General features: G+C 40.5%; 4 protein-coding genes and 1 long non-coding RNA gene across 5 annotated transcripts; all 5 read left to right on the forward strand.

The window, feature by feature from the left end:
• Positions 1-38,474: 38,474 nt before the first annotated feature.
• Positions 38,475-89,120, forward strand: LOC122655632 (3-isopropylmalate dehydratase large subunit, chloroplastic). The gene is made up of 15 exons (XM_043849884.1): positions 38,475-38,569; positions 38,664-38,795; positions 38,898-39,068; positions 39,350-39,502; positions 39,614-39,682; positions 39,790-39,906; positions 49,216-49,290; positions 49,486-49,563; positions 49,859-49,954; positions 50,073-50,122; positions 69,716-69,770; positions 69,902-70,033; positions 80,352-80,399; positions 80,528-80,686; positions 88,898-89,120. Exons 1-15 carry the CDS (start codon positions 38,522-38,524, stop codon positions 89,036-89,038), a joined length of 1,524 nt encoding a protein of 507 aa, XP_043705819.1. The 5' UTR covers positions 38,475-38,521; the 3' UTR covers positions 89,039-89,120.
• LOC122655633 lies at positions 54,379-59,453 on the forward strand. The gene is made up of 3 exons (XR_006331990.1): positions 54,379-54,388; positions 57,026-57,028; positions 59,340-59,453. It is a non-coding gene; the product is annotated as an uncharacterized LOC122655633 (long non-coding RNA).
• A 9,262-nt stretch (positions 89,121-98,382) lies between the features above and the next one.
• On the forward strand, positions 98,383-98,763 carry LOC122655271. The gene has a single exon (XM_043849477.1). The coding sequence runs from the start codon at positions 98,383-98,385 to the stop codon at positions 98,761-98,763; it is 381 nt and encodes a 126-aa protein (XP_043705412.1).
• Positions 98,764-112,593: 13,830 nt separating this feature from the next.
• Positions 112,594-114,765, forward strand: LOC122655272 (probable E3 ubiquitin-protein ligase RNF217). The gene is made up of 2 exons (XM_043849478.1): positions 112,594-113,257; positions 114,593-114,765. The coding sequence occupies exons 1-2, from the start codon at positions 112,594-112,596 to the stop codon at positions 114,763-114,765; spliced, it is 837 nt and encodes a 278-aa protein (XP_043705413.1).
• A 1,069-nt stretch (positions 114,766-115,834) lies between these two features.
• On the forward strand, positions 115,835-117,219 carry LOC122655273 (probable leucine-rich repeat receptor-like protein kinase At1g35710). The gene has a single exon (XM_043849479.1). It carries the CDS (start codon positions 115,939-115,941, stop codon positions 117,217-117,219), a length of 1,281 nt encoding a protein of 426 aa, XP_043705414.1. The 5' UTR covers positions 115,835-115,938.
• Positions 117,220-143,293: the final 26,074 nt, after the last annotated feature.

Below are 143,293 nucleotides of genomic sequence, written 5' to 3' on the forward strand. Positions count from 1 at the left end.
GTTCATGCAAGGCTTAATTAATTCATGCAAGCAAGTTCAATCCGGTTCAAGCACATTCAGGTTTTTATTCTCTAAACCCTTAATCTCATTCTCCCTCTCCTCTGTCTCATTCTCTCTCTCTTCTTCTTCTTCTCCCTCTATTTCTTTTTTTTTTTTTATGTGGTTGTGAAGTGTGGCTGCAATGTATCCCTTCGAATCCGCGTTAGTATTGATAGGTTAGATGCTTGTGTGTTAGGCCGCCAATTCAATTCGCTAGATGCTTGCGAGTTAGGATGCGTTAATTTTCATTAGTTTAATTTAACACTTTAATTTGGTACACTTTGCATTACTTTTAAGTTAGTTAAATAGAGTAGCGTATTTCTCTTTGAGTTCGACCCGTAGCTACGATTGACCCGTACGCTTGCGGTTAATTATTTCATGCAACCAAGTTTTTAGCGCCGTTGCCGGGGAGATTATTGACCACTTTTTTTTTCTGATTTTTAAGTAGTTCGAAGTGTTTTAGTTTTTTCTAGATCTTCTCTTCTTTTTCTAAAAAAACAAAAGGTTTTTTGAAAACCTCATCTTGTCTCTCTTCTATTTCAAAGACTGTGCGCCCAATCTAAAGTCCTTCTTATGCTCAAACCCAGCCTCTTTTGGTGTCCCTCATAGGATTAAGTTACCTATGACGCTACATCTTGACTTGGTTGGGTGGAATGGCATATGACTTATCTTTAGAGGTGACCAACTTTGATAACAGGAAAACGATATAGTGAGTACTCTTGAAAATAGAAACGTATAGTAGTCCTCCACTCTACATCAGAATCCACTTGGAATCGTCCGTAGGTGGCTATTGAAGACTATACGGGTTCCCTTACTGTCAACCTATATGGCAACCTTACAGCTTTGGAACCACTGTTTCAATTTTTGAGGGACAGATGCACTATCTACCTTGGACTTCCTCTTAATTTTGGTGATTTTCTCTTCTAGTCTTTTATTTTTCTTTAATTTTTTCTAAAGGAGACCTCATATCTGTTTAGGTGGCTCAATTGTGGACTCGTGATTCAAGTAACCGTCTTATGAGAATACCACCTTCTCCACTACCTTTGACCCCACCTTTGACCATGGGTGACCAATAACCCAAGACTCTTAAGGATAGGTTCTACCCTACTAGGGTTGCACAGCCTTCTTGCATCAACTTACCACCTGTTATAGGAAACAATTATGAACTCAAGACCAACTTCATTAGCATGCTACCCCACTTCCATGGGATGGCCAATAAAGATGCATATGTCTTCCTTAGGGAATTTGAGGAGGTCTTTGTTCTAATTAAGGTCTAGAATTTGACTGATGATGCAGTTAGGCTTAGGTTTATACCCTTTGCCCTGAAAGACCAGGCCAAAGAGTGGCTCTATGGACTGCCAACTAATTCCATTTCTAGATGGGATGAGTTCACTATTGTCTTCTTGAGAAAAATTTTCCCTCTTCACAAGACCAATAAACTCAAGAGTGACATACTCCAGTTCAGCGAAACCACATGAATCCTTTTCTAAATTCATGGAAAGATTCAAGGACCTCCTCTTAGAATACCCTCACCATGGTTTTGTCTTGTGGCAACGAGAAAATTGAATGCGACAACATGGAAGGACCAATTCCCATTGCCTTTCATTGATCAAATGTTAGAGAGACTAACTGGCCATGAATATTATTATTTTCTTGATGGATATGTAGGCTATAACCAAATCCCTATTACTCTAGAGGACCAACACAAGACCACTTTCACATGCCCTTATGGAACCTTTGCTTACCGGCGTATGCCTTTTGGGCTTTGCAATGCCCCTGCTACATTCCAAAGGTGCATGATGAGTATCTTTTTTGATATGGTAGAGCACTTCCTAGAGGTGTTTATAGATGACTTTTCTATTCACAGCTCTACCTTTTCTAATTGCTTGCATCATCTCTCTTTGGTTCTTAAAAGATGCATAGAAAAGAACTTGGTCTTGAATTGGGAGAAGTGCTACTTCATGGTGAAGCAAGGCATAGTTCTTGGTCACATTGTGTCCAAAGAGGGGATTAAGGCTGATAGATCTAAGGTGGACCTTATTGTCAATTTACCACCACCCAAGAGTGTGAAAGACATTAGATCTTTTCTTGGCCATGCAGGTTTTTACAGAAAATTCATCAAGGATTTTAGCCAGATAGCTAGACCTCTCACTTCCCTTTTGGCAAGAGATTGCCCATTTAATTTCTCTCCTGAGTGTCATAAGAGTTTTGAGCAATTGAAAAGAGCGTTGACCTCAGCACCTATTATGCAAGCTCTAAAATGAACAATGCCATTTGAGCTTATGTGTGATGCCTCTAATTTTGCTATAGGGGCTGTTCTTGGGCAAAGAATCAACAAATTACCCCATGTGATTTATGTTGAGAGTGACCCAAAATGTCCTGCCCAGATCCCGGCTTTGGCGAGGGAGCGATGCGTACTGGTTGGTGTGCAATAAGAAATTAAAGTTGCACCTTCCCTCACAAGGCGTCTTTTGGGGGATTGACAAACGCTTAATCCTACAATTGGTATCATAGCAGGTGGTCTCGAGTTCGAGTCTCCCGGTGCCATGGGTGCTCTGTTATTGGGCGTGCATTAGTGCCATGGGTGCTCTGTTATTGGGCATGCATTTGGGGGGGATAGTTGGGAGTAACCCAAAATGCCCTTCCCAGATCCCGACTCGGGCAAGGGAGCGATGTGCGCTGGCTGGTGTGCAATAAGAAATTAAAGTTGCACCTTCCCTCACAAGGCATCTTTTGAGGGATTGGCAAGCGCTTGATTCTACAATTTATTATGCTAGTAGGACTCTAGATGATGTACAGCTCAACTATACTACCACTGAGAAAGAATTTTTGGCTGTTGTATTTGCTCTAGAGAAGTTCAGGCCCTACTTGATTGGCCCACATGTTATTGTTTACACTAACCATGCAGCTATCAAATATCTTGTGCAGAAGAAAGATGCCAAGGCTTGCCTCATTAGGTGGGTCCTCTTGTTGCAGGAATTTGATCTTGAAATTAGGGATAAGAAAGGGTGTGAAAATTTGGTTGCAGACCATCTATCCCGGCTGCCTAATTCTTTGACTGTTGATTCTTCAATCAATGAGAACTTTCCTTATGAGTATCTGATGGCAGTGTCTAGTGAACCTTGGTTTGCTGACATTGTCAATTATCTGGTTACGGTTGTGACACCTGCACATTGGTCCACCCAAGATAAGAATCGTTTCTTTTCACAGGTTAAGTATTTCTTTTGCGATGATCCTTATCTTTTTAAGACCTGTCCGGATCAAGTAATCCGGAGGTGTGTTATTGATCATGAGCAACAATCTGTCTTATCTGTTTTCCATGATCAGGCTTGTGGAGGCCACTTTGGGCCCAATAAGATAGCGGCCAAGGTTTTACAGTGTGAATTTTATTGGCCTACTCTTTTTAGAGATGCTTTTATTTATTACAAGGCATGTCCCTCATGCCAATCTTTAGGGCGTCTCACCAGGAGGAATATGATGCCCCTCAACCCAATTCTGGTGGTTGAGGTGTTTGATGTATGGGGCATAGATTTCATGGGGCCTTTTCCTAATTCTTTTGGTAACCTGTACATATTACCTGCTGTGGACTATGTGTCCAAATGGATTGAGGCAGTTGTTTGTAAGACCAATGACCACACGGTAGTTGTGAAATTTCTGAAGGAGAACATCTTCTACCATTTTGGTACTCCCCGTGCGATCATTAGTAATCGGGGCAAGTACTTTTGCAACCGGCCCTTTGAGGCCCTTAAGAGGAAATATGGTGTCATTCACAAGTTGGCCACACCCTACCATCCCCAGACTAGTGGCCAGGTTGAGGTCTCAAATAGGCAGATCAAGCAAATTCTTGAGAAAACCATCAACCCGAACCGCAAGGATTGGTCTAACCGGTTGGTAGATGCTTTGTGGGCCCATAGGACAGCCTTTAAGATCGATCTTGGTCAATCTCCATACCGTCTGGTGTATGAAAAGGCATGTCACTTACCTATTGAGCTTGAGCACAAGGCCTTTTAGGCTATCAAGAAGCTTAACTTTGACCTACCCGCTGCAGGTGCCCATAGGAGACTCCAACTATCTGAGCTGGAAGAGCTTAGGAATGGGGCATATGAGAATGCTCAGATTTACAAGGCAGAAACCAAGGCTTTCCATGATAGGCATATTTTGAGAAAATCTTTTGAGGTAGATCAAAAAGTTTTGTTGTACAATTCTCGTTTGCACATCTTTCCAGAAAAGTTGCGCTCAAGATGGGATGGCCCATATATTGTTCAGACTGTTTATCCTCATGGGGCTATTGAAGTCCTCAATCCAAGTACACGTGCTATATTTAAGGTAAATGGACAACGTTTGAAGCCATACATTGAGATGCCTACTCCAAGTGTGGAAGAGGTCATGGATCTCCATGAGCCTCTTTACCTTGAAGACTGATCTCCTGGTATGTATCCCCTCCCTTGTCCTTATTCCTTCTTTTCTGCATGCATTGAGGACATTGCATAAATTAAGTGTGTGGGGGGGTGCTTAGTTGCTGAATTTTATGAATTGTGATTGTGGCGATAGTTTGGTTATGTGCATAAGTCTCTTTGATTGCAAAGCGAGAGAAAAAGGGAATTAGGTGCCCTAGCATGCAAAATAATAAAAAATCCATTTTCAAGGACGATAATGGGTATCTATCCGGTGAGAGGGATTGAGTTGGAAAATATGAGCACTATTTTATTTGATGGCTAGATTCCTCTATGTGTTTTATGGACCCTTTGATCTTTTGGCTAGTAGTTGAGACCAATTTGTTTGTGACAAGGCAGACACGAAAGTGAAAAAAAAAAAAAAAAAAAAAAAAAAAAGAAAAAAAGAAACAGAAAAGAAAGTGGAATTCCTTGGGACTAGAAAGGGCACTGTGCCTCATGAAGCAGGGTGACTTGATCGAAATTCCTTGGAAGGAAACTCAAAAAAAAAAAAAAAAAAAACTCTTGCATCAATGTCTCAAAGTCTATATAGATATATGCAAAAAGCGAAGCTACCAAGTATTTGGGTGTTTGGTGTATGCTCCATCATGTCATTCAGGGAACAGTAGTGGAGTAGAAATAGAGCTTACTATTGAGAAAGAAAAGTTTTTGCCTTAATGCCTGAAAAGAAAGTATGGTCAAAAATACTCAAAGCCTAAGTCTTTGGTTCCATCGATGCTATGAGTGGTTTACTTGAAGGTGGGTAGTGTTCAGAAAATATGAGGGGATCCCTTAATCTTGATGCATGCTTGTTACTTGAATTGATGTGGGGTGATAAATTCAAGTGTGGGGGAACTGTTGGCTCCTTGATCTTTAGTTGAGCACTTTTTGGGATTATGTGCATTGTCCTACTTATGCCACGATTAAAATTTGCAGCATTCATTTACAATTGAATTTTGGGTGTATATTCACTGCAAACACCCATGAGACACAACTCGTCCACTAGGGGTAACCTAGGGGTTCAAAGGCTTGTTGCACATGCTAAGTGCAACTGTGATCCCTACAAAAGTGAGTTAGGATTTTTGCATTTTAGGTTAATTTTTCTTTTGCTTTACTTGAGGACAAGTAACGTTCAAGTGTGGGGGAATCTGATGAGCACATTTATGTGTGAAATCTTAGGGCATAAAGCATACATTTTACCACATTGGACAGAGTTACTTTGGTGATTTCTTGTGCTTTTCAGGTTTTGGGCTATTTTGGGCTATTCTGGACTATCGAGAGCTGCATGTCCCAATTTACACGTAAAGTTATCATTTTTCTTTCCATGGCTGTAAAGAAGACTAAATTTGGAGCAAGATGGACGTGACAGAATGCAAGTACGCATTCGCTTAGGCCACCATGCAGTCAATTATTCTTTTCAGGCCAAGAAAGGACAATAGGTCAGAAAGGAGCTGTAGTGCAAGCCCATAGTCATTCTACCACTGCCCAAGGACATTTTTGACATTATAGAAGATATTTCTAAGCAATGGTGGAGATCTACTGCAAGTACAGGACTGTTATGGTAATTTTTCATTCTTGAAGAGAGAGAAGGACTGCGGCTACCCACATGGAGGGACCCACATTGCCTACACCCTCCACGATTTTTGAAGGCCCACTACTATCCAAGATTTTTATTGGGCTGCACCTAGTGCTCCATGATTTTGCTTGAGGACATGATGGGCACTGTGTTATTTGATTGAGTGGAAATCCTAGTCATCATCATCACTTTCTCTCTCCTCCAACTTTTTAAGGGCACTTTTGGAATTCTACTTTGGATAGATTTCTTTTGAAAAATATTCTCTCATCCATGGAAGGTTGAAAAGTCAAAGATGCTTTGATCTCATTGCTTGAAAAAGATATCTACAAAGAAAAGAAAGCACAAGTTAGAATTATAAATTTACTTTTCTAGAAATAGAAGGTTTATGTAACTAGGATTCTTCTTTCTCCCTCTTTCTTGTTTTTTCTTTTTTCTTAGGAGTCAAGGCATTGTAAAGGAGGAAGGAGAAGGGAATATTCCCTTCTTTATGGACCACTCTCCCTTACACTCTCTCCTCTCCATGTTTTTTAGAGGGCTCTCCATCTCTCCTCTCTTCTTCTCCCCTTCCCCCTATAAATACCCCCCTTCTTCTCTTGTAAAGTTGTTCATTCACTTAGTGAAATTTCTTCTCTTCTTCTCCTTCTAATTTGTGATTTTTGGCTTTCTAAGTTCTAGTTTACTTTTATGATTTTTATTTCATGGTTGTAATGCTTTTGATTCATGCTTTCAATTCATGTCTTCAATTTGGTTGTAATAATTTAATTCTAGTTTAGGTTTAAAGCTTTCTAGTCTAAGTTTCTATGTTGATGACAAGACTTGGAGATTTAGAAGAGGAAGCCATGGTAAGTTTATTCAAATGTTCATGCAAGACTTAATTAATTCATGTAAGCAAGTTCAATCCGGTTCAAGCACATCCAGGTTTTTATTCTCTGAACCCTTAATCTCATTCTCCCTCTCCTCTATCTCATTCTCTCTCTCTTCTTCTTCTTCTCCCTCTATTTCTTTTATTTTTTTTATGTGGTTGTGAAGTGTGGCTGTAATTTATCCCTTCGAATCCGGGTTAGTATTGATAGGTTGGATGCTTGTGTGTTAGGCCGCCAATTCAATTCGCTAGATGCTTGTGAGTTAGGATGCGTTAATTTTCATTAGTTTAATTAGTTTAATTTAACACTTTAATTTGGTTCACTTTGCATTACTTTTAAGTTAGTTAAATAGAGTGGCATATTTGTCCTTGAGTTCGACCCGTAGCTACAATTGACCTGTACGCTTGCGGTTAATTATTTCTTTCCACCAATTATATATAATTATTTGAACAAAGTGTTTTATCAAGTTTTGCAGGACCATATCAGATGCACAGATGCTCTTATATGGACATGTACTATGGATTGGGGTTTGGCATTGCATGTGTACATGCCCTAGATTCCATAATGATGGTGTTGATTAGTGGGGGGTTGTATATGATAATTTGGTATCATATAGGGAGTTATTTGGAATTTGCTATTTTAATTGGTTCTTTATTTAATTAATGGATATGGTGCTAATTGTAATTATCCATAAATATTAAATAAAGCAACTAATTAATACTTTTCCTATGAGATTCTGATTCTTCACCTTTTTGAGGCACTTTGAGTTTAAACAGAACGGTCAAACTGAGAGAGAGAGAGTCAGACTCTCACTAGAATTAAAGTAATCCATTCAGGGTTTTAATCAAAACCCTAGTATTATAAAAGGACCATAAAACGTAAGAGGGGGCAGTGCTCTGCGTTTTGGCCTAGCCCCCTCTCTCCTGCATTTTGGTCTCTCTCTCTCTCTCTCCCTCTTGTGATTTCTCTCCTTCTTCTTCTAGTTTCTCTCATCTGTGTTTGAGAGTTAGGGTTTGTGAAACCCTGGATCTGTGTTAAAGAATTTAAGAGCATCTGGGATTGGCTTGAAGAACCTTGGTAGCACCATTGGAGGTTCATATCTGTTTACTTGGAGCGCTCATTGGAGGAAGAACCATTGTCTATTGGAGGTGCAACACTTGAGGCTCACCAGGTTAGCAATTCTTGATTGATTCCTTCAGTTATTAATTATTAAATATTTATGGGATGCAAAAGAAACTCGAATCGATTTATTTCTGCTACGCATTCGAGTATGGGATGGATCCCTCTTGCCATGTGATGGATTAGAGATGTTTTTCTCCGTCCCTAATGCGTTCCATAATTGCGTGGGACACATGAGGGAAGGAGAAACCCTAACAAGGATGCACTAGGGTTCCCATGGGCAACCATGGGAAACCCTAAAATTAAAATGGGGCACCCATGGGACACCATGGTTTAACCCAGGGCGTGCAATACCCTAATTGGTTTATAATTGGTTTCCCTCGGGAACCATGGTTTGATCCATGGACTGTAGTTTGACCTACAAAACCTTGTTGTAAAATACTTGAGAGATGAACACTGCATCTCTGGATGATGTACTGGGGGTTTGACCCGAAAGCCCAGTGCAAGACCCAGAGAATTGTAAAAGACACTTGTGTGTTCAAAGTTAAGTCCGACTAAACCTAGACCAACCCTAGGACATTAATATACTTTTGAACTTTATTTGACATACTTTAATGATCTGGTTAACTTAGGTTTTGACCCCCAGCTTGAGGTGCAATGTCAGATACCAGCCGGGACCGAGCTGACTGCAGAGCAAGCGAGACTAGTATAAGGTGAGTGGAATTACACCATGTGTGTAAATATAACATGACTAACGAGACATGAAAAATACAAAAATATTATTTACTGTGCTCGATTATTTCAATTACCTTATATTCTGATTAAATGTTGAATTCTTGTTTGATGAACATTGAGAATGGACAATGATGCTTGTGTGTGAAACTGCTAGATTAGATGTCGTAGCTAACTTGGAAATGAGGTCTGTGGTAGCTCATAGAATGGGATGCGGTTGACACCACCCGACTCATACTCTGCCATATAGAATGCATTGCGCTAGAGTATCATCACCAGTGCTACGAACCCTTGCCAACAGGGGTTAAGGTGTTGGATGTCTGTGGGAGTACCTATATAAAAGAGAAAAAGGAATAGAATTGTATTGCACCGAAAATGTGATTTATGGCTGAATGCCAGAGAAAGAAAATGTTATACTGGAATGATGATGGGTGACTGCACAAACTAATCCCAGAGGGCTGGTCGGGCTGACCATGGAGAGCATGTTGGAGCTGACCGGTCCTCTCCGATAACTCAATGGGTGTATCGCGGGAAGGGGTTAGAAGCCAGCACCAGGGATACATGTATTGGGGATTGTAGTAGCACTTTTACCTGCCTTAGTTGTGATGTTAGGTGGCTAATAAATAAAATGGACTACATTGCATGTAGGACTCATTTGGATATGCTTGCATGTGCATGCATGGTTATGTTTCATTCACAGGCTCGGTGGAGCTCACACTCCTGTATATGTCTTTTTGTTAGATGATCTTACAGGTGGATGTTTCGATAGTGGGGAGGCTTATTTCACGTAGGCGGGCCATAATTATTATGACTGTGTGGGTGTGGACCTGGTCGAAGATCATACCTCTTGTGCGGGTGTTTTCAGTGATAGTTGATGAGGACCCGTGATGGGCGGGCAGCTGACTCTCCTTTTGACCTCGGGATTCTTTTGTTGTAGATAGTAATCAACTAACCAATCCCCTTTTTGTATAGCTTTATTTGGGGCTCAGGTTGCCTTGCCCCTTTTGTTATTTTGTAAAGCTTTGGTTGGAAGAGTTGGAACTGCCAGTATATGATGAGAGAGAGAGAGTATGAACAAAAATAGTATTATAAATATTCACTTTGATGTTTAATGTAATTATTAGCTTCTGCAGCACTCTGAGTTCTGTCTTATTCATTATTGCGGATGTATGTGTTTGTGAATGGTATTAACAGCTTCTGGATCCTTGGGGTTTGGCGGATTGCTACCGTGCAATTCGGGTCACCTACCTAATCCTCCCAGGGGGAGGTTTGGGGTGTGACAGGAACCATGTGTTAGAGGGTGTAGGTAGGTCCCATATAGAGTCCCCAAAGGTTATTATATAGTACAGCATAAGGAAGCTCAAATGGATTCTCAAAAGTAACCCACCCATAGGTGGATCCATTCGAGAACCCGTTCTCAGGTATAACGAAGCAAAGCCAAACGGATTCTTGGAAGTAGGGCACTCCTGTGGATCCGTCCTTGAATCCGTTTAGGCCAAACTTTTAAAAGTCCAGTTTTAAAAGAAACGGATTTTCGGAAGTAACCCCCAATATGTGGGTCCGTCCGTGTCACACCCCCATTCCATTAAGGAATATAATAGGAATAAAAGGGGTGACTGGGATAACACACATCAGCCCAAACACTACCAGGATCACAGATACAGTGTCCCAATCCACAGTCTTTAACTAATATAAATGTCACATCCATATCAGAGTGTAGCAAAAGGTAAAATAATTACATTTCCAAACGTAAGCATCAGTGCGGAAGCATTTAAATCCATAGTTACATCATGTTCAACCTCTAAGTGCTACAATGAATACACAATGTTCGACTGACCATGACATAACTACACAAAATACTATATAACATGAAATGTTTATATAAGGGCCTAAACCCCAAAAGAATTAAAAGAAGGGACCAAGTCCCAAGAAATCACTATGCTCCATAAGAGCAGTCATCACACGGACATCCGTCTCCGTGCTCCTCGACCTCATACTCCGGATCCTTAGATCCAATAGCATCGTATTCCAAGGGGTCAACCTCGAGACCCGCAAGACATCCAGTACCTGTATCAGCATCTAAAAAGAGTGTGTACACGAGGGTTAGCTCCACTGAGCCAGTGAGGGGCTGGGGATACACATACACACAAGGCACAAATAGTAGGGGTGTAAATGAATAGCCGAAATCTGTTTCCGTATCCGTGTCCGTATCCGTTTAGCACTATCCGAATCCGTCCGAAAGCTAAACGGATGCGGATATGGATAGGCTATAGATCTCCGAAAAGCTATATTTACATGTAAATGGATAAAATATCCGATCCGTATCCGTGTTCGTATCCATTTAGCACTATCCAAATCCGTTCGATAGCTAATCAGATGTGGATGCAGATATAACACTATCCAAGCCGAATCCGATCCGTTTACAGCCCTAACAAATAGTCCATGATGAATGATATTATTAATTCATTTTCCACCTAACACACCAGGCTAGGTCAATCGGTAAATGCTACAATGATAATTCGGGAATACATTGTGGTCCCTTCTGCTCGATGCCACAGATGCAACCTCAATTACCACACGGGAGCCCGCACCGGCTGCAGCCATCACCACCCAGAGGCAGACCCCGATAACCATGGCTACCATGACTGGCCTCTCTACTTCTCCACAGAATCTGGCACCCTGGTTATCCAACACCTGAACCCTTGTTGGCAAGGGTCGTAGCATAGGGGATTGGTCCTAACCATAGATATACTACATGATTCTATCGTGTCGAGAGATAATCCGGGTGTATCAACGTCCCATTCCATCTAACACCCGGTTACCAGCACAACACGACGCATACAGGAAAAATGTTGTGCATGTCATTAGTTCAGATAATTCAAGATCCCGGGACCGGCACTTCCTGGCACCGAAACCCAACACAGTCCACACCATAATCCGTATCACAAGTATCCAATTACAATATGTGCAATAATGCAAGCATGGTTATGATGATGACATTAGCATTACGTCTATATATATATGAATAGATGCATATAGGCAAACCCAACAAGACCCAAAACCCACTCACTTGTCATCGTTGTATCGCTTGTTGAGTATTATCTTGGTGCACGCTCTTCTACGCTACTTTGATTACCTAGGGATGCGTGAAGTAACGTGTTAGAAGGTGTAGGTGGGTCCCATGAGGAGCCCCAAGAGTTATTGTAACTCGATACAAAGGACAATAGGGACGGAAGCAGAGACGGAGGCAGTGCCACTGGTTCCGTCCGTGGTTCCGCCCAGGCCCAGGGTTGAAATACATGGGACGGAAGATCAGGCAAAATCTTAGTCATGGTTCTGTCTGTTATTTCGACAATGCCCTGAGACATATCCGAGGGGTTTATAACATCAGACGGAAGCAACCTAGGTGGTACCATTCGTTGTTCCCGCCCAATCGATGTTCATTTTAAATGGGACAGAACTACGGGCGGAGGCCCGATGCCTGGTTCCGTTCGTAGTTCCGCCCAAAGGAAAACAGTCATGCCGGGAGCTTTCTTCTCCCAACCTTTTTCCTTGGGATCCATTGGTTCCAAAGGCTAAGAGGGAGTACCCTAAGCTCACATAGGGTCACTATGAACCCAGCCATACCTGAACCTAGGGTTCCCTATACATGGCTACCATTTAACCTCATATAGGGTTTTAGGGTTTGGCAAACCTTTGGTCAGCAATAGCTTGATACACAGGGTTCCATTAGTGCTTAGTTGGGTGTGGAACCCTATTATAGGGCACCATAGGTCATCAGTCTATAACCTTGGGTTCCAAGTGGAATTCAAGGCAAAACCCATGCTCAAGGAGGTTCCCAAAACCCAAAATAGATTGAAAGGGAGAGAGAGGAGGGTGGAATGAGGCTTACCTCAATCAATGTAGGGATTAGGGCACCCACCACCAATCAATCCTTGATTTTGCCCCTTCTTCCTCTTTTGAAGCTTCCTTCAATGCTCCATCCCAAGCTCCCACGTTTTTGGTTGGTGTGGAATGAATGAGCCATAAAGGCTGGCTCTTATTACTAAGCCAAGTGGCCCTAAGGTCCTGTTTGGTTTACCCTTAAGTCAAGATACTCATTTTTACTTAAATTGAGCCATGTGGGCCCATCCATGTGGCCCAATAGGTGGGTGAAGGCCAAAGGTGGGGCCTACCACACTTGGGGAGAAGGACACTATGGTTAGGAGTGCGGGGCTGTGGGTCCCATACACTAAAATTACCATAATACCTTTGACAGCTCGAATGGATGATTGAACGAAATCACCAGCAGTGGTTCCATTCGTGGTTTCGTTCCTGCTGTCAAGGCTGGATGAGCCAAGAATTGTTGTGGGCTTTGACCCACACATCGAGAGCTACGAGGAGGGTCCAACCCAGTTAGTGTTGGGGGGCTATGTTCAAGGTACTTGCTCACCTTTCATCCAAGCTCAGTTCCCGGATCCCGAACAGCAGTCTCTTTTCAATGCACACGGCACATGCACCACTTGTTAATGCATGTGGCCACTGGGTTCTCCTTGCGATTCTCTTCGCTCTCGGGACAAGTGCTAGGAAGGCAATCAAGGAAATCGCCGTCCATGAACCTTGCCCAATCTCAATTAAGGAACCTTTCTCCAACCGGGAGTCCGGTGCTACAGTCGATGATCTGATGAGTTGGCTTGATGGCCATTGTAAATAATTCCCCGATGTATGCTGCTGCTTCGCCTACATGGCACAACAATACAATATTATATTAGGACCTTGGGTGTGGTTGTAACAGTCCGTGAATCCGTTCGAACCAGAACATGGATTTCATATGATATTGCTTTCCAAACTTAACCTTTCATGATTTTAGGGCTTTGGGGCCTAAGAGAGATCATCTCATGGCCCATTAAGGTCTTAAGGGTCTAACCTAAGCCTTAGTCTTATTGTTCCAAGGATTTGAACCCTTTTTAGGTTCATTTAAGAGGTTAGGTCATGAGCTAACTTAGGACAGCAACTTGGGTTGCTTAGAGGGAAGCTCCTATGGCTGTAGACGGGGAGGGTGGAGTCCATTTAATGGATCTTTACACCCTCAAGGGTCAGTCCTTGGGTTCAAATAGAACCCTAAACCTCAATCGATCAAGTAGGGGCTCAAACCATAGGCTTACAAAAGGGAAGGGAAGAGAGCTACTTACCTGGCCAAGGAAGGGGCTCCAATGGTAGCTCTCCAAATCAGCAAGCCTCCACCAATCACCTCCCTTTTCTCTTCTTCCCCTCCTTCTCTCACTCAATAACTCCCACGGTCATGTAGGCAATGCTACAGTCCGTGGGATATGGGTGGTTCACCTTGGGAAATCAACAAACATGTAAGTATGAGTTCCCAACTCTTGGGATCTCCAGGGTTGTCCCTAGGGAACCCTAGGGTTGCCCTAGGGCACCCTAATATGGCTTGGGCATCCTATATTCAATTTTAGGGTTTTCCACGGTCGCCCATAGTGCCCTAATGGAACCCTATTAGGGTTTGGAATGACAAACCAATGCCCAGTTCGTCTCTTTGACGTCCCATAAAATTATTGGGATCCATGTCATAGAGAAAAGTCATCTCTATTCCATCCCATACCAGAATGCGCAGTGGAAAATAATCGATTCGGGTTACTTTCACATCGCATTAATAATCAACACAATTAAATCAACAGGAATTAACATAGAATTGCTAACCTGATGAGCCTCCAGTGTGGCTCCTCCAATAGACAATCGTTCTTCCTCTAATGAGCACTCCAAGTAAACAGATCTAAACCTCCAATGGTGCAGCCAAGGTTCTTCAAGCCAATCCTAGATGCTCTTCAGTTCTTCAAGCATAGATCTGGGTTTCCAAAACCCTAACTCTCAAATAATAGAGAGCAAGAAGAAGGAGAAGAAAAGATTAATGAGAAAGAGGAGGAGACCCAAAAATCATCCAGAAGGGGGGGCAACCAAAAATGTATTTTTTTCCTCTCCTGTTCGCTGCCCGGATAGGACCATGCTGTCCCCTCACATGGGGGCACAAAATGACGACTTAACCTCGCCTGGGTAGTACGTTCAGGCAGGGGGTTAGATCGTCATTTCGCACCCCCATGTAAGGGGACATCATGGTCCTGTATAGGCAGCGGACATGAGAGGATAATGATTCGGAGCTCTGCCCCCCTTCTACGTTTTTTGGGTGTTTTATAATGCTAGGGTTTCTAAAACCCTAGATGGGAAAAATCCCAATGAGAGTCTGACTCTCTCTCTCCTTGTTGGCTTTCCTGTTTAAACTCAAAGTGCTTCTAATTGGTGAAGAAACAGAATCTAATAGGGAATGATATAATTAATTAATTATTTTAATTTATGGATAATTATAATTAGCATCATATCCATTAATTAAATAAATAACCAATTATTTTAGCAAATTCCAAATAACTCCCTACATGATAATAAATTATCATGTACAACCTTCCCCCACTAATCAACGCCATCATTATGGAATCTAGGGGATATACACTTGTATTGCCAAACCCTATTCCATAGTACATGTCCATACAAGAGTGTGTGTATCTGATCGAGTCCTGCAAAACTCTATAAAACACTTTAATCAAATAACTATATATAATCTATTATTTTATGTAAAATAGGTTTTGCAAAAACCATTCCAAAACGGCACTGGATCCAGATTCTGATCCGACCATTCACAGACAATCTCAATCTTGGTGTCCCCCAATCGGGCAGTGGTGACCATGTTGAGTAACTCCTTCACTCACAAAGTGTTTTCACATTCCCAGAACACCGGCTTTGACTCACTTGAGTCTCAGTCATTCATGAACCAAAGAATGCGGTCACACTTTGCAGTGATAGGGTTCCCTCAGGTACAGGGTCTCGGTGACTCATGTATATCCCTTCCTACATCTGGCAGTAATATATAAGGGAATCGACCAAGTAGATTCTTCGCCAATACACACATCAAACATGTGAGTACTCGCATTCTTACCCTGACATCACATGTCTAAGCATACTCAATTCGACGACCATATGATAAGGGTGCCCAGCCCAAACCCTAGTCATGACTACCATTTTAAGTAACACTTACGGACACATAATGCTCAAAAAGTTTATATTGTATGTGATAATATTAAACCAAAATGTATAAAGGTTCAATACAAAGTAAAATCAAATTGAACTAGATCGAACCAGGTTTGATGGACTCATAAATCCAACAATCTCCCACTTGTACATTAAAGCCAATTTCCCATACATTTTAAACCCATGCCCTCCATGTGTTTTTCAAACACTCCAGGAGACAAACCCTTTGTCATGGCATCTAACACATTTTCAATTGTGTCCACTTTGGAGACACTCACATCACTCTACTAGATAATCTCTCTGATGAGGTGATACTTCCACTGCACGTGCTTATTCTTCTGATGAGCCCTAGGCTCCTTAGCTTGTGTAATGGCCCCTCTATTGTCACATAACAGGGGAATAGGGCCTTTGACAAGGTCAGGGACAACCTCCAAATATGATAGGAATTTCCTCAGCCAAACACCTTCTTTTGCTGCATCACAAGCTGCAAGGTATTCTACTTCGGTAGTGGAACCGACTATAGATTTTTATTTTGCATTCCGCCAAACAATGGCACCTCTACCCATTAGATATACCATCCTAGACATGGATTTTCTGTCATCCTTATCAGTTTGGAAATCTGTGTCTGTGTAACCTAGTACTGACAACTGATCAGATCCAAAAACCAAGAAATAATCCTTAGTCCTTCTCAGGTACTTGAGGATATTCTTGACAGTACTCCAATGCTCTCATCCAGGGTTAGACTGGTAATGACTTACAATACCTACTGCATAGCAAATGTTCGGCCTCGTACACAGCATAGTGTACATAAGACTCCCTACAACAGAGGCATAGGGAATCCTCTTCATCTCTTCAATGTCTATCTGAGACTGAGGATATTGAGATCTGAAAAGACTGACTCCATGTCGGAAAGGGACACTTCCCCATTTGGAGTTTTTCATGCTAAATTTGGCAAGGACTTTGTCTATATAAGTAGCCTGTGACAAGCCTAGCATCCTTTTTTGACGATCTCTTACGAATTTGATCCCAAGGATATAGCTAGCTTCACCAAGGTCTTTCATCGAGAAAGTTATGGACAACCACTATTTCACCGATGAAAGAATACCTACATCGTTACCCATCAGTAATATGTCATCTACGTATAAAACAAGAAAACATATTGCACTCCTAGTAATCTTCTGGTAAACGCATGGTTCATCCATGTTTTGATCAAAACCAAGAGATTTGATTGACTGATCAAACCTGATGTTCCAGCTTCTGGAAGTCTGTTTCAGTCCATAGATGGACCTCTGCAATTTGCATACTTTTCTTTCTTCCTCCAAGGAAGAGAACCCCTCTGGTTGTTGCATATAGATCTCTTTTTGAAGAAATCCATTCAGAAATGCAGTTTGCACATCCATCTACCAGATCTCATAATCAAAGTATGCGACAATTGCCAATAAAATCCTGATGGACTTCATCATCGCCACTAATGAAAAGGTTTTCTCATAGTCTATACCCTCTTTTTGGGTATAACCCTTTGACACCAGTCTCGTTTTGAATCTTTTGACCTTTTCATCTGTGCCCTTCTTCCTCTTGAAGATCCATTTACACCCAATCGGCTTAACGCCAAGTGGTGGATCAACCAAAGTCCAGACCTTATTGGAATGCATCGAATTGGTTTCAGAGTGCATTGCCTCTAGCCATCTAGTGGCATCAACATCCTTAAGAGCCCCAGAGTATGTTATCGGATCATCATCCGATTCAACCGACACCACGTGGAACTCTTCCAATGTTTGCTCTTCTTCGTGTGAGAAAAGTAAACCTGGTGGGTGGTCTAATAGTCCTCCCACTACGTCGAGGTTCTTGAGGTGTTGGTATTTCAATCGGTATGTCAATTGGTCTCACTTTTGGAAGTGAAGTTTCCGAGTTATCTAATAACTCTTTAATGACTACAGGTTCAAACCTCTTGGTCAACATTTCTTCCTCCAGAAATGTGACGTGTTTACTTACAATGACCTTTTGGTCAACCGGGTTATAGAAGGAGTAACCTATTGTGCCTTTAGGAAAGCCTAAGAAAAACCATCTTGAAGTCTTGGATTTCAACTTGTCTGTGTGTTATTTTCGCACATGTGCTATGCAACCCCATACCCTAAGGTGTTGAATGCTGGGCTTATGCCCTTTCCACAACTCAAAGGGTGTCTTAGCTACAGACTTAGATGGAACCCTATTCAAGATATAAATAGCTGTTTCTAAAGCAAACCCCCAGAAAGAGAGAGGTAGCTCACTATAAGTAAGCATCATCCGGACCATATCCAATAAAGTCCGATTGCTTGCGTCGTTCGAATACACCATTTTGTTGTGGTGTTCTAGGATTAGTAAATTGACTAACTATCCCTTGCGATATAAGATGTTCATTAAATTCATCCAATAGATACTCCCCTCTACGATCTGATCGTAAGTTCTTGACACGTTTATCGAGCTATTTTTGGACCTCGGCTTGGAACTCTTTGAATTTATCAAAGGCTTCCGATTTTCTACACATCAAGTATATGTAACCATATCTAGAGTAATCATCGGTGAAAGTTATGAAATACTAAAATCCATACCTTGCTTATATACTAATGGGCCCATACACATCAGTATGTATTAACTCTAACAGATTTGTGGCTCTAGTACCTTTATTGCTAAAGGATTTCTTGGTCATTTTGCCTTGAAGGCATGACTCACAGGTAGGGAATGGTTCCACCTTCAGACACTCTAAGGGCCTATCCCTTATCAATCTACTGATTCGGTCCAAATTAATGTGACTTAATCGTAGATGCCATAGATATATTGAGTTCACTAGAGCTGCTTTCAATTTTAAATCAACATTCAAAATAATATTCGTTCTAATAGGGCAATCTAGGAAATAAAATCTACTTTGTATGTATCCAGATGCCACAACAGAATTATTAAAACGAATGATCAATTTAGAATTAAAGGAAAAACTATACCCGTCCAAAATGAGTTTTGAAACTGAAATAATCCTCCTCTTAAAAGAGGGTATATAGTAACAATCCTTTAAAACTAAAATTCAAAATAAAAGTTCCCACAACCATCGCCATGGCTTTAGCTCTAGTGCCCATCCCAAGACGCACATCATTTCTTTCCAGATTCCTTGTCTCCTTGAACCCCTGCAAATCATTGCAAATGTGAACAGTGAAACCACTATCCACCAACCAAGAATTGGTCGGTTCAAAGGACAAATTAGACTCGTAAAGAATGTAAACATCACATGTACCTTCTTTAGCAGCCTTTGTATCATCTGGCTTCTTGTCTTTCATAGTTGCCAGGAATGCATGACAGTTCCTTTTCCAGTGACCCTCCCTCTTGCAATAGAAGCACTTGCCTTTAGCTTTCTTATTGCCAGACTTCCCACCCTTGGGTTTCAGGGCCTTAGCCTTATTTCCCCTTTTTTTCTTCTTCCCATTTGAAGAAGCCTTCACATCAGTAGCATAGACCTCAGCCTTATCCTTTTTTAAGGTGGCCTCCGCTTCAACCAGTGCATTAGCAAGCTCGGTGAGCTCTAGTTCCTTATCTGACATCATGTAAGACATCTTAAAAGATGCATAGGTGGAGGTGAGTGATGCTAAGATCAGATCAGTGTTGTACCGTAGCTCAAATCTGGTCCCCATGGATTCCAGTTTCTCGAATAGATTAATCATTTTCATGACATGGTCCATCACTGGAGTCCCCTGGGACATCTTGTAGTTATGGACCTGACTCACAACATCAGAGTGTGCATGTGTCAGCTGCCTGTTAAACAATTCAGCAAGCTTATCCATTTTACCGCCTGAGGTACATATATCCTTGACTAAGTCCAGTACTGACTTCTCCAATGATCCTAGGATATAAAGGGATGCCTTGGAGTCCCTCTTAAGGAAATCCTGCATCTCCTCATATGCCTCAAAATCATCTAGGTCGGGTTGAGGAGGAACTTGTTCATCAAGAACTGTGTAAAGTCCTTCTGCAGTCAGGAGCAATTTAATGCTCCGGTACCAATCGACATTGATAGGTCAGGAGACCTCACCTTACGAGAATGGGCTGAGGTGCACGCGAGAAACAAGCTGAGGCCACAAAGGCCAAATATGAACCGGCGAGCTCACTAAGAGTGAGACGCCGCACGAGAGCGCAGCTCATGCCATCGTAGGAAGTCGCTATGTCACCACCCAAAGGGCGGCGATCTAGCCCGTGCCAGCAAGGAGCAACCTCAATACTTCGCCTAACTAACTCAAAACTTGCCACTAACCAACGTGGCCTGAGATTATCGCCCGTACAGCGCCTAATCAGGCGCTAAGGGAGACATGGGAGGAACGTTATCCCTGAAATCGCTCCTAAACACTCTCACTCTACTCCGAGAATCCAGCTTTCCTATTAGGGCACGATTTTGCCCATCATCCACCATAAATAAGGGAGGTAACATCCTTCTACTATATCTGAATTCCATTATTCTCATCTGTTGCAAGGATTCTGACTTAGACATCAGAGTGGAATAGCCAGCACAGCCCGGTCCTCTCTGCTAATCTCATTTTGCAGGCACAGGACGCTCTGATACAGTTTCCTGACGCAACAAATTGGCGCCGTCTGTGGGAACGACAATTGCAAAGCCTTCAGAACTCTATCAGCCAACCAAAGATCATGGCAGGTGAATAGAACGTGGTTCCCACCAACCCAGAAGCTCCACAGGCTGTTGAAAACCCAGCAGTATACCGGGTGGCGAGAAACACCTGGGGAGGAGGACAGGCTGGGAAGCAAACCCTACGATGAACGACTACAGCACCAATCGGATCCCAACTATCGGCGGGCGTAGCAGACACGGTAGGGTCCCAGCCATCGGCCACGAGAGCAACTGGGCCAAGTACAGTCCCAGAAGGGGGGCAAGCCAGCCAAAGCCTAAGGGCTCTACCACCCCCACCTCCATTGCCAGAGGGATTCGTCCCAGTGACCATGAATCCAGATGCACCGGCCACGGTGGGTCAGATACACGACCTGCAGTGCCTAGTCCTGCAGCAGAACGAGTTCCTCAAAGAGGTGGTCAGGGAGTTGCAGACTGTAAGAGGAGCTAACCTCACATCTGCCGCTGCACCTACCTTGCCCCCGATGCCGGTTCTCCCCAAGCTGGCACGAGAAGTCCCGAGGCACCCGAGAGAAGAGGTGCGAGGGATCGGAAGCAGGGCGGGGTCATCTCACCCGTCCAGTTGGAATCTACCCCTATCGATGATTGTTTGCACCGTGAACCTACCCATGAGGAACGACCCTTCTCGCGTGATAAAGCAATCAGTGTCAACCCGTCGAGGGACCCACGGCAGGACGGAGTAGAGCCGTTCCAAAAATTCAAACGCTCGAACTAAGCGAGTCAGCCAACAAAGATCGGTCAAAGAAGACCTCCAACATGACTTAAATGCACGTCATGCACGTGCTGAGCCCGCAGCTAACCAGGTCATTGAGAGAGAGCTCGACCATCAGCTTAGGGAAATTAACACCAAGTTAGAAGCCCTGGAGAAAGGCAGTGTCCCTGAGGAAAGTTTCAGGCTCGGCCAGCAGCCCTTCACGGCCAAGATCATGAGGGCTGAGCTTCCACGAAGCTTCAAACCTCCCACCTTCGAGGCCTACAACGGGAAGAGCGACCCCAATGATCATATCAGCTACTTCAATGCGATGATGACGGTGTACAGTAGATTTGACGTCGTGTCATGCCGCTCTTTCCCGACCTCACTAAAGGGACCGACGGCACTCTAGTTCGCCAAACTGAAGCCCAACTCCATCAGAAGCTTCACGGAGTTAGCCAAGGCATTCGTGAGTCACTTCTAGAGCAGTGTTAAACAAAAGAAGAGTGTTGCCAACCTACTGGCGGTGAAACAACGGCCTGATGAGTCCATAAGAGACTACATCGCATGCTTCAACGAAGAGGCTTTGGAGATCAAGGACCTGGACAATGTCATGGCCTTCAATGCCCTGCATAACGGGGTAACCAACCACGACCTAGTGAAGTTGCTCGCCCTCGACCCAGTCACCACTATGCCCCAACTACTGAATCACTATTATCAGTATGCCAACATGTTTGATATCATGAAGGCACAAAAGACAGCTGATCCCAAAGCCCTAGAGAAGAAGAGGGCAAGCGAAAAGGAGGAGAAGAAAGATGCTAAGAAGCCGAGGTCAGATCGGTACTCAGACTGAGACCAAAGCCCAGATTATACGCCCCTCAACACCAGTAGGACTAAAATCCTAATGGAGGTGTATAATCGAGGTCTACTGTAGTGGCCCAGAGCAATGTTCTCTAGGCCTAAGGACAGGAACAAGAAAAAATACTGCAAGTTCCACAAAGATGTCAGCCATGACACAAAGGACTGCAGGCAATTGAAGAGAGAGATCGAGGATGTGATCCAGAAAGGCCTTTTGAGGCACTATGTAAAGGAGGATGGAAAAGATACTTCCAGAGGTCACGAAACCACAAGGAGTGACCCTAAGAGGGACGACAGACCCAGAGGAGAAGATGATCGAGATCGTTGAGAAGATCGGCGGGACGACCGTAGAGAGGTCAGGAGGACTGACACCGAGGCCAATACCTCCATAGTACCAGCCATCCTCACCATCCTGGGAGGCCTAGGGTAGGAGTCATCCCAAAAGGTAAAAGCAAAAGCGTAGTTCGTTGTAGTAGCAGAAGTACCCGAGAAGAGAGCACGAATCGAACCAGTGATCACGTTCTTTGATGAGGACATGGAGGGGCTAAGCTGGCTACATGACGATGCCATCATGGTTCAGGCAGTCATAGCCAACCGACCCGTGCACAGGATTTTGGGGGACATGGGGGCGTCGGTCGATATGTTATTGTATGATGCCTATCTACAATTCGGGTTCAAGCTTGGCACGTTAAAGCCTGAGACCATGCCATTGTACGGGTTCTTAGGAGCACCCGCCCCTATCGAGGGGTCAGTGGAAGTCCTGATGATAATAGGTACCACCCCCTATCAAAAAACCATGAAGGTAAACTTCATGGTAGTTCGGGTCGCGACTGCCTACAACGTAATCCACAGTAGACCAAGTTTGAACGCGCTTGGAGCGGTGGTCTCCACCAAACACCTCAAAGTCAAGTTTTCCACCCCCAATGGCATAAGGGAATGCCGAACTGAATAGAAAAAAGCACGTGAGTGCCACACTACTTTCCTAAAGCAGATCAAAGGGAACTGCAGAGGAACAGCCTTTGCAATAGAAGTAAATGACAACCATGAGGGCGATTAGTGCTATTAATGACGCGAACCAGTCGAAGAGCTTGTTGAGATCGCGATCGATGACCAGGACCCCGCAAAGACCGTGAAGATCGGGGCCCTACTAAAGGAGGAAGAGGCAAAAGAGCTCGCGTCATTCCTCCAAAAGAACGCTGATATATTTACCTGGACTACAGCTGATATGCCAGGCATCCCACGCCACATCGCAGAGCACGCCCTGCACGTGGACCCAGCCAGAAAACCTATCCAACAGAAGAGAAGAAGCTTCACCCTAGAGCGGCAGGCCGTGATGAAGGAAGAAATAGAGAAGTTGAAAGCCTCAGGCTTTATCAGGGAAGAGCAGTTCCCCACATGGCTAGCCAACGTGGTGATGGTGCCAAAGCCAAATGGGAAGTGGAGGATGTGTGTAGATTACACTAACCTCAACAAGGCGTACCCCAAGGACGAGTACCCCTCCCCAGAATAGACCTCCTAATAGACTCAATCATTGGGCATGAAAGACTAAGTTTCATGGATGCGTACTCAGGATACAATCAGATCCTGATGAAAGAAGGGGACAAGAAGTACACAATGTTTCGCTCGGACCAGGAGAATTTCTGCTACCTGGTTATGCCTTTTGGCTTGAAGAATGCAGGGGCGACCTACCAGCGGATGGTCAACAAAATGTTCAAGGCCCAGATCGGTAGGAATATGGAGGTACATGTGGATGATATGCTGGTCAAGAGCATATAAGCCAAGGACCACTTGGCCAACCTTGACGAGGTATTCCAGGTGTTACGTGCTCACCAGATGAAGCTGAACCCATCCAAGTGTGTCTTCGAGGTAAGCTCCGGCAAATTCCTTGGATACATGGCATCCCAAAGAGGGATTAAGGCTAACCCAACCAAGATACGGGCCATCCAAGAGATGATCCCACCCAGGACGGTTCACGGAGTCCAGAGATTGAATGGAAGAATAGCTGCACTAGCCAGATTCGTGTCGCAATCAGGGGACAAATGTCTGCCTTTCTTCAAAACCCTAAAGAACTTAAAGGAAGTAAAGGGCTTCACATAGACCAAGGACTATCAAAAGGCCTTTGAAGATCTAAAGAAATACTTGGCCAACCCACCTCTCTTAGCGCGACCTGACCCAAAGGGAGAACTATTGGTGTACTTGGCGACGTCACCAGTGCCAGTAAGCGCGACCCTAGTGAAAGAAGAAGATAGGGTACAGAAGCCGATATACTATGTCAGCCACGTGCTGCTAGAGGCCGAGAGCCGCTGCCTAAATATCGAGAAGCTCGCGTTTGCGCTGGTCAAAGCAGCAAGAAAGCTAAGACCATACTTCCAGGCCTACCCAATATTAGTCATGACTGACCAACCGTTGAAGAAAGTGCTCCACAAGCCTGATGTGTCAGGAAGGCTGATAGCGTGGGCAGTAGAGGTGAGTGACTATTAGATCGAGTACAAGCCAAGGACAACCATTAAAGGTCAAGCCCTGGCTGACTTCATGGTATAGTGCACTCAGGGCGACAACGAGCCAGAACAAGAGGACCAGATGGAAAAGGAGACTGGTTCAGAACCTTCTTGGACAATGTTCGTGAACGGGTCGAGCAAATCAGAAGGCCACGGAGCAGGTTTTATCCTGACCAGCCCGGAAGGCTTCAAAATTCAGTTCACGCTACAATTTGGGTTTCTAGCGTCCAACAACAAAGCAAAGTATGAAGCGCTGATAACGGGCCTTAAAACAGCAAAAGCCATTTAGGTCAAGAGATTGGCGGTACGAGGCAATTCACAACTGGTTGTGAATCAAGTGAACAGGGACTATGAGGCCAAGGACGACTGCAAGGCGGCATACCTGACCATAGCCAAGGAGCTGGTCAGTTCGTTTGATGTGTTTGAAATGCAGAGAGTACCAAGGAACGAGAATGAAAAGGCTAATGCACTTTCGCGCCTCTCGACGGAGGCATTGGCTCAATTGGACGACTTGGTGTACATTGAGAATCTGCTCGAGCCCTCCCACCATGTCAAGGAGGTCGCACCAATAGAGATGGAACCAAGCTGGATGGACCCAATTGTCGCCTACCTTAGGGATGACATCTTGCCCGAAGATAAGGTCGAGGCACGTAAGGTGCAAGGGTGCGCAGCGAGATGCACTCTGGTGGAAGGAGAGCTATATAAAAGGTCGGTGTCCTCCCCTTTGCTGAGATGTCTAACACCAAGTCGTGCCCTGTATACACTAGCAGAAGTGCATAGGGGAATATGTGGTAGTCACATGGGAGGTCGCCATTTGGCGTATAAGGTGCTCCGGCTAGGCTTCTATTGGCCAAACATACAGAAGGACGGCATCTAGTATGTGAAAATGTGTGAGCAATGCCAGAAATTCGCATCCATACCACACCAACTAGCCACTAAGTTGGCCTCAGTACTTAGCCCTATTCCATTCGCTATGTGGGGAATGGACATACTTGGCAACTTTACCCCAGCCTCAGGAGGAAGGAAGTACCTCATTGTCGCGGTGGATTACTTCACCAAATGGGTAGAACCGAAACTGCTGGCAAGAATTACGTGACATCAAATGGAGAAATTCTTCAGAGATAAAGTCATCTACCAGTTTGGGCTGCCTAAAATATTGGTGACAGATAACGGGCTTCAATTCAACAACTTAGAGTTCAGGGCATTTTGTGCACAGTACAACATAGAGCTGAGGACGACATCGGTATCCTACCCTCAAGCAAATGGCCAAGCAGAGGTTACCAATCGTACCCTACTGGCAGGGATAAAAAGAAGGTTGACTGAAGCAAAGGCAAATTGGGTAGATGAGCTACCAAGCATTTTATGGTCATATCGAACTACAGTTCGAACGCCCACGGGGGAGAGCCCGTTTCGGCTAACCTATGGGACTGAAGCACTGGCCCCAGTGGAAGTGTTAGCGGGCTCACTAAGAAGCCTCAACTTCAATGAAAGAACATACCAAGACGGGCTGAGAGCCAACCTAGACTTCCTAGACGAGATCAGAGAGGATGCCCTACTACGGAACGTGGCCTATCAACAAAGAATGGGTCGCTATTACAACTCTAAGGTGAAAGAAAAGGTATTCAGGGTTGGAGACTTAGTGTTGCGCAAAGTAAGCGCCTCCCAACCTCAACATCAAGGGAAATTAGACGCGAATTGGGAAGGACCCTACTTGGTCTCCAAGCAGATAAGGCCAGCCACATATCGCTTGAAGACCCCGTGGGGCAACAAGATACCACGACCTTGGAACTCAGAAAACTTGAGAAATTTTTTTCAGTAAAGTCACTCTAAGAGCTGTTCACTTCAATGAAAGTTATGATTCTGTGTCTATCGATTATTTAATTGAAGGCTCCAAAAGACCAACCCAATGGGTTTGGCGCTAAAGCCCGACCTATAAGATCGGCAAGAAAGACCAACCTCAAGTGTTGGCACGAAAGACCAGTCCTATGGACTGGAAGAAAAGACCGACCCCTAAGGCCGGCACTAAAGACCGACCTATCAGGTCGGCACGAAAGACCAACCTTAAAAGGTTGGCACGAAAGACCAGCCCATGAGGTTGGCATAAAAGACCAACCTCTAAGGTCGGCGCCAAAAACCAACCTCAAAGGTTGGCACAAAAGATCAGCCCATGGGGCTAACATAAAGACCGACCTCTAAGGTCGGCATCAAAGGACTAGATACTAAGTTCACGATCTGAGGAGTTCAAGAAATAAAGAAAGTACTCAAAGCTTGGAAAAAATATATTCTTCATTGATAGAGGAGTGGATATTTACATTTGAAAAAAAAAAAAAAAGAGAGAGAAAAGAAAAGAAAGGCAGTAAAAAAGAAAAAGAAAAGTACATAGTCTTCAATGTCTTCAATTTTGGGCTGGCGGAGGGTCTAAAGCGATGGCCACGTAGGCCAGGAGAGCTGGATCAGGTATGGGAGGATCTGCTGGAGTGGGAAGGTCGTTTGGAGCAGCGAGGTCCTCAAGAGCAGGAGAGGCTGCGACGTCTGGAGACTCCAATATAGGAGGAGCATAATATTTGAACTTTGAGAAATCATAGCCTGGGGTCCCTTGGAGGACATAGCGAACCGTGTCACGCATGCCAACTTTGTAGCCCTCATTAACCTTCCCGGCTATAAAGTCGTGCAGCTCCTGTAAGACCTGGAACTCCTCGACGGCCTTCTTAATGGCTCTCACCTTATGAGCCTTCTGGTCGATCAGGTCCTTCTGGAAGCTCACGACCTTCCTCCTCTCCAGGATGAGCTCCTACTCCAACTCGTCCTTGCGATCCGTCAAGACCTTGATGGTCTCCATGTGATCTTTAGCCTTGGACTTGAGCTCCAAAATTTTTTCCACGGCATCCAAGGCCTGCTCCTCCATAACCTTCCTTTTCTTCTTCTCGTCCTCGCACACCTTGACGAGGGCCTCCATCCGTTGTCTCATCTCGCTCGCCTTACGAGCGACCTGAAAAGATAGCACCATCTTAGAAAATGCCTGAATTACAGAAAAAGAAAGAAAAGAGCACAACAAGAATCAACAGTTTACCTTGGCGAAGTCCGTGGCAAACAAGTTTGCCAGCTCGTCGTGTGGGAGTTCGCAGACAGCGGTCAGGTCCAGGGGGAGGCCATAGTCCATCATTTCCCTGGCCACCTGGGGATCGGCAAAGGCTAAGTCACCCTCGAAGACATTCCACCAGAAGTTGAGTCGTCGTCTCCCCTTCGGTGGAGCCTGGGATGAGCTCCCATCAGCGCCACCCTGGTCAGTCTCCAGGATGGCTTTTTCAAAAGTGCCCTTCTCCAGGGCAGTCCTCTTGACGGGCGCCTCAAGGTCGGCCACGTCACCGCGAGCCCTCTTGTCCTTAGGAGGGACCTTCGGGGGCAGGGCTGGAGGGGGCGCATCCTTCTCCTTCGGAGGGGCTTTGGACAAGCCCCCAATGACGATGCCAGTGGAATGTCGGGCCTGCTTCTCGAGGGCCTTCTTCTTATCCTCTCCCGTGCGGGAGCGGAGCGCCCTCGGGTTTACCTTAAAGTTCACTGGGAAAAGCAAGAAAACACAAGTTAGAAACTCGGCCCGTGAATGCATATAAGAAAAGAAAAGTAAAAACTAAAGGCAAGGATACTCACCCCGAGCTAAGCTCAGCCCATGCTTGACCAACAGATCCTCGTTCTTCATCTCACGCACATCAAAGGCCTCGCCCTGCACGCACAAGCTGAGAGAATCCTGGTCGTACTAGCTAAGCACGGGGACGGTGTTCACAATCCTTAACCAAACCTTCTCCCACTCTGCCTTGAAGGGGTTGCCAGGAATGCTCACTTAGAAGAAGCGATCCTTCCACTTCTTCGTAGACTAGGGCATGTGGCTTATGAAGCGCATGGTCTTTAGTGACCTCCTCATGCCGCGCAAGACCAAGTAGAACCATTCGTCCGTGGTCTTCTTCAACATAAAGAAAAAAGCATAAACGACCCACGACGGCCTGCGACCGAGCTGGGCGAAGAACATGTAGAAGCCAAAGAGTTGCTTCCAGGAGTTCGCCACCAGCTGACCCGAAGAAATGGTGTAGTGGCGAAGGACGTCCACCACGAATTGGTGAATGGGCAGACGGAGGCCACTCTAGAACGCGACCTCCTACAAACACACGGTGCTAGGGCGCGGAGTGTTTGCCCTCTCCTCTATGCACCCAGGTATGCACCTCCTCGAGGAACCCATATTGGTCCCTCAGAGCAGTAAGAGAGCACTCTGACAGAGTGCTCTCATAGGTCTCTACTCCTGTAACGCCCTCCTCAGGGACCTCAGAGACAGAATCCCCCTCTTCCTCTTCATCATAAGCCTCACCGCCCTCGGCAGTTCGCTCCTCCACAGCCATAGCAGGGGTCAGAGTGCCCACACTAGGGTGGACGGACGAAGAACGGGCCAAATGGCTGTATTTGGCAGTGAATTTCTTTGACCTGAACAGCGCAGACCGCTCTTCATAATGACTGCTTCCTTGGATCCAGATAATATGAAGCAATGAGCAGGTTATTAGTTCTATAGTTATTAGTTCATACTATGGGCAGGTCCTTTTTTTGAATTCTAGCCCTATCCTAAAAAAAATCAACGAGACACACACTAAGCATAGAAATTATACCAAACGGTTAATCGAATTTTTATTCAACCCTATAAAATTAAGAAAAGAATTAGAATGGCTCATTTTTTGTTTTTGATTGAAGGGAAAAAATGAGAGAGTTTTTCATTTTTTGTTCCACCAGAACTGGATAGCTGGAAAGAGTGGAAAGACAATGAAAGTTTGAGAGGAAGTAGCAGTATCTACTCATACACTAGAGTGGAAGTGTGTTGAATCAAGAGCAGATAGTAAGCGTCTTTATTATGGACATTTTATTCTGTCTCCGCTTATGAAAGGTCAAGCCGATACAATAGGCATCGCAATGCGAAGGGCTTTACTTGGAGAAATAGAAGGAACATGTATCACACGTGCAAAATCTGAGAAGATACCACATGAATATTCTACCATAGTAGGTATTGAAGAATCAGCACAGAAGAAATCAATTATAGACACTAATACAATTAGATCCGCTCTTCAGACACAAACTTGGGATTTGCGATCCCAGGTAAGATCGGTTCAGGATCATGGGATCCTTTTCTATCAGATAGGAAGGGTTGTTGCACAAAATGTACTTCTAAGTAATTACCCCATAGATTCTATAGCTATCTATATGAAGAAGCTATCTATATGAAGAAGAAATCAAGTAAGGAAGGGGATTCTTATTTGTACAAATGGTACTTCGAACTTGGAACGAGCATGAAGAAATTAATGATACTTCTTTATCTTTTGAGTTGTTTTGTCAGATCGGTCGCTCAAGATCTTTGGTCTCTTCTTAAAACGGAAAAAAGATAAAAAGACGTCCCCCTCTTCTTCTTCCTAAGCATTACCAATAATATTTATGTGTTGGATTTCATATGTATAGAATTATTACTATTCTATTGTATCTATTATTATTATTAAATTGATTATTGATATTTTATATGAGACAAAAAATAATAATAAGAAATCACAAGAGAAATTGTATATTAATGGAGAAAAGGAAAAATTAAAATATGGAAAACAAGACAGGGATTCTCTACAATGACACGGTAGACCAATTAAAAGGGATGTAGTGCTGCTTGGTAGCGCATTTGTTTTGGGTACAAAATGTCACGGGTTCTCTCAGAACTGACCTCGAGGTCAGAACCCCCACTCATGCCAGCAACCTCACCGGAGACCCTGTCGGGCTTCGCCTGAGAAGAAGAAGAAGACATGGTTGTAGAAATCTTACTGGCTAGAAAATTTGAGAGAGGGAAGATGAAGTTCGTGTGCGAAGGATGAAGCTCAGACAAAGTAAGCAGCACGAGCACGCCAAAGCAAGAATTATTGCAGGTGCTGGCAGATGACCGAAGAAAATGCCAGGGCACCGGAGCAAGGAACAGCGGCAAGAAAGAAAGAGAAGGCAAGAGTCTGAAAATCGCAAAGTAGCAGTAAGAAGTGCAGTGGGGCAGAAAGCCCCAATTTATAGGCCGAGAAGGGAAGAAGAAACGTCCAGATCCAACGGTCAAGGGCAAAAGCCATCATAGGACCAAGAACAGCCGACGTTGGGCATACCCGAGGTGTCATAAAGGCTCACGCCACGTGTCTGACCATCAATCGGTGCCTTGGCATGACAGAGATCGAGCGGTCGTAGATCCAGCCTAGACCTCATAATGCCTACGGCCACGTGGCCATCAGCGTGTGGGACATCAAACATCGCCAAGCCGAAACGATGAGGGTTCAGATCGAGGCACCTTTATGGCCTAACCCACGCGTCAGCCGACAACTGGAACGTCAAGTCACATCCAACTGTCGAAATGTCACGTTTAAACCCGCGAGAGTAGACGTCGGAGAATTCAAAACATATTCAACTCCCCTGGGCGTGGAACGCCCAAGGGAGTGGGGGGCTCGTGATAGGTCAGGAGACCTTACCTTACGAGAACGGGCTGAGGTGTACGTGAGAAAAGAGCTGAGACCACAAAGGACAGACGCGAACCGACGAGCTCACCAAGAGCGAGATGCCGCACGAGAGCGCAGCTCATGCCATAGCAGGAAGTCGTTATGTTACCACCCAAAGGGCAGCGATCTAGCCCGTGCCAGGAAGGGGCGACCTCAATACTTTGCCTAACTAACTCAAAACTTGCCACTAACCAATGTGGCTCGAGATTATCGCCCATACAGCGCCAAATCAGGCGCTAAGGGAGTCATAGGGGGAACATTATCCCTAAAATTGCTCCTAAACACTCTCACTCCACTCCGAGAATCCAACTTTCCTATTAAGGCACGATTCTGCATCATCCACCATAAATAAGGGAGGTAACATCCTTCTACGATATCTGAATTCCATTATTTTCATCTGTTGCAAGGATTCTGACTTAGGCATCGGAGTGGAATCGCTGACATAGCCCGATCCTCTCTACTAATCTCATTTTGTAGGCACAGGACACTCTGATACAGTTTCCTGACGCAACAGACATAATTTGTACCATTTAGTTTGTATTCACTAATGAGTGTTAATAGGTTGGAATTAACGGCAACCATTATATTAGAATCTACACATATACAAGTAAAACCACACGCATATAAATAACCATTGATAAAAATTGAGCATACACATCAATGGTCGTTCATGATTTAGGTCTCCCTCATGACCCAAAAATGAATTGGATACCTACAACCCTTGCATGCATAACTTACCCTATCGGGAGTCATTATACAAACCGTGGTAGTGTGGACTAATCTGTCTACCTCATGGGCTTCCAATATTTTCGGCCATCTGGGTGTCATGCCCAGATCCTGTCAGCTGACATGCACCCATGTTATGCATTTACCTATTGCATTCGTTAGAATCATAGAATTATGAAAGATGGCCCATTATCGCAGTGCCCTCTTACTATCCATATCCTAACGTATCTAAATAGAGGTAAATATAGATAACCATGTGATAATGAGCCTGGCAATGTCATGTCGGCATATGCAGGGTCATATCACACAATCTCTACATTTACCTTCAATAGGAAGCCATGGACATGTCTACTAACTTAGACTAGTCCATATCATACATGTATTATGATTAAAGAAGGATTTAAGCAACTCTCACATATATATCATGGATAGAATCAAATAACATAATTAATCAATATTAATTAAAAGTGATTATGGGATGGCGACATTTTTATCAGAAGCAATTAAAGAACCCTCCCAATAAAAATAAAACTAATAACTTTCTATTAATTATGGGTGCATCAATCATGCCATGGATGTACCAAATGCCACGCCTCGATCATCTCCTCTGCCCGATCATATCTTCAAAGTAGGTGATTTGTATCTCCATAAGCTTTGAGCACCACATGTGGATCATCATCAACATGTCCTGGCGGGAGTCCTAACTTCTCTAAAATTATAATGGAAACCTAGAAAAAATATTTTATACACTTTCCTTTCCATAATAAAGAAACCCCACATGCAAAAACCAACCCACCATTTTGGGCTGCCTATGGGGTGGAGTACATTTGTTCATAAAAAAGAAAGGAGGAGAGAGAGAAAAAGGGAGAAGCATCACATCCACCTATAATCCCAATGCATCACATACATCAAATTACCATCCATTTTATTAGAAAACCAATCCCATAATCACATCATAATATAACATCATGCATGGGCATCATTAAAGTAAGCAAGCATAACACTGGATTTCTTCAATTATTGAACCACCACATCACATGTGATAACATGTATCCAAGTCCATTGCCAATTAAAATCTCATTTTAATTCCAAGTAGGATGAGAGAAGAATCTCTTCACCCATCTTCTTCCTCCAAAACAAAACAAAACAAATAAAAATATTCTGTTTTGTAAAACCCTTTTTTTTTATTATTAAAACTAGGAGGGAAATATAGCAGAAACATTCTGCTCAAAAGCACACGGGCACAAGCCGCAGGTAGCACCCATGGGTTGCGCGCAGCCAGCATTGGGCAGGCCGCGCTCGCGCGTGGTGTTGCCTGTGGCTTGCTACAGGTGGCTACCGTGCGTGCCAGGCACACAGGCCGTACATGCGTAGCTTGTGCGCTAGCTGCTGTCCACGCGCCTTGCTGGCCGCAGGCAGGTGGCATGGACAGGGGCAGCAACGTGCGGGGATGTTTGGCACCGTGTGCTACATCCCTACATCCATCATAAAAAATAATAAAAAAAATTTAAATAAATAAAATTTTCCTTCACTTTTTCATTGATACAATTTTTCAATAATTGGAAAAACAAAATCAATCAAATCCATGGTCAATATAACCAATCACATGGGCAAGTTGCTACAATCTAACAACCTTGTAACTACCCATGTGCACATGGGCAGATTGTTACAAAAACCATATAACCACCTATGTGTATCTTCAACAAATTCAACAAAGAATCTGACAACTTACATCACATACATGATAATTACATTAAAACATTAATTGTATGACATCCATGGGTGAGAAAGGTGGCTCTGATACCACACTGTAGGCAATGCTACAGTCCATGGGATATGGGTGGTCCACCTTGGGAAACCAACAAGCATGTAAGTATGAGTTCCCAACTCTTGGGATCTCCAGGTTTGTCCCTAGGGAACCCTAGGGTTGCCTTAGGGCACCCTAATGTGGCTTGGGCATCCTATATTCAATTTTAGGGTTTTCCATGGTCGCCCATGGTGCCCTAATGGAACCCTATTAGGGTTTGATGTGACAAACCAATGCCCAGGCCGTCTCTGTGAAGTCGAATAAAATCATTGGGATCCATGTCATAGAGAAAAGTCATCTCTATTCCATCCCATGGATAGAGGGATCCATCCCATACCCGAATGCGCAGCAAAAAATAATTGATTCGGGTTACTTTCACATCCCATGAATAATCAATACAATTAAATCAACATAAATTAACATATAATTGCTAACCTGATGAGCCTCAAGTGTTGCTCATCCAATAGACAATTGTTCTTCCTCCAATGAGCACTCCAAGTAAACAGATCTGAACCTCCAATGGTGCAACCAAGGTTCTTCAAGCTAATCCTAGATGCTCTTCAGTTTTTCAAGCATAGATATGGGTTTGCAAAACCCCAACTCTCAAATAATAGAGAGCATAGATCTGAACCCCCCTTCTGTGTTTTTTTGGGTGTTTTATAATGCTAGGGTTTCTAAAACCCTAGATGGGAAAAATCCCAGTGAGAGTCTGACTCTCTCTCCCTCCTTGTTGGCTTTCCTGTTTAAACTCAAAGTGCTTCAAATTGGTGAAGAAGCAGAATCTAATCGGGGAATGATATAATTAATTAATTATTTTAATTTATGAATAATTATAATTAGCTCCATATCCATTAATTAAATAAATAACCAATTATTTTAGCAAATTCTAAATAACTCCCTAAATGATAATAAATTATCATGTACAACCCCCCACTAATCAACGCCATCATTATGGAATCTAGGGCATGTACACTTGTACTGCCAAACCCCATTCCATAGTACATGTCCATACAAGAGTGTCTATGTATCTGATCAGGTCCCGCAAAACTCGATAAAACACTTTAATCAAATAACTGTATATAATCTATTATTTTATGTAAAATAGGTTTTGCAAAAATCATTTTCAAAACGGCACTGGATCCAAATTCCGATCCGACCATTCACAGACAATCTCAATCTTGGTGTTCCCCAATCGGGCAGTGGTGACCATGTTGAGTAACTCCTTCACTCACAAAGTGCTTGCGCATTTTCAGAACACCGGCTTTGACTCACTAGACTCTCAGCCATTGATGAACCAAAGAATACGATCACACTTTGCAGTGACAGGGTTCCCTCAGGTACAGGGTCTCGGTGACTCATGTCTATCCCTTCCTACATCTGGTAGTAATACACGAGGGAATCGACAAAGTAGATTCTTCGCCAATACACACATTGAACATATGAGTACTCGCATTCGTACCCTGACATCACATGTCTAGGCATACCCAATGCGACAACCATATGATAAGGGTGCCCAGCCCAAACCCTAGTCGTGACTACCATTTTAAGTAATACTTACAGACACATAATGCTCAAAAAGTTTATATTGCATGTGATAATATTAAACCAAAATGTATAAAGGTTCAATACAAAGTAAAACCAGATTGAACCGGACCGAACTGGGTTTGATGGACACATAAATCCAACAGGTCCTTGGTTGGTGAAGAATTGAATGAGCCAATGAATGGCTCAGGAGGGCTATTTATAGTAAGTGACCCACTTAGGGCCTGTTTGGCTGAGTTATTAAGTTCATGAAACACATTTTAATCACAATGTAAGGCTTGTGGGCCCACTAACATGGCCCAACAACACAAGGGAAACCAAGGGTGGGGTCCACCATCCTCGTGGACGTAGCCATAGTGTCCGGGACACGGGTATGTGGGTCCCACCCAATAAAACATGCAAAAAGCTCATAACAGCACGAACGGATTCTTGGAAGTAACCCACTCCTATGGATCCGTACGTGAATCTGTTCTAGCCAAAAGGTGTAGAACAGCAAGGAAAAGGTTCTGGCCTTGGCCCGCACTTCAAAGACTTAAAGGAGAGGTGCACAAACGTACTATGAGGTTAGTAACTCACCCGTCAACAATCATGGTGTGCCACCAATGATCCCGAAGAGTTTCCCACCGCAATGTCGACTTCACTATTGAACGAGGTGTCCAAATGGGATGACACAGGGTATGCCCTTCGGTACTCCTCGCTCTTAGGGCTGGTACTAGGAGGGTAGTCAACGAAGTCGCCATCGATGAATTTTTCCTACTACCGGTTGAGGAACCTTTCTTCGACTGGCAAACCCATGAAGTGGTCAATGATCTTATGGCTGGACTTGACCACCATGGAGAACAGCTCACCGACATACGTGGTAGCACCATCTACATGTCACTAGGATCACAATAAAATATTAGGATCTCCGGTGCGGGTATGATAGATCATATCCTCAACGGCAACGGTGAAGGCTCTGCTGCTCTTCTCAATCTTCAAGGCCGACGGTTCTGCTTCTCTTCTCAATCTCGCTAGCCGACGACTCTATTCCTCCTCTTCTTCTCCATCTTGTTGCAAGTCTTTTCTCCGTCCATCTTGTTTTTGTTTGAGTTTAATATCAATAGCACAGTTTGGGTGTTTTGAATCTAAAATCTGATCGTCAAAAAGATCAGTTGATTGGTCAAATTTGAAGACTCCTACCCCAACTAGGAATTGACCATTCCAGAAGACCCGACCCTTGGATCAGGCTGAAATTTTCAGCAGCTATTATAGGCCATTAGTGAAGAACTCGACCTGCATTATGTAGCCATCTGAGTTATTGATATTGTTTTATGTGATTTCTCTTAAATCTAAAAATTTAGTCTCTGTTTTCGATCCTGTTTTGGTTGGTACTGGTTAATGGTTATACAAATCATAACCACATTAGTAATACAAGTTCAACAGCACCATCCCAACTCCTGTAAAATCCATAATGAAGTTGTTGAATATATGAGAACTAAAAACAATTACTAAACAAGTTACTACATCATCCAATCAGATCTAGTCATAGATACGTGGGAGTTACACAACATGAACTTTTGAAAGTAGTTGTTGGCAGCTATTTGCAATTCCAGGGGTAAAACCCATCAAACCTTGCTTGCAACAATGCAAGGTGACATGATCTATTGTCACCTTGGCAATAATTGAGATCTGTCAAACCTTGCCTGCAACAATGAGGTTTCTTTTTGATAAAATCATTGTGTACATGTTATTATTTTGATTATTAGGTGGTGAATGTCTATTACATAGTGAATATATGCCCGTATTTTTGTTTATAGACTGGCCGTATTAAACACGTATCGTATTTTTGATGTATGCGTTTTATTACCTCGTATTTTTGAAAAGTATTATTACTGTCTAGTCCGTTTAATTGCTGTACATATCCGATCTCGTTCAATTGCCATTCCCGAACTTATTAAGATCACGACTATCAATATCGGCTAGCATGCCTGATTCCTAGGTAATCCGCTAGCATTCCAGGATATTTCCCTCAATTAAAAAAGAAAAAAAATTTCGAAACTAAAAGCAAAAAAACCCTCGCCACTTCCCATTCGAACAATCGAACCTTAGCCGACGCCGGACGGTGAGATAACCCTTGCTCCATTCATCTTCTTCATTCCCGATTCCCCTGCCCCTTCCTAGTCTCCTTCTCCGTCTCCGTCTCCGTTCACGGTGGCCTGCGAGTTACCCCCTGCCCTTTCCTATTCTGTACTCTGTAGCTTCCGTAGCGATCCGTGTGCGACGAAGGATAAGGTGGGTGATGTTTTGGTGACATATTTCCAAGTGTTTTATTTCATTATTCAACCAATCAACTCTACCTTTTGCAGTATCCGTATTCCTCTGTTCCTCTTCTTCTTCTTCGTCTCTGGTAGCTGACGCCTGACGGTAAGTACCCCTGCCCCTTCCTGTTTAGTGGGTCTTTTTTTTCTCTGTTTTCTGTAGTTCTTTTAACTCTTCTCATATTCAGTAGATGTTTTATATCATCCAGCACGAACTGTGGCAATTCATTCTTCAGCCCTGCCTTTTGTTGGTTAGTTTCTTAATATGAAATTTGAATTATTTATGGTAATAATTTATGAAAAAGCTTCATCTTTTGATTCTGGAATACATCTTCCAATATATTCCAGAACCAAATAAATAAAGTATTAAGCAAGATCATTTTTCAAGCTTCCATTCTTGCACCCAACTTGATGATTTACCTCGACCTCCTCAGCACCATAACCATGAAGGTGACTGCCATTCGGTTAAATAAGAGAGGGATAAAGCAAAGCTTAGCAATAGAAAACATGTTCGCACTTTTAGGTGAATACATCCATAGTTGACCATCCTGACAAATCCAAACACACATGCACTTGGTTGAATACATCCATAGTTACATCCATTTGCTATCATTTCTTGAAAAGCAGAAATAGATTTGCAATTGAACATGTTACATCGATCACCAGTAGGGGATATTACATTGTGTTTATTTTAGTTGTGAGGTTTCTTTGTGATAAAATTATTGTCTATATGTTATTATTTTGTCTATTAGGTGGTGAATGTTTATTACATAGGTGAATATATGCCCGTATTTTTGCTTATAGAGTGGCCGTATTAAACACGTACCGTGTCATTGCTGTACGCGTTTTATTATGTCGGATTATTGAAAAGTATTATTGCCATCTGATCCGTTTAGTTGCCGTACGTATCCGTACCCGTTTGATTGCCGTTCCCGAACTTACTAATATTGATATTTTTTTGTAGAAACCTCATTTCTTTCCCTGGTCCTTCAAGTACATTGATATTTTTTGTTCAATTCATTTTACAGTGCACGAGAGAGACTGGTAAGCCCTAGGAAGAGCTTTCATTCATGGCATTCGGTGCAATTGCCACCAACTCCTCATCTTTAATAAAAAAGGTTCTCTCTCTCTCTCTATCTGTTTCGATATAACATTTGATAGAGGCTTTTTTTTTTTTTGATAATCTTATTATCTTGGGGCATTTGATTACAGAATGAGTCGGGTCTCTCTTCTTTCTTTTCATCTTCTTCACGCATTCAAATATCCAAGAGAAGTGGTTCCAAGAAAGTTGTTTCAGTCATGGCACCACCGCAGACACAGCGTCCCCCTGCAGCCACTGGTTCAGTTGCGTATCTTCCATTCTATAGCTCATTTATCTTAAAAATAACTATTATTTGTTTTTTCTTTTTTTTGACTTATATTTTGTGGTTTCTGCTTGGATTTTAGGTGAAAACCGCTATGACAATGACTGAGAAGATCTTGGCAAGGGCGTCTGAGAGGTCCCAACTGGACCCTGGAGAAAATGTTTGGGTGAACATTGACGTCTTGATGACCCATGATATTTGTGGGCCTGGAACAATTGGGATCTTCAAAAGAGAGTTTGGCAAGAATGCAAAGGTATAATTTCGTGCTAATTGATTATTGTTTAATAGAGTACAGGAGTTATTGCTCAAAGCAAAGTTCTTAAAGACCCATAACTAATCTTTAGTTAATACGGCTGAAAATGGAGGATCTTTCTTTTTTTAAACTGTAGCTGACTACTTGTTCCTTTGACCCCTTTCTCTTGTTTTTCTTTTGGTATAGGTGATAGTTCCAATTCATTTGCAGTCAAGTTGATATTATAAAATACGCTATCTTACAATTTAGTCTTTTTTTTTTTGGCTTTGGCTTTGTTGAAGGTTTGGGACCGTGAGAAGATTGTAATTATTCCTGATCATTATATATTCACAAGTGATGAACTTGCAAATCGTAATGTGGATATCTTGAGGGATTTCTGCATGGAGCAAAACATCAAGTACTTCTACGATATCAAAGATCTTAGTAATTTCAAGGTGTGTTCCGGTCTTTCTGATTTGATTTGTTACCAGTCTTTCCTACTAAAAAAGCTTATAATTTTATGCACATTTCTTACCATTGCAGTGAATTTACTATCATTCTTGCAGGCTAACCCGGATTATAAAGGTGTATGCCATGTTGCCCTTGCCCAAGAAGGTCATTGCAGGCCTGGAGAGGTACCTTTTGTTAAATTCAATAAATTTATTAAAAGGCATTGTTTGTGATTTTCCCCTTCTATGGTACCCTTGTTTTAAAAAATTTAGTCTTTTACACCTTCCTTCAGGTCCTGCTGGGTACTGACTCCCACACGTGCAATGCTGGGGCATTTGGCCAGTTTGCTACTGGAATTGGAAATACTGATGCTGGTTTTGTAATGGGTACTGGAAAGCTTCTTCTGAAGGTCAGTAAATTCTTATAGGGTGCTGGCTCATGTTTCATGCAGTTGAATTTCCTGTTGTGTTTATACAGTTATTCAATTGTTATATATACTGTATCATACTTGAGATTTTCCATTTATTTTTATGTCAAAATTGTCTAGAATTCTAAGTATATCACAGATAATCAGTTTATCTTTAGCTTTGTATAGAAATCTATCACACTGTATTCTCAATTGCTTTATCATATCTAGAACTTCTTGTGGTTCACGTTGTGTTTTTTTTTTTTTGCATGCACATGGGTTTTGATGGGTATTATGCAATGAAAATGCAAGTAATTATCAAACCGCTGGTTTTTTTGAGATAGGAAACTATGGAATATGGATTGCATCTCAATTCATTGTCACCTTCAATGTACTCAAACCCCCCTCCGTCCCGCCCCAAAAAAATAATAAAAATAGATAAAAAACCATAAGTGTGGACTGTGATTTTCAAGAATATTTTTGTCTGCAAATAGTTCTTGTGTCCTAATTATGAAAAGCTCGTGAAGCAGGAATAGCAAGGAACTTTCTAACAGTTAACAGTACCAAACTCTAAATTCTGTTTGATTTATAGTGAATAGAATGAACAGAGATAATTACCAACAGCAAGAATTTCATGGATAGAGAATATGGGCTGTTTTCTCAATTCCAATTCAAAACGGGCAAACAGTCTTGAGATAGAAAAACAAAAGACAGGATAAGAAGAAGAAGATGGATAACTCACTATAGGTTAGTGCAGCATCCCAGCACTAGAAACTCATGGCCACCAACCACCAGAGTAGCAAAGAAGAACAACAATGCCACTTCAGTTTATTAAAGCAATTGCAATACACTATGGTTACTTGAAATGTTAATGCTACAATTGTCTAATTGAATTATATTTTGGAATGTAAGATTTTTTTTTTGGGGAACTGTGAGAAAGATCTTGAGAAAATCTTAATATAGATAGAAAGATAAATTTCCATCCTTTGCTTATCCATATCAGAAGTAGTTAGAAGTCTTTGTAAGCAGCAGGTTTTGATCCTTATGGTTTTAGTTAAGACCTTTCTATTCACTATCACATATTATTATCACTCTCTGATTACAATTCCCATTTCTGTAAGCCTGAATATCTGGGTTGAGATTACGAATTTGAATTCTGGTGAACAGGGCTTTCATCATACAGTGGCTGTGGCATTTCAACTATGAAATTGATCAATTTGGATCCTCTACTGCCGAGCTGCCCGGCAGGACCGTGCTGCCCAGACACGGTGCTGTGCGCAATGTCCGCCTTACCCCTGCCCAAACGCCTTGCCCGAGTGGGGGTAAGGCAGTCTTTGCGCGCAGCACCGTGTCTGGGCAGCACGGTCCTGCCGGGCAGCTCGGCAGTAGAGGATCTGGAGCCTCTGAAGACAGCTAATACTGTCTGAGTATGATATATTGGTACTATCACTAATATGGGCTGTGGCTTTATGTTGGAGTGTCATTTTTTAATTTTTTTTAAAACCTGAATATTATCTGGGACCCAGGGCAGCGCCTAGAGCTTTATTAAAAAAATAAACACTAAAATGAAATACAAGGGGGGGGGGGGGTGGGACAACCCGCCTTACCCCTACCCAAAGAGGATACAGATCACTCTCTCACTCAGAAATAAAAAGTGCTCAACCAAGTCAACAACCCGCCTTACCCCTACCCAAAGAGGATACAGATCACTCTCTCACTCAGAAATAAAAAGTGCTCAACCAAGTCAACAACCAGGCTACATCCTAAAGACAGGCAGACCTGCTTTATCTTCTTTTAAAATTCGGCTAAGCTGAGCCGGCAATTCATGCTTGACGTGGAAAATATTATTAGTGGAAGACCCGCAAGTCAGCAGCCCGATAGAAGACTAGTACTTAACAGCCTCACTTAATAGAGAAAACAGAACAACAGATGGAGAAGAGTTGTAGCTCAGGTCTGAGAAATCAGAATGCTCTGAAAACTTGTCCAAGTGGTCTATTCTAATAGAGGAATAGGCCTGCACAATTTGGAAGAATTATGGTAACAGAATAGCAAGTTAGAGAGAAGTCCTGGTGGTACTAGGAAAGGCAATAGCAGGACTAGAACAGAAATATTGACCAGAAATCTTTAAGAAACAGAACCTTATCATAAATTTATATCTCAGATTTGAATCAAATCAGAACAGTAAGTAGAGAGAGATTTGGAAAAGAACACAATCTGAAAATTAAGTGAAAGCAGGGTACCACAGGTGAGTGAAAACCAGAAGATTACTGACCTATTGTTGAATAAATAAGATAGAAGAATGAAGAAGATCGAAGAGCTGGAATCCACCAAAAACCACTTATTGGAATACACCAAGTTGAACCTGATGATCCACTTAGAAAAACATAACTGAATCCACAGTACTTGCAGAAAACTTTAATGGTATAACTCATAAATTCGTCTGTGCGGTCATAGGCCACTGCATCTATTTATACAATTTGTAAACAGACTCTCTAACACTCTTATACTAATTTGGAATTCAAATAATCAAAACGGACTAGTATTTAACACTCCTACTCAAACTAGGACTCTAAAAACAAAGCATAGACCTAGAATGAAATCTGAATGCAAATTCCTAATAATTCTTGGACTCCAAATACAATTCATACTTAGACCTTGGGCTTTGACTCCAACTTAACTAATTAGTAAATCCTATAGTCCTAACTCTTTTTCATATTATAGGCCCATGAAAGTGTCCAATAACAATGAAAACCCATTGGACCAAAGGCCCAATACGTATAGAAGCCAACCCAAGATTCATTTCCACTAAAATAAGCCCACTTATTTTATTTCTTTGTGTTATCAAGATTCATGTGAGTCTCAGTATTAGTGCCTGACGCTAATACCGAGACTTGTGAGGAGGGTAGTTTAGTCAAGCTTTGTAATTTGTTATTTTATTTTATTTTCCTATTATGTCCTTAGTTATATATAGTGAGGTTTAGTGGGAGATTACACATAATGTGTAACTACCAAGTTGCACATCAATTCTCTCTCTCGATTTTCCCTTCTCTTATCTTTCTTTTTCTCTCATTATTAACATGGTATCAGAGCTATAGGCACTGTTACAGCTCTCTTTGGTTGTCTTCTTCTCTTTTCTTAATCCTACTATTGGAGTTGAAGTGTTCGTGGGAGATTGAAGGTTTGCGGTTTCTTCTATTTTTTGTTTGAAGGGGTGCAACACCCTATGCTGTGTTTTGGGACTACTCAGAGACTAGTTCATGTTCTAAATTAAGAACTAGGTCTCTCTTTGTGTTTGTGGAAGTGTTTGATGGAGTTTGATGGAGTGAAGATTGCGTTGGAAGCCAAGGAATAAAATCGCAGCACTTGTCAGGGTTTTGAGATCGATTTTTCCAGGGTGGAAAATCAATTTTTCACAAGGTTTTGAGATTGATTTTTTGGATTCTCTCTTTGTTTAACTGGAATTTTTAGAGTGTGCTAGCCTTTTTTTAACGTTACTTGACAGCAGAATTTTGCGTGGATTACCTTTTCTTGGAATCGATTTTTTGTCAGAGTTTTTGGCAAAATCAAAATTTTCAAGAATTATTACCTCCTTTTTTTTTTTGGCAACTTTACTCCATCAAGTTGGCTGTGCATAATGTCTGATAATTCAAAGTCTGTGATGACCGAAGTTTTCTCTTCCTCCAATCGTATTACTGGAAAGAAATTGGAGGGGATCACCAACTTTCAACAATGGAAGAAAATTGTTAAGTTTGTTTTGACCGGACGTGATTAGCAGGAACACTTGTTTAAGATTAAACCTGATGATGACTCATTATGGGATACTATTGATGCTAAAATCTTGGGACAGATGCTGAATTCTATGGAGAACCAAAATTTTCGATTTGGTGACATATATTGATACTATTAAGGCGTTGTGGGAGTATTTTAATGTACTTTGGACAAAATAACTTTTCTCGTATTTATGACTTGTCTCAAGAGTTGAATATTGAAGTTGGACTTGCTGGTATCAGAGCAACTGATATTAATTTTAAACAAGTGATATTAATTCAAAATTTCCTCTACCTAATATGCCACCTGAACTGCTTCCTCCATAGTAGGCAGTCTACTGGCGGCAAGTGTGGCACTAATTTGTGGATGCAAGCCATAGCGGAACTGCACCATTAAAACTACCTCGTTCCACTCAAATTCAGATCGAGTGGCTAAGTAATAGAACTTGGCCATGTACTCCCCAACTGACAAACTATCCTGTTGCAGCTGCACAAATTTGAGGTGTACATGCTGCTTGTAATCAGCCTGTTGGAATCGCCGGTCCATTGCATTTTGCATCTCAGCCCATGTAGTAACTTGGCCAAGACCTCGAGTACGGTTCTGTTGTTGGTGTTTGATCCACCAAACCCGAGCCGTACCTTTTAACTTCCCTTCTGCAAGTATTACTTTCCTGGCCTCTGTCTAGTTGTACCATCTGAAAAAAATTTCCAAACTATGGACCCAATCGAGATATTGCTTCGGGATATGGTCCCCATAAGAATCAATGACTTCCAACCTTGCTGCTTTGTCCACTCCTCCTTTATATTGTCCAGCCCCATATGGTGGTGGTAGTGGGGTGAAGTTGGAAGAATCCCCAGATAGCATGGGACTCTTTCCTTTCTTAGAAGCCACCAGTCGGTCAATCGAAGCTTGCATAGATTCCATCATTGTCTGAATGGAATTGACGGTAGTAGTGAGTGTGTCCAATTTGGCATCGGTTTCAGCCTTATAGGAGTTGAGCTGTTGAAGAACCTCACTATTGGCTACCATGGTGAAGGGAAAACAAGAGAACACTCAAAGGGTAATGGCAAAACAGTAAATAATGGCAACTGGAGAAAGAATGGCACAACAGTTAATAGTGAAAAACAAAGAAAACAAATCACGTTGATGGAGGGGCAATTCTGGAAATAAAAATAAAAGGACCTAAATAAACTAAAAGAATAAAGTGGGGGTATTATTGGAAAAGTAGGTTTTAAATGAAAGGATAATAACAGAATGAGGCTAAACTAGAGGGGGCATTTTAGGAAAATAAAAAAGAAAGACACAAATGGGGCCTTGGGGTTACCGTGTTCGACTTGAGCAGGGAGAAACAGTGGGGTTTGGGTGCTCAGAAGAGTTCTTCACTCGGCTTCTGTGGAGAAAAAAAAGTGCAGAGATGTGGACTTCGACAGGACTGAAACCAGCAAGAGGCAGTGACTTTGACTTTGACTTTGACTTTAATGGGGATATGCGACTTCGAGGGATGGCACTGATTTGGGGAGTCGACTGAGGCGACAGTTCTGAAACAGGTACAGTTTTTTTTTTTTTGCTTGCTGTCTCACCCTCTCTTCGCTTCTTCTTTTTTCTCTGGTTCGATGCCTCTCACTATCTCGTCTCTGCTACTGCTGCTTTTTTTTTTTTGTCCAATTGGTGGAACCAAAGGATGGGAATGTTCGATCGGTTCACAGGGGGAAAGGGAAGGCAGTGGGGGTTCTGCTAAGGGAAATCGGGAGAGATGGGACTGGGTTTCAGTGGCCGGTGGTTTGGGATTCTTGCTAAGAGGGTGTAATTGAAGGGTGTTTTTTTTTTTTTTTGGATGAATGGGATGGGGTTTCTGTGGAAGTCGATAGATTGTGGGGTTGGGGTAGGGTTTTAGTGCGATGGCGAGGATGGGATTGGCTTTTTCTTTTTGGTTACTGCTACTGGTACATAGAGCAGTAACGGGACAGAGATTTTGGGATAAGGGAATGAGAGAGGTTGATAGGGGAAGGAGATGGATCCTTCGGCTCTGATATCAAATTGGTGGAGGGCCGGTTAGGAGAAGAGGGGAACTTGGGAGAAGTCAGAGTTGCAGGGGGTAAAGAGAGAAGAGGGAACACACATGCACAACCACTTCTTGCACAAACCAGCAAGTCCAACTTTGATGTTCAATTCTCAAATCTTCAAATCTGTGTTCTCCTACTATTACAATGAATAAATAGAAAATAGTCTTGCATAAGAATAGAAACGTAACTAAAATGGAAACAACCCAAAAAGGAAACTACCAAAATAGACCATAGCTAAAGAAAAGAAACTACCTAACAACCTCCTACGTAATCTACCCATGAAGTAAATAAATCAAACTAACTATTGCACCCTAAGTGAACTACCAGCCGTTGCCAGACCAGAAAACCGGTTTAGGACCAGTCTTTGGTTTGAGCATCCAAAGTGGGTCATGTCAGTCCAGCCAGGCTAAGGCAACTGCATCAGCTCTCCTCCTTTGAAAAGAACTCGACTCCGACGAGTTCGGATAGGGTCTGAGAATGCCGTCCGAGTCAACTCGCCATAAGAGAAATGTACCAGCTGTCTTCTTGAGTTTGATATATGGAAGATCCTTCGCTGGGAGGAATTTCATCTCAAGTCCCCCTCCTTTTAGGAACTTGTACTTTTTTACAATTCTGCCATTATTGTCATAAACTTCATCTATTTATTGTTGGCCATTAACTCTTGATTTGGGTATCCTTTTATTTGTGTGGACCCTTACCGATTCTGAATACAACCATGGCCATGGACTTCTTTGTGTTTAAGTTTAGAGTGTGTTTGCCCAATGGAAAGCTTGCTATGTTGTTTATTGATGAGGGGCAAAGCAACAATTTCGTCTCACGATCTGTGGTAGAGATTAGGGGTGCAAGTTTGGCCCTGTCGACCCGAACCCGCCCTGGCCCGCCCTGAGCCTGAACAGGGTCTGGGTTGAGATATTTGGCCCTGAGGGCGGGTCAGGGCTGGAAATTTCTGACCCTGAGTTAGGGTCGGGTCGGGTTAGGGTTGAGGCCTCGAGCTAAGCTTGGCCCGGCCCGGCCCGACCCTGATTTCAGTTACACTATAAAATATATATTGATATAATTTATACATTATAAACTTTAAATTTCACCCACATTTTTTTATATAATATATTATATATGAAGACAATAAGTGTTATAATATAATTTATTATATTGTTATTTTATGTAAAATTAATAATGTTCTTCCCAGCCCATTCTAGCCCATGCATTTCTTTCCCCCTCCCCATGATCAGGGCCAATCAGGGTCGGCCCGATCAGACCCTGAGGGCGGGTCAGGGTTGGATTTTTCTGGCCCTGAGTCAGGGTTGGGTCGGGCCTGGGCCCAGCTAAGGGGACTTAGGGTTGGGCTAGGGTTCTATAAAGCCCGGCCCAACCCGACCCTGTTGCAGCCCTAGTAGAGATGTTATCAAAGAACGACCAGATCATTATTCACTTTGAGGATTATGTATTTGTCGAATTCTCCGTTTCTTATTATTGTGATGGAGCTCATTGTGAAGTATTTGATTCTCCGGCGTGTTATTAAATTGGGTCGTGAATGGCTAGACAAATGAAAAGGCATCATTGATTGTGACGGAAACTTGTGCACTCTACATCCTTTTCACATGCCCTAGACATTCATTCTTCATGGGTTAGTTGATGACGTTTGTTCCAAACCAAAAGAGGTAGCACCAGTGATACAACCTCAACCAGAACAGCCAATAGTGGCAACGACAGATGAGCAGATCGTCGATCGAGTAACGACGGATTCCAGTGTAGTGAAAGCTATTCCACATCATGAGTTCCTTCTTCCCCATGATTTTCCAGCCATGGATGCACCCCCAAAGCTTCATATTTTTGGATTTTCTTCAAGTTGCAGACATGGAACCTATAGCCCCGCTCGTGAGCTTTTTTTCTACCATTCTACTAAACTCGTGGACGAGTTTTTCTCAACACCGAGGGAATTGATGCAGATACACTACCTTGGACCGACTTATGCAGTTTTATCACCAAATTGGGCTTCTTTTCTTAGGAAGTCTAGGGTTGGGTTATATACATGTTGACAGCTCCAAGAAATCCCAGCCCAAGTTCCTCATTGGGCCCAGCAAGAATTAAGTCTCACTTTGGACCCAACCAGCCCAAAACGTGGACTCCTTGGAGCTGTCAAACTGGCCCCACAGAGGCTGGCTTTATTTATGCCTTTTCATATTCCTAGACAGGTTTATTGCTTTCTTTTATTTTGGTCTTGTTTGTAGTTCCAAGGTCTTGGAACAATTTTCTATTTTCTTGGGGATAGTTTTTATGTAATGGGGTTTAATTTCTAGGTGTTGGAATTCCACTTGTCTTGGAATTCCAAAAGTCTCTTTAATTCTTATGCATGTATCTCAAGAGGATGCTCAGCCTTCTCTTCCCCTATAAATACAAAAATCGTGGAGGCTATAGATCCATTCCAGAATTATTCAAAAAAGACTTAGTCTCCTCTCTTATGTGAACTTTACTTGTGAGTTTATCAAGTAGCCTAGGTGGGACTCCAATGGTGGGACACTAGTGGGATTCTAGTTGTCTAATTTATTCAAAAAAGACTTAGTCTCCTCTCTTATGAGAACTTTGCTTGTGAGTTTATCAAGTAGCGTAGGTGGGACTCCTATGGTGGGACACTAGTGGGACTCTAGTTGTCTAATTTATCTTTTCTTATTTATCATCTTCAACCTCGAGTCTCCATCAGTCATTACAGCAGACCATCTTCAACCTCAAGCCTCTATCAGCCATTACAGCAGACCATCTTCAAGTAAGTCATTCAAGCTATCCCTAATCTTCCCTGCACCCCTTCTTTCATTTACAGCCCCTTTTCTGTCCAGAAAACCCTCATCATTAGCCCTCTTTCTTAACCTCAAAACCAGAATCGATTTTGGCTTGTAGTCCTTTTTAGGTCTACAACACCGTTTATACGAGATACCTGTACCGCATCGGTATGGAAAAAATGGTAAAAATGAACCATACTGTACCGACCTGTAGATGGTACAGTATCAGTATGAGATACCTGTACCGATCGGTATTCGGTACGGTTTCGGTCTGAGGTGAATGTACAGTTTACCATACTGGATACCGTACCGATTGCCACCCTTATAATACTGCATTCTGAGTTCGCTTGGTTTTAACATTGTGAAATAGCACTTACCTTACCCTGGTAGGATCTGATATGTTGAGTGGTTTGGGTTTGTCACTGCTTGGCTAATTATCAGATGGAACATCAGCTTTTCTGGACATCCATTTTCATGATATGTTCCTCATGGAAGCCAAAAGTCAAGCCTCTTTAAGCCATCCTCCAGAGATCTCTTCCTTTCTGATTGATGACCACTGAATTATGTTCTGAAAATTGATTTTTTTTTTTTTTACAGAAGTCCTTATTTCCTAGCATAAGTAGATGGTCTTTAATGGACTTGAAGGTTAGATTCTTTTGATAATCTCTATTGGCTACCTAAAGTTTTTATGCTTGTTCAAATTGCAGGTGCCCCCAACACTGAGATTTGTAATGGATGGTGAGATGCCCGATTATCTGCTTGCAAAGGATTTGATTTTGCAAGTGAGTCTCTTTGATGTTTTAGACATCTCATTTCTTTGAAAGTTGACAGTGTTACCCTTTTAGGGTAGTATGTACCCTCCTCCTCCCCCCTCCCATTCCCCAGCAGCATGATTTAAGTCATTGTGGGTATGTGCTATATAAGCTACTTTGGCTTTCTTAATTCAATACTTCACCAATGTTTACTGATCTGTGCAGATTATCGGTGAAATTACTGTCTCTGGGGCAACTTACAAGTCCATGGAGTTTGTTGGCTCTACTGTTGAGAGTTTAACTGTAAGTACATATAGAAGAAATAATTGGATTATTTCTGATATTTATTTATGGGAAAAATAACGCTGCCTGGTCGCGTGGATCCTGCGTCCAGACACAGGAGTGCATTAAATTACAGCTCTGCCCACGTGAAATAAAAAATCCCATCCATATTGATGCCCCTGCACATGTGTTTATTGGCCCCTGCGTTGGTGCAGGGGCCACACGACCAGACAGCGATCTCTTGCCCTTTATGTATTATTTCAGGTGGGAGCTTAGCCTTTTAAATATTCATTGCTTTATTGATTTGATGTGACAGATGGAAGAAAGGATGACATTGTGCAACATGGTTGTTGAAGCTGGGGGTAAAAATGGTGTTGTGCCAGCTGATAATACCACTTTTAAATACCTTGAGGTTAGTACAATAGGTCTATTTAGTATGTTTTATTGATGAACATTTATGTGTATGAGTTGATTTGTACATAATCTTGCAAGAAGTATTCAATTGAGGTTGTGGCTTTGCTTCCTCACAGGATAAGACATCGAAAGCTTTTGAACCAGTATACAGTGATGAACAAGCAAGGTAAGGAATACCAACTTTTCCCTAAAGGAAATGAACTATCTGTTGTTCCTTTTTCCTTGATTCTCTTTTTCTAATTATATCATTGAATGGTTGTTATTCTTTCCAATATGTTTTTTCGTTCAAGTCTTGACAATATAATTATAATATTTGTGCTGCTTATAAAAAAATAAAAAAATAAAAACTTGTGTCATCCAAAATTACAAACATGATTATTTGATTGCATCACTATGACATCAGATGTTTTTTAATTTAGATTAAAACGAAGAAAGAGGGAAAGTATTCATCATCATGCCTGTATAGTATGAAAGCCAATGGGAGGAGGACTAGACTTCTCACCTATATCTCCAGAAAGATGGCAACTCTCATATCCGAACTGCACTCTGTCAATGCTTTGGTTGGGGGATGCCTGGGTCTGAAAAATCGATTTGTTATTCGTCCACTTGGAATCTCAACAAGTAACATAAACATGTAGTTCAAGAAGAAAGATCTCCAGAGTGCCTAGAACTCCAACATTCTTGGAGCATCAGAATTACAGACATTTCCAACATTATTTGTTTTTACATACTAAATCTATTTGTCACATGTAAATGTGGTCATGTCCTACATGTGGGGCTGATGCGGAACCCAGGGTTCTGAAACCTTGTTGGGTTCACTTATGGAGTTATGGGCCCACACAAGTGTGTCTCAAAGGAGAGAAACCAGCGGTAGACTCACTCCCTAAATTAGGTTGTAACTTCCTAAAACTCAACCAAACAAGAATGGAACTAATGTAGAAGTGCTAGGCTGAAAAGGATTAACACTAACACACCTACAGTTGACTAGAATCGTAGTGACCAAATAACAGAATACTTGGACAGAATACGGAAGAGTTAATAACTCAAGAGCAAACCAATGGATGGGGCTGCCCAGAGAGTTCAGAACCAGGGTGCCGCAGGTAGATGTAGTCTTGCAATCGTAAGTACACCACCGAATATATAAGAAATATTCAGCAGCTAAGAATCGCCTCCACAGTAGGTTTGATACCTCACAAATCACTCAATTGCAGAGAAAACAAAAATAGAAAGTAAAGAATAAAACAGAAAATAGAGAAGAAGAAGGGATAGAAGGATAGAAGGGGGTTGGAGACAGTGGGCTATCTCAGCCTTGGGTGATGCAAACTTGGGTTGGAATAACCCTTGTTGGGTTGCTTACGGGCCCACCCCATAGTTGTCACGTCGTCACGGCGATCCAAGTCGGTGGAGGGATGTCATGTCGATATATCGACATGTCGCCCGCCATGGTGTTGCCATGGCGATCATATCGACCATGTTTTATTTTTTATTTTCTCTATTTTTAATGTCATTTAGTATGCTATAATATATACCCTATAACATCAAAAAATTAACATGAAAGCGTACTACTAATCTACTATGGTTTAATTCATGAAAGTGTAATATCCATTAGTGTATATGAAATCATGGATTATCAAATAATTGATAGCAATAGTCTTGCTGATAATAAAGTTGAAAAATCATGACAGTTGAGATATGATTCATATGAAAGTGACTACAAAAGTAACAAAACAAAATAACAATTACAAGAACGTAATTTATATTGAGTGAATAAAGCTAATAAACAACCCATCTAAATAAAAATAAATAAAATTTGCTGATGTGAATATGTATTATTCAATAGTGTATTAGTGTTTTCTGTTTGATGTTTTTTTAATTTTTTTTATGTTAAGGAAAAAGCATTAAAATAAAAAATGGTTAAAAAGATTTATTGTTAAAAAATTAAGTTTTATAATTTGAAACAACCATGTCGCCCGATATGGCCATATGTCGTGGTATGGCGTCCATGGCGGCGCCATGGCAACGACATGGAGGCCATATCGGTCGCTATTCTTACATCATCCATATCGGTGGTCGATATGCCCACTTCTCCAGCGATATGATGCCATGGCGTCGATATGGTGACGCCATGACAACTATGGCCCACCCAAGCAAGGAAACACTCAAATCCAAGTTCTAGTGGCGGAATAGTAAATAATTCAATGCCTATTGGAGGATGGCAATTTTGTAATTAATGTGAAGCTCATAAAAGGGGTGGCAGAATTGTAAATAAACAGAACTCCCAAACAAAAGCAATGGATTTGTAAGGTGCTAGTGGAAAGGGTAAACTAGGAAATAAAATAAAAATAAGGATAGAGGGTAATAGTTCTAAGAAGGAAGGGTAATATTGGAAAGAACCATAAAAGGGTTTAATATATCACCAAAAGGATGTCTTCAACCTCCAGAAATCGAACCAGCATCACTGAGGAAGTGGAGTTCAACTGGGGGATTTCGAGAATGGCCGTAGATGGCCCTGTAGTTCTCAGCTAAGTATCGCTTAAGGGTTCCCTTGTCCTCTCCCCAATATCAGGTAGATCCAGCATCCAAAGAACTGGAACAACTCTTCTGCAATCAAAGCCAGCAAGAGTTGCAGGTTCAGGTATGGGTGCTGGTAAGTATATCTCAACAGAACAGGATTTTGAGAGTGAAACTCTGGGGTTAGTGTTGCCTGGGGCAGGTGAGAACACTACCAAAAGATGAGGGAGAACAGAAGAAGGGAGGGACTGATCGAATCTGAGTTGGGAAAAGCAAAGTACCGCTGGAACAGGGGAAAACAGAAAAGGAGAAGAAGAAAAGTAAGAGAAGGAAAATAAAAGAAGAAATCGCACAAAGGAGCGTGGGGGGGGGGGGGGGAAGAGATGGTCACACAACCATTGTTCGTACCAATCCGGTAACAAAACAACTCAACATTCATTCACTCAACTCTGATCCTTCGTTGCTTACAAGATAGTATAAGAGATGGTCACACAACCATTGTTCGTATCAATCCGGTAACAAAACAACTCAAACATTCATTCACTCAAATCTGATCCTTCGTTGCTTACAAGATAGTATTTAAAAAAAATAAAACTCCTAATCTAAATTTAAAACTGAAATAAATTCCTAATGCAAGTCTATCTCTAATTAAATCCTAAAGCAATCTTATCACTAATTAACCTACTAAAATAGAAGGTTACAAGATAAATCCAACTAATTAAAAACGCTAATAAATTAAATATCTTACTGAACCTATGTCTGACCCAAAGTTGAAGCAAGCCATGTCTGAGGAAATTATGGCTCTTGAGAAGGACTGTACTTGGAAACTGGTTGACCTTCCCAGGGGGAGAGTTCCAGTTGGATGCAGGTGGGTCTACACAGCCAAGTACCTACCAGATGGTACAATCGAGAGATACAAGGCAAGGTTGGTGGCCAAAGGGTATAGTCAAGTGTATGAGATTAACTTTCAGGAGACATTTGCTCCTATGGCTAAGCATAATTCTATTCGAGTCCTCTTATCATTGGCAGCCAATAGAGATTGGCCTCTATTCCAGTTTGATGTGAAGAATGCTTTCCTCCACGGTGACTTAGAGGAGGAAGTGTACATGCAGCCCTCTCCTGGCTTCAAGTTTCCTTCAGCTGAAGGCAAGGTGTGTCTCCTGAAGAAGGCTTTATATGGTCTCAAACAATCTCCAAAAGCATGGTTTGATTGGTTCAGACAGGCTATTATAAAGAATGGTTACTCCTGGAGTCAAGCTGACCATACCTTATTTCCCCGGAGAGGTAATGGTACCATCACAACCCTAATTGTCTATGTTGATGACATTGTTGTGACTGGAAATGACAGAGTTGAGATAGCTAGGCTGAAGACCTACTTGGCTCAACAGTTTGAGATTAAAGATTTGGGTCCCTTAAAGTATTTCTTGGGAATTGAAGTGTCAAGGTCCAAGAAAGGAATTAACATATGTCAAAGGGAGTTTGTCCTTGATTTGTTGAAAGAGACAGGGATGTTGGGCTACAAACCAGCAAGTTCTCTTATTGAGCAGAATCACAAACTAGGAGAAGATTGTGGTCCCTCCCTTGTTGATGCAGGGAATTACCAAAGATTAGTGGGGAAACTCATCTATCTATCTATGACGCGCCCAGATATTTCTTATGCAGTGGGAGTTGTGAGTCAGTTTATATGCCCCCAAGAGTGGGCACTTGGATGCTGTATACCGTATCCTTAGATACTTGAAGTCCTCCCCTGGGATAGGACTATTGTATGCCAAACATGATCACTTGAGGAGAGAGGGCTTCACAGATGCTGATTGGGCTGGATCCATCTCAGACAGAAGATCTACATCTGTCTATTGCACGTTTGTTGGTGATAATTTAGTCACATAGAGAAGTAAGAAACAACCTGTTGTAGCTAGATCCAGTGTAGAGGCAAAATTTAGGGCAATGGCTCATGGAGTTTGTGAACTTATATGGCTGAAACGATTGGTTTAAGAGTTGAGGTTTGATACTAATGATCCTATGCGGCTCTATTGTGATAACAAGGCAGCCATAAGCATTGCTCACAATCCTGTGCAACACGACAGAACAAAGCACCTCGAAGTGGACATGCACTTCATCAAGGAGAAAATAGACTCTGGTTGCATTTGCACCCCTTTTGTGAAGACTGGCGATCAATTGGCAGACATCTTTACTAAAGGGCTTTCTTCTCTTCAGTTTGGTACCCTATTATGCAAGCTGGGAATGCATGATATTTATTCTCCAACTTGAGGGGGAGTGTTAGAGTTTGTATGTTGTAGGAGTACTTTAGGAACTAGTTAGTTAACTAGTTGCCTTATATTGTATTTCTTCTGTTTTACCTTTTACCTCCCTAGGGAGGTGTATGTAATTTCTTTTAGCTCATTAGTGAAGTAATATAGGTGTAGTGAAGTTTATTCTCCAACACACAACATTGCACCATTTTCTCTTCTCTTCTTCTTCTCTCCTTCAACCTCCTACCTTCATCTTTCCTTTGTTCACTTGCTGTCTTTAACTTCCAACTGGAGATGCCGCAGAAGTTGAATGAAAAGGTAACACGATTAGAAGAGCAAAGGATTACCCCAAACAAGGACAGCAACAATCCTCTTGAAGAGGATAGATATCAAGTTAATTTTGAAATACAAGGAACCCTGGGAAGAAATAGAGATCACAGAGATCATTCCAGAGATCACAACGATACAGGGATCACAGAGATAGGCGCAGATATAACAGGAATGACAGAGATGGGCACAGAGACGACATAAGCAGAGAAGAGCCTAGGAGGCCTAATTTTGAAGAGTTCATGAGGTCCTATTTATAGATGAAGTTTCCAATCGAAGGTATGATACTCAGAAGGTGAAGCTCGAGTTAAAGTAGTTCTATGGGAATCATGATCCTCAGGTATTCTATTACTGGCTTGTTGCTCTAGATGATTATTTTGATTGGTATGACTTGCTTGAAAACAGAAAGATGAGATTGACACGTACCAAGCTAGTTGGCCCTGCTCGAGAATGGTGGCGAACTGCAGAAAGGGACATGGAACTTGATGGTAATGCACCCACTACATGGGAAGATATGAGATATGACTTGAGGGAGAAATACCTACTTAGGCACTACAGAGCATAGATATAGGATCAATTCAACTCCCTACACCAAGGGATTATGACCGTATCTGAGTACATGTAGAAGTTTGATTCTCTTTCTTCTCGTACTGGCATTAGAGAGGGTACCACTCAGATGTTATCTCAGTTTTGACTCGGATTGAGGGCTGGTATTGTCAGAGCTATGGGAGTAGCTGACATCAGAGATGTTAGGGACTGTTTTGAGAAGGCACTAAAGGCTGAGGAGTTATTGGCTGAAAATAGGCGGTTTGGTTCCCCAGCTGTCGACACCAAAAAATATTTTCCAACTTCCAAACCTATTACCTCTGGCTATACACGACCAGGAAATTCTATTGCTGGTTCTACATGACCAGGTTTCTCTGCTGGTAGTTCTTCTCGTCCTACAACTTCCCACTGATCAGCCCACATGTGGATAACTGTATGAAGACTTATCCATGGTGATGATTATGAAGATACCGAGGTGTTCATGTTGTGGCACACATATTGATGGCTGAAATCAAAGAAGAAGATTGGCGACGTAGTTACATCTTCTACACTCGTATGCGAACTGGAGAACGCACTGCCCAGGTTATTGTTGATAGTGGCAACTGTATTAATGTGGTTTCTGAAGGCTTTGTGAAGAAGGCTAATCTGAAATTAGAGAAGCACCCATTGCCTTACAAAGTCGAATTTAGCTCGTCTCCAGGGAGCCCAGCACGCCCAGGGTGCTGCCAGCCGTTGGGCTGTGCTGCACACATCCCTAGGCGTGCGCCGAGATGTGTGCGGCACAGCTCAACTGTTGGATGCCCCCTGGCAGCACCTTGGGCGCACACCTCCCTGGAGACGATCCTGATCCTACAAAGTCTCTCTGCTGAATGGTAACAAGTTGGAGGTGAACAAGAGATGCAATGTACCTTTGCATCTTCAAGCCTACTCAGAAGAGGTATGGTGCGACATCATCCCAATGAAGATGACTGATGTTTTACTGGGAAGACCTTGGCTATATGATAATGATGTTGCTATCCTTGGGAGGAAGAACCAGTGTGTGTTCCAATACAAGGGACAACAAGTTTTTTTTTAAACCTCTTAATCTACCCTTAGAAATGCGCAAACGCCAATCAATGCGTACAAATCAAAAGGGGACAGATTATGAGAACAAACTACTAGCTATTCCACAAAAGGAATTTGAGCAGACCAGCCATGATACAGGTCTGATCCTAGCTGTGGTGGCACAAGAAGTTGCTGCCCAGCCTGAAGTTAAGTTATCACAGCCTATTAAGGAGCTATTGAATGACTTTTCTGATGTGGTGCCAGGGGGACTTCCCAATGAATTACCTCCACTGAGAGACATTCAGCATGCCATCGACTTGGTGCCAGGTTCAATTCTGCCCAACCTTCCAGCCTACAGATTGAGTCCTACAGAGCATGGTGAGCTTAAGAAGCAAGTTGGAGAGCTGCCCCAAAAGGGGTTCATCCAAGAGAGCCTCAGTCCTTGTGCTGTTCCAGCTTTATTGACTCCAAAGAAGGATGGTTCGTGGTGTATGTGTGTGAACAACAGGGCTATAAATAAAATTACCATAAAGTACAGGTTCCCTATCCCCAGACTTGATGATGTATTAGACATGCTGTTCCGGTTCTATGATCTTCTCCAAAATTGATCTTAGAAGTGCGTATCATCAGATTCGTATCCGTTCTGGAGATGAATGGAAGACAACCTTCAAGACCAAGGATGGTTTGTTTGAGTGGAAGGTTATGCCCTTTGGCCTGACAAATGCACCCAACACTTTCATGAGAGTCATGACATAGGTACTTCGTCCTTTCATGGGTAAATTTCTTGTTGTTTACTATGATGACATTTTGGTGTACAGTAAACATCCGAAAGAGCATATTTACCACTTGAAGCAAGTACTAAGAGTACTCAGGCAGGAGAAGCTGTATATCAATTTGAAGAAGTGCTCCTTCATGCTGCCCAAGGTGATCTTCCTTGGATTTATTGTATCTTTGAAAGGTGTTGAAACTGATCCGGAGAAGGTCCAAAGCATTGTTGAATGGCCTATTCCGAAGTCCTTCACATAAGTTAGAAGTTTTCATGGGTTGGCATCACTCTACAGGCGATTTGTTTGCAATTTCAGTGACATTATGGCACCTATTACTGAGTGTACCAAGCAGGGCAAAGGAAAGTTTGAATGGACAGCAGCCGCCAACAAAGCTTTCCAAGTAATTAAGAAGAAGATGACTGAAGCTCTAGTTCTACATCTACCAAATTTTGACCAAATATTTGAAGTTGCTATAGATGCTTCTCATATTGGTCTAGGAGGAGATTTGATGCAAGGTGGACATCCTATTGCTTTCTACAGTGAGAAGCTCAATGATGCCAAACGAAGGTACTCCACTTATGACATTGAACTTTATGTTGTTGTTCAAGTGGTTCACCGTTGGAGACATTAACTCATTGGGAAGGAGTTTGTTCTATACACTGATCATGAAGCACTCAAGCACCTCCACTCTCAGAAGTCCATTAGCAACAGGCATGCGAAGTGGGTTGCTTATCTACAGGAGTTTAACTTTGCTTTAAAGTATGAGTTAGGAAAGGAGAACACAATGCTGATGCATTGAGTAGAAAAATACTGACTTTGAACACTTTCTCAGCCCATGCTTTTAGCATTGAGCAGATACGTGATGAGTATGCTAGTGACAAGGACTTCAGTGTCCTATATGCTGATCTGAAGCAGGGTGGATAGCACCCTAACTATGCTATACATGATCGTTATCTATTCCTTGGTACACAACTGTGTATACTAGATTCTTCCCTACGCCATCACATCATACGGGAGTTACATGGAGGAGGCTTAGGCGGACATTTTGGGAAAGACAAGACCATCCTACAAGTGACTGATCGGTACTATTGGCCTCACTTGGCCAAGGATGTGGAGCATGTAATCAGGAGATGCCGAGTTTGCCAGTTAGCTAAGGGTGACCAGCAGAACACGAGTCTCTACTCACCATTGCCGATTCCTCACCAGCCTTGGGTTGATATTTGCATGGATTTTGTTCTTGGGTTGCCCCCTACTCGTGAGAGGTACGATTCCATCATGGTTGTTGTTGATAGATTCACCAAGATGGCTCACTTTATTCCTTGTAGAAAAACACTTGATGCTTCCCACATTGCCAAGTTGTTTTTCAAGGAAATAGTTCGCATCCATGGGCTGCTGCCTAGCACTATAGTTTCTGGCAGGGATGTGAAATTCATGAGTTACTTCTAGAGGACCTTATGGATGAAGACAAATACGAAGCTGCTGTTCTCTACTGCCTTCCATCCACAGACAGACGGGCAAACAGAGGTGATAAACCGAAGTCTTGGTAATCTGCTAAGGTGTTTGGTCAGAGACTGTGAGAAGACATGGCCCTCCATCCTGGACATTGCTGAGTTTGCTTACAACAGCTCTGTGAACAGGTCCACTGGACATACTCCTTTTGAGATCTTGCTAGGAATTCAGCCCAAACGTCCCATTGATCTTGTTCCTTTACCCCCTCAAGCTAGGGTTAGCATTGAAGCGGATGAGTTTTTAGTTTTTACGCCATATCACTGAGGTGCATGCAGATGTTAGAAGAAGAATTGCACTCAGCACTGATCACTACAAGGCTATAGCTGACAAGCATCGAAGATATGTTGAGTTCAAGCCTGGAGACATGATTGTGGTTAGAGTCAACCCAGAGAGACACCAGCCAGGTGCTCATAGCAAGCTCTACCCGAAGAAGATGGGTCCGTACAAAGTGCTGAAACGTATTAGACCTAATGCTTATGTTCTAGAGTTGCCTGCTAATATGGGCATAAGCAATGTGTTTAATGTGGCTGATCTTTACTTGTATGTGGGACACTACTTAGACGATGGTGATTCTTAACAAATGCTAAGGCTGCCCCAACACAAGCCACCCACTGAAGATGTGATCGAGGAGGTTGTAGATGACATGCACAAGACCACTCGACATGACACAGGTTACCATTCCTTCCTTGTCAAATGGAAAGGTTGCCCACGCCAGGACAGTACTTGGATCCATGCAGATGATTTCAAGAAGCTTGACCCCGAGTTGTATGAACGTTACATGTCCTTCACCCATTCATCGGAGATGAATGTTTTTAAGCCGGGGAGAGCTGATGCAAGTCCAAGCATCCGGAAGCAGAAGAAACAGCCCTAGACTTTAGGGCTGATTGTTGGAGCCTTAGATTTTAAATTTCTGTTTTTGTACTTAGTTTTTTTTTTAGCTCTTAAACTGAACCGGTCCAACCAATGGTCCAATTTAAGTGACTCTTTTCTATTGCCTAGTTTTGTTTTAATCCTATTGGCTCTTAGAGCATCTTTTAAGTAATTGTTTTAAAGCTATGTTTTGTCCCCCCCTCCATTATTTTAAGAGGGTTGGAATTGTTTTTGTAATAGGAATCAGATCTGGGATTCCTAATCCAGATCTGAATAAGTGTAAGGCCTTTGGCCCTTTTGATTATAAATAAGATAGATCGTGGGAGGCTCCCCCACAGTTCAATTATTCAAAAAAACTTCTGCTTTGTTGCCTTTGCTGCTGCTGCCATTGCTCCCCTTGTGTGAGTGCTGCATTGTGGATCTCAAGGTGAAGGGCTAGTGGATTCCAGTGACTCCTTGCATCTGTTCAGATCAGGAGGACCTCTTCAAGTTATCAAGCTGCTGCTGAAGGGTTACATTCCAGTAAGTTGTTTACAGTTTCTGCAATTACCCTTCGTCTTCTAATCCTCCAACCTAAGCCTGCTTCCCGCCCAGCTCCATTCCACCATCAGATCTGTCCCAAACTCACACCACAGTTCCAGCAACTCATTCCCCCTCATCTCTGTGAAACCTAAAAACCTCTAAACTCTGTCCAGACCTAACCAACCATCCAAACCACATCAAACTTCAACCGAACCACCCTCTCCATACCAGTGACACTGAACCAGAACCCCTTGACCTAATTTTATACCCTAAATCTCATCATTCCCTTCATTCCCAAAACCCGAAACCCTAAACCTAAATTTTGTGAAATTTAAAATCTCATTCAAACCTTATCAAACCTAGTTCATTGAAACCCTTATAACCTGCCCAGTTTTACCAAATAAAACCCAACTCCATTCTCCCAAGTGTAACCCTAGATCTGACCTAAAATACCCCAATCTATCCCAATCGGCTAGCAGCTTCAGAACTTCTGTTCACCTGGCTCCTAGTAGGATCCTATCCTATCTAGGACTACATTAGCTTGTCATATTTATTCTTTTATGTGAAACTGCCCCCATTAGTACCGTTTATTCGTTCACAACCAGGGGTTAAAGTAATGGTACATATCATATCGTATTGGCCAATACGTATCGGCATCGGTCAGTACCAATAGATACATACCGATACGTCTTTTTAAAAAAAAAAAAGAAATGTTGTCTCGGATTGTATTGAAATTTATGGGCCGATACGATATGATACGATTGATACATATCGATACCATCCATCTTGATACATACAGATACATACTGATACCATCGACAAATTCCATAAAAAAAGCCCTTTTTACTCACAGACTCGATACAACTCCTATTCTAACAGAAAAATGAAGGAAAACTCTCAACCAAGAGTCTAAAATCTTGCATGTAATCTTGGTTTTTCACACTTTTGGACTAAAAAACGTATTAAGGAGTGCTACAACATCATCCTTTGCATCATCCAATACACTTTATGGCTATAGACGATTACAACATGTAATAAACCTCATCTTTTATAACAATTTCAATTTAATGCACTTGTTTGGTTATACATTATTCTCCATTTTAGTATTTATGCATGATATTTGTTATATATTGCTTATTTATATTGTTTTTTGTTCCAAAAGTGTATTTCCATGTATATCATGACCATAACTATGTGTATTTCTAGTGTTTGATATGTATCTCCGATACGATAAGATATGTCTCTTAAAATCACCCGATTGATACGATACCCGTTACCGATACCTTAAACCTTGTTCACAACTATGGATAGACTTGGGCACTCTATTCTAGGGTTGCCATATTGTATATTTCCCCAATGGGGATTGGAATGGAAATATAGATATGGACACATGTATGTGTTGAACATTTATCTGTAGATAATTTTGAATGGTTCACCACCAGTTGTGTATGGCAACAAAAATCTTTGGTAGTTATTTTTTTCCCTTACCTGAGAGACATTGTTACCTTTATGTCTTGTGCGTTTATGGTTTGCCAATGGTTGATGCCTACCAATAGGATTCCCTACACACCAGCCGCTTGGTGTACATGGTATGAATGTTAATAGGCTGATGCTCAATATCGTTTCTATCGCCTTTTTGTCAAGGAGAACATCCATATGAGTGAGTTTTTTGACAGCGATTGGTCTTAGTCGGGGCCCGACACTTGTTTTTGAAGAGTCTTAAAAATGGATTTTATTATGGTTATATTAAATATTATTTGAAAAATGTTTTCAAACATTTTAATATCTGGTCATTGGTTTTGACACTCCCATATCAGTGTGCAATGGATTATGGTCCATTGTGGATGTCAGTTGTGTGAAGGAGAAATGTAATAAAAGTTTCTGCCAACGGGGGTTTTCAGGTTACACCTTTGGTAGGATTGTCCTTTTGTGCAATTAAGGATAACTTAAAGGCTACCCTTTAGGATTACACCAATTGGGATGGTCGTATCCGCTAGACTGTAATCTTAGATTAGACCACTTATAAAAGAGAGGCTAAAGTTGAAACCCTAATCGCACAACACATTATTGTCTCTACGCTTGACTTGAGGTGAGGAAGAGAGAATCTGTCCATCTTCAAGCTTGGTTATAGACATTGGAGAAGGAACAATCAAAAGTTCTGCATTCCTTTGGAGGAACATACCACCAGTTTGTTCTTGGTAACCACCACTCCCAGTTCATTTTAATTGTTATAGTCATTGACATCCGTTTGCTCGAAATTTTTGTTTGTTCATTGCTTGTCGCTTCTGCTGTGACCATCAACGTGCTCTCATACAAAGAGAGTAGTCTCAGTAGCGCTAGCATTTCCCATCATTCTGATGCAGACAGGGATAAGAAAGGGCAGAGGTAATGGACTAAAATTGAAAACAGAATTGCAGAAAATTGAAGAAGAAATAAGAAAGATATTGGTGGACTATTAACTGTGAATAGAAATTCCTATAGGACATCTACTTCGAGTTTGACTCTAATAATTTGGCTCCTAATGGCTGAGGTACTATCAAATAACTCAATGAGTGCTTTACCCCTTTCATAAGAAAATAAAATGTACCAAAATAATGAATAAATTCTAGTTAAAATTTGATTCCCTAATGTAATTAAACTTTCTAAAGGGTTTATTATTAAATTGGTAATATCTTCCTATTGCACAAGATCGTGGTCTTATTGGAAATTTATGGCATAGCCTTCAAATGGCCCCAAATCATGCTAAATGAATACGTTTTGACCTTTTAAGTTAGCCTCAAAGAGAAGTGCCAGAAATAACAGATAGTCTCAAAATTCTGAACAAAATTCAAACATTCATTGTCTTCCTTGGATTGATTATGACTTTACGAAGAGGAAATATCATTGTCTAAAGCTTGAGATGGTCCTGTATCACTTTCATTAGTTCATGACGAGCCACTGGTGTTCTTTTCTAATCCTTGTCGATTCTTATACCAGCTTGTTCTCTGATATGTGTTCTTTATCAGGATTCGAGTTTCTCCATAGAAACCCAACCTCATCCAATCCCTCATTAGTATGATAAAAGAAATTTTCTCTCTCTAGTTTTAGCCAAGGTTCAATAGGTTCAATATCTCGGGCTGGCCGAGATATCCGAAATATCCGAAATGTATCGAAATTTCGTCGAAATATGGTATTTTTTCTGCCATATTTCGGCAGTACATTTCGGTGGGTTTTTTGCCATATTAATGCCTGATACTTCATGTATACCCTTATTTAAGCTAAATAAACACATTTAAACCTTCATATTACAAAAAAGTGAACTCAAAATGGTGTTTTGGGTTTGCACCCTTGATTGACAGTATACGATCGAACCCTGATGTAAATAGTTAAATACACATTGTATAACTGTATACGTACTCAAAGGCATAACAAATTGAAACAAAGTAATGAATAAAAAATAAAGTCAAATGTGCATAAAAAATACCTAATAATAATTGCTATGCCTTCCTGGATCGACCCCACTCATGCTCTGCTGGAGTCGATGTCCATTTTCCTCTGTCTGAAGGACATACGTGGACCACGGTATAGTTTCGGAGAAGATACGAGTGTAGTCATCCACAATTGCCATGTAAATGGAGTCATCAACATATTGAAGGTAACCTATCCTAGGATATTGGTGACCAATCTGTGACTATGAAGAACCATGACTACCCACTGATCCAGTATGATGTGATGTCGGTGCTGGGCCTGCTGGCAGCATGTATGGCTGGTGAGTTGGGTAACTAGGGTATGAAAAGATGTCGTCCATAAAAGATGATCCAGTAGGACCAGTACGTCCCTGGGGCTGGTACTGGGACTGGGAGTTATAGTCCCTTACGAACTGCCCATATCCATATCCACCTTGAGGTTGTGATGCACTGTAATCCGATGACGATGGAGTGGTATGTGCGTCAAAAGATAGGGCACGCCAATGCCCACTCGATCCTCCCTCCCTATCACCCATACTCAATCCGCCAACAGAGCTGGATAACTCATCAATATCTATATGATCAACAACCTGTGTCTGCCGACCCCTACGCTTCCTGGTGTATGATAAGGGGGTACGTGAGGGTGCGGGTGTGGGTGTGGCCTCATGTGCACCATGGTCCGTACCTTGTGTGGCATGATCAAATTGTGTTTCTCTGGTGAATCGGACTGGCTCTACAGGCTCCGTCTGCTGGTCTACCACATAACGCTCTCGCATTCCATTAAATGCTTCACCACCACCACCACCACCACCATAGTTGTCACGGAGGTTAGGCGACCCAAGGCGGTGGAGAGGGCCAAAGTTTAAGGCGACACCAATTAGGCGACCAAGGCGCTTGGACGCCTGGCGACGCCGCCTAGGCGACGCCTTGACAACTATGACCACCACCACCAGCACCACCACCATTATCATCATCACTGCCATCATCATTACCATCATCATCACTTCCATCAGTTCCAGTCTGAGTTTGAGTCTAATTCCTACCAGTACCACCTGAGGGCCAGGATCAGTCATCATCCTCATTAGCATTGCCACTTGTGGGCTGGAATGGTATGGGTGATGCTTCCGGTGCGTGTATCTGACCCTCGTCAGCCGTATAGTCATCCACATCAGCATCCATCTCAGAAGCTATCACAGGGTCTGGCCTGCCTCCCTCCTAATTAGGGATGTAAACGGATCGAATTCGGTCGGATAGTGGCATTATCATATTCGTATCCGATTATATTCGGACGGATTTGGATAATATCCTATCGGTTTTTGGACGGATTCGGATAATTTCCGGATAGTGATTTTTGGAATACAGGTTCTCCTAAATGGATATGAATACGGATTGAATACAAATTTTCGACTATCCGTTGACATATTTACCATTTTTATGATGAGGGTTAGGGTTGAGACTTGAGAGTTTAGTAATTACCCTTTCTTCTACTCTTCTTAGTCTTTTATTCTCCTACGTTTTTTACTTTTGATTTTTTAATAGATATGAAATTTCATGTATCACATTGTATAAAACAATATATATAAACCAATAGCAAATCTAGAAAAAGAGTCACATTATCTTAACTTATAAATTTATAAAAATAAGATAACAAAATCCAATAAGGTAACTTAAAAGGATAGATAAACACAGAGTTATATTTCAGATATTTTATTACCGTCGGACTGCTAAACAAATCGGATAATAATCGGTCGGATAGGGGGATTATCATATTCGTATCCGATTAGTTTCGGACGGATTCAGATTCTCCTAAACGGATACGAACTCGGATCGAATACGGATTTACGAATATCCATTTACATCCCTGCTCCTAATCCAACACCGGCTCACCTCTATCCCTCACCCAATCCACAATATGGTCCTCATCATCTGAGTCAACCTGAAAGATGTCGGTGAGGTCAATAGTGCCCCTTTGCCCCTCATGTCCCATGCGTATGTGTTGTAGTTTCAGCCTCAAGTTGTAGTGCACATACACCATGTCAGATAGACGTTCGGAACCCAATCTGTTGCACCTCTTGGAGTGGATGGGTGAAAACGTACTCCAGTTCCTCTCATAGCCAGATGCGGAACATGTTTGGGCAAGGATCTTGATTGCTATTCTCCTTAAATTCTCAGCCGATTCCCCATACAACACCCACCATTCAGCTGCATTACAAGTTTACAACAAAAAAATACGTGTCAAAATTTTCACAACTTTCAACTTTCAATACATATGTAATTTAAAAGAATAAGATATTGAATTGAGTACCAGCATCATCACGTGCTTTGCCTTGTACTGCAGCATCGGTTCTAAAACTCCCCAATGCATCCCTAAATATCTTTATCTATACCCATGTGGAAAATTAATAATGACTCATTAACTAATTACTACTTATTAATTTATTATATTCTAAATGAATTATAAGACTCACCTCATTATTGCATATAGATTGTAGTCTACCATCTGGCTCCAACTTTTTTACTATTTGTTTCATAGCATCAATAAGTTAAGTATTCAACCCACGCCTATTATTATATTGATACTTGGGGTTTAAGTAGTATGTTGAAAATTGACATATAGAAATAAGATATTGTAATTAGTAATCTTACTAAGAAACTAAGATATGAATTAGTTACATAAACAAAATTAGTCACCAGCCTTATGCAGTGGATGCATAAGTTGATTTTCCCCGCAAGCATTGATAATGTCCAAGTAGTGCTTGCTACTACGAGGAGTCACATTGTAGATACTATCCTTCCTCAAGTCTATTGCAGCATATAGGACTGACATGGTGGGGCCCTTCAGAGCGGAGTCCGCTATATGTAGAACTTTAACTACTGGTTCCAAAACTTTCACCACTTTGCATCCTTTATCTCTTTGGATGTATCCAGAGATTTGAGGAAAACTGTCCTCCCATCACAATATACCATAAAATTGATGATGGACTTTCTTGTAGGCCCAGTCCAACCATCTGCCATTATAGTCACCCCATATGTCTCCCACATACTCCTCATCTCCCCAATGTACTCATCAATCTCGGACTTCTGTTGAGGTAAATAAACATTCATTACCTCATATGGGGTGGGCCCGTTGAACCCTAGGCCAGCCTCTGCAATTGTATTAATCATGGTATCATAATGGGGGTCTTGTGCGGTGTTTGCTGGGATGGTATGGTATAGCATCCACTTAACTATTGATTCTTTCACTAACCCCTTCATATTCTTCCATGCTCCTTTGATTTTTGGTTGAGTGCTTCCCTTCTTCCTATGTAGTTTAGGATCTGATGGTGATGGTGGTACTGGTACCGATAGAGGTGTTGGAGCTTCCTTCATACTTTGTGATCTTTTAAAAGGATTCAACAACCCCCCAACTCTAGAACCTCCAGATGTGTTTGCTCCTCCACTACCCCCTACTCTTTGTATCTACTGATTTTCTTGAAAACTAACTTTACTCCTTGAAACAGACCGTCGAAAGTCCCTAGCCTCCTGTGGTGTCTGTATATCAGTAGGCACATAGATGGGATCATCACTGTCATCATCATCAGATTCATCACCATAATCATCATGGTATTGTCCTCCTCCTCCTATTGAACTCCTCACTGCCTCCTCTAGTTGTTCCCTTACCCTTTGCTTTTCAGCCTTCCTCTTATTCTTTCCCCTCAAACTGTCACCAACTTCCCTAGCTACTTGAGTAGGGACCATATGGCAACCTACAACATCTTTAGATCCTCCAGTCAGATGTTGTTTAAGTCTACTGGACCCACCTCCCAAAAACTGCATATGACAATAGTTACATTGGGATTTTCTCTTATCCCCATCAATTGGAGTGCCATGTAACCATGCAATGTCAACCCTAGGCTGCCTGGCTGGCCTTTGCTCTCTCTGCTCTCTCTGCTCCCTCTGCTCCCTCTGCTCCCTCTGTTGACTACTTTCCCCTACCTTTTGCTTTCCTTTCGCACGTTGTCTTTGACGATCCACCATAATAATACTTGTTTACTGCAATGTAAGTAAAATAAATGATTAAAAACTTAATGTAGAAGTACTTCAATTGAGACTTTGAGAGTAGTAAACAATTGATTTAATATATTTCCCCTAACCCTTAATTTTTCTCATAATTAAAAATAATTTTTTATAAATAATTTTCATATAAATATTGACCTAACACACCAAAACCGAAATGATTAAACATAATATATATATTTAATGCACTTAAAAAACATGTAGAAATTACTTTCATATTTTTTCAGATTTTTCAAACCAAAACCTAATAGTTTTCCTTATGTATTTCTTTTTTTTTTGAATTTTTAAATATTTTTCTTAATTTCTAAAAATAAAAATAATTATTTATGAGCGGAAAAATATTTTCGACACCGTGAAGACGTAGATCGGCCATTGGTGTCTAACATATATTTAATTGATCCCCATCCAATTTATATTACCCCTAATTTATAACTATTTTTGCTTCAGGAAAATCAATTTTTAAATCAAAAAATTAAAAAAATAAAATACATATGGAAAATTTTTTTTGACACCGTGAGGTTGTAGATCGGCCTCCGGTGTCTAACATATATTAATATCATCACCATCTAACTCTTGAACATAGTAATTTCAAAAAAATTAGTTTTAAAGAAAAAGGATTTACCTTAAGTAGTGAAAAATCCTTGGAGGATGTGCTTAGATGAGGCTCCGACATGTTTCCGGCGATAATCCGTCGAAAATGAGGATGAACAATGCTTGGATGATGCTTGGAAGAGTGGAAGAAGAGGAAAAAATGAAGGATTTGGAGCTCTATGCAGGTCTCGGTCGAAATATCGATTGAGACTTGCGAAATTCTGATTTTAAACCCATAGTCACGTGAGCATTTAAGTTAAAAGGAAATATTTCGACGATATTTCGTGATATCGCGAAATATCGCCGATATCTCACGAAATATCATCGAAATATTGTATTTTTTCATTTCGACCAGCCAAATTGTCTTTGTAGGCTCGAGATTTCCGAAATATGCCGATATATCGGCGATATTTTGCGAAATCTTGAAACATGGTTTTAGCAGCTCCCTTTGCTCTCCTTTGTCATAGCCTAGTTTTACATTTCACTGAACTTCTAGCTTGTGCTGTGTATGCAGTTTCTTTGTTTTATGCCTTGTGTCTCAAAATAGCAGTTTTTTTTCTGTACCTTGAAATTAAATTTTGTATTTTAATTTTCTCCCTTGGAATTAAATGTTATCTTTCAATCTTTGCTTTTTGTCCCTATTCTTGTTGATGTATACATTGACGCTGCCCTTCCCTACCAGTTCGAGCTTTGAGGTGAAATGGTAGCGAACATGGTATCGGAGTAGGGGAGGTCGAGTGTTCGAATAATAGGAAATGCACTCGAAGAGTTCTCTCGACATTTTTTTCTACCTTGGCGCAGTGCAAAGGAAATGCCGTGTGAACTCCGCGTGCAAGGACCATGGGATCTTGGACTGCGCGGGCGGGTGAGTGTTGATGTATACATTCACCCTTCCCTAACAGTTAGAGCATTTAGGTGAAACGGTAGCGAGCAATTCTACATGATTTACTTTAAACACTAGAATAGCTTACGATCTCACCTACCTTCTTTGTTCAATGAGACTTCCAATTTCTTGAGGGGAAATCCATTAACTTTCACTCTGCAAAAGTTCACAGTATGAAGTTATTAATTTAGGGGGCAGGGAAAGTTCTAAGTTGTGCAGGAAATATGGATCTTAGAAGTAATGGTAATTTTAATTGACTCAGTGAATGCTAATGGCCGGTTATATATGTCCACTTACATCTTTAGTAGTTGAAAATAAATGATTCTTTCTTTTTTATTTCTTAAAAACATTCAGCTTTCATATCTTTTTTAAACTGCCTTATTTACTTGATCTGCTGGAAATTGCATGGACTGACAAGCTGATTATCTCGACTTATAGATTTTTATCCGAGTATAGATTTGATGTCTCCAAAATAGAGCCTTTGGTGGCAAAGGTGAGTAGGTGTTCTGTACTCTATAGTGGCATTTGAAATTGTCAGTTTTCGCATTTCTGAAATAGTGAATGTGACTGTGTGTGTGTGTGCCAATTATGCCTCTGGTGACATTTTTTTTATTTATTTCGCAGCCTCATTCTCCAGATAATCGTGCTTTAGCTAGAGAATGCAAAGATGTGAAGATAGACAGAGTATATATAGGCTCGTGCACTGGTGGAAAGACTGAGGATTTTCTTGCCGCAGCCAAAGTTTTTCTAGCATCAGTAAGAAGCTGAAAATTGGTGTTATTAATATTTATTAATTTTTTGTCTTAATGAGTCAGCATTTGAGAGTCTCTATTTTGCATAAGATTTTCACTTCTCTTGATGCATCAAGTTTACAATTGACTTTTTCATTTCCTTCCAACTATTTTTGAATGTCTCATGTAAAATGTTGTTTCATACTATGTTCTGAGCTGAATATAAAGTTGCTATGAATCTCTCTGACTGAATTTGATACTGCTGCTGGGTTACATGGATACCAAGTATACGTCTTTAACTGACACATGATGATATAAGAGTATAAGTACAGAGATACCAAGCATTTGTCGTTAACTGACATGCATGATGATATAAGATTATAAGTACATGGGCATGAGATCATTCATTGTTGCAACCAAGGTTTTAGATTTCAGATTTCGACCCTGGCTGAAACTGAAACTTCCCAGGTTTCGACTGAAACCTGGGATTTTTTCTGGCAAAATTGAAACCTAGGTTTTCGAGGCCCCAAAAATAGTCTTTTGACCTTTTTTTTGTGCTGCATATTTTTTACCATTTTACACATATTCCATGAATTAGTTTCACACACCAAAAAAAAGAAGAAAAAACACCCAAAATGGTACTTGTGGTTTGGACCCAAGTTTGCTAGTATACGCTGAATGCTGCAGTACACTAGCCCTATCACAAACACTAACTACGTAATTTAGCTGCTGGAAATGTAAAAATGCAATTAAAACAATCAAAATATACATTAGGTTAGGGAAATACAAGTATACAACACTCAACACTCATTTCCACTTGGAGTTTCTAGTTTCTTGGCGGGTCTAATCCACGAGCTGTGTATGATTGAAGAATTCATTAACGCTTCTCCGAATGCAGCACATATTTATCCCATGACATATATTGTGCCCAATTGTTCTAATAGTCCATGAAAACCCACCTATTATCCCCGGAGGTGTCCCAACCTAGGGAATGGCTCATGGAGACATGAACTGGGTGGAGTTGGCACATCGATATCCATGCTATCATCCTCAGCTGGTCTAAATCAGCGGCGTGTGCCTCTCAAGTAGCCTACACATGTGGGGTGGGGGGGCATGTGTGCGGTGAACCATGTTCAGCATCCTGTGTGTCGTGACTGAACTGAGTCGCCTATGAGTCGGATGGGCTCCGGCTTTAGCTTCGGCTCTGCCTAGTTGTATCCTCGTGGGGGGATGTAAATTTATCTCCCCCATCACAACCATTAGATGGACTGTGCACCTGTGTGGCCACTCAAATATGACCATTCGATGTCCTCATCAGCATCCTCTTCAGGCTGAGACTCAGAAGGTCGGGGTGTCTGTGAATGAACTCGACCCTCTCAAGGTTCCATAAACTCGTTGACATCTGCATCCATCTGACTAGCAATTTCGGGGTCGGGCCAATCCATAACAGGGTCACCTCGATCCTCCTCCTCATCTGACTCTACCTGGAAAATGTTGCTAAGCTCAATTTGTTCTTTATCATTTTCCATACCTATGCGTATGTGTTGCATCTTCAGTCTCATGTTATAGTGTTCGTACACCAACTTCTCCAACCGTGCATGGCTCAATTGGTTTCGCCTCTTGAAGTCTCAACTTGCATCAATCTCATATACAAATAATGGAGTGGGCCTACTAGGAGCTATGGATTCTCAACCAGACTTTGTGGCTGCATGATTGAAAATCCCAAGTGCATCCTTGAAGCTCTTTATCTATACTCATTTCAAACATTGGTAATATTCGCATTAATACGAAATTGAGCAATTATATTCCTTATAAATACTTAACTACAAGTCTCACCTCATTATTGCACCTGAACTGTATAGCTGGATTTGGCTCCAATTTGGCCACCACATCTTTCACTGCATCTATCAGTGATTGATAACTGATACATCTCAACTTGACTCTTGTATTGGTGCTTGGGATTGAGAAATAGTACTAAGTATGGTATTTTTTCTGTAGGTGTAAAATGCCAAAAATGACCGAGATTTCCGAAATTTCCCAAACTAGATGACCGAAATTACCGAGATTTCCGAAACGAGATGACCGAGATTTCCAAAACGAGATGACTGAAATTTCCAGAAATTTCCGAAATATTCAAAATATTGCATTTTTCAATTCGATGTTGCATTTCATTTCAACTCGACCGAGATACTCGAAATTCTCGAAATCTCGACCGAGACGAAACGAGTTTTAGTACTATGGATTAGATAATATGCTGGGACTGATATAAAGAACTTGTTAGTGCTTATGAAGATGCAAATGGAATGTAAATTGACATAGGTAGCTTAAAATAAAAGATAAAACTCACCAGCCCTATTAAGTGGATGCATCAAGTGCTTCTCCTTGCCATCCTCTATAATCTTCAGCTACGACATGCCACCATGTGGTATCATTGCTTGCATGTGGTCCTTCATCATCCCAATGATTGCGTACAGGTGTGGCAAGGTAGGCTTCTTCTCAGAGTCGACATCCTCAATACCTTTACCATTGGTTCTGGTATAAGAATGACCTTCTTCAAGTCATGCAAGAATTGGTCACTAGATATGGTCACCTGTGCTGCACTGCCCTTTGGTGAAGCCAACTCTCTGCAACTAAACCAATCCTTTGAAGCACATAGACCTTAGAACAACCATCTTTGCCTTAAAGATCTTCAGAGAAATGTGGTTGGTGGCGAATCAAGTAATGCCATGCCTTGCGAAATATTTGTTGCTTTTGTCCTTCAACATCTGTAAAGCATGTCCATGGTTGTATACAAGTGTGCTCACTTGTCTTGCCTTATCGACCACACCTTATACCAAGGATCTATGCCTCATGTCCTTTAGCATGAGGTTAACGGTGTGGCATAGTGTCCAAAATAGGTGGTACCTATTGTTGTGCATCAATCTTGGCCTAGCCTTTTTAAAGTTGCTGTTGTTGTCTGTTACCACTGGGACAACGTATTGTATCCATAGTTATCAAGGCGTCGCCGTCCAGGCGGAAATATGGAAGCAAGGTGGTGGAGCGCCTTATGGTATGTAAGAAAGGCGACGACCTTGGTGACCAAGGCGTCTCTTAGGTGACCAAGGCGACACCTTAGGACGCCTTGTGACCAAGGCGGTCGCTTTTTGTTGTTAAATTTATTTTATGTATTTACTTTTTATTCTATTTCCTAACTTATTATTTGAAAGTGTATATGGAGTATCTACACTGAGATACATTGGATCAATACTATAAAAACCCCATTTATTTATTTTTATTGTTTTATTCTATTTACTAACTTTTCATTGGCTGGTGTATGTATTTTCTAAATTGAGATACATGCTATCAAGGGTATAAAAGACTTTTTCTTCTTCTTTTTCAACTAAAGTCAAAAACTGAAACCCTCGACTTTTCATCTTCGTTATTTGGGTTTGGGAGAAAAAACCTGCAGTGAAGGAACAAGGTAAGTAACCTTCTACTCTTCTTCTTCTTCTCTTCTATTTTTCTTATTCTGCTGCTGCGCCTCCATGTCCCATTGTTCCCTCGATTTTTCGTTTTTTTTTTTTCTTATGCTGCTACTCCTTCAGCCTCCACCCCCATCGGCGATTCCTACCTTAGGGCCTACTGCCTAGGTGTACTGATAATCGATTTTTTTTTCTGTTTCTTCTCATCCTCCTCCTCCTTTACAAGTTTTTTTCTCCCTTCTCCTTCCCTGTGACGCACTATGTTCTTTTCTTTCTTTTCTTTTTTATTTTTCCATCCTCATTTCTTTTGCCTATAATAAATTGAATGATATATCCTCATCCTGAGACAATGTGGACCTGTGAATACATATCATAGATGTCATTTTGTTATTTTGTTGAAATCATGATATGATAGTGTGGCTTCTCCACCCCCACCAGCAATTCTTATGCTGCTGTTCCTACCTTAGGGCCTACTGCATAGGCACTCATTTTGGCATCATAGAGGTAAGTATTAGCAACCCTTTATTCTTTATATTTAATAATTTATAATATTGTTCCACATTTATATGCTATATTTCTATGATAATATGATGAACTTAGTTTGTTAATTTGTTTTTTTTTATGAATATCTTGCATTGGTTTGAATCATTAATATTTATTTAGCAAAGTAAAATTATATAATTTTTAATATGCTATTTGTACCAAATAAAATGGTTATATAAGAAAAAGAATACTAGAACGCCTTGTTTGCCAAGGCGACGCCTTGTGGTCGCCCTATCGCCAAGGTGCTTAGGAAGGCCCTCAAACGCCGTGGTCGCCTTGCCGCCTTGATAACTATGATTGTATCCCCACCTCCTATGCTGCTATGCCACATGCTTCAACAGCTTATATATATATACTTTGCATCCTTCTTCTCCTTGGATCCATCCACAAATTTTAGGAATATAGTCCTACCATCACAATAGACCATAAAGTTGATGAATTATCTAGTGGGTTCAGTCCAACTATCACACATCACAGTCACTCCATGGTTTTCTCATGTCCCCTTAAGTATTATCAATGTACTCCAGCTCCTATTTTTGTTGGGGGAAATAAACATTCATTAGTTCATATGCAGAGGGCCCCTTCATCCTAGCCCATGGCCACCCTCCCCCATAGTGTCCAGCATACTCTGGTTCTGATAGTATGGTCCCTCAGTGGCATTTGTTGGGATGCTATGTTGCCCACTTTACCTTTCCAATTAAACCAACATGCTTTAGTTTTCTCTGTCTGGCATCCTGAGTCCTCTATATGGCAAGATCCTGTTAAAGGACAATGGGATCATCATCATCATCATCATCATCTACTATTGGTGCTGGGTCTGCCCTCACACTCTGTGATCCCTGAAAGGCAACTCCGCCTGCGTATGCTTCTTCCTCCTCCCCTATCCCTACCACTACCACTTGCCTCAGGTGCAACTGCTCTAGTGCCAGACTAACCAGCTCCTTCTCCATCTCTGCAGCTCTAACCTAAGCCTGCCGTATCTGTCCCTTCTCTGCCTCTGTCTCTACATCAGCAGGCATATAATCATATCAGAGTTGGCCCCTGGTGCTGGTGGCTGTAGCACTGCTTCATCAAACTTCTCCCTTGCCTTTTGGTTTTTTAATCTCCTCTATCTTCCCTTCATAAGGGCATCCATGGCCTTTTGTACCTCACTAGGGACCCTGGTGCATTTTGCCACATCCTTGTAGCCACTTCAGTTAGCAGCCCCCTTGAATTGATCATCTTGCCACAATAATTACATTGTGACCTTTTCTTGACATTTCTTATTGGTCCGCCATGCTTCCGTGCTATTCTCCACTATCATGCAAACTTCTAACACTGTTGCATAAAAAAATGCATACATTATTAACTCCTTCCTAGTTTTTTCCATAACTCTTTATTTTTTTTCTTGATTAAAACTAATTTTTGTAATTTAAAAAAAATAATAATACCCTAATTAATAAAAAATAATCATGGAAATAGACATGAATCATCATCTTAAGTTGTTAATACAACAACAATACTTTCATAAATTTATTTTTTAAACCGAAACAGAAAATGTTTGCTATTTTTCTGAAATTTCTGCAAATTTTCAAAAGAATTTTTAAAATCTAGAATTAAAATAATTAAATTTTAATAAAAAAAAACTTCATGAGGCCATAGATTAGCCAACGGTGTATAACATATATAAAATTATAAAATTGAGCTCCAACCATTTTTTGGTATAGTTTTTATTTTTTATTTTTGCCTTTAAAAACGATTTTGGTTGTGTTTGGTATCGTTTATGGAGCCTAGTTCTATTTAAAAAGGCTTGAAAAAAACCAAAAGCCAAAAATAGATGGAAAGCCATTTATGGTTTTTCGTTGAAAATTGTTTTTCGCTATTTGTGTAGACACTTTATTGAGCATGTGCTCATAAACCCCAAAATTGAAGGGTAAAATAGTAAATTGCTTCTGTTTTTTTTTTTTTTTAAAAGGCAAGCCTCCATTTCTCCTCCTCCTTCTACATTGATCAAGAGAGAGAATGGGAAGACCAAAACCCTGAAATGATGAAGAATGGGGCCATGAAGGTGGAGCAATGGCAGCTAATGCCACCGCCGCCGGCAGTTCGTGTTATATCTGAATTTTGTTTCCCCCCTCCCCCACCCTTTTTTTTCCCTCGCTCTTTTACCGTCTTCTACCTCTGCATCAGCTGCGTTTGGGATTTCTTTGTTTCTTTTCCTTTATTGTCGTTTTTCAGAATTTAGGGTTTCTGGCTACTTGGCTTGATCCTGCTGTGGCTTTTCGATCTTATTTTGGTTTCTTTAGTTTTAGTTTTCGAATCCTTGGCCTTGAGTTTGGATGGATCTGCCAGTTAATGGAGCTTGTACATAACTCATGGTGATTCGCTGAACTAGGGAGCCTTTTCCCTATAATTTACCATCCTATCCCTTTGAAATGAGAAAGTCTTGTCAATAAGAATCCCTTTTGTAGTGTTACATCAACAAGAGCATGTACCATCAAACCCAATATATCCTTCCCTAGTTCCCAACTCCCATGGTGGGATCTGGCTCTGGATTTTCTTTTCCTCTTTACCTTCTCCTTCTGAAATTATTTTCATTTGCATTTTATTTCTGCTGTTTGATTTGTAGTGTGGATTGCTTTTCTTCTGGGGTTGGAAGTTGGAACTAGGAAATATATCTCCCCTATTTGGAAAAGGAAAATTCCGTTTCTTTCTTTAATTTGAGCTTCTTCTCGTCCCTTTCCGTTTTCCAGGAAGGAAAGAAGATGGATGAAAAGGGAATCATTTCTTCAAAAAACTATTCTACACATGACTATACCAAACCATTTTTCATTCTATATTCTATTATGTCTAATGTTTACCAAACGATTTTTAATTTTTGATAAAAAATGGTTTTCATTAATGATTTTTGTTAGATAGACAAAAATAAAAAATAAAAACTATACCAAAGATAGTCTAAGTATTAAACTTTTTTGTTTCCAAAAATTTGTTGCAAGAAAATTAAATTTTTATAGAAAATAAAAAAATATATATTAAAAATAGGAAGTTAAATCCGGTTCCATGTAGTCATAGATCGGCCTACGGTGTCAACATATGAAAAATTGAAGGCCAACCACCAAGGTATTTACCATAGTATTAAATCGCATTTCGAAAGGCCATTTTGGCCAGAGCAAAATTTCAGAAGACCAAAATTTCCAAGATTCTGAAATTTCGGCTGTCAAAATATTGTATTTTTTCTATGAGTTTTGCTGGGCCATTTGTGGGTGTAAAATGCCGAAATGACTTAAATATTGAAGTGAAATGACCGAAATTTCGCCGAAACAGTGCATTTTTAGACCTAAATTACCGAGATTTCCAAAATTTCCGAAATATTGCATTTTTTCAATTTGATGTTGCATTTTGTTTAGACTTGGCCAAAATACTCAAAATATTCAAAATTTCGACCAAAACAAAACGAGATTTTGAACTATGGTATTTACTCTATTAAAATTCATTTTTTTGGGATAAGTAATACACCTTAAACTTTGAAACTTGTACAAAGCTTCCATAAATGCAGCAAATCATCACTTTCGATGTGTTCCACTACTACCCAATAATTTGTTCAATGCTTGTATAAAAGTGTTTTGATCAAAAAACAAAAAAGGTTTCCACAGACCTTCGAGTCGAAACCAGCAAACTGTTCCTTCTATATTAAAGGTTTGTATCCTTTTGGTCAAAATGATACGAAACTGCACATATTCATTGAAATTCCGCCAAAACAACTAAATTTCCCTAACGGTTTTTATATATCGTATGGGGTTTCATTTCGACATCTGTCAAACCGAAATATTTTGCGAAATTTCGGCAAAACCTTGAAACTTGCTAAAGAGTGGTCTCTCTCTATTTTGTACCTTGGAGTGCTTGGGGTTTGCCCCTTACATTTTTCTATTAAATTTTACCATTACTATCAACATGGGAAATTCATACTAATTCACTTGAGTCCTCACTCGAGATTCAACGCAACTCAATCTTATCAGCCTCATCCTTATTCCATCTAATGGGTCGGCTTCATGGATCTTCTTTCTCCAATCAGCCCTATCCAAAGACATACTTGTTACTAGGCTTAAGCTATGCTTGTCTTTCCTCACCTCTTCTCCTAGGTTAGGCCTACTCGTGGCTCTTTTTGTAACTCTAATCTAAAATCTAAATCATATCATTGCTCCTTACTAGAGCATTCAAATGCTTCCATTGCAGATGTTTGTGCCTCCTCAAATGACATTCTCTTTACTTATCATGTATCGCAACTACTCCTAAATTAATGTTAATTTGTTCATTCCTTATTTTATAATTTCTATTTTTACCATTCATCTATCTCAACATCCTTATTTCATCCATACTAAATTTATTTTACATGTTTCTTCACAGCCCAACATTTAGCTCCATACATTATTATTGGTTATAATACTATCCTATATATTTTTCCTTGAGTTTTGAATGGATACGTTGATCACAAAATTCTGCAACCGCACCTCTACACTTCATCCACCCTGCTCTAATTCTTTGTGCAACATGATCCTCTATTTCTCTTCATTTATTTATGATTGAACCGAGTTATCTAAAATTATCACTTCGCGGTATATCCCTATCATTTTTTGTCATTACCCCACATTCGGTCCTATTATTACTAAAGTTACTCACCATATATTTTGTTTTTGTTCTACGTATCTTAAAACCTGTTGTTCGAAGGTGGATCTCCATAACTCTAACTTGGCATATATCTGTACTTTTATTTCATCCACCAAGACTATATCATCAGTAAAAACCAAACACCAAAGGACATGATTTTGAATATCTGTAGTCAGCATATCTACGATTAGCGAAAACAAATACAGGCTCAAAGCTGATGTGAGGTAATTCATTGTTATTGAGAATACACTACCCTGCCCTCCATTGTTCTTACATTAGTCAATAGTCATTACACCACTATGCATCTTTAATCATGTCCACATACTTATTCAATTTTTCTTCTCTAACACTTGCAAAATTATCTCTTTAAGGATCCTATCATAAACTTTTTCCAAATGCCAAGGCAATAAAGACTATATGGAGATATTTCTTACATTTTGTAAATATTTTCATTAGTCTCCCAAGCAAATAAATAGCTTTAGTCATTGATCTTCCTAGCATAACACCAAATGCTTATCCAAAATGTTAGTTTCTTGTCTCAGGTAGGCTTCAATTATTCTCTCTCATGATTTCATACTATGGCTCAGAAATTTTATTCCTCTATAGTTATAATCTCACCTTTATTTAGAAATTTTAGACATTGGTAATACAATGGTTCTCCCTTCATCTAGGACTTTTATTGTGCTTATAATCTTATTAAACAACTTCAGTAACCAAGATATTCCATTAATTCCTTAGCTCTTCTACACTTCTATTGGAATATTATCTGGACCTTCTGCTTTACCTATATTCATCTTCTTTAAAGTTTCCATTAATTTAGAAACTTTAATTTTCCTTATATATATATATCTAAGATTTGAGATTTCTTGATGAATATTATTACGTGCTAAAACATTATTGCTTGTATTATTTTTATTTAGTAAGTTGTAGGCATAGTTTTTCATCTCTCTTTAATCTCATTATTTATTAATAATTTAATAGGGATAATGTTCTATATGGGAGAGCACAGCCTCTGCCAGCGTCCACACAGTCTGTCTCTCTCATCTACACATATGGTTCATTTCACATTGTCTTAATCTACAACTTTCCCTGCTATCTTCTTAGTTTCATTTCTAGCAATTAATCCTTTTAAAATCTTCCTCAACCTTGGTCTTTTGCCAAGTTTCAAAGTTAGATCTTATCCTTAATAGTTGCTTTAACTTCATCATCTCACCTCCAACTTTCCCTAGATGAATTTCGTTTTCTTTAGATTTGGCTGGAACTTCTTCAGCTATATTCTTAATATGAGTAGCCATCTTGATTTTTGCCATATTAGTGTCGTCATCTAAGTCTTATCTTCCCTGTGCTACTAGTTTGTCAGTAAATGCCTTCACGTTTTCTCCTTTTAAGTTTCGTCATCTTATCCTAGTGTAGGTAATCTTACATTTCTTACAATTTAGTGTTTTAAAACCCATGTCTATGACCAATATCTATTTTGTATGGTTAAGCTCTCCCTAGATATAACCTTACATTTATATGTCAACGTATCAGCCCTTGTAGTTAGAAGAAGTCTCCACTTGAGATTAGTTTGCTGTTTTTTTAAATTTTGTTTTTGTTTTGGTATTGTGCTTGAATGCAAAGTAATGCATACGTTTGAGACATGCATCAGTTTTTTTTTTTTCTTTCAGATATGAATCTTACTTTCATTATGTGCAGGGGAAAAAGGTCAAAGTGCCAACTTTTCTTGTACCTGCTACCCAAAAGGTTATCTTTTTGATACTGTGTTATTTGTAGAATTACTATACAACAGGAATTTTATTATATTGAAAAAAAGTTACTCTATTTGCTGAAAAAATTGAATTCATTATGTTATTTCTTCATTAAATTGGCAGGTTTGGATGGATATCTATGGTATTCCAGTTCCAGGATCTGGTGGAAAGACTTGCTCGCAGATTTTCGAAGAAGCTGGTTGTGATGTGCCTGCAAGTCCTAGCTGTGGAGCTTGTTTAGGTGGCCCAAGGGATACATATGCACGCATGAATGAACCTCAGGCAAGTATTAATTTTCATGTGAAACTGATTGATCTGTAGTAGTTACTGTGTAAGTTTTTGCACATGCCATCAATTCTCTTGGAGAAACTTCAGTCGGTCCCAATTTCTTGGGGATTTTTTGACTTTCAGCCAGAGGACCACTTTTCAGATGAAAGTTCAAATGGGACCAACTTAGTACTTACTAATCATCCAGTGGGTTAAATATTTCTTATGGCTTTTGACTATACCTCCTTTAACCATCTGCAAATCAGTTGAAGACCCAAACACTTACTTCCTATTTATATCCAGCCACGTTCTAATCAAGAATTGAAGCATAGATTGAGCAATCTGGTTCCATGAATTACTGGCTCATGCTTTCCAGGAAAAACTCTTGCAGGCTTCTCTATCACGTTTTTAAAAGCTGTTATAAGCAATGAGTCAATCTTTTTATTGCATGCTGCAGTTATACTTTGGGTTAATTAGGGTTACTCAGAGATAATAATGTAATTTGTTTTCTTTTATATTTATTTTGTTAGAGTCGTTAATAGCAAGTTTTATTGTAGGAGTTAGAGCTTTTTTCAGTTATTAAGTCCAAGTTGGAGTCAAATTTTATTTCAGTTTTAGAGTTTGAATAAGTTTGGTTTTCTTGTAATTCCTAGTACAGCCTATAGAGCTCATGATTGGTGATTTGAGAGGGTCCTTTCATGGTTAGAAAATTGCAGGAAATTTGGTATTGATACCAATTGATGCAATCCAAGGTTCAAAAAACCCTGGTTCAGATCGCTTATGGGCCCACCCGACTAATATCAACTCATTCAAGCAAATTAGTGGCAAAACTGTAAATATATCAAAGGTAGCAAGAGAGTGGCAATCTGATAAATAACCATAATTGTAAAGGGCTACTTTGGAAGGTGGTTGTGGGTTAGGACAAAGGTCTTTTATATTTTTGTATGGGGACTGAGTTGGAAGCATGTATAGGGGTTGGACAGACTTTGATTTAATAGAAAACATGAGGGTATTTTAGGAATAAGGGTTTAATGATGAAATAAAAAAATAAAATAAAAAAAAAACAAAATAACTTTGGTTGTCTTCAACCTTTGTTACCTATGGAAGGACTTGAAGAGAGACGGAAAACCTTGCAGCACTTCAAAGTGGAAGAAGTCCACCAAATAAGCTCAGATCGACCTGAAATTTTAAGAGAAGAATCCCAACTGAAATAAAATTTGACTCTAACTTGAACTCGACAACTGGAACAAACTCTAACTCCTACTTGCTATTAACGACTCTAACAAGAAAAAGAGGAAAGAAAACAAATTACATAATTATCTCTTAAATAACCCTAATTAACCCAACGTCTAACTGCATTGGTTGGGTTTCCCATTGTATATTTTGCAACCCTGTGAAGCAAGGGTTGTAAGTCCAAAATTGACCATCATGTGTCAGTAGTAAGTTAAAGTTGCTTGGATGAAAAATAGAACAAAGGGAGAACCAAAAAAAGAAAAAGAAAAAAAAAAGGGATTGAGCACACAACCGAAGACCTATCTGCGAAGTGATAGATCGATGAGGGTTACCCCCTTTTGAGTACTGCGAAGATCTTTTCCAAGATCAGAGTTCCGGTTAGCACACACACAGGTTGGTAATTTAGCTGTTTATTTCTTTGCTTTTATCTTGTGATTTCCACGGCCATATATTCTCTTAGGTGATTGATGTCCAGAGGAACACCAGGTTGGAAGAACCGTACGTGTTTTGGACCCTTGTCTCACCCATTATAGAGAACGGGTTTAGCCCCCAGGAAATTATCTTTTTAATTGCATCGTTTATCTATGGCTTCCCTACCCCCTTGTTTCTGTGATGACCCGCTCATCCATTATGATCACTGTACTCATGCACTACACGATCGCACAAGCAATAGTGGTGCATTAAATTATTTAATAGATCTCTCAATAGAACAATTTACATGCACGGGGTTCGAACCTAGAGAAGGTATCGAAAGGGAAGGAGAAGATCAGAGAGGAGCGAGAGAGGCGGAGATCGAGAGCTGGCGGAGCAAGGTCTGCTTTCTCTGAAGAAATGAGCTGCCTTATATAGAGGGAGAGGTCGGTTACGGATTCCAAAATTTTATTTCAATTCTGGAACAGTAACTGCTGACGTGTGCTGACGTAGGGCGGCTGGTCCTATTCAACACTGTTCATGGGTCCAAGATGTCGTCAGGGGTGACGTAGGGCGGCTGCACTGTTCATGATGACGTCATGGGTGATGTAGGGCGGCTGCACTGTTCATGTGGGACCATGTTGATGTCAGGGATGACGATAATCAGAGCCGAGGTTGACATCTGAGTCGGCGTGATCAGGAGAGAGAGGCGCGTTGATGAAAGCATCAGCGGCGGCTTCTGCGGCGGTGTCTTCGGCTGCTTCGGCGGCGGCTAAAGTTTCGGCGGCTTCGGCGGCATCGGCAAGGAGAGTGCCAGGGATGTCGAGGAGAGGAGAGAACGTCTGGAGCTGATCGATAAGCTGGTAGGTATCGGCAGCAACTTCAAGAGGGACTTCATAATCCATCGTGAACTGAGTGACAAAGATTCGGCGTCCGTCAGAGACCATGTAACGGTAGCGGGGGCATCCGTTAGGGTAAGTGAGCAGTAGAGCTTCGTTGCGCAAAGCCATGAGAGACTGCTTGTACAGATGTTCAGCATGAATAGCAAGATTTGCCACTCGGAGTGCTTCTTTATCTGTAATGTTCCTGTAGGGTGTAACAGGCAGCAGGCTGAAGTTGTTTTTAGGAAATTCCAGCAAAAATTGTTTAGAGCGCTGGTAATGTTCTTCATCACAATGACGTATCATTGGGAATATTTCCCGGGGGAGTATAATTGTAGCTTTTAAATATAAGCAGATTATAAAAGTTTTATGGAAGAGCGCATCTTTTAAATGGTCTTCAATACAATCTGCAATCTGAAGAAAGCTGTGTACTTTCTCAGGGGGAAGTAACATCGTCCCAATCAGTTTGTCTAATTAAGTCGAGTACAAAAGCCTGAAGGCTAAGCTGCTTGGAAAAGAAAGTACCAAGAGCCTTGGAGAAGGCGGTAAGAGCAGTACGAAACGGCTTTTTCTGGCCGGCAACCTGCGTCTTCCACAAAGTGTTTATCTGATGGTACCACTTGGTAGGTATCCCATCATGATGAAAGAAATCAGTGGTGTTTGTCACCGACTGACCAAATGAAGGCGGAACAATTGCAGCTGATTGTTTTTGTACAATCTGGGAGTAGCTGGCTGGGGTCATGTTCCACAAATAGAAGGGATCCTGACTGTCCTGTTTTTGACTATTCCCGGGGAGGAAATAGGGACTAAAAGGCTGAGAAAGAGAGGGAGAGAATTCCGCTGTTGTGGCAGGAACTCGAATGAAACCAGTAGGCGATCCTTGGGTGGGTATCGCTGCTGTTTCCTGGGGTTCTCTTATGAGAATACCACCTCGGGGGGTAGGGAGTAAGCCAAGAGAAGAGGCTTTTTTCTTGCACTTGCGATGTGGTGTCGCGTGAGCTTTACCTTTACCTTTATCAGGAGGATGCCGGGGATTCATGGTCTGCTAAGATAATCAGCTAAGAAATTGTCAGTACCTTTAACATGCACAATTTCATACTGATATTGATTAATACTATTAGCCCAATTAATTCGGCGAGAATTAGTTTCTTTTGATTTTGTTTTCAAAAAATCTCGGACAGCTTGGTTATCTGTGCGAATAAGAAACTTCTCAGGTAACAGATAAATTCTAAACCGTTGAATTGCATTAACAATGGCTAGAATCTCTTTCTCATAAATATTATAATTAATTTGAGCAGAGGTGAATTTGCCAGAATTATATCCGCAAATTTGCTCGTCAGAGGGGTTTTTGAGGGGTCGTGCTTTCAGGACACATCCCCAGTGTTCATTGCTAGCATCTGTTTCCAGAATTAGGAGATCACCAGCAAGAGGAAAGTAAACCGAGGGACAAGATTGGGAAATCTCGGCCTGGGTGGAGAGGACTGTCTGTATGTCAGACTCGGTCCAAGTGAAGTCAACATCTTTTTTCAATTTTAATAAAAGACTTTGTTCTTTAGAAGAGAGGTCCTTTATGTAATTGCGTCCATAATTTAAAATTCCGAGGAATTGTTGGAAATGTTGTTTGTCTCGTAAGACAGGGAAAATCCTTGATTTTAATCAGGATATGATCTTGGAGTTGGAGTCCATGATCGGTCAGGATGAGACCTAAAAATTCGATTCGAGTTTTCTCGAGTTCGATTTTCTTAGGGGAAAGGATTATTCCATGTTTGAGGAATAAATTACCAATTATACGAAGGTGTTTCGTATGTTCAGCAAGAGAAGAAGAGAAGACAAGAATGTCGTCTATATACGCCACACAAAAAGGGAGGTCACCAAAGATGGAATCAATCCAACGTTGGAAAATTTGAGGGGCAGTACATAATCCGAAGGGCATAACCGTCCATTGGTAATGACGATTAAAGGGAGTGGAGAAAGCTGTGAGAGGTTTGGATTCCTCAGTAAGCTTGATCTGCCAGAAACCTGATTTTAAGTCAAATTTACTATAAATCGAGGTCTGTTTGGCACGGTGGATGAGAACGTCTTTTCGAGGAATGAAGTATCCGTCGAAGACAATGTTCTGGTTTAAACGTTTGTAGTTTATAACCATACGAGCTTTGCCACGTTTTATTTCCGCATGATTGCGTACCATAAAAGCAGGGCAGGAGTGAGGACTTGTTGAAGGTTCAATAAGTCGGAGTGCCAATAATTCGGAAATTTGAATGTCAAATTCTTCAATATCGACTTTGAGGTAGAGGATTGGTTTAACTCGAATGATCTTGTTTGGAGCATTGAGTTGGATAGAGCACCATCGAGGGCTTTTATCCCACCAAAGAAGGGGTTCTTCACTGAAATTGGGGGCCAAAAAGTTAAGAAGCCAATGGGTAATGGCTATTTTGGCAGTATGAGGCCAAATCACGTTTGAAGCGATCCTTTCAGGAGAGAAAGCTGAATTATCACAGATAGATTTGTGAGAAGTCAGTAAAGGAAGAGAAATATCACCAGTTGGATGGCGAATTTGAACAGAGGAAGAATGCAGGATGAAAGGCAAATACTTATGAAGAAAGTTAGTGCCAATGATGAAATCACCATGCATATTTGGAAAACAAGTAATTTTGGGAATAAAAAATTCCTTGTTATCGAAGAAGATTGGGATGTTATGAGCTTTGTACTCAAGGGTCGTTGTTGGACCTGAAACGCCACTGATGTAAGTAGGCTGTTCCATTTTCTCCCAAAAGTAACCAGGAATTGCAGTTGTTTTACAAATGCAACCGGTAGCACCGGTATCCAGAAGGACATCGAGGTCATAAGGTTGGAATCCAGGGAAATCAAAATGCCCTTTAACATGTGTAGTTTTTAGGATTTTGATTGGATTGGAAGAAGATATCATCGTCTTGGGTGACATAACGATGAAAGATGTTAATGACAGCAGTTGAGTCTGTGTCAGTAAAATGGCGAGCTAAGGGAGCTTTGAATGCTCGGGCAGAAGGAGGTATCCAATTAGGGTTTGTTCCAGGAAGATTGCGAGGAACATAGGAAGAAGAGGAAAATCGAGAAGAAGAGCCAATTGATGTAGCAGAGGAGCTTGCGCGGGCAGTTCTAATCGAAGGAGTACTGGAAGTCCGAGATAATGAAGGACTAGAACCAGTAGGTCTTCTTCTGAAGTAAAGGTTATTACCAGAAGATTGGAGTTCAAAGGTAGGAGGAGGAGGAGCAGTAATATTCTGAGGGGTGTCAAGAATATCGGATAGCATCCATTCCTTGGGGAGTTGGATATCTTGCCAATCGAGTAATCAAGGTTGGATCTCGTGTTCGAAAGGTTTTGGTTCGAAAAGTTCGACGAACCGTTTATCCGGAAGAGGCAATAGTTTGGTAGAGGTAACGTTGGTTAACTCGTGCAAACATTTCCAACTAACAGCAAGATTGTGGCTGTCAGCCTTCATGCCAGTCCATTGGGTCTTAATTTTAAGAACCACGGAATCACAAAGATTTGGATCCTGGACAGAAAGAAAGAAGTTGGGTCGCAGTTTGAACCAAACTGAACCGTGAATGAGGTTTGACTCAATTCCACCGATTAAAGCATTAATTGGATTGGCAAGGAATCGTTTGTCAAAGACGGCAATGACAACAGGAGTGTCTATGCCTTGGCGAAAGAGCGCCGTGAGTTCAATCTGAATGAGACCAATGTGAATGTATCTCAAACGAGGGTGTTTGGCTGTCAATCGTTGGATTTGAACCGGATTGAACAAGGAGATTTCAAGGGTAGCGTCATCTGTAGACTGAGCAGTGGTATTGCCACAAGCTTGGTTAAAGAAACGCCTAGACCAGAGGTTAAGCTTGCAGAGCTTGTATACTTCATCGTGCTTAATAGACTTAAGCTTGGTGAAGAGGTTAGGGTCAAAAGAGACATCTTCACGAAGGAGATTGTTAAGGGAAACCGAGTCACATTCAGGTGAGGGAATCGGTTGGATTTCAATGGCAGATGGAGTCGAATCGGTTGTAGACTCGTCTTCCATAAAGATGAAATCGGATGAGTCATTATCAGAATCAGAATCGTCTGATGCTGAGAAGAGTTCATAGAGAAGTTCAGTGGGGTCTGAAACTTCGGAGAAGAAAAGAATCTCGTAGTTGCATTCGTCGAGGTAACGAATCATTTTACGAGCATTCTTGGATTTGTTTGGGCATTCATTGGCAAAATGGCCCTTTTCATTATAGAGGTAGCAGGTACATTGAGATTTGTCCTTTTTACCAGTGTAAGGAGTACGTTTGGAAACAAAACGTTTCTTGGCAAAACGTTTATGTTTAGAAGAAGAAAAGTCCTTAGAAGGGAAGTCTTTTTTATGGAATTTCTTCCAATGATACCGTTTCTTCGTATGACGAAAAGGATAGGAATCAGAAGACTTGGACTTAGGTTTTGAGACATGAGATGGCTTGGTACCAAACTCAAACTCATTGTTGAGAAGATCCTTGCAGAGGCCAGGGGAGACCTTCTGTTTTAATTGTTTGGCAGCACGTGCCTTTAAACAGTGATCAAGGATATGGCGAAACACGAAATTGATTCGGTTGCCAAGGGTATCAACGCTTTTGGAGTCGTTGATGAATTGAGGATATGTCGTGTGACAGAGTTCATCCCAAGGTGGTGGTAACTTCGGGAAAAACTGTTCCTTCCAATAGTCAGATTTTGTATTATCTAACAGTTGGTAGAGAGACATATATTTTTTAGAAAAAGCTTCAAATTCATTTAAATTATTAAGCTTAATCTTAGTGAGATTGAAACTGACATCTTCTGCAAGCTTGTCAGGGTGATGGTAACCACAAAATTCTGATTTTAAGATTTTTGTGAATTCGACCAAGATTTTCTCAAAATTAGAGACATAGGTGAGGAGGGTAGTTTTGGTAACTTTACCATCTTCGGTTTGGTCAAATTTTTTAATGAATTGCAAGACATCACCTTGCAGGGATCCACATAGGTATTCCAAGAATTGTTCGGCTTTCCATGTGGCTTTGTTGTTGGTAATCAACAAGGAAAAGGTTTGTGCCCATTCCGTGATTGCCTTATCATAGTCTTTTATGGCAACATTGGTGAGGTCCAAATAGGTGCCATACGATGCTAACCCGTACTTGTGGAGGTCATCCTTACGAGTATAGATATTAACATCGGGGTAAGAGGTAAAGACACCGTCTGTACATTTTGTTCATCATCGTTGTCATCATCTTGTCTTTGTCTTCTCAGAGGGTAAACTAGCAGTTGAGACAGACCGAGCAGACTACATAGAACTAAACTCCTAATTGAGCTATGCATGTGAGCTCATGGATGGAGTCTGGTGGGATAATACAGGATAATTTTTAAACTGATTAGAGAAGGCTAGTTCCCCTTGATGCAGCCTTCTTGGTCAAAAAACTCCTAAAAGGAGAAGTTGCTTTGACGAGTCTAGTTCTATTTTTTTGAAATCTCAAATTCTCTTTGATAAGTTGTTGGCCATGATAATCATCTTATTTGTCGCAAAATATATACAGGCTTAGATCTGGTGGTAGTCTACTTGCATCCTGATAACCAATGCTGAGCCACATCTGCTATGCCAATCAATTAACGAAAAAAATTGAAGAAGTTCTGCTAAATCATTTGTCTTTGATTTTAACCTTTTTGGAAAACTGCACTTTACAGGTTTGTGTCTCAACCACAAACAGGAACTTCCATGGTCGAATGGGGCACAAGGAAGGGCAAATATATCTGGCTTCCCCATATACAGCAGCAGCATCTGCTTTGACTGGTTTTGTCACTGATCCAAGAGAGTTCTTGCAGTAATCACCTCAAACCAATTATTATGTATGTTACCATTATTTTGTGTCAGTTAAAATTATGTTGCGGAGTAATGAGGGTATCTGTTAACCCCTAACAATCAATAATTGAAAGCTTGGCTGTGTTTCATTCTGTTCATCACATGAGCAATGACGAGAGTTTTGACAGTGAAGGCTTTGATGAGACTCTTTTTGCAAGCACACGACCATAAGCTGTCTTTGTATATTTCCTTGTTTGGCTACTCTTGAATGGCTTGCTTGTACGCCTACTTCTTACTCGTTGCAAGCAAATCTTGGGACGAGCTTTATTGAATCCCTTTTGACCATCATAAACATCTTTAAGAGGGGTATATTGATGAAAGCTTATAGTGGGGGCTAGAGTGTTTTGTAGTTTCTGGATGCCTCGCTTTCTGAGTTGAAGATATGATACATCTCTTATAAATTGTATCTATGTTCGTCAAAATACAGAAAGGTGCTGTGGTGTTGGAATCCAAGGTTCAGACCGGATTGAGGTTCTTCCATCTTAATCTGGTCTGAGCCTTGGATTCCAACCCTGAAGGGTTTTTTTATACCTTCCTGTGTCCCAAATCCTTGTCCAGGGTGAGTGATCTGATTTCCCCCTCTAAGGAGTGAAATCTCCCATTGATCCAGAATCTATTATCTTGTGAGATTATTAGATTATTTGATTCCTGTCTTGGCATCTAATCCATGATGGTTGGTCCTGTCCCAAGAGAAAATCTGGGATCATTATTGCCAAGCATGAGGCTTTGTTTCTATTTTCTCAATCCGCTACAGTTCATCCCAGATCGCCATTTCCCTGTCAAAATTTTGGTTCTTATATTTTCACCCCAAGTTTTAATTGTCTGTGGTCCAAATTCTTGAACGTCACAGATATATGTGGATTGTGTAATTGTCATCAAGAATCTTTCTGTCATCTCTTCTTATCTTATGACATTTCTAAGAGCCCGTTTGGTAATGATTCCTTTCTGGGAATGTTGTTCTTTGACAGAATGATCTTTTGCTGTTTTTCCATGTAAAGATTATTCTTTGCCAATTGTTGGACATTTGGTAAACTCGTGTTGGAATTCCTGAACCAATTGGTGTTTGGTAAACATGGTTGGTATTTGGCAAAACATGGTTTGGAATATAGATTGTTACTAAATACAATCTCATCAATCAAAAGTTTAAATAACCATCCTTCATAACAAAAAAAATTATATATATTATTTATCAAAACAATCATCCAAAACAACTACAAAGCAAGGGTGAAGATCAACCATCTAACATATTTAGTAATCACTTTCTATCAGGAAGCATCTCACAAAATGATATCCTCCGATTTGAGTTCTCTCACATACGATGGATAGCTTTCAAGTAAAGTCCCTTGACAAGTGATATTGAGTCCAGCAAAGCTTGACAACTAACTAAAATATGGTCAACAAATTGCATTGTGGCTATTTCCAGAAGGTAAATTGGATCGTGGAGATGTAACTTCTGTATTTAAATTCTGCTTCATTCTCCACGCACAATACTTGTCAATAGACCTCATTGTATTGGACAAATCTGATGTAAAACTCCTCTTCCTATGGTCAGTGGGTGTTTTATCTAACCTTCGTTTGGTTGGATGATACTCCTTTGCATCATCTAGATCATCCAAACCTCTATCCAGAGGTGTTAGAGTAGGTGTATATTGATCATTAGCAGGTTCACTTAAAAAGGGATCTTCGTTCTTAACCATATTATCATTGTGGAAGGTGCTACCATCGCCACGTGCATATGAATCTCCAAAGATCATCTGCAACTCAAGCCAGTATGGTAAACCATTCGTCTTAATCTTGTCCCATCTTAGGTTTACCTAAATAGTTTAGGACAACGGATTAGACTCCTCGGTTATAGATATAATATGAATAAGGAATTGTCATTGTTGTTTACTTGTATAGCCATTGCCCATACAGAATCATTGTCAACTAGGGCCGTTTTGGTGATTGAACTCCACCCAAAACCCGTAGTGTTTATTATTAATTTCTTGAAATTGCTATGTCAGTACGCATCTTACACATCTTATTGTGTAATTGTTCTTTGATGAATGAAGTAGTCTCTAGATGGGTTTTAATATCATTCCAACCATTCTTGTTAAAAGTAGAATCGATCTAGTTTCCTTTTCTAACATTGTTAACCATGAGGTTAACAAATTCATTAATCTCAACTTGAGTCCAATTTGCAATGACTGTGTTATTAGCCATGAGATCTAACAATTGGAAGAAATTAACTTTATACTATTAGTAGATTACAAACTAGCAGAATATGATGATATGATGACAATTAAAAGGAATATATGAATGAAGAGTTTCAAGAGAGACGAGGAAGGAATATACAATGCATTTTTTTAATATAGATGACCTAAACTTGAAGTCAGGTTGTGTATGGCTAGCACTCAACCTAGTCATTAATCATGTCCATTAGAATTAGACCAAATAGAGGTTCATGAGTTGCCAAAGTCATCACCTTAAATTGAGATGCATACATATTCCGAAGCCGTTGGCCATTATAATAAACAGAGAACCTAATGACTAAAGATCAATTAAGTACCTTAATAACTACATTTTAAAAGAACATGCCCAACACTATTTGATATGGGCTTCCATTTACACTCTTGCATTTGTTGTACTACTGCAACACTATTTGATATGGGCTTCCATTTGCTCTACTACTGTACCACTACTGCATTTTGGCAAGCTTTGGTGGATGTAGTACATGAAACCAAGTAAAACCCATATCCTATACTACTGGTTAGGTAGATGAAACACAGAGGGAACAGAACATTCAAATGAAATCATAATTTGAGAAACATAGCGCACAGGACAAATTTTGTTGGCAGTAGAACAATAAACTGAGTTTAGGCTGGAAATCAATTTTATTGGTTGCAGAACAAATTCAATAACAATAACTTGTATTAGTACATGAGCAAACACTAGAAAATTGAAAACAAAGAAACAACACAATCACCAAGGTAGGGTAAAAGCTCTTTCTCTTTCCTTTCCAAGAAAATTACATCATATGTTAAACTGTTTTGTGCCATAATTTACAATATAGCTCAAAGCAATTGTAATACAACGTTCTATACAAAATAGTACTCTTTCAAATAACTTAATAACAAGACCGACATTAAATTGACAAAATAAAAAGGATACAGTTCAAATATGACAAATTAGTGGAAAAGCATATTGTGGACATTACTCCAACAGATTCAAATTATCTAGTATAGAGTTAGATGATTCTTCTTTAAAGTGAAAGATAATGATTAGATTCTTCTTTAGGGTAATATCTCATAGGGACATCATTGTTTTTTTTTTTTTTTTTTTTTTGGATAGAAGATAGAAAATATAATACTAAAGGGAGATATTTACATCTGACTTTGGATAGGGTTTATCATAGTCCATGGTAGCCTTTGTGGCTCAGTTTTGAAAGAGCCTAACTATGGGATTACTATTACATAATTTAAATGTAGAAACCGTGAATTTTTGAGTCACTTCAGCTAGATGTAGAACCAAAGTTATATAGTTCAAAGGTATATTAACACGTTCTGGAGAGGTAAGGTAGAGATATAATTCTTTCGATGTACACCAAACTTCAACTAGAGTATATCCTGATCTTACTATAGCCTTCCATCCTTCAAAAAGTCCATAGAGTTCTGCTTCCTTCGGATTTGATGTTAGATGGGATCCTGCAGTTGTTAGCTTAGGGTGACCATCTATTAAAAAACCAAAATGTCCAACCGGATAACCCTACTAGTGGGTTAAAAATGCATGTATAGATTAAAACAGGGCAATAAAGATTGATGAACAATGGGAGAGATATTTGGATTACTTTGAGAGGAGTTATTTAAGTTAGGTGGAGAAATGCCATGTAGATACATTACACATTATAAAAAGAGGATCAACCCTTGCCAATCCATGAACCACATTGTTTCGGGTATCCCAGATATAGTAACAAGTAATAATAAAAACTGAGAAATACCATTGGGTAGATCGTTTATCCATTACGCTGGATAGAAGCAAGGAGACACATAGTTGATCTAGAGATTAGCTATAGAGAAGCTCTGTTCTCAGTCCAAGTGGGCCAAATGCCCAAATGTGCTTGGTCCAATCTCACGATATGAAAAGATGCCACATGGACTCATTACTAGATCCACATAAAAAATAAGTAGGATCGATCACCATCCGCAAGTAACGATGTTGTGTTTAATGTTCCTAGTGATCAATAATAGGTGTGATGAACACAAGGGTTCTGTAGACACTGAATTTTTGTCACCACTCCTAGCAATGATGACAAAAGGATACTGATGGAAGAAGGAATCGCACTCTGAATGCTAGAGTACTCCAGAAAACCCAAAAAACCTAAGAAATGATCCCTGGAGGGATACTACAACCGTGACATTGCAGATTTTAACTATGATGCCGCAGACCTATGGGGACCACATGCCCTCGTCAGCCCAATGACATCACAGCTGCGTCGCAAAATTTCTTACCGCGACACCTCGGTATGTCCATGCAACGTCGCGGACCTGTGGGGAACACATGCCCTCGTCAATCAGATGACATCACAACGGCGCCGTGGGATTTTTTATCGTAGCGCCGCAGTATGTTCATGCGAAGACGTGAAAAGGGGGGGTCTCCCCTATAAATAGGAGGGACCCCCACCCTCAAAATAGAGAAGAAAGAGAGAGAGAGAGAGAGAAGGGCTAATGAGAGACCTCCATGCCCTATTTTCCCTCCATATCCTCATTTTGCTTCCTTGAGTCCCCATTTTTTCCAAACAAATATGGGTAGATTCTTTTATTACTCCATTTGAAGTCGTCACCTTGTCTGCATGACAAAAGTCCCTGACGAAAACTACTCATTGGTCTAGGTAAGAGGAAAGCGATTCCACCATCTATCTCCACCTGAGCCGGGAGACAACTAACAAATAAAATCTTTTTCATCATCATATAAAGGTATACTGGTCATATCTCATTTTTGGCACAATGTAGATCCTTAATGCATATCGTGTTAGTGTACATATTGATCGGTATGTTTCATGCATGATGTAAATATGTTAGGATTAGATGCATATAGGTATTTTATTTTGAATTTGTTTTCTTAGGTATATGTCATTTAGTCTTGTATTGTTAATCTAGAATCATAAAAAGGGAGAATATTTAGTAATCAACATCTAATAGAAAGACTGGTTTGACCGAGCAAAATGGGGTGCTAATACTTTCCCATTTTCGTAACTAGACCCCTTACTCAATCTTTGACCAGACCAGATGGAATCACATAGTTCTTTTTGTTCATTCAGGTAGGGCTACACCCATTGGATCATAGGCCCTAACCCTAGGTGGAAACTCCATTTATTTTTTTAATATGTGAAGCATGATCCTAACCCCCTATGTTGATACATCAAAACTCGATGCAATTCATGACCCTTGTTGCCAAGGGGCCATGAAGACAAACACATCCCGCTTCCGGAGGCTGCGATACCTACAGGTTTAGAAAACTCAACCCTTAACAGGATCACAAGCAACCTCAAACCAGAATTAGAGAGATGAATAAAAGTCCTAAGTCAAACTTTCCAATGGGGTTCCAAATCTGGTCAAGTATAGTATACCAACAATACATCAAATCACCAAAATATAATGATGAACCACAACCTGAATTTAAAATAGTTATTAATTCTTCAAAATCTGGTCACAAACGAAGCAGATTTTAGAGATTTTCAATAACTTCATATCAGAAGATCTGATCTCCTCAAACAACTGGTCGAAGGACACTTTAGGGCAGTCCTTTAATGCCCTGGAATCTCTCTACGATCTAATATCTAGATCCCCTTTAATGGGGAATCTTGATTCTACTCAAAAGACTCGAAAAATAGAGTAGTTGCTGGTTGCTTTTATAGGGATTCTGATATATGATAAATCCCCCAGTAAATTCAGTGTGTAAATTGCAGGTTATTTAACTGTTCCCATTACTATCCTAAACTAAAAAAGTGTCATCGGAGATAAAACTCCAAATATCACTGACATCAAATAAATGACCAACATTACTGCAACTAGAACTGTCATTATCACTCCAACTATGAATGTTTTTATCTATATCATTTAGAACGGGATCTTCACTTCCGCTAGTATTTCCAATAGCACCAAGCCTGTCCATTGATTTACTTAGCCCACATCTGTGTTCTAACTCCTTATTAGACAATAGAATCATTATCACCTCCAATTCCTGCCCGCTCCAATTCCCTCCAATCCCTCACATAGGAGGGGAAATGACCACCTTACCCACTGCCCGAACACACTGCCCAAGGTGGGTAAGGTGGTCATTTATGCTCCTATGTGAGGGATTGGAGAGAATTGGAGCGGGCAGCGAATTGGAGGTGATAAAAATTCTAGACAATATCAAATTGAACCACCATTTTTCCATAGAGCCTTCCTGCACCCTATTTGAATGTAATAGATGAATAGCCATTCGATGAAAAAGAATTCAAGACCCATAGTGACTATCATAAAGTCTGAAAACGAAATGAAATTCATAAAAATTCAAGATGATTAGCCTACCCAATTGACAAATTTAAGAAACCCAAGGCAAAAAAAGGGGAAACTTTTAGGGTTTTTGCCAACGTAAGGTTGAAGATGAAGAAATGAGACAAGGGTTAACAAATGAGAAAAATAAGAAGATATACATGCTTGAGATCAAGAAGGTCGGCTCTTTGAACGCAGGACTTAAGGGACAAACATAGGGCTTGAGGGTCCTTGGAGTGAGCAAACACTAGAAAAAATGTCAGGGTTTTTCTAAACATAACATAGAAGACGAAGAAGAGAGTCAGAGATTGAAAAATAAGAAGAAGAATTACTTGATTGAGCCTCTTTAAACACAGGGCTTCTTCTACGAACGTAGGGCTTGAGGGTCCTTGGAGTGAGCAATTGTTCCTTGTTGAAGATGGAGGTCAGCTGGCAGTTTCAGTTGCAAGAGTGGCGTGCTTCAATCTTGGTCAAGTGAGGATGATAGAGATGCAGACGTGAGGAGAGGCCTCCTAGTATGTTTCTCTTCGCTAGTTTCAGTCGGGAAAGGCATCGGGTTTTCACGAAATGATGATACCCTAAAATGGTTTGAGAGTGAGAAACATGGGTTACCATGTTTCATAAAAGTGAGTTTGGGATGAGATTTGAACCCAATTCGTTCCTTGGGCATCAAAAAATGGTTTCAATATCAAACGCTTTATTCCAAAATTTTGTTCCCAAATGGAATACAAAATGGGAAAAACATGTAAGATATGGGCTAAATTAATTATTTGGGTTGATCAGTTGGTGGGAATTAAGTTACACAGACCGGTTCGGTTCACTCTCAAGTTTAGGGATATCTTTGGCCCAACCCATGGTGGTTTAGGGTTTAGGGTCGGGACAGTATTATTATATATACTTAATTAGGTCCCCATGCACTCATTCGTTCTTCTCCACTTACCACTAAAGTTAGAGAGAAAACAAAGAGGCTTGAAGTGTCATGGAAGATCCAGGATCGGGAAGCGTAAATCCGTTGGCAATTGCATCGAATCTTCTTCAATATACCCACGGTGCAAGTGCGCTTCCATTCACGTTAATTGTTTTGAATCGTATTCGAGTTCTTGAATGGGACACCATTAGGGATTATGTTAAAACCCCTATTTAGATTCTACATTTGGTATCGAGCAACCCATTCAGGGCTAGAATCGATTAAAATATGTTTATTAAATTGATTTGTTTTTTTTTTTTTTTTTATTAAAAAAATAATAATAATAATTATGGGCAATCGGGTTTAAGTGCACACCCACGTGAAGCTTTCATTGTGTTGGTGCTTCTCTGTCCAGGCACCATTGCGGCTAGTTGCCTCTGCTGTATGTTGTTTTAATAAAAAATAAAAATAAAAATCCAAAACCAGAGATGGTTCTTGCAAGGGTTTTTGCCGGATTTTATCCGGACTCAACCTTGTGGTTGGTCGCCGCGAATCACCTCTCTTGGCTGGGATTTTCGGCGCCATCACGTTACTATGGCCAGATTCATGCTTCCTTGCAGCAAAACCTAGAAGATTTTGAATTTCAGACAACGGTTCTGTTGTGTTTGCGTGAATGGGGAAGTGCTTTGCGTGGTTTTGGGGAAGATGAGGGAATATTCCCTCATATTCCCTAATCCACTAACATATTAAAAAAAAAAAATGTAAAATGTAAATGCTTAAAGTAAATACATTAAAATGGGTCAAACGGTTATATAAAGGGTTTAGTTTGAATCGGGTCAAACCAAACCCAAAGGAAACCAAAAGCGGGTGACCAAATCGGTTCAAACCATACCCGACCCGGTTCGGTTCTGGATTCGACCCGAGAACCCGCTAATCGATCCGAAAAGAGACACATCGGGTCATCGGTTATCCGTCGGAGATCCGCTGAATCTTGTTTCGGCGGAGGAACTCGGTATTGGCCGTTGTTTTTAAAATTAAAAAAAAAAAAACCCAAAGAGGGGTTTGGTTTGGTTTGATTTATTTATTATTTCAGATTCTGCTATTTCTGTTTCTGTTATGAAACTTTTAGAACTGTTTCTGTTTTGAAACATATTTTGTTTCTGTTTCTGTCTCTGGTTCTGTTTCGTAATGAAACATATTACTGTTCCTGTTTTTCTGTTTCGAGACAGATTTCTGTTTTAGAACAGAATATATGTTCCAGAATTGTTTTGAGACTATTCTAGTATGGTTTTGTTTCTGTTTTTGCTCCGACCTATCTCGGAAAAATTGTTAAATGTTCTAATCTTGTAAATGTGCATATTATGCCGCATTTGGTTTCTAATATCTAAGAAACCCATTGGATTGTATGTTCTCATACATGTACATGTATACACAAATCTCTAATAGGGAACAACATGATAGGATTGAGTGGAATCCACCAAAGTGGTACATTTAATTCAATTGTGTCTTTCCCTAACATAAAGATGGCATTTGCCCAAAGGTAATGTCATCAAGTATAGGCATATGCACATGTATAAGAAGAGACACGGCTTAGGGATTCTTTTGCCCAAAGGTGATTGAATTTTCAAAAGTTAGTGTTCTTTTCACAGATAAAGATGGCATTTTTTCAAAGGTGATGTCATCAAATTTGTAGTGTTTAAGACCTGTAAAAGCAGGACATGACTTAGGGGTTCTTTTGCCCAAAGGTAATTGAATTTCCAAAAGTTGGTGTTATCTTCACAGTCAATTCAAAAAAAAAAAAAAACACATTTCTTTGTTATTGCTTGTTTTGAATTTTGATTCATGTTTTAAACTAGCATGCCTTTGTGTTGATTATTGTCCTTGTAGGATGGCTATTCCTTCCAGTTATTTGTCCTCTATCCCAATTCTCACTGGGATACCTATCGAGAAATGGGTGGAAGATTTGGAGCTGCATTTGGGTCTTCTAGACTTAGACTTGGCACTAAGGGAGCCTAAACCTAGCCCTCTCACTGATAGTAGTACCACTGAGGAAAAGGCCAAGTTTGAGAAATGGGATAATGCAAACAGAAAGTGCATTTTAGTTGTGAAAAAGGCAGTTCCTGAGACTATACGTGGGAATGTAGAAGTCAAAGATACTGCTGTAGAGTTCCTGAATGCTATAAAGGCTAGGTTTGAACTTAACACAAAAGCTGAATCAAGTGACTTGATGAGTAAACTTATGAATCCTCATTATGATGGAGGGTGTTAGGGAATACATCTTGGGCTTAGCTACTATTGCTTGCCAAGTGGGGATCTTGACATCAAAATAAGTGATGATCTTGTTGTGCATATTGCATTGCATACCCTTCCTGGTCCATACAAGGTTCTCCAATCTACTTATATCGCCCGAGGGACAAGTGGAGCTTGGATGAGCTTATCTCCATTTGCACCCAAGAGGAGAGAAAGTTAAAAGCAGAACAAAGTTGAGAGTGCAAATGCAACTTTTCATAGGGGATCTAGTGGTGGACCAATTAGGAGGGACAAGAAGTTTACAAGAGAGGAGATTCAATCCTTATGGCAAGACAAGGGGTACTCAACGTCCAAGGCATCTCGGAATGCTCGGGGTTCCACAGATAAAAAGGACACAGGCAATATAGAGTGTTTTTGGTGCCCAAGAAGGGACATTACAAGAAGGACTGTTTCATTTACAAGGGATGGTTCTGAGAAGAAGAAGAATTCGGGTATTGATCGTCACTTGTTTGTTTTGAATCTTTTGCTATTGATGCTCCTATGAATTCTTTGTGGATTGATTCTGCATCCTCAATACATGTCACTCATTCCTTGCGGGGCTAATAAGCAAGAGGATGCCAAGCAAGGATGAGGTGCACGTGTTCGTTGGCAATGGAGAGCGAGTAGAAGTTGAAGCCATTGGAGTAGTTAGGATTTATTTGAGTTCAGCCCTTTTTATTGATTTAAACAATACTATTTATGTTCCCTCCATGAGGAGAAATTTGATTTCGGTTTCTACTCTTACTAGAGATGGTTATTCTTTTAATTTCAATAAAGATGGCTTTACATTATCTCATGGCTCTAGTATTATTGGTAATGGATGCTTAGTTGATGGGCTTTATAAATTGAATCATGAGTCTTCGTGGTGATGAATGTCGGCACCAAACGCCCTATTATTCATGAAAAATCTTACACCTTGTGGCACAACGGTTGTGGCATATCTCAAGGAGAGGATAGATAGACTTGTGAAGGATGGCATCTTGGTGAACTTGATTCACATGACATGCGTGTATGTGTGGATTGCATAAAGGGGAAAATGGTTATGTCTAGGAAAAAGAAGGCGAGTTCAAGTAAGGAATTGTTGGAGCTCATTCACACGAGACATTTGTGGGCCTTTCCCTACACCTACCCTTGGAGGTCATCGATACTTTATTACCTTTATTGATGACTTTTCTCGTTATGGTTATGTGTATATTATTTCTAAAAAATCTAATGCCTTAGATGTTTTCATAATCTTTAAAGTGAAGTGGAGAATTTTCTTCTAAGAAAATCAAAGTTGTCGAGTCGATAGAGGTGGTGAGTACTATGGGAAGCATGGTGATACAGATTAATACCTAGGACCATTTGCCAAATATCTACAGGAGCATGGAATATCTCGTCAATATTCTATGCCGAGACACCACAACAAAATGGTGTTGCGAAAGGAGAAATCGTACCTTGAAAGACATGGTGCGGAGTATGATCGATAATAGTGGTCTATCGAATCTTTATGGGGTGAGGCACTTAAGACTCGCCACTTATATTCTTAACCGGGTACCAAGCAAATCGGTTTCCAAAACCCCTTATGAGCTTTGGACTGGCAGGAAGCCCAGCCTTAGACACTTACATGTTTGGGGTTGTAGGACGGAAGCAAAATTGTACAACCCAAACGAAAAGGTGTTTGATCCCAAAACTGTTAGTTGTTATTTTGTGGGATACCCTGAGAGGTCAAAAGGCTTCAGATTTTATTGTCCTCACTCAGGCACCAGACTAGTTGAGACTAATGTTGCTAAATTCATTGAAGATGATGTTGAAATTTTTGAGGCACGCAATCTTGTGTTTGAGGAAGAGAGGATTGAGATTCCAGTTGAGACAGTTCGTTCTATTGAGCTACCCTTGATGACTAGAGATAATTTACCAAAGCCTGTTGTTGAGGCAAATGGTGATGATGTGATCGTTGACCCGGTTTTGCGGATGTACTGCGATTGAGGTTGAGCCAGCATTACCACAGAAAGACCTACAAGACCGGTCGGGGCTCGAAGGCCAGCCATTTCTTTAGACTATATTGTTTATTTGAATGAATGTGATTTTGACATAGGAGAAGAAGAAGATCCAGATAGTTTTGAGCAAGCCATTAGCAGCAAGAATTCTTCTAAGTGGATAGAAGCAATGGAGGATGAATTGTTATCCATGAATAACAATGGTGTCTGGGAGTTGGTTGAATTACCAAAGGGCTATAAAGCCATAGGCTGCAAATGGGTTTACAAAACCAAGAAAGATTCCAAGGGCAATATTGATCGCTACAAGGCAAGACTGGTGGCAAAAGGGTTTACACAAAAGGAAGGAGTTGACTACAAGGAGACCTTCTCACCGGTGTCATCAAAAGATTCCTTTAGGATTATCATGGCACTTGTGGCATATTATAACTTGGAGCTACATCGGATGGACGTTAAAAACGCTTTCCTAAATGAAAATTTGGATGAGGATGTCTATATGCTTCAACCGAGAAGGTTTTGAATGTAAGGGGAAAGAGAGCATGGTTTGCAAGCTCAAGAAGTCGATATATGGTTTGAAGCGAGGCTTCAAGGCGTGGTACTTAAAGTTCGATGATGTTGTTACATCCTTGGGCTTTAGAATGCCATGGATCTTGTATCTATCGAAGGTTAGTGGGAGTAGATTCATATTTACGGTGCTCTATGTTGATGATATTCTTCTAGCCAGAGTGACATGGCTTTGCTTCTCGAAGCGAAGTGTTTTATCGAGAAATTTGAGATGAAGGACATGGGTGAAAGTAAATTTGTCCTTGGCATTGATATTGTTCGTGATGAAAGCGAGGACTTTTGGGATTATCTCGAGAGAGCATATGTTGATCGAGTTCTCAACGAGTTCAATATGTCCAAGTGTTCATTTGGAGATGTGCCTATTAGCAAAGGTGACAAATTGAACAAGGAGCAATGTCCCAAAAATGAAGTTGAAAAAGGTTCCATGACAAACATACCCTATGCCTCAGAGGGAGTTTGATGTATGCACAGTTTGTACTCGTCCGATATAGCATTTCTTGTAGGTGTGTTGGGTAGATTCCAATCCAATGCCGCTTGGCTCATTGGACGGTGCTAAGAAGGTCATGCGGTATTTGCAAAGGACCAAAGACTCTATGCTCGTATACCACAGTGTGATCAGCTTGAGGTAGTGGGGTATTGATTGGACTACGATGGGTGTGCTGATGATCTAAAGTCTACTTGAGGTTACATTTTTATGTTGGCGGGGTGCCATTTCTTGGAGGAGCGCAAGCAAACTATTTTGGCTTCATCCACTATGCGGCGGAGTTTGTAGCGCTTTATGAGGCTACCAAACAAGCTGTGTGGTTGAGGAGTTTCATCTCTGAGTTGAAGATTATGGATTCCATATCAAGACCTTTGATGATATATTGTGATAACAGCTCTGCCGTTTTCTACTCAAAGAATAACAAGAAGTCTAGCAGTTCCAAGCATATTGAGATCAAGTATCTTCTGGTGAGGGAGAAAATTAGTGAAAAACAAATTTCAGTTGAGCACTTGAAGACTGACAGCATGTTGGCAGATCCTCTTACTAAGGCCTTGCCAGTGGGAGTGTTCAAAGGCCATGTCTCGAACATGGGTATTACTGAGTCATTCGATATGCTTGGTTAGTGGGAGTTTTACTTCTTGTTGGATATTCTTTTATGGTTGATATGTTAGCTCGTTTATTTGAGCATTGTTTGATGGATGTTGGTTGTATTCATTATTTGACATCTGCATTTATTTTATGCAAAGTAATTCCATCATATATTTGTTTGTTGGTGCTTATGGTTTAATTTGCCACAGTTCATAGGCGGTTTTGCCACAGTTTATAGGCAGTATTTGCCACAGTTCATAGGCAGTATTTGCCACAGTTTATAGACGATTTTGTCACGATTAGATATTAACCCAGATTATAGGCGGTTGCCAAAGTATAGGTTAATATCAAAGTTAAGACTTTGCATGGAATGACATTTGTCAAAATACAGTGCATGTCACTATTTCCATGTTAATATCTCACAGGATTCACGTTGATAAATTCATTTATGTTTGTAATGACAGAAAGTTGTATGCCGTATATTGAGGCATATTTTCTGCTGTTGTTCGACATGAGTGGGTTTTTCAACAGGATCAAAGTAAGAGTGGTTTTAGTAATGAGGTTCCATGGCCACACCAATTGAAAGACATCCTCATAATTAATGTAGCCCAAGTGGGAGATTGTAAGATATGGGCTAAATTAATTATTTGGGTTGATCAGTTGGTGGGAATTAAGTTACACGACGGTTCGGTTCACTCTCAAGTTTAGGGATATCTGACCCAACCCATGGTGGTTTAGGGTTTAGGGTCGGGACAGATATTATATATACTTAATCAGGTCCCCTTGCACTCATTCGTTCTTCTCCACTTACCACTAAAGTTAGAGAGAAAACAAAGAGGCTTGAAGTCTTGTGGAAGATCCAGGATCAGGGAGCAGAAATCCGTTGGCAATTGCATCGAATCTTCTTCAATATACCACGGTGCAAGGTACGCTTCCATTCACCGTTAATTGTTTTGAATCGTATTCGAGTTCTTGAATGGGACACCATTAGGGATTATGTTAAAACCCCTATTTAGATTCTACAAAACAATCTTGGGATCGTTACCAAATAGGCTCTAAGAGAATTTGGGATGCAATTGCATGTGCGTGGTTGGATTGGCATGACCAGATTTGGAAACTAAGACCGAGATGACTAGATTCAAACCTAGATTTTGGTTTAATAAGGTTTCCAAGGGATAATCATGCAATCTTCTATTTTATTTTATTGTGAAATAGTCATGGAGGAGTTTTTTCTATTTCTTAGTTTGAGTCATCTTATATTTTGAGTTGAGATTTCCTCATGGAACACCTAGTTTCAAATTTTTCGTCATTTTTCTCTCATTCTCTTTTCACATTCTCTTAACCTTAAGGAGTTATCTAATAATATTAGGACCTGGGTTTGTGAAATGATGACTGAGAAAGAACAGAATCACTCATCTAGAATGCGGCATATTGTGCATGCTGGTAAGAAAAGTGAATCTTGTGATCAGTAGAGAGGATAACCTTTATGGTCTAACTGTACATACTTCCTGTGTTTGTGTTCCTATTTATAATTATTTCATCGTGTTCTTGGCTATCTATTTAGTATTTCCTTACAATTGTTCTTTCTTAATAGGAAGGTGATGCAGTAGCATTTGATTGGTTGGACCAACATGATCGGGTTTGGAAAACCAAATTTAGACAGAACCAGTCTAACCCGGGTTTTTGGTCCAATAGGGGTTGGAAGTAGTTTAATCTCTGTCTTCTATTTGATTTGGGTAGGATATAGAGGAATAGGCTAGTTAATTTTGAACTCTATTTTAGTTTGAATTGGATTATGAGATAGAGTTACTTTCCAATTAGGTTTTATTTTTTTTGCTTTCATTGTAATCCATCGATGAAAAATTTATTGAAAATACAAAGTGATATTGGATTTCTCTCGTGTGTGAAAGTGTGTTTCTTTCATTCCCCTGTAACTCCCATCTTGGATTTTTTTCTATTTCTTAATTGGCCCTGTAATATCCCAAATTTTGGGTTAGGAAATTTAAGGTCAAATTCATAATTTAGCATGAATCATAGTGTGAAAAGAGATATACACAGATTAGTGAATATGCTTAAATAAATGGAAATGAACATTAGAATGATGTCAGGAATTTTTAAAGCATGTGGAAATCGATTTAGGTTTGGCTGGGTTCAATTGGACCAGGGGTAAGACCCATGATTGGATCACCTTGGTCCAAAGAGTGGCTATATAAGGATTTGGTTTGGGTTAAATAACATTGTTCACTTCACATTTGAGGAAAAAATGAGAGAGAGAGAGAGAGAAGAAGAAGCTCTCCACCAACTAAGCTTGGAGAGGAATGGCCACGACACACTTGGAATGGCTAGCATCAGAAAGAGATGAAGCTCACTCGATCTCAGAAGAGAGTGGGAGGACCGCCATTACACTCCGACTTGGATTCGCTCGAAAGGTAAATACACTAGAGTAGCTTTGATTTTCATTTTGGGAGTTAGGAGTCGAGTTTGATCTGTGTGAAGGGTGTTGTGAGACTCAATGCACACACTGATGAGTTTGATTTTGAAAGACACAAAAAGGGTGAGGTGATTCAAGCCTAGGGTTATAGTTTAGAACCATAGAGAGTGAATAAAGTGAGATCCGTAGACAGATTTTAGTTCCATGGATTCATTCTCTGTTCTAAAGCTTGCAAATGAGAGATGTAGGTGGTAGAATGGGACGGATGGGGATTTGGAGTGGAGACCCCGTGGAAGCCCTAACCATTTTGGCTGAAATCAGCTCAAACTCGAGTTAGAGCTCATCTAGATCGTGGCCCAAAAAGTCCAGATGACAATTCGGATGGCTCTGTGACTTAACCATGTAAATTTTCCTATGGACAGAATCAACCGGATTATGATCTGGCGAGTCCGCATCAACTTGTTTTGTTGAGAATGACTGTTTTGACCAATGGAGTCCAATAAGGATATGACTCTTGTATCATTCAATCATCGTAATACGCTTTGAATGACTATTAAATTTCAGATGGTGTGGGGGTTACCAGAAACCCCGAAGCCTTAAATCGGGTAATTTTTTGATTGCCCAATAAGGTGAGTGGGCTTACCTTGGAATCTCCTTCAATAGTTTTAAGTAATTACAAATTGGAGTGCCAAGAGCTAGGAAGGTGTGATCCAATCAATAAAATTGTGTGGTGAGGCTTGTGATATCAATAGCTGGAAGGTGAGACCTAGGTCAAGATCCTATTCGGTGAGGTAATGGGAATGAGAATGGAAATGGAATTGAATACGATGAAACTGAAAAACATCGTGTTTTGATATGTTTGTTATCTTTTTCCATAGCTGAGTATTAGTGGATCTTATGTTTATGGGTGTCCTCACAAATTTCGAAGACAAAATTTTTATAAGGGGGGGAGAGATGTACTACCCCAAATTTTGGGTCAAGAAGTTCAAAGGTAATTTCATAATTTAGTATGAATCAAAGTACAAAAAGAGATATATAAGGATTTGTGAATATGTTTAATTAAAAGGAAATGAACAGTAGAATGATGTGAGGAATTTTTAAGGCATGTGAAAATTGATTTGGGTTTGGTTGGGTTCAATCGGACCAGGAATCAAACCCATAGTTGGACCACCTTGGTCCAAAGAGTGGCTATATAAGGATTTGGTTTGGATTAAGTAACATTGTTCACTTCACATTTAGGGAAAAATGAAAGAAAAGAGAGAGAGAGAGGGAGGGAGGAGAAGCTCTCCACCAACCAAGCTCGGAGAGGAATGGCCACGACGCACTTGGAATGGGTAGCATCGGAAAGAGACAAAGCTCACTCAACCTCTGAAGAGAGTGGGGAGATCGTCATTACACTCCGACTTGGGTTGTCCAAGTCAATCGAAAGGTAAATACCTTAGAATTACTTTGGTTTTCATTCTCTTCATCATCACTTTCTTCTTTTATTTTCAACCTACTCATAGCCTTAAAGGCAGTTTCTTTTCCAATTGACTTGTTCTTGACCATTCTCATCTCATATACGGTCAATTTACCATGTAAGTCATCCATGCTCAATTTATCTAAGTTGACAGACTCTTCAATGGCAAATACTTTAGGGTTGTAATTGTCTGGGAGCGACCTCAACACTTTCTTCACCACCACTACATCTTTAATATCTTCACCAAGGCTTCGGATTGAGTTAATAACTTCATTTACATGGATCATTTAATTTTTAATGGTCTCTTCACTACTCGTCTTGAGACTCTCGAATTTTGCCCAATGGTGTTGTAGCTTGGCTTCTCGAATACGGTCATCCCCTTCATGTATGCTTTGTAGCTTTTCCCAAATTTCTTTGGCTGAACTACAACCAATTACCCTTGTAAATTCAGTGTCAGACAATGCGCTCATCAAGGCATTGGTTGCCTTTGCATTATTCTCTGCCTTGTTCTTTTCAGCTATGTCAATTAGAGTTGTCTTACATATTGTGTAGCCTTCCTTCACACTGAGCCAAACATCATACCCTTGTGCCATGAGGTAAGCATTCATTTTTGTTTTCCAGAGTTTGTAGTTTGATCCATCAAAATATGGTGCTCTACTGTGACTCTGTACATACTCAGAAGTAGACATCTCTGTCCTCTCAAATTGCTACCCAGAGCTGTGAAACTTTCGATGCTGGGGAACATTGTTCTGATATCACTTGTTGTACCCAGGTGGACACTGAGAGGGGGGTGAATTAGTGTTAATGAAATCGATCCAACTTTGATTCAGCTTGTGAAACCTGTGACGATTCTGAGATGATCTGAATAAAATTCTCACTTAGTTAGTGTCTTCAAAACTGATTTGAGTAAATGATGTCTAGTGTCAAAAGCTTGCACACACACAAACACAAACTGGATAAAGCAATCCCAATTTTACCAGTTTAGTCACATGCACACCCACCTCGCACCATGATGTGGCCGGGTCTACCAGGTTGTGCACACCCACTCTGCAAATCATGCACTTCAAAATAATGCAAAAATAAATAATACAAGACACTTAATTTAGCATGGTTTGGTAGTTGCAGTGTGCAACTCCTACGTCCACGGATGTGCCCTCACTGGGTTACCCTCACTGAGTATTCATTCAATATAAAGTTCCTTATAGAACAATACAATCAAGGGTTCCCTCCACCCTTGCTTCAACCCTCAATGATCATGGAAGGCTAGGGTAACTACCCGAATGATCAAGTGGGCAACAACCCACTGGTATTACAGTCAACAAAGATAAACAAATAATTCCCCAACCTGTGTAATGTTCAAAATCCTAACTCAGGTAATACATGACATTACCAAACACAAAATACAAATTTAAGGTTTGAGGATGTGGCCTACATCTCCCTGAGCAAGCTAACACATTCCAAAATATTGGAACACCTCGTGGACAATCCCTGGCAGCAAGGTCTACTTCACGGAACACGTGTACAACAATTCCATCAAGAAGAACACTGTTTGTTCATATCTTCCAACTAAGATCTCAGAACTGAAAACCATCTTCGCCTCCCAGTTCTTCTCGAAAAATCAATGGGGTCCTTTTAACGAAGTTTTTCAAGATTTGAGCTTTAAATGCCCCAAAACTCTCAATCAAATTCTGGCCCTTGGATTGGCCCTGTATGGACGCATCAGATTAGATTGGGAGTTGTTATTTCGTATGCCCACTTTATATGGAAGTGGATCAAGTCATATCCGTCGGATGGAATAGTAAAAGCACTTGATTAGATCTTCACCATTAGATGAAAGAAGCTCGTGACAAGTTGAACTTAACTACTTTAAGTGACTTAATTTTGCATGTGCTAAATTAGAACCATCAGATGCACCTAATCCATCTTGACCCTCCATCTTTTCTTTGATCATTCAATCACGATCGTAGATTTAAATAAACACCCAAGTGTATTGAAATGTATAATATACCCATCAAATAGACCAATAAAAAACCGGATTTATATCCTCTACTGTTCGCTGACCGGACAGTAGGGTGCTGTCTGCTCACATGGGGACGAAATGATCATTTAACCTCCCTGTCCAAACATACTGTCCGAGGGAAGGTTATATGGTCATTTCGCCCCCATGTGAGGGGATAGCACTCTACTGTCTGGTCAGCGGACAGCAGAGGATAAAAATCCATAGAAACCGGCTTCAAACCTGGCCATTAGATCTCATCTAAATCCGACGGCTGCTGAACATCTTCTTTAAGAGAGCACTTCTGCAAAATAGAAAAAACTGCATTTGACGCTCTCCGGGAGAATGGCTGCCATTCCATTGTCGGAGCTCTGATGAAGGTGTCGTCTGTGGCATTGGAAATAGGGACTTGTTGATCTAGCTCCTGAAGTCATTCAAACCTCCAAATTAAGTTGGAAAACCATTTAAAATCCGGTCACAATGAACCCCATTTTCACTAGAAAAATGCAAAATCAGACACATTTTGGTTTTTAGGCCATATCTTCTCCGTCCGACTTCAGATGATCTCGTCGCTGGTACCATAAAGACGAGAACTCATCCTTCTTCATATCTCGTTCACATCACTTTGCCTGAATCCTCACGGTTTGGCCGAAATATATTTTTAAAGTGGATGCTTCCACTATTGAAACCAAAAACAACCAAAACAGAAGCTATGTAAGATTTTGGATTTTTTAAACTTCTCTGAGATGAAACGTGGAACACATGATGGGCGTGAACATTCAACGCTTCCGTCGCAAATAAGTTGAGGCCTCATATGAATGATTGCTTCATGCCAAGGGCTGCCCGTGGGTGTTCTTGCGTGGGCTGAGTACTTTGGCATCTGTGTGCGCCGCCCCCTTGTAAGGCCTGCCATGACTACTGCATGCTTGGCTTGAGCTAGCTGGGACACACTCTACTCAATAGTTGTGGGACCCACCTTATTACATCCAAACACACTAAAAATTACCAGACTATCCCTTGGAATCTATGTGCCATTGCAACATGTCGAAACACCCTGAAAAACACCCAAACACATCTGTAGCACTTGTAAACTGCCATTTGGTGTGTTGACAACAGTAACAACACACTCCAGTTTGCCACACAGCTCGACACCTATTCTGTGTGCACAATGTGCCCTACAGATGGATATCAAGAAATAGTCTAGAGCATTTTCAAGGTCCTAGCTCTTCTCTTGATGCTATAAACCAGCAAGATCTTTTCTTTAAGAATCAGTTTTAGTAGTTGGTCAAAATCAATGCACACATCTATTAATGTAGAGTATCCCATCTGACAGCATGTCTCGAATCCTTGGAGAAGTTTCATGGCATGTGCTTCCACCTTTTCTCTTGTGACACCATTATCAATTCCCAAAAAAGTGAACTTGTTTTTGTACACACATTGTCCTAGACGGTTTTCTATCAGGAACGTCAAAGCCAGTAGTACAAAATACTACTGGAGTATCGAGGGATGGAATGTTAAAAGTGTTAAAAACTATAAGAGATACTTTAGGTACAAACTCAGAACTCACAGACCAAGATGAACTAGGGGATAAATGTCATTGAGTGGCAGGAATTGATTTGAAATATATGTAGATGTGGAATCCAAGGATCATTCCAAATATATCTATATCATCTCTTTTTCTTTTCTTATTCCACCACTCCCCCCCCCCCCCCCAAAAAAAAAAACCTATTGTTTAAGCCATGGTACTTCGCTGAAGCCATGAGGCAGAGAGAAATCTAGCTGTTTTATAGAATCAAGAAAAGAGTTAGGAATTTGGGTATATTTTGCCTTAAAAAGGAATTCCACCAAACAGTGAGAGTCTATATTCTTCATCATTCTCCCATCCTAACCTAAACAATAAACCTAGGTTGTGGTAGCTCTCATAGAGGCTTGGGTCGACACAAGCTATTCCATCTCATCAGATATAATCTTCTTTGTATCCATCTTTTTTACTTCCATAAATTCATTTACGATGAGTCTAATTGTTTGTGAACTAACCGACCGGATGGTCAAGCCAGTTTGACACCATCCAGTAAGTTGGAATAGAGGACATAATTGCTCTTTCACTTTAATCAGTATCAAATAATTACTTATTTCATAAATCAAATTAAGAAATAATGAAAGACTATAGGGATAGGATAGGGATTTAAACACCTAGCTTGCTTGTTGTTCAAGAGGTTTCGGTGATTTACTTGGCTTAAAACATTTTCATAAAAAAAAAAAAAAAAACCCAACCCAAGTCCTTAAAAAAAAAGGGGTGTTGTTATCTGTACCGCAGCGCAGGCTGCGCCTAGGCATATGGGGTGGGCACAATGACCACCTTACCTCCTGCACAAGCTGCCCATGTGCCTGGGCGCAGCCTGCGCTACGGCACAGAGAATATTCTTCCAAAAATAAAGAACAAAGTTTTCCTCCACCCATAGAAGATGGTTCACCCATCATCTTAGGGTTCATAGACCCCTCCTAAGGTTTCAAAATGTTCCAAAATACCCTCCCAATGCCCATTCCCGCCCTCTCCCATCTTTCAACGAATGGGATCCCTGTGGATGGAGGAAAATTTGGTCCAAAACTAAAAGGATGGGCCTTTAAGTTATTTTTCCTTTTCAATTTTGCACCCCAAGTTATACCCGACTTGCATATGCTAGGAACTTCCTCCAATCTTTACATAGAAAAGTGAAAGACATTAGGGAAGTGTAAGTTGCCTTGACACGCTTTTCTCATGGGTACTTCTTTGGGAAAATTACTAATTTTGGGTTTTCATTTACAAAATTGTCCACCCTATGTTTGAGTTAACAAAAATAGACAAAAATAAGTTTAGTTTTACAAAACTAGACAAAATAGTGATTCTCCTTCCTTCCTCGGCAGTTCCCCTCTAAAAAAATCTCTTTTTTTTTTTCTCTATTACTTGGGGTAGCAGAGAATGGCGGTGCCTAGGACAAGGGTAGGGTTGTAGGGAATGGAAAGATGCCTGGGCGAGAAGGCAATGATAGGGGTAAAAATGTCTAAAAAAGTAAATGTGGGAGGAAGAGATACTATTTTGTCCAGTTTTGTAAACCTTAACTTATTTTTGTCTATTTTTATTAACTCAAACGTAAGGTGGACAGTTTTATAAATGAAAACCCAAAAATAGTTAATCATGTAATTTTCCCTACTTCTTTTATGAAATTTTTTTTTTCATAGAAGCCAGAAGAACTGATGGATTAGTAGGACTTAGTTTTTCCACATCTATGGTCAGTCAAGGAAGAATTCCGTACTCATAGCCATCAGTCCTGTCAACCAAGGAAATAGGCAATTTGAAATAAGAGTTTGTTGATGGGATAAAAATCTCATCTTATGGTTATATCACCAATGAGCAATAGATTCTTTCTACCCATACAATGAATGAAAGCTTTCGCTAAAATTACTTCTTCTAAAAAATATTCCACTTTATGTAAAAAATTTTGCTTCGTAACTAATGAGTGAAATGATTGAGGAATCATAAATAATTAGTACGAAGTCCTGAGTAATAAGAGAATGAACAATCAATAAGGAATCGTTACGAACGAGCAACTATGCATTCCAAAGATACTCACTCAAGAGCATGTTCTATTACATATTAAGATCCAAAAACCACAAGCGGATATTGCTCATTTGCAAAAATGGGTAAACTACCTCATAGACCAGGCTGCTTACAACGAGGTCGAATTCATAAAATTGAAGGGTGAACTTATTGATCAAGGAATGGCCAGAAACATAGAGTAAAGTGTTAGATTATGTACGTTTCTATCCAATTGGTGAATGAAAGCTTTTGCCAAAATTATTTCCTCTAAAAAAAAAAAATTCCACTTAATGTCAAAAAATTTGCATTTCTCAGCAAACAAACGAAGCCAATAATGAAAAGTGGTGGTAGGTGAAGGTTTCTTGTCTTTGTCATACCTTTATAGTTGAATTTATCTAGTTTGTTAAGCGGACAATTCCAAGTAATTGCAAATGCGGATGATTTGTCGCTTAAATTTATGAAGTGGTTATGATGATGATAACCTTTGCTGACCTAACACCTCTGTTTGAAATGGAGAACTTACCCAGAAACTTCATTTAAAATTCTTTCTTTCCCATTTTATCTCCACTATCTTATTATCCTAAACCGTCTGTATGGCCATCTATTTCTTTTCTTCTTTCTCTTTCTCTTTCTCTTTATTCTTTTCTCTGCAGCTACAATAGTCACCCGTCACAGTATGTCAGTATGTACAAATTAAACACCCAAAACCTTTCTCTCTCTCTCTCAAACCTAACAATGGGAAACACACAGGCCCAACAAACCTCTACAGACTCTTCTTCTTCTAAGACTCCCGATCAGAAAGAAGAAGAGGAGGAATCAAGAATTACTTGTGAAATTTGTATAGAGCCCATTCCAGGAAACAAGAAATTCAAGAACAAGAAGAGGTGTGCCCATTCATTTTGCACAGATTGTATTGCAAAATACATAGAAGCAAAGATGGAAGAAGATGCTTCAGAAGTGAAATGCCCAGGTTTACACTGTGAGAAGCCATTGGATCCTATTTCATGTCGTTCAATCCTTCCCCAGAGACAGTTCGAGAGGTGGTGTGATGTGCTATGTGAGACCGCAGTTCTAAAGTGGGAGAGGGTGTATTGTCCATACCAGGATTGCTCAGCTTTAATCTTGAATGAGTGTGGGGAACGTAATGTTAAGAAAACTAAATGCCCTAATTGCAAGAAACTCTTGTGTTATCTGTGCAAAATTCCATGGCATGAAGGTGTTGATTGTGAAAGAACAGTGGAGATGAGAGAAAGGAATGAAATTCTGTTCGCTGAGCTTGCACAGAGGAGGAAATGGACTAGATGCCCTATCTGCAAACATTGTGTGGAGCTTGTTTCTGGTTGCCCAGTAGTTCGATGCAGGTTTGCTTCTTTTTCAACTTCATCATTTCGTTTAATTGGTAATTTTTTTCTTCTTCTTTTTGCAATATCAATTTATTTCTGTATCAGTTTGTTGATGGGTTCTGGATTGTTCTTCTTCAATCTTCCAACTCTAATTAATTAGGATTCAAATTTCTTAACTGGTAGTTGAGATTCTTATCTCTAATTCGATCTCTAGAGAGGATATTAAAAGGCATAGTCTTTCTCTCTCGCCTGCTCGCTCGGAGTCGGTAGGGGGAGGTTCGGGCTGTATCAGCTTTTCTACAATTGATGTGGCCGCCTGTCAACAACTTATCCATATTGGAACCCACTGTTATGTGGGTGTCATTAAAGAGATTAGATGAAACAAAATTTTGGATGAATTTTTCTTTTTGGAAAACTTTTTAGGATGAATTGATTGTGCAAATCTTGTATTTGTTGGGTGGCGTCTTCCTCACGTTATTGAAGGGTCCATATGAGAGAATTCTTAAGGTTGTGTTTGGTTAAGGTGTCAGAGGAGTCGTATTCTTAAATTGGATCAGCTTCTTAAGAATCTGGTTCATGTGGATTTGGATTCTGATAAAAAACCTGTTTGGTTACCCTGGGTCTATCAGGTGGAATCCAGCTGAAAAACTGTTTGGTTGCCTTGGGTCTGTCAAGTGAAATCTTTCTGAATCCATATGTAAGACTGTTTGGTTATCCTGAGTCTGTTAGTTGAATTCTACTTGACTTTTGTCTGAAAAAATATTTTAACCTTGTTTTGTTATACAACATATGCATACATTTAATATGACTTTATAAAAGATAAGATAATCAAAAAATTAGATTAAAATTCTCAAAAGAAAGTCTTTCCCAATTTTTCATGTGTCCATAAAAATTACAAAATTAGCACTAAGTGGTGTTATGTTACTTCAACAAAGCAAAACTCATAGTACGGGCATTTTCAAACAACAGAGATCTCTACATATGATAAAAAATCCATATCCATTTAATTTAAGTACATACATATAAAATTTTTGTCAAATTTCAAAGATGCAATTAAATTTGGGTTCTTGTGTGGATTAGTGTCATGACTGACTATGCTATGAACAGTTGAATAAAAAGGGCCTTGGTGGATTTGAACCACCATTCCTGGAACATGCTCATGTTCCAAGTGCTCTACCAATTTGAGCTAAAGACCCATCAAGTGGAGCTTGGAATTTAATCAACAACAAATAGAACCACTATAACTAAGAGGACATGACATTCCAAGACTGATAGTATATTGCTTTCTAGTCTAATGAGCTCTCAAGACTGATAGGAATGGACCAAGAGGACAATGAATGTAAGATAAAGATCTAGGGTCGTATTCTGTTCTATAATTCGTCTTTATCTAGGGCCATATTTTGTATTGAATCATAAGTCAGTAGATTGGAAGCAGGCTAAAGTTGCTGATTTTGTCGTTCAAGGGATGTTTCTAACAATAGATGCCCTCGCTCTTGAGTGGTACTGTCGTACAGAGTCCATCAATCATCTCATTATGGATAGGCCGTTTGCAACTGAAGTATGATTTTCATTATGTATTCATTTGGATTGCTTGGATGATATTGTGTAAGGTTGTTACTTGCTGCAGATGCTAGAGGAATATTTTTTGGTGGCTGCCTAAACTATGTGGAACTGTCCTGTAGAGTTGTCTATAAAGAGTTTCCAAATGAGCAAGGAAACTTCCATTTTTTTTTTGACTTTGTTTACTCCCTACATACATCAAACATTCCTCTAATTGGTAGCCCTACTGCTTCAAGGAGTTATACAAAGTTATAGCTGAACCTGTTTTCAATGATCAACTACATTAATGATATACCATTCCCCCACTCGATCCACACTTTCACTCCACTCCACGGTCTGAAACTTCTATTTTCATTCTCAGCCTTCCATCAGGAGCATATATCTAAAACATAGATCAGCTGACATAAGAATTTGGGTTGGCCATGTCAGGGTAGGGGGAGAGAGGGGTACTATTTATTAGTGAGATCCAATTTCTACTTTCTATAGAAAAATTCCGAGATACTCGGGGGGAAAAGAATTACATCTCCAAATGATGCATAGATAGGTGTGCGTCCATGCTATGGAATACCACCAAAATCTTCACCTTAGCAGACAATACAGAAACTAATGCTAAGCCTAAAATAAGTTCAATAAATTTCCATACAAAATGACTTGAAAATAGTAAAAACTAAACCTTATTGGGAGATCAAAAAGGCTTCAAGTTGGTAATTGAACATAAAAAATCCCATACAACGAAACAAAGACAAGGAAAGCATATTCAAGGAAGCCACACAAGTGCCAAACAAATTACACTATAAAGTAGTAAATCGGTGAGCACGCTGATATAAATTAAGCAAGCAATTCTCAGTTTCACCATCACACTGCAACTTGTTACTATGTATGGTATAAAGTAGTAAACCAGTGACCAAGTCAATATAAAACTGAAACATAAAACTGATTTGAGCTGATGTCAAGAGTGGACCTCTGTTTCAGACCATAATATAATTCTCGATCTCTTCCCCACTTGGTTTCCATCATCATACCTTCCATCCTAAGCGAAGAAACAAACACAGAAATTCCCTTTTTCAGCTTTTCATCTTCCAGTAGAGTTCTCACCAGCCAGAACCCATTAGCAGGTTAGAAATCTCATATAGTTTTCAAAAAATTTGTCAAAGTAGATCAAAACCCACTTCCCAAAATGCTGAATCTGAAATGGGTTTTCAAGTTTGCCTTCTTTTTTCAATTCTCTGTTTTATTCCCAGAAACCCTGACTCAAACAGTTGCACAAACCCCAGTTTGTTCAGAGACAGACACAGCTGTACTACTTGGATTCAAAGGCAAGATTTTGAAGGACACAACAGAGATTCTCTCTTCATGGATTGGTAAAGATTGTTGTGGAGGAGATTGGGAGGGCATTCAGTGTAACCCTACAGGGAGGGTGATTGGTTTGGAGTTGCAGAGACCTGCTGACAGAGAGAGTGGTATGTACATGAAGGGCACCTTGTACCCTTCTCTGGGTAATCTCCAGTTCTTGGAGACACTGGTGATAAGTGGGATGAAACAGATTGGAGGTCCTATTCCAGAGAGCTTCTCAAAGTTAACCCACCTCACCCAACTTGTCCTTGAAGATAACAGCTTTGAAGGATCCATTCCTCCAAGTCTAGGTCAACTGCCCTTACTGAAGACACTCTCCCTGAGTGGGAACCATTTGAAGGGACAGATTCGTCCAAGTCTTGGGAACCTCAGAAACCTCATCCAGATGAATTTTGGTAAGAACTTCCTGACAGGCCCAATCCCACCCACCTTCAAAAACCTCAATAGTTTGCTGTACCTTGATCTTAGCTACAACCTTCTATCTGGGCTGATTCCAGATTTTTTTGGACAGTTTCATAATCTAACCTCTATTGACCTTTCAAATAACAAGCTCTCAGGCCAGATACCCAGTTCCCTTTGTAACTTGCCCAATCTCATGGACCTTTCTCTGAGCCATAACCAGCTCACCGGTAGAATCCCAGATCAGTTTGGGAACATTAAATCTCTTACAACCCTTACTCTGAGTGATAATCAGCTCACTGGTCAAATCCCAGTTTCAGTTTCAAGGCTACAGAAACTTTGGCAACTTAACCTGTCAAGAAATGGGTTTTCAGATCCCTCACCAAGAATCCTTCCAAATGGCATCCCATCTCTACTGTCAATAGACTTATCCTACAACAAACTCCATTTAGCAAATGTTCCTGACTGGATTAGAAATAAACCCCTCACAGATGTGCACCTTGCTGGTTGTAACCTCAAAGGCCTCTTACCAAACTTTCCAATGCCAGAATCTTTGGCATCAGTTGACCTCTCTGATAACTTTTTCACAGGTGGGATTTCCAATTTTTTCACAAACATGTCAAATCTGCGAAAGATCAAGCTCTCAAACAACCAGCTTAAGTCTGATGTGTCCCTTTTCTTTGCATTTATCCCCCTAAAAAACTAATTTTTCCTCTCTCCCCATCATCATTTCTATCTTGCCCACACATCCGAAGCATCAGTCTCACTTCACAGTAATGCTCGAGCCAAGCCAAAAGGATTTGTTCACAAAGATGTGGAAAAATCAGTTCTAAAGAACTTTTGATAACCTAAGAAAAACCAATTTCATTAGTGGTGACAGCAGTGACAACAATTTGACATAGCACAAACACCTAAGTTTGTTTTTGGTACACTATTTCGCAAAACATGCTTCACGTACAGACTGGATTTGCACTTACTGGGAGAATCTCAATTACCTATTATAAATTTGAAAAAAGCAAAAGATAACATAACGCATTGTTTCAATTAAAACAAACATGTTATTACACTAATCCCAACCTAAATAAATGCACACAGTTCTAGTGAGAAAAAGGCAATAACAGGCAAATGTTATGAGCTGAATCTCAGAGAACAGAGAAGAGATCAAGATAACCAAATTAATCACTCTCCCAGGCTACCAATCACAAATACAGAAAAAAAAAAAATAGAAGTAATAAATATATCAGGATAAAGGACTAATGAACATTTCATAAACCTACAAACAAATGTCGAACAACGGTGAGATTCAGGCTAATCACAGAAGAAAGCCTATCATGGAAGAGATGTTCAAAACAACCTAAATAGAACTTCCTACAAATTGGTTAGCAATCAGTACAAACCATGAATTTTTTTTTTAAAAACCCTAACTATAATGCAACGATAGATAAGGGAGAGAAAGAAGAAATATGCCATACCTGCGTTAATCCAAGATGCTCCTTCCAGTGGAGATTTTCAAAACGACCCTAATTGAACTTCCTAGAACCTGAAACGGAGAAAAAATTGGTTAGCAATCAATAATTCCAATTTTTTAAAAAACACCCTAACTACAATGCAACGAGAACGATAAAGGGAGAGACAGAGAGATACATAGACACAAAGAGAGAGAGACAGAGATAAAGAAAACAAGAACGATAGAGAGAGAGAGAGAGAGAGAGAGAGTCGTGAAGAACCTTGGAGTTGCAGAGCTTGTCTTCGCTTCCTTGGAGAAGAAAAACGCGACGGATGAAAACGAGATGGTTGAAGACGAGAGAAACCCTAGCAATCGAGCTTGATTGAAGTTCAATACTAATTTTTGGAGTCCACTAGAATCCGTCTTATATATATGAGGGCCCAGAAACCTGGACTCGTTTTAGAACTCACCCCACCCTTGTGGATTCCAAATTTACACTGTAAAATGGATTTTCAAGGATTCTTAGAATCCAACACGGAACCGGGTTCCGAGAAACCAAACACGCAAAAAATTCGGGAATCCAGATTCCGTTGAATCTGTCTCTGAAGAAACCTCCAACCAAACACAACCTAAGGCGGTGAGAAAGTTTCTCACGGCACAGACTCACCCTTACATGGAAATAAGTAAAAAAAAGGGGTTTGTGCAAAGGTATTTTCCATTCCGTGAATAAGTATGATTTGTTTCCAATTTCGTTTGGCTTTGTCTTTTCTGTGCAATTGAAAGAGGAGAGGAAAGAAGGAAGAGAATGTACTATCTCGTATTGGGTTGTGGTATGATAGCATTCTCTTTGTTAAGTGTTAGATCACATCCATTAAGATCCAAATAAACTAGGGTTTAGATCATACCTGAATGTGTACGGAAGCGCAGTGGAAGAAGGATCAATAGCCAAGCTTATGGTTACGAGCACACAAACAAAGCTCCACGATCTCTACAGGTTTCTCCTTAGAGAAATCCACACCACAAATCTCTGGGCGGCAGGGATGGAAACCCAAAAGAGAAACACAGAACTTAAAGAGAGGGAGAGAATCAATTCCTATCAATTGCACAAGGGTTTTAGGCTATCTTAGGTATATAAAGCCAAAAACCCTAAACTACCGCTTTTAGATCCCCACTGGGATTCTAACAGGAGGGGGGGGAGAGGAGTTGGTCACTTGACCACCTCCCTCTCCCTTGTGCGGGTTCGGCCAGTGTGCCCCTTGTGGGCATCCTGGACCGGGCCCGTGGCCCATATCGTTTTACATCTCCTACTTGCCCACATAGGGCGCATAAGTTTAAGTATGCCTTCAAGTTTCTCTCATTCTGTGTTTATCCGGGGCGTGCGACCTGACGAGATAATACAGGATAGGAGTACTATATCAAACTTCCATCTAGCCAACATAGTACATCACTTACAAACAATCTCGAAATACCCCAAACGATCTAATTACACCAGATTTAGCACTCTCGGCCCCTCATGATGAGCAGTGCTAACCCTTTGTATGCAATGTACTCATGACTACGTCGATCACAAATACGATAAGTCGCTCGGGCAATGAGTCACAAAACAAAGGTGTATTATCAAATGGTTTTCCTTGAGCCCTTCATGTCAATCCAATTATCCCCAACAACTTTCCCAATCGTTTCCCGCTGGACCGTATCATTCATGATCCTAGGGAGAACGTCAAAGTAGCGTCATTGGATGTCCTCTTCATGACATTGTCTTAGGGGATAAGGGTATTGTGGGATTAATATAATCTACGTGGCTCACACAGTGATGAAGTAGGGATCCATTCAGTCACTCTCACTATCGGTCGGTATAAGCACATGCAATATGATATGCATGCTATGGCACAATTCCCACTGAGGTGGGCATGTCACTCACGAAAATATGTACGTCATACGGATCTTAGTCTAGTTGCTGTTTCAAGCGCCTAACTTGAGTTTCTAGCACAGTCACCCTCATGGTTTCTACTTAGATTCTCACATCTGACTAATTAACAGTCTACTTTGAAGGAAGTGTGGTATCTTCCGAGTTGGACCAAGTAAAGGTCTCATCTTAGCTCCGACCAAGGCACCATCAAACACACATGCTCATGGGCTCATCTCGCTCGCTATCCTCAAGCGCTAAGACGAATCATCCATGTGAGTGGGTCGATTCAATGCCTGGTGACATCTTTACAATAATGAATGTATACACACAAGATTACTCAAACAAATATATACTCATTAATAAATATAAGAGAAATACAAATAAATGTCCATCCATAAAAAAGTGTTCCGAAAATTATACATCAAATCCGCCTGAGTCCCAGGTTCCTAACATGAACTAGAAAAACATCTCTGGCAATGGGCTTAGTCAAAGGATCAACCAACATATTGCCAGTGGAGATATGCTGCAGAACAACTTCACCTTGCGTGACCATGTCTTGAATGTAGTGGTATCGTATGTCAATGTGTTTGACTCTACCATGAAACTTGGGGTCCTTCGCAAATGCAAGCGTTGCCGTGCTGTCACAATGTATAAGCACATCGTTGTCTGAGTGAGCAGAAACACCAAGTCTCTACAAGAACCTTCTGAGCCAAACGGCCTCTTGAACTACTACTGAACATGCGACGTACTCTGACTCCATCGTGCATAGGGCGATGCAGGTCTGTTTCTTGCTACTCTAAGTAACAGCTCCGCCTCCTAGGATAAACGCATACCCCAAAGTGGACTTGCGTTCGTCTCTATCACTAGCCCAATCAGCTTCACTATAGCCTCTTAGTCTCAAGTCTGAACCACTAAAGGTGAGCGAGAGGTCTGTAGTCTCACGTAGGTATCAGAGGATTCTCTTCACTGCCTGCCAATGAACTGGTCCTGGGTTGCTCTGGTAACGGTTAACCATGCCAACAACAAAGGATATAGTTGGACGCGTGCACATCATCACATACATCAGACTACCTACTGCCGCCGCATAGGGTATTTTGGATATTTGGTTTCTCTCTTCATCAGTCTTAGGGCACTGGTCTAGACTCAAAATGCATGCCTTGTCCATTGGAGTGTCAATGGGTTTTGAGTTGTTCATATGGAGTTGCTCTAGGACTTTCTTTATGTAAGTCTCTTGAGACAGACTAAGAAGTCTCCTAGGGTGGTCCCTCACAATCTTCACGCCCAACACAAAGTTGGCCTCACCCATGTCCTTCATCTCAAAAGTAGAGGACAACTATTCTTTAGTGGCGACAATCATCTCAATGTCATTCCCAGCCAACATAATGTCATCAACATATAAGGATAGAATAAGGAATCCTGCCTTGGACTGTTTAACATACACGCAGTGGTCCTCTTCAATCATGTTAAAACCTATAGAGGTAATGGCATGATAAAATCTAGTGTACCACTGCCTGGACGATTGCTTAAGGCCATAGATGGAACGTTTGAGATGGCATGCTTTGCGCTCTTGTCCCTCCTTCTCAAAACCCACAGATTGAGCCATAAAGATCTCCTCGTCTAGTTCTCCATTGAGAAAAGTAGTTTTAACGTCCATTTGGTAGAGTTTCAAATCCAACTTTGCAACAATGGCTAGAATGAGGCGTATAGAGGCCATTCTCACCACAGGGGAGAACGTCTCATCGTAGTCTACACACTCTCTTTGGGTATATCCCTTCGCCACAAGGCGTGCTTTGTACTTGTCAATTGAACCATCTACCTTGCGCTTGACCTTCAGGACCCATTTGTTCCCGATGGCTTTGCGTCCAAGTGGAAGGTCAACCAACTCCCAAACTTGGTTCTTACGCATAGAATTCAACTCATCTTCCATAGCAGCTTGCCACATTTCCTTAGCTGGAGAGGAGAGTGCCTCACGTATTGAGGCTGACTCATCTTCATCCCTTGGAACACAGACAAGGGCGTCCCCCTCAATCTCAAAGCGTCTACGGGGAACGTGTCCACGTGCGCTCTTACGCGTAAGAGGATCTTGACCGGGTTACGCTTTCACTAAGTGGTGCACTCCCATTGGGCTGATGATCACTCTACTCTCTCTGGAAATCTCATGGTGAGTTATTGATTCCTCACCCTCGCCAAGAGTAGGTGAAACATTTTCATCAGTCTCTATCTCAAAGAGATCAAGATCTTTGCCAGTGTCACTAATACTAGGAAAATCGGTCTCAAGAAAATCAACATCGCGGGACTTAGTCTCGGTCATTCTTCTGTCTTGATGTTCACCATACATTACATAGCCTTTCGAGGTATCGGAATATCTTATAAAGATATTCTTTTTAGCTCTAAGGCCAAGTTTCCCAAACTTATGGGAGGTACTATAAACATATTCTGCACACCCCCATGGTCGCATATACCCCAAAGCGAGCTTTGCGCCTTTCCACAATTTATAGGGAGTGGAAGGAATTGACTGTGATAGGCACGCGGTTAAGGATGTAGGCAGCGGTCAAAAGAGCATCCCCCCAGAAAGATATTGGGTGTTTGGCCTGCGCCATCATCGATCTAACCATATCCAATAGTGTCCTATTCCGTCGCTCTGCTACGTCATTTTGTTGCGGGGTGTAAGGAATAGTTAGCTGTTTGGTGATTCCTTTTTTCTCACACAGTTCTTTAAATTGGTTTGACAGATATTTACGTCCTCGGTCAGTGCGTAGAGTTTTTAAACTCTTGCCTTGTTAATTCTCAACCTCTGCTACAAAGTGTTTGAAGCAATTTAATGCTTTGCAGCGATGAGCGATCAAGAAGACAGCCATATTGCGAATAATCGTCTATGAAGGTAAGGAAATAAGAAGCACCATGACGTGCCTGCACATTCATTGGTCCGCAGATGTCCGAATGGACAAGCTCTAGGGTCTGGGTTGCCCGGATTGCCTTTCCAAAGGGCTTCCGGTGGGCCTTACCAGCTAAATATGGCTCACATGTCGGTACGTTGATTTTAGCGAGTGGGCCAAGAAGACCTTCTCTAGCTAACCGTCCCATCCTATCGCGACCTATGTGTCCTAGTCTAGCATGCCATGCAATTGAAACAAACATGAGAATTGGTGAAAAATGTATGTTTAAAGTTTCATAAAATTACAAGAATGTCATTTCAATATTATGGAATCTAGTTGCATATATGTATTTGCCACTTTAAAATCATTTTCAAGCATTTCCCCCTTTTTGTCTGGGCTGAAACTACACCAATGAGGTGAATTTGAGGTCTTCATGATCTCACTCATGTTGTCAAATGATAAGTGGTGGCAGTATTATTGGGTGGGCTTGGAGATGGATCGACCAATGTCTGCCACAAGGCTAGAAATTTTGACCTCATAACAACGGCTCTATACCCCCCAACCCAACTTGCTCTGGCCCCTCGTCCTCCCTTTCTGTTCCTCATAGGCGGACTGTGGGAGCATGGGGCGGTATCTGCTTTGAACTGATAGAAAGCATCTCTCTTGTCTCTCCTGACGAAACCCGCCCAAAAAATAAAAATAGAATAAGCTGTTCTTCCCGACGTCAGAGACATCTTTATCTGAGGAGGAGGCTTCGTCGTCTAGCTCCTCATAAATGATGTTAAGAATGTCACATAAAACATGGCAATAGTTAAATTACTATTTCCCATTAGAGTATGTGCTAGGTGGCCCAATTTTTGTGGATAGGTAAGGTTTAAGGTTCACAACTCAGATGTTGAATTTTAACCCAAAATGGAATTGGCCACAAGTGAGACAAAGCTCTGAATTTTTTTTAAAAAATGGTTCAGAATATGTAACTTTTTAATGGAAAAAAGTGTCCCTAGATTGTGCAGTGTAGAGTGTATTTAATGTTGTTGAAGGTAGTTCTTTGTGGATGCAGATGTGGTATCAGCTTTTGCTATGGCTGTGGAAGGAAAACTCCTAACCAATTGTGCTGGTGCAAGAGAACAGTGGGTCACAGCCTCTGTCTACTTATTGTCCTTCTTGTTATTATCATCTTGATTTTAGGTGTATTTGTTGGAATCTTTATGGGGATTAGGGCAATAATAAAGAGGTAGCTTGCAATTCTTTTGTTTCAATTAGATTTTAGCAGAAACATCACCTGTCTATGATTTACTTTTGGGTTTCAAGGTGAGATAGTATATACTACCAAAGAAAAGAGTAGATGATATAATGTCATTCTTCTCAAGAGGATAAATAATGAATATGGTTTTCGCTTCTCTTGTAATTCTTTGATTATTTCAAAAGCAAACTGGACCGATAGGAAACATGACTGTTGAAAATAAACCACTATTTGAATTCGTTTATGATTATATCCACTAATTCATATTTGATTTGGTATCATACGGATATTTCATTTCAGAATTGAAACTTCTTTCAAAGAGAGCCAGATTTTTTGTTGTTGCTTGAAACAGTTTTAAAATCCATGCTACTGAGGGTGGGCCTTGGTGCAATAGTAAAGGTTGCTCCATTGTGACCAAGTGGTCACGGGTTTGAGTCTGAAAACAGTCTCTTTGTGAAAAAAGGGGTAAGACTGCATAGATTATGACCCTCTCCAAACCTCGCAATGGCGGGAGCCTTGTGCCCATGGTACACCTTTTTTTAAAGCCATGTTAGCCAACTTGACTAATGTCTCATGACCGTTTCGTCCAATGCTATTCCCATGACCCATGGTTGTGGCATAGGTAGGGCTTATGGGATAACATCGACATGGGTTGTGCCTAATGGTATTTTTATAATTAAGGTACAAAAGGGTTTTGTATGACTTCTCAGGGAATCATGTCTCCTGAAGAAATCTATTAAAAAAAAAAAAACTTAAATGCTACCTTGTAGTTCCCATATAGGTACTGAGAGGAGGGTGAATCAGGGTCTAGAAATTTTTTTCAACTTAAGCTCGCAATTGTATTTCACTTGGTATAATTGATTATCTATAGCTCTCAATAGTCAACGATTTGCCACTAAGCTTGTTTGCACACAACCACCTTGTGGTCAGGCATACCAAGTTTTGCACACCCATCCTGCAGCACACAACAATTATAAATAAACACAAGAACAATACATAACATATATGTGGTTTGGAAGTTGCCTACTTCTATGGATTAATACCTTACCCAATGTTTTGTATTTACACAATATAGACTGCATATTTAACTGCAACTACAGTCTAGGTGATGTAACACCTGTTTCCACCTAAGCACCCCACTCAGACTAGGGTTTCTACCCTTTTACAATTAAGCACCCATTTAACTGTTTACAACGCAAATAAATCAGATTCAAAGTAAATGCAAGTCCCACCCTCTTTCAATATATGCCATAGATTCTTCGACACATTTCAATCTAAGCTAAATAGAAAAGACTTGCTAATGTTAAAGTTACCTCCCTTGATGGTCTTGCTCAGAGTGGCTTTACAGAAATCTCCAAGTGGTATTGGAATCTTCAACTAACCCCAAGATAGGGGAGACTTGAATCTTCAAGTACATTGACACAATGGTCCTCTCATTTTCTTCACTTTGAGCAATAAAGATCTTCAAAGCTTCATCAATGCACAGTCACAATAATATTGAGAGCTTCTTCTTTAATGGAGCACAACCATCAGCAATTACACTTGAATATGCCTTAAAAAAATACTCTCACAAAGGTAGCTGGAGAATTCAATGCCTTTTGATGCTTTCACCCATGCTCACAAACCCTTCTTTCCTTTTCTTTTCTCCTCTAGAGATTCTATTCTCTTCTATGGCATACATCACTTTGTATCAACATGAATGAATAGCCACCATTCTCTAAATCTTCAATGGAGCATCAACTCTCTCTATTGAATGGAAGGAGGATGAGGTTGTATGCTTGAATCTCCCCTTCTCTTTCTCTATTTTCTCCTCCCCTTCTCTTTTGATTGCTTGACAAAGATACTGGAAATGAGCCCTAAGTTTCACTTAAATAGCCCCGAAAGCCACCCAAACTCGAACTTGGTTCAGTCACTCAAATTGGACTTGAATTAGTCTGGCAGATTGACCTTTGATCAGTCTGACCAACATAGTTTTCTGTGAAAAATTTCTTGTGACCTGATTTGTTGGATATGAAAGAAGACTCAAAGTGCCACAATTTACCCAGAAATAGTCTTCTCCATATTTTGCTTGGATCATGCTCAAAATTCAATTCAAAGATGGGTGAACTGCAAAGTCCATCCGGTCTGATACTTTTTTAGTTTGGTCAAACTCTTCAACTCAGTCAGCCTAGTCGGGCAGTCAATCAAGTTAAGAGGCTGGCTAGATCAAGCGGATGGCCAAGTTAAGCAGTTGGCCAAAAAAGGTCAGCCAAGTTAAGTAGTCTGCCAAAAGGGGTCGGCCAATTTGACCTTTGTCCACTCAAACTTCCATATCTATCTCATCCGAACTTGAAATAACCCAATTCTAATGGCGTTGGAAAGAAGACTTGAAGAGCTAAATTTCATATGAATACCATCTTCAACCCAGTTGGAGTACACGGTTCCCAAAAATTACCTTGAACCTGAGTGATGTGTAACTACTGCTATCTTCAACTATCGCGCTACACTTGAAGATCATGTCATAACTTTACACTCCGATATCGGTTTGACCTGATTCTAATTTTCCTGGAAATATGACTATGAGATATCCAATTTTCATGTTTTGAGATTCTTCATATTCTGAGTTGAAGGCATCTAAAAAATAACACGAAGCTGCTGCTACAACATCAACATCCAAACTTTAGCATATAACAACATTGCTCACATTCGGCAATCCTTTCTCTCCTTTGGAAACATTGCCTTATGTAAATCATGTGCCTTATCATCATGTGCATGCCATTAACCTTCTTATGCATGATTGTCTGCCACCTAAACATACACTGCTATGCCATGTCACCAAACATATGATCATTGACTATGTTTTCATCATGTATGCGACCACCACATCATCTTGCTGCCATCTACCATGCCCTCAATGCTACTTCACCATTTGGAGTCTAGTACACTACCTTAAATGCTCGAACAGATATACAACTGGTCTGCACTTAGTTTCCAACAATGACAACACACTGTAAGCACTGCTAATGGACCAACAATCTCCCTCTTCGGAATTGTTGGCAACAACCACTCACAAATAACTCTCTCTTCCTTTGACAAGTACAAAGGGTGTCTGGAATACCCCTATATGAGGGCTCTCCCTGCATAGACTCAACCATAGGAGTGCCCATCGCATCTTCCTATCCTATGGAGAGTTGGAGTTCTATGCACTCTTACCTGCTCCCCCTATACCTGTGCCATCTAATGTTTAGGTCTTCTCTCCCTTGGAGTCACAACTCCAAGTCTGTCTCAGTCTCTCAAATCTGTCTTTGGAAAGCGCCTTTGTGAAGATATCAACCACTTGGTATTCAGTTGGAACAAATTTCAATTTCACTTCTCCTTACATTACCGTGTCCTTCAGAAAATGATACATGATGTCAATATGCTTGGTCCTTGAATGTTGCACTGGATTCTTTGAGATGTTGATTGCACTCATATTGTCACATTTGATCACCACTGTCTCATCACTTTGGATGCCAAAATCAGAAATTTATCTTCTCAGCTAAATCACTTGAATACAACTTGTTGCAGCTGCTATATACTTAACTTCTGTTTGAGACAATGATACTGACTCCTGCTTCTTACTGTACCAAGCAACTAAACTCTTTCCCAAGTAGAATGCACCTCCACAGTGACACTGACTCCTACTTCCTATTGTGCCAAGCAACTAAACTCTTCCCCAAGTAGAATGCACCTCCATTGGTGCTCTTCTTATCATCAATTGCTACCAGCCCATTTGCATCTGAGAAGGCCGTGAGAGTGAGCTTTTCCGTCTTGGGATACCATAACCCATACTTTATAGACCCTTTCAAATACCTTAAAATCCTCTTCAATGCTAGCATATCTATCTCCTTTGAACTAGCCTGTAATCTGGCTACTAAACACACTGTCTGTAGAATGTCAGGTCTTGATGTTGTCAAGTACAATGGACTCCCAATCATGGATCTATACTAAGTCTGATCAACTAAAGGTGACTCATCACTAGTGCTCAGCTTGTAACCTACCACCATAGGTGTCCCCATTAGTTTGTTGTCCTTCATCATGAATTTATTTAACATTTCCTTGACATGCTTCACTTGAGATATGAAGATGTCATTCTACATTTGATTTACTTATTAGGACAATTCTCCAAACGTGGACATCTTGAACTCTGTCCTCACCTTCTCTGCAAACTCTTGACATACCTTGTCACAATGACCTCCAAAAATAATGTCATCCACATACATAACAACCACTAACAGACTGTTACCCTCTATCATGACATATAGGTTACTATCCACTATTCCTTTTCTCAGACCCAACTGTAACAAATATGTGTCCAACCTTGAGTATCAATGTGACACCCCAGTCCTGGGATAAGGGAATGGTGCCACCCTCATGGATGTTAACTGTAAGGTCAAAAAGTTAATCCATAACATACACAAAAATTAAAGACTTTAAATTACGAATCCAATACATCTGAGTTTACAAGCATATACAGAAGCAAATGAAAGACAAGTTATAATATACATCATTGCCCTTTAGCATGGAATACACGACAAGCTGTTGGAAGCGACTAAGGTCCCATGAGCACATGTCATGTTAAACCTACCCCAATCTGACTAGGACCTTGCTTATAGGTCAGGTGCCTAAGGTCACAAACACCAGTACCTTGTGGTATATCAACCCAATGGTTGAGTTCAGTGAGGTGCCTCCACTGATGACATCCTACACACTAGTAAGGAGGCGTGTCCCACCACCATGCAACTGCTCTATACATCACCGGATGTACAAACCAATGTAACAACTTCCTTGATATCCTGGGGGGCCATCCCCAAATTTATAATTGCATTGACTTAGTAAACATGTGGGGGGAAGTGCCTATACGAATGCCTTGGCCTTTGGGAAGTTTTAAGGCAAATACAACAAAGAAGGATTCTTTGGAAGTTCAAAAGATCTAGAGGATCGTCCAAAGTTGTTGTACTGAGTATTTTTCCACTCCAGACTTGTGGGGCCCAATGTCTCGCATCGGGGATCCCCTCAACATGCCCCCAATGCCTTGTAGAAGTGATCCCCCAGCCAAGAGACCAAGTGGGACCCATTTACCCTTCCCTATACATGAAAAACTAGGAAAGAATGTGTTTTCCTAAAGCCAGCCCCTAGCCAAACAGACGCCAAACAGACCTTAATAAGCTAAACTTATATAAACCCAGTCCATTTTAGAAAAAGCCCCACTGTTCAACCACATGATCCATCATGTTTCTAAGCTTGGTTCCTCTAAATTGGATGCTTAGGAACATGATCCTTTACATGCATGCTTAGAATTCCCTATTTTTATCCTCCATTTGCATCTTCCTAAACTAGAATTATATAAACTAAGATTCCAGCCATGGTTTGGTTAACCATCATGCTAAACTATGAATATAAACCATGTTTTATAGGATAGAGCCATGGATCCTTACATGCATGTTAAGTTCCTATACTATTTGCATCAGATTAGTACTGAGATGAGCTATTTTAACTATTACTACTCTAGTTTGTATGATTGAGAATGTTAAGAATCAAATTATAACTTTGCATGGCTGAATTGAGTAAGCATAACTCAATCACATTACATGTGTGAATCCATGAATGGAATCATGTAATCCCATCATAAGATCATAATTGTATGTATTACTAAACACTGAGAATCATCCCAAATCGAATTGGGGATGAATCTATAGAAAAATCCCTATAGATATTCAAAATTCTCATGTTGTACAGGCATTAGCCGTTCCACGCTGGACGATCCAAAGGTCCAGAGGATCGTCCAGTGTTGGTTTCATGGCCAAACCCTGACCCAAACCCCATAGGACTTGGACCAATGCCCTTAGTTGCCATTAGGACTAAAACACATGATGACCCCCTATCATTTATAGCTTTGTTGTTGTCCTTGCCTCTGGATGATTCATTCTGGCTCTTTCGAAAGATCTAGTGTCATGGTCCAGAGATGGATCATAGGGCCAAATCGTAGCCACACATGTGAGGACCCTTGCAACAACTCCCTAAGGCCATTAAAATATGAAACAAGAAAACCCCAAGAGAAACCCTTAACAATTGTTGTATTTTTTCCCCTGGACAATCCACTCTAAGCTTTTAAAAGATCCAGAGGATCGTCCAGAGTTGTTGTTAGCCCTGTTTTTGGGTCTGATCTTAATTCTAACTTAACACCAAGGGAACCCTAGGACTCTAAGCCATTTCAAATAGTATTTAACATGTGGTAATGATCCAATTAACATAGGTTATAACCCCGTGTACGAAGAGCCGTGCCAAAGCCTAACTGGGACTCGACAATCAACGGAACCAACAAGAACTAGACAAGGTGAGTAGAAATATACCATACGTGTAGGCATAACATAGCTGATGGGTTGTTGTGATGTGAAGAATAATTTTACTTTACTTTTTTTCATTAATTCTTACTCTTGTTTGGAATTATATTGAAAACTGTTGATGGTATGATGTAATTGTTGGAATGCTTGGAAATGAGAGGTGTGGTGACCCGTAGTATGGGATGCGGTCGACACCACCCGACTCATACGATTAATATTGTTAATTTAGATATCGTAACTGGCTTGGAAACGAGGTTAGTGGTGGCCCATAGTATGGGATGCGGTTGGCACCACCTGACTCGTACGATATCATGTAGAAATGCATATGGTTAAGGTTTCACCACCCATACTATGAATCCTTGCCAACAGAGATTAAGGTGTTGGATGCTTGTGAGAGTACTAATATCCAAAGGTATTATTCGGTCAGGGACCCATCCTTCAAAAAGAGGGATGGTATCATAGGATAATCATAGAGGGTTAGTTAGCCTGTCCATGGAGTGAATGTTGGAGTCTGCTGATCTTCTCCGACAACTTAATGGGGTGTATCTCGGGAAGGGGTTAGAGGCCCGCACTAGGGATACATGTATTGGGGATTGTAGTATCTCTTACCTGGACTTTGCTTTGTTGTTAGGTGGATTTAATTAATATATTTAAGCCTCATGCATATAAACTTATAGTTATGATGCATTTGCATGCATGGTTTATATTTTCATTCACAGGCTCAGTGGAGTTCACACTCGTGGAAATTCTCTTTTAGATGATACTTTAGATGGACATCTCTATGACTGGGAGACTTATATCGAGGCGGAGGTTGATGGTGATCGTGACCATCTTGGTGTGGACTCCGAGGGAGGTGATCCCTCTTATGCGGGTGATCAAGGTGTCCCTTCGAGATGATCTCTAAGGGATGGGCAGCTTACTTTTGTAACCTATAGGGATTCTTTTTGGGTAGATAGGATCTACTATTCAACCAAAAAAAAAAAAGATAGGATCTACTAACCTCCCTTCTTTTGTAAAGCTTTCTTGAGCTTCTATTGACTCAGCCCACTTTTATATATTTGTAAATCTTCGGTTAGCAATGTAATGACTGTATGAACAATGTGTGATATGGGAATAGAACAAACATCATGTATATATTTGAATCTTTAATAATAATCTTTAGTTTTTGTTACACTCTGTATTGATTTATCTATTACTTGTGGGTGCTTGTGTTTGTGAGTTATATTAATTGTTTCTAGATCTTGGAGGTTTAGTGAATGTTGTTATTACACTGGGATCAGCCTGGGCTTCCTCATTGGTGATAGAGTACACACACCCTTATGTTCTATTGGCGGGTGCAAGATGAAGAGCCCGAACAGCTATTCGGGCTTGAGGTGCAGAACTTCCCTGTTGAGTATGTGGGCAATCTTTAATCATGTGCCCAACTTCCTTACAGTTGTAACAAGTGAGTGTCTGGGTTCCATAATGAGGTGAAGGTGCTATCTTGGTTGTCTGGGCCACATCAAGTCCACGGTACTGAGTGGGGGAAGCAGTAGAGTAGGATCCCCTCTTTTGAAATTTGTTGGCCCCTTTGAAACTAGAAGAACCCATGGGCCTCTTACCAGCTTGTATAGCTCTGTAGTTTTCCCTTTTCTGGTCCTCTATCACCTTTACAGCTTGAACCACCTGTGCAAAGTAGGGTACTCATGCAACACCACTGAGATAACGATACTGGGCCTTAGACCTTTCTCAAACGTTCTGGCCTTGACATCTTCAGGCTTCTGGTGTGCAGGTGCAAAGTAAATAGTTCCTTGAACAGCTGCTGATAGTCAAGGACTGACCTCGACCCCTGATACAGGTTCATGAACTCTACTTCCTTCTTATCTCAAAAGTTTCGGGGGAAGTAGTTCTTAAGGAATACTTCGGTGAACTGAGCCCATGTTGCATTTGGGTGTGTTGCCCAAAAGTTTTCCTTGGAGGAGTGCCACCAAGCATTGGCGTCACCTCAGAACTGGAACACTGCACATCTTATCTTCTTAGTGTCAATGCATTGAAGCACTTCAAAAATCCTTTCTAGATCCCGAATCTAGTGGGCTGGGAGTAAAGTATCATTAGCCATCCGACCAAAGGTGGGAGGGCGATGCTTTTGAAACTTTTTTGAAAGTTTGGAGGGATCCGTATAAGCTAGTGCCACTGCTGGGGCTTGTGGAACTTCCAAAAGAAAGGGGGAGTACCATGTACAGTACCAGCTACAGGGGCTGTGGAGGAGGGGCCTCATGCTGATGTTCCTCAATCGAACAGTAGAGACCATGTTGAGTGACACTTTCACTCACACAATATTTACGTATTTCCAAAACACCAGCTTTAGTTTTCTTGAACCACAGTCACTGGTGAACCAAAGGATACACTCACATCATGTAGTGACAAGGCTCTCTCAGTCACAGGGTCTTGGTGATACATGTCTATCCCAAACCTACTGACAGTAATACATGAGGGAATCGACAAAGTAAGATTCTATGTTAATACACACATCAACATGTGTTTACTCGCATTCGTATCCCAACATCAAACATGTCTAGGCATACCCAATACGACAACGATATGATAAGGGTTGCCCAACCCAAACCCTAGTCATGACTACCAATTTAAAGTAAAACTTATGGACATACATTGGTCAAAAATTTTATATCACATGTGATCATATTAAACAAAAACTGTATGAAATGTTTAATACATAATAAACCGGGTTGAACCAGGTTGAACCGGGATTGATGGACACACATATCCAACGCCTCATGTATGATGCTCTTTCTCACACCTCCATTGGTATCGCCTATAACTTGGCCTACATAGATGATGTGCCTATCCCTCTTCCTTTACTTAATTTTACAATCTTTTCATGACAACTTAGAAAATGTAAGAGACGAGGAAAAATATAATATGGGAAAAAGATCCCTACTTGATTGCGCCCTCTATGCTGTCTCACAGGGTGCCATGAAATGACATCCTTATCCCCTGAGTGGATACCAAGACATGCTCTTCCATTGGCCCAGACACCGGTATAGAGACCACGCGACCAAGCAGAGATCTCTTACCCATACATTTTTCTACCAAGTGCTTCAATCATATCATTACTTTGATCTATCTGGAAACAATTGGATAGACTCAAGAATATAGGATCCTCATTATTAGTATGTTCCCACTGGTTGCCAATTTAGTGAGACACCACTGACTAGTGTATGCAGTGCAATGAGTGGATCCTAAAATTTATTCCCATCTCTAGAGTGGGGAGAACCCTACTCATGGGTGAAGTAGGGTAAGTTAATCGGTAAAGAATTTGTAATAGAGCTAACAATTCTTTTTACGAATGGAACGGGTTCCACCCTATTTTCTACCACTAACCAAAAAAAAAAAATGGGTGGCTCCATTGTAATGGAGAACCTTGCATCCATGTCACTAGTCTGAATTTTAACCTAAAACAAATTAGTGGAAGTTTCTTTCTGATAGAATTATAAAGTGATACGAACTTACAATAATAGGGTGATTACTAGATTCCATTCCTGTACAATAGCATTATTATAGAATGAAATCCAAGCTCTCTTTTTGACTAGATTTCATTACTATGACATTGTAGACTACTTTCCATGCTTTATTGAGAGTGAAATTTGATGACTTTAAGGGATATGAGTCTTATTATACATGGACTCGTTTATCCACCCATTCAAGTTTGTCATATTGCAAGAAAAACATTTTTTTTGGTTACTAAGTGATAAATTTATTGATATCATCTGCTATTCCCTAGGGTTTTGATACCGAGAGAAGAGCAGCGCCGTCACAATGAGTTTCATTGATCGTAGATCCAATAGCGTGGTGACGAAACCCTGCTCGTTCGCTCTCAGATTCTCTCCAATGATGCATTCCGGTACGGGAACAGCCGTCGTTTACTAGTTTCGTCTCACGGAAATTGAAGCATATCCTGGGGTTTTATTGATTCTATCATCGGACGGGTTCCTGGTTTCTCGAACGAAATTCCTTCTCTGTCCCTTGTGTGTGTTTTTCTCCGTCATTGTGCGTGTTTTTTCTCTGCCGTTTTTGGCATGCCATTTCTTCACCGTTTATGCGTGTCTTTTCTTTGCCGTTTGTGTGTGTAATTCTTCTTTTCGCTGTCCACCATGATCCTTGGAACCGTCGGCGACAATGACGACGCATCCACCGCTCTGTTCAAGGATCATCGTCGCCTCGTCTTTTTCGTTTTCCTTGTTTGTCTGTTTGCAAGTGATGTTGTCCCTAATGTTGGTGGCACTGAGTTCATAATTGACTCAGAAGCTCCAGCCGCCGCTTAACCTTCACCATACCTCTCCTGTCACCGGACGAATCTTCACTCACCGATCCAGCAGATCCTTGCAGATCTGTTCGAAAGCATGTTGTGGCAGTTTTTCCGATGGTTTTTTTGCTGTCTATCGAAGTTCCACTCGTCGATCCAGCAGACCTTTGCCAATCTAGCAAGTTTGTTTGAAAGTAGACTGTGGTAGCATGTCGGCACGCGTGAGAAGTTTGGTGTTGGTCTGTTCGGCATGTATGGGCCCCCCTCTATTGGCACGTATGTGCATGCGCTTATCTTTAGCTGTGTCTGTAGCTTTCTCTCTAGGGATATGGTTGTAATCCATCCCCTACTCTGGATGACCCAGTCACTGGCATGTGAGACTGGGTCAATCTCCACTCCTTGGCTTTAGATACCATATATCCATACCTTGTGTTTATTATGCTCTCTATCTGTCTTATGTATTTTGTTTTCCTTTGTTTGGCGTAGGGCATGCATGAATGAATAGCCTTCTTTTCTACCAAAAAAAAAAAGATAAATTTATTGAAAATTTAATATGGAATACACATTGAAGGATTAGAACACATGTCCACCATCCATGGTTCGGAATTTATATGGGAAGAAAAACATGACCACTGACAAAATCAAGATTATTAAAGATTGCACATTTTATATTTATATAAATTTATTCCCTTCATACTCGAACCCGGACATTTCTTATTTCATTCAAATCTCTTCAAGGCTTCAATAACAATACAAAAATGGATTTTACCTAGTAATAATTCTTTTTTGGGGTTTACCTAGTTGATTGAGAGCCCATGGATCTATTTCATTACAACCCTACCTGAAAACCAATTTGTGGATTGCTATTTTGTTTTGCTTTTTTTATTTTTTTGACAATATAAATATTACCAAAGGTGGGGGGGGGACAATATACATGCATGTGCAAATAATATACCATGAACCCAACTTGGAGGGCTAGGATCCATGTATCAGATCCCAACTGAGCTTCTTCCGATTTGCTGTGTTGTGCCTCTTTCCTCTTATTTTCATTTCTTATTCTTTATTTTTTTTTTCTTTTTCTTTTTATTTCCCATCTTTCATTAATTTTTTATTTTCCAGTTTGTATTTCTCATCTCCCCACCCCTCTTTATGTTTAGACCTCAGTTTTTCCTACACTGTTTTGATTGGATCCATGTAGCCGACTCCATTAAGCTGGGATAAGGCGCGCTGAGTTTGTTGTTGTTGTTGAACCCAACTTAGGGTCCAAGATCAGGTCATACTACTGTAATCCCAATTTCTTAGGCTGATTGTAGTTGAAAGTGGATGGACGGAGAATTAAAACAATCACTCGTATTGTCAAGTTATTCTTTTGAGACTATCACCATCTAATAAAAGGATTGGATTCTATTAGGGAGGATATATACATATCTCTAAACCAGCACCCCAAGTTATGCCACACGACACATAATTAGACAGGTATATGCTCACTGATTGAGCTTCAACTCAGTCAGAAAGTGGTAGTGTGCATGGATATATATGAAAGGGTATATGCCATTACATGGAAGGATATGATTAAATCTGAAATTGAAATTTAATGGGTTACAAGTTCATATTACCACCTATATATTTGTAGGGTTGAAATTTCCACATCAGCATGTAAGTGGCATAAAATTGGGTGATGATGTAGGGATAGATTCCCTCTATCCCTATTGGTGTAGAGAAACTTCTCATATCTATCTAGATCCATCTAGGTGTCGATCACTATGCCTAGTGAACTATAACGCTTCATTATTTATCACTTGACAGTACATGGGTTAGTCCATATGATAGAGGACCTCACATCCATCTGAATGTCCAAATTTTAGTCCATAGTAAGCAAGGAAATTGCTTAAATTCTGTTTCGAAGTTTTAATATAATTACCAAAATGCCATCAAATGGACATGAATATAAAATACAGACAACTTTTGTACTTCTTCTACTCAGTGGACGAGCCTTGGGGTTACAATTAAGTTGTGCTATTGCAGTCATCAGTCCTTCGTTACCCTATAGTAGTGGGAGTCTCGTGCACTATGATGCTCTTTTTTTTTTTTTGGTACCAATGAGATGCATGTAACCCTTTATAACATGGACTAATCAAACTGTCATGTGGCAAATAGTGAAGCATTATACTTCACTAGGCATATTGATAGAGAAGAAAACCCTATGTATAGATATCCAAACAATGTAAAACAATGAAAATTATACTTTGAATGTCAATGTTAAAAAAGTTTTAAATAAGCCATAAAGTGATCATTTTTTTTTGGGGCAATTACTATCACTACCCTACACTTAGCCTATATTTACTAAAACTACCCTACCTTAAACTTCTTTTCTAATACTACCCTGCTTTTAAACTTTTACATCTCCTTCTACCCTCATGTTTTTAAATACCCAGATTGCCCTTCCTTTTCAGCTAGTAACCTGTTAACCTATTTAAGTATTTAACCTAGCATTCATCTTCTACTTTTATTTTTTTTTTGTTATTAAAATAGTAAAAAATGAAAGCACCCACCCACTTCTCTCTCCCATTTTTTACTCCATTCGGGTTTTTTTTTTTTTTCCTTCAATTTTTCTATTTAATTGATTTTTTATTCAACATTTCATTCTCATTGTTCTTCTTCGAACAGATCATGGTTCTAAGAATCGGTATCGTATCGCCCGTATCAGGTTATACATACCGGTTTTGCTAGTCGCCGATACCAATACCGTGCCGATATCGTATCGGTAGCATGGTACAAACAAGGGGTAAAATGGTTAGAAAATTCATTTTTAAGGAGATTCTGGGATAATTTTGCCTGATACAACCAATCCAGGCCGATACCGTATCAGTATAGTATCGATTTTGCAAGTTATCGATACTCGTTCTGATACCATGCACTAAAACCATGGAACAGATCGACTCTCTTCAAAAATAATAAAAAGTAAATTAAATTAAAACAGGAAGAGAGAGAAGAAGTGGGGTGCTTTGAAGAGAGTCGACGCACGGTATTGGAACGGGTATCGGTAACCTGCAAAATCGATATGATACCGATACGGTATCGGCCTGGATCGATTGTATCGGGCAAAATTATCCTTGAATCTCCTTAAAAAATGAGTTTTTTGACCATTTTACCCCTTGTCCATACCGTGCTATCGATACGGTATCGGCCTAGATCGGACAAAATTACCCCTGAATCTTCTTAAAAAATGAGTTTTCCAAACATTTTACTCCTTGTCCGTACCATGCTACCGATACGGCATCGGCATAGTATCGGTATCGATGACTAGCAAAACCAGTACGTATCGGGCGATATGATACCGATACTTAGAACCATGATCTGTTCGAACTTCGAAGAAGAACGATGATGATGAAATGTTGAATAAAAATTTCATTAAATAGAAAAATTGAAGGGAAAAAAAAAACGAATGGAGTAAAAAATAGGAGAGAGAAGAAGTGGGTGGGTGCTTTCATTTTTAACTATTTTAATGACAAAAAGAAAATAAAAAGTAGAAGATGAATGGGAGGTTAAATAGATTAACAGGTTAGTCGGTGAAAGGGAAGGGCAATCTGGATTTTTAAAAATATGAAGGTAGAAGGAGATGTAAAAATTTAAAAGCAGGGTAGTATTAGAAAAGAAGTTTAAGATAGGGTAGTTTTAATAAATATAGGCTAAATGTAGGGTAGTGATAGTAATTGCCCCTTTTTTTTTCTATTTGATTTGCCAAATGTTTATTTAGTTACAACAAGGATTTTTATCTTCCAATGGGCAATTCGAACAAATTCCTAAAACAGATATCAATACATGATCTCATGAAAGGGAATTGCATTATCAAATAGGGAAAAAGAAGGTTGTTCATAACGCCAGCGCAAAAATGAAATAGCACATCACCCTCATATATTACTGTTCATGTGAGGGGTGATATGTCATAGATGTCCCTCCCTTTATTGTCAGATTTCAAAGAAGATTCCCTTATTCGTGACGCCTGACACTGTGCTCGGGCAGTTTAGGAAACCCTCTCCCTAGCAGATATTTCATCATAACCCAATAAGGATTTTCATCTTCCAATGGACATTGTACTTTATTTCAGACAGACAAATAAAAATTAAATCACTGCTATGAACAAATTTATGTTTATTCCTTACTATTATTAGCTTCTTCTTGTACATGTTGACCGGCACGTGCCCTTAGCAGTTGTACTCCCTTGGATCCCCTTCTTCTCAACTCTTTTTGGAACCCCATGGTGGCGATAAGTTGGAATAAAGGGTGGGTCACAAGGAATAGGAGTTGAAGCTCTATATTAAGTGGTCTCTCCATCCCTCTCTCATCCAGTGTGAGACTCTCAATATTCCTTCCTTCAATTCCTTCCCTCCTACTTGCAACTAAACATGCCCTTCTTTCATTCACAATCGGTCCCTGGACCCTCACCCTTACCATCCTCCCTTGTTAATGAACTTAAACAGTGGTGGTTGAAGAATGCCGATGCCGACGGTGTCGGACAGATAAGCAAAGAAGAGCTTAAGAACTTCCTCAAGGGCAAGGGTTTCTGGTTTACCAGCCGCAAAGCAGAGCAATTCTTCAAGCATAACGACTTCAACCACAATGGTGTAATCGATGATGAGACTGAACTGACTGCTTTGATCGAGTTTGGGTTGAAGAATTGGAAGATGAAAGCAGTAAAGATGTGATCATGCAGCTTCATCAAGTATATGGTTACTCTATATCTGTAAGACTATGTAGTCTCGGAAGAAATGTCTAGTAAGTAACAACTGGTTGCTTCAGCTCTTGCTGTTGGTTGCTCTTTTTGTAAATATCCTCATTGGATCCTTTCTGTATCTGAACTAGAATCTAATTAGCTTCTTTCTGTGGAATTAAGTTTTAAAGATGTGAACTTCATCATAAGGACATGATGGAAACCACAAGCATATAAGTTGCTATATATATCACTCACTATATGAATAGATGGTCTTGGAAGAATGTCTCTTACGTCACTTTTTTCGCTAAAAGATCATTTTTATTTGTTAATTGAATCCGTCCAACTTTTCGCCATTGGTAAGGTCTCAGTGATGACAGTCTTATGTCCATATCACTACATTCAAAATGCGCAAGGGGACATTAAGTACACATTATAACATTCATTCTTAGAAATTTGATTAAAATTAATGGTTTCATACTCTACACGATGAGACTAAAAATTTTGCTAAGCTTATAATCAAATCTCACATGTCTGTGTTTCTGGTACGTATAATTTTAATCGATTTCAACAAAATTAAATTACACAATTACAAGAGGAATGGACATCTCCAAGTTGTTATCCACGAAATGTATCATACAATGGGTGAGCAAGGGTCCCACATAAGGAACCCGATTGATACCTTAACATTTGGAGTTAGTATAAGTATATATATATGATGTGCAGTGCGGAGGCTTTCCCTTATAATGCTTCTAAGAATAAAATAAATACAACCAAATATATTACATTGGAGAACCCTACTACATCACTAACAAGGAGTACCGCACTTTACATCCTACACAAAAACTAACTCTAAGCGAATTATACATAAAAGACATGTCTCTACCACAAATAACAATCATGATCTTCATCCCTAGAAACATACATCATGCATAAAATAATCTATAGACTACGGATGGAGATCGACCACACTCCCAACAAATGGAACGAGTAAATGGTCAATAATATCAATAGGAAGGATAAAATTGCCAATTTTAAATTGTTTATTCAATTTCAAAGCAATATTAAGCACCAGGGCAACCATATTCTCAAATTAGAATCAAATCTAATAATAGCATGGGCTTACAAGCACAAAAAATAAATAGCCCAAAAGAGTTGGGAAAATTATAGGTGAAGTAAAAGAATCCCTTCACCCATAATGCAGCAGAGACGTATCACAGTAGCTTTGATTACGAGCCACACCAACACCTCTTGCGTGAATCAACCTTGAAGATCTTCTACACCAGTCTCGATGGGTAATCAAACAAATCGATTCTCTATGCTCCAAGTCCAGAGGTGAAGATGGAAACCTCAGGAGATACGCTCACACTCACAATATGTAGGGAAAGAGAGAGAACAAGAAAGACAAGAAGAGAGAGCTGCACTCAAGGATCGTGCACCCCCCTCTAGGGAGTAGGGGCGGCTTATGATATAATTAGGGGGGACCGCATGGGGACCCCAACCCTAATTGGTGAGCCCCACACGCGCCCCCCATGGGCACAAATAATATATATATATGGTTGAGCCCTAATATCTAACAACAGGAGTTATTATCACAGTATGTATAGCATTCAGGCCTTCAAAAGGCCATTTGTGATAGCCTGCTTACAGTTGGGTTTCCCTACTAAGATATAACCAACAAGAGTTTTGGAATAACTTGCAGCAATTTCAAACTCTGTGGCTGCGTTAGTGTCTAGGGTAAGAGTCCTCATCAGAATTAGACCATAATTCACTAGTAATGTAGGAGGAGCTGTTGGGCAATGGTCATTGTTAGTGGGTGTAGGTTAGATGGTGGGGTGGGAAGTATGGCGGTCTGAGAGACTGTGTTAGCAATGAAAAGTGGGCAATGTGCAGTGGAAGTGTTATGTGACTAATAGGGCTTGATCTAGTGTATGGGCGCTAGACTGAGCCAATCTAGTATGGGATAGGTTAAAGGGCTTGATTTAATATGTTCCATCAGCTCTAGACCTTTTGGCGTATTGGTCAAGTAGCTACCATTTGGTATCAGAGTTGGGCACCAAGTCACGGGTTTGAACCACGAAAAAGATTACCTAAAAGAAGGCTACCTGTAGTAGAGTGAAAGCCGTCAAGAAATGGTTACTCGTTGTTAGGTAAAAATCCTGAGGCAGAATGGTTCCGCTTGAAAATGAATACCTACTTCCAGAGTAAAAACTACCTAGAGTGAGAGCCGCCAAAGACGACGGTTGCGAAAGCGTGATGGTCTATTATGTGCTTAATGGGGTTCGATCTAGTGCATGGCCGCTAGATTGGACTAGCTAGTCTAATATAGGATAAGTTAAAAGAACTTGATTTAAAGTGTTCAGTCAGCTCTAGATCTTTTGACGCATCGATCAAGTACCTAACAGGGAGAAAAAGGCTAGATGGATTTGATATTAGTCCGCGTACATAAAAAAAACAAAAGGGTGGATGACGGAGACGGAGAGGGAGTGGGAGAGGAACAGGGACAGAACGGTATGGAATTATCGTGATGGTCTTGCATGGAAGGAAGAGATTGAGAAGGGTTCATTCCTGATTATACAATCATGCGAAGAAAATGATGAAAAAAAAAAAAAACAAATGAAATGAGAAGGTATCAGATCAAAACACACACCACTAGCAGGCAGACTTGGAGAAACGCAAAAAAAAGCGGACGTCTTCTCTTTCTTTCCTACTCCAAAAGGAAACAGTAAACATAGAGTTCAATCCTCCCAATTTTAGACATTATACAAACAAGCAAAAAACACAATGCATTGAAAGCATTCAATTAGCCCAAACTCTCTCTCTCTCTCCTATATAAACAAACACTAAGAGAATGAAAAAGGCCGTGTCTGTTGATAATTGATATTAACAATTTGTGTAATCAAGTAATATTTCTTAAACATTCCTGAATATATGTTGCTAATTTAAGAGCTCCTAGGGCAGAAAATTTGATTCGTCAGCTTGGTAAAGTGTACTTGGAATATTTCAACAAAAAAAATGTATTTAGATTTTCAGACACTCCAAAGATTGTTCTAGTCTATGTTTGACTCTTTTTCCAGTCGCTCAAGTAGATCGGTCAACCGTAATGGGCAATATATGATAGATAGTGCGGGCATACGGGGTCATACGACTCAATTAAATGTGATGGAATAACATCCAACTTTTAATCAAAACGAAAAATGAGATCTTTCCTGTGCCTCAATTACTTCAAAAACTTTAAAGAAAAGAAAATCACAATGGAAAAAGAAGATTAACTGTCCACAATCTTCTACTCTACCTTCCCACTTTGTTATTCAAATTCAAAAGGTAACCCCTTTCATGGTACGTACAATGCACGGCTTTAAAGCATACATGACATTTCGGTCAATAACTAAAAGTAAGGTGTAAAATTTATAAATTAGTGTTTAAACAATTGTCTTGCTACATTTGGTTGCTTTCCCTGTGGACAATTTTTTTTTTGTGAAAAGATGCGTTGCCGTGAAATCAACAGCAAGTAAAAGAGCAAGCTTTTCCAATCTGGGTTTTAGTAACTAGTAACCGTCTTGATCGGACAGATTTACCCTTATGTTCTTTAAAAATAAATCTGATTCTTTTTTTTTTTAACACCACCCTTGTTCCGTTACAATTTATGGATTCATATCGGTCAGGAATTGTTAGTTAAAAGCAAGGGGGAAAAAACAAGAATCAGTATCGATCTCCATCACTAATACAAGATCGGCCAATAATGCACAAGCTTGCCAAAATCGTTCCCTAGTTTGTTTCTTTTCACTAGGAATGTAACTAAACAATTGGGAAATCTTCAGGAGTAACTGCACCTTCTCATTTAACCAAATAAAAAAAAAAAAACTGCGACTTCTCAGGCTTTCCCTGGAAAGCAGTCAAACGCAACTCATTCATCCTTTCCTTCCATT

Source organism: Telopea speciosissima, chromosome 3, assembly GCF_018873765.1.
Source record: "Telopea speciosissima isolate NSW1024214 ecotype Mountain lineage chromosome 3, Tspe_v1, whole genome shotgun sequence".
NCBI lineage: Eukaryota > Viridiplantae > Streptophyta > Magnoliopsida > Proteales > Proteaceae > Telopea > Telopea speciosissima.

Coding starts and splice junctions, on each gene's coding strand:
- LOC122655271 (XM_043849477.1), top strand. CDS start 98,383: ATGGCTATTCCTTCCAGTTATTTGTCCTCTATCCCAATTCTCACTGGG.
- LOC122655632 (XM_043849884.1), top strand. CDS start 38,522: ATGGCATTCGGTGCAATTGCCACCAACTCCTCATCTTTAATAAAAAAG. Junction 49,291..49,485: donor CAAAGGATTTGATTTTGCAA/GTGAGTCTCTTT, acceptor TGATCTGTGCAG/ATTATCGGTGAAATTACTGT. Junction 80,400..80,527: donor TTGTACCTGCTACCCAAAAG/GTTATCTTTTTG, acceptor TTAAATTGGCAG/GTTTGGATGGATATCTATGG.
- LOC122655272 (XM_043849478.1), top strand. CDS start 112,594: ATGGGAAACACACAGGCCCAACAAACCTCTACAGACTCTTCTTCTTCT. Junction 113,258..114,592: donor TTCATCATTTCGTTTAATTG/GTAATTTTTTTC, acceptor GTCTTTATCTAG/GGCCATATTTTGTATTGAAT.
- LOC122655273 (XM_043849479.1), top strand. CDS start 115,939: ATGCTGAATCTGAAATGGGTTTTCAAGTTTGCCTTCTTTTTTCAATTC.